The 141,734-nt window shown below is 40.1% G+C and overlaps 7 protein-coding genes across 18 annotated transcripts; 4 read left to right on the top strand and 3 right to left on the bottom strand.

The window, feature by feature from the left end:
• Positions 1-1,115: 1,115 nt before the first annotated feature.
• sec22bb (SEC22 homolog B, vesicle trafficking protein b) lies at positions 1,116-6,117 on the bottom strand. 2 transcript variants are annotated; one of them, XM_055058574.1, is made up of 6 exons: positions 5,910-6,117; positions 3,909-3,920; positions 3,423-3,532; positions 2,571-2,731; positions 2,027-2,173; positions 1,116-1,928 (listed from the first exon to the last, which is right to left on the bottom strand). In XM_055058574.1, exons 1-6 carry the CDS (start codon positions 5,982-5,984, stop codon positions 1,774-1,776), a joined length of 660 nt encoding a protein of 219 aa, XP_054914549.1. In that variant the 5' UTR covers positions 5,985-6,117; the 3' UTR covers positions 1,116-1,773. The 2 variants fall into 2 exon arrangements, with proteins under 2 accessions (XP_054914549.1, XP_054914556.1); XM_055058581.1 differs by lacking the exon at positions 3,909-3,920.
• Positions 6,118-6,711: 594 nt separating this feature from the next.
• npl (N-acetylneuraminate pyruvate lyase (dihydrodipicolinate synthase)) lies at positions 6,712-13,231 on the bottom strand. 5 transcript variants are annotated; one of them, XM_055044745.1, is made up of 13 exons: positions 13,151-13,219; positions 12,895-12,939; positions 10,773-10,863; positions 10,500-10,573; positions 9,459-9,546; positions 9,312-9,369; positions 8,943-9,018; positions 8,709-8,801; positions 8,455-8,600; positions 7,946-7,992; positions 7,786-7,870; positions 7,654-7,693; positions 6,712-7,551 (listed from the first exon to the last, which is right to left on the bottom strand). In XM_055044745.1, the coding sequence occupies exons 3-13, from the start codon at positions 10,841-10,843 to the stop codon at positions 7,412-7,414; spliced, it is 918 nt and encodes a 305-aa protein (XP_054900720.1). In that variant the 5' UTR covers positions 10,844-10,863; positions 12,895-12,939; positions 13,151-13,219; the 3' UTR covers positions 6,712-7,411. The 5 variants fall into 5 exon arrangements, with proteins under 5 accessions (XP_054900720.1, XP_054900730.1, XP_054900738.1 ...); XM_055044755.1 differs by lacking the exon at positions 12,895-12,939 and having other exon boundaries at positions 13,151-13,231; XM_055044763.1 differs by lacking the exons at positions 10,500-10,573; positions 13,151-13,219 and having other exon boundaries at positions 12,895-13,092.
• Positions 13,232-13,844: 613 nt separating this feature from the next.
• Positions 13,845-28,794, top strand: edem3 (ER degradation enhancer, mannosidase alpha-like 3). Of its 2 annotated transcripts, XM_055056202.1 has the most exons (21): positions 13,845-14,755; positions 14,853-14,898; positions 14,993-15,093; positions 16,181-16,220; positions 16,685-16,797; positions 16,959-17,112; positions 17,471-17,605; positions 19,296-19,401; positions 19,613-19,710; positions 20,330-20,455; positions 20,543-20,626; positions 21,452-21,535; positions 21,740-21,864; positions 22,711-22,882; positions 22,972-23,117; positions 23,767-23,911; positions 24,085-24,276; positions 25,029-25,194; positions 25,497-25,682; positions 26,002-26,049; positions 26,812-28,794. In XM_055056202.1, exons 1-21 carry the CDS (start codon positions 14,667-14,669, stop codon positions 27,165-27,167), a joined length of 2,712 nt encoding a protein of 903 aa, XP_054912177.1. In that variant the 5' UTR covers positions 13,845-14,666; the 3' UTR covers positions 27,168-28,794. The 2 variants fall into 2 exon arrangements, with proteins under 2 accessions (XP_054912177.1, XP_054912183.1); XM_055056208.1 differs by lacking the exon at positions 26,002-26,049.
• A 1,351-nt stretch (positions 28,795-30,145) lies between these two features.
• Positions 30,146-61,807, top strand: zgc:92140 (uncharacterized protein LOC447854 homolog). The gene is made up of 6 exons (XM_055055567.1): positions 30,146-30,433; positions 44,788-44,917; positions 53,326-53,411; positions 55,115-55,182; positions 56,420-56,480; positions 60,455-61,807. The coding sequence occupies exons 2-6, from the start codon at positions 44,827-44,829 to the stop codon at positions 60,494-60,496; spliced, it is 348 nt and encodes a 115-aa protein (XP_054911542.1). The 5' UTR covers positions 30,146-30,433; positions 44,788-44,826; the 3' UTR covers positions 60,497-61,807.
• Positions 61,808-65,896: 4,089 nt separating this feature from the next.
• Positions 65,897-100,754, top strand: colgalt2b (collagen beta(1-O)galactosyltransferase 2b). 4 transcript variants are annotated; one of them, XM_055056160.1, is made up of 12 exons: positions 65,897-65,985; positions 83,513-83,623; positions 84,574-84,691; positions 85,650-85,784; positions 85,865-86,069; positions 88,834-88,953; positions 89,173-89,246; positions 89,403-89,509; positions 89,880-90,012; positions 90,784-90,911; positions 91,007-91,213; positions 93,520-96,624. In XM_055056160.1, exons 2-12 carry the CDS (start codon positions 83,550-83,552, stop codon positions 93,791-93,793), a joined length of 1,575 nt encoding a protein of 524 aa, XP_054912135.1. In that variant the 5' UTR covers positions 65,897-65,985; positions 83,513-83,549; the 3' UTR covers positions 93,794-96,624. The 4 variants fall into 4 exon arrangements, with proteins under 4 accessions (XP_054912135.1, XP_054912131.1, XP_054912121.1 ...); XM_055056156.1 differs by lacking the exons at positions 65,897-65,985; positions 93,520-96,624 and adding exons at positions 69,374-69,902; positions 99,788-100,754; XM_055056146.1 differs by lacking the exon at positions 65,897-65,985 and adding an exon at positions 69,376-69,902.
• A 1,585-nt stretch (positions 100,755-102,339) lies between these two features.
• rgl1 (ral guanine nucleotide dissociation stimulator-like 1) lies at positions 102,340-128,017 on the top strand. Of its 3 annotated transcripts, XM_055055937.1 has the most exons (19): positions 102,340-102,402; positions 102,498-102,786; positions 117,214-117,324; positions 120,710-120,918; positions 121,066-121,125; positions 121,221-121,411; positions 121,534-121,658; positions 122,412-122,627; positions 122,713-122,816; positions 122,993-123,077; positions 123,187-123,276; positions 123,797-123,883; positions 124,053-124,085; positions 124,186-124,307; positions 124,546-124,635; positions 124,748-124,934; positions 125,778-126,029; positions 126,137-126,251; positions 126,436-128,017. In XM_055055937.1, exons 2-19 carry the CDS (start codon positions 102,625-102,627, stop codon positions 126,621-126,623), a joined length of 2,427 nt encoding a protein of 808 aa, XP_054911912.1. In that variant the 5' UTR covers positions 102,340-102,402; positions 102,498-102,624; the 3' UTR covers positions 126,624-128,017. The 3 variants fall into 3 exon arrangements, with proteins under 3 accessions (XP_054911912.1, XP_054911902.1, XP_054911921.1); XM_055055927.1 differs by having other exon boundaries at positions 102,353-102,786; XM_055055946.1 differs by lacking the exons at positions 102,340-102,402; positions 102,498-102,786 and adding an exon at positions 113,476-113,701.
• A 1,984-nt stretch (positions 128,018-130,001) lies between these two features.
• abhd17ab (abhydrolase domain containing 17A, depalmitoylase b) lies at positions 130,002-140,420 on the bottom strand. The gene is made up of 5 exons (XM_055057439.1): positions 139,664-140,420; positions 138,019-138,383; positions 136,349-136,543; positions 134,614-134,793; positions 130,002-132,353 (listed from the first exon to the last, which is right to left on the bottom strand). Exons 2-5 carry the CDS (start codon positions 138,375-138,377, stop codon positions 132,128-132,130), a joined length of 960 nt encoding a protein of 319 aa, XP_054913414.1. The 5' UTR covers positions 138,378-138,383; positions 139,664-140,420; the 3' UTR covers positions 130,002-132,127.
• Between the last annotated feature and the right edge of the window lie 1,314 nt (positions 140,421-141,734).

The following is a 141,734-nucleotide window of genomic DNA, read 5'->3' as shown; positions in this document are numbered from 1 at the left end:
GTTTTCTTCCTCATCTCAGCAGTTCACAGACTCCAGATGTGCAAGTTTAGTCGAGAAACAGCCCAGCAGACTTTTATCTGTAATTGAAGTGAAACTCGGTGTAGAAGAGCGATTACTATCTGAAGCACGGATTAATGTGGTTGAACAACTCAACATTTTTTGATTGGCTGGGCTCATTACTTTGACAGACAGTTTGCTTCTTATTTACTTCCAAGAGTTCAATACCGGTCATGTATCACCAGTCGTACTTGCAAACTGACTCCGAATGTCAATTGATCAAACACGATAACTTCAGACGTTTAATTAACTCCTCAGGCGCTACAAAGTTAAGATTATTTTGGCATTTATTCTGCATACAGTTCATGGGTGCTATTAAATCAGACAGCACTTTCCATTTCTGTTTAGTTCCAACTTATTAATCTCAGCTACAAAAAGGAAATGCAAAAACGTTAAGAAATGGATGACCTAGATTGCAGCTTTAAGTAATTTAATAACTTACTACACAGAGGCTGGTGGAAGTGATTTCAATTATGGTAAACCTAAAATTTTGAATACTCTCAGAAGGTGACCATAAAAGCTTAATGTGATAAGAAATGACTGAATGAAAACTTGAGACAGAATTGGTAAAAAAAAAAAAAAAGAAAATCTGGTGAATATGTTAATTCAACATCTTAAAGAAAAAAAAAAAAAGGTTGCCTTGTTAGAGATGCACCGATCAGGCTTTTGCAGTTTTCTCAGGGTCAAACCTACCAATTTCAGTATTTTTTTTCTCTCCAAATAATATAAATGTCAAACCGTCTTGTATGCTTGATTTACGAGATGTAAATAAGTGTATCCTGTCAGAGTTCACCAGAACAAATCCTTTAAAAGCCCCGATCTGCTGTTTGCACATGGTGGAAAACCGGTCCGATTTCTTTCTGTGGTGGATGGATCGGTGCATCTCCAGCGCTGCCCTCTGCGCACAATAAGAAGCGCCTTCATGACGCATGCAAGTGTCTTTACCTTGTCATAAAATGCTGAAATTAAGGTGGGAATTTGAGCCAAATTACGCTGTAGCTGCAAATGATCTTAATCACTTTTAGTGTCATTAGCGTCCCCTAAAAAAAGTGAAAAAGCACAATAAACAGAAAGTTTTATTTACTTGCCTGAACAGTAGGAAGTTCTGCATTTTCCTTTGTTGTGTCTATTATGCACCTCTATTTAGGTTTTCTTATGAATTCAGAGTATAATCTGTAAAGCTATCCTACTATAATCATATAGAAAATTAACAGAATTGCCAAAGTTATGTGATCAGGCTTCTAAGAAAAAGAAATTGATTAGTTTCTTTCTTTTGTATAATTACATACAGAAGCTTCAGCCACACACTCCTTTATAGTACAGAAGAGCTTTAGAAACTTATAACACAGGAAATTTTCTTTTTTTTTTCTCTCATCACTTACCCACAAATCACCTTCAAAAACAAACAACCCACATACACACAGAGACTCGCATGTTTACTCATTTCCTCTGAAATGTGGGGCAACTTTAAGGATATTACTGTACGATAATAATAAAACAAAGCATCCGGACATCATTTAGCTTCAGATCAGACACCCGCTTGTGGACAAGGTGAGGACAGACAGAGCAGTGGGACAGTATATCTGTAAAGTCTCCGTCAGAAGCAGGGATCCTGTTGTTCATCAAAAGCGGAAGCTTCTTTTTCACGTCTGCAGACTGCGCTCGGCTCATTTTCCACTTCTCTATCTCCTTCCTTTTCTCCTCCTCTTTCGTCACTCAGAGCCACCAGAAGCGAATATAAACGATGAGCATGATGAAAAAGACGCCCCCTGCTGCCAGCTTGGCGTAAGTGGAGCGGGTGTTCAGGTATTTGGCGTCGCTCCTGTATTTCTTCGACAGGCTGGACAAATTGCTGGCCTTTGAGTCTAGCGCTGTGCGAGGAAGATGAGGGAGAAGATGATGAGTGCAATGCAAAAGTGGATTTTTTTTTTTTTTTTTTTTATGACATGAGAGCAAACGCTCAACTCACCAGAGAGCGCCTCCCCTCTCTGCAGGACCTCCTCGATGTTAGCCACCATGATCCTCTGCACGTCCTGCAGCTCCGTGTTGATGCTGCCCAGGTTCCTTCTGGCTCGGCTGTCGATGTACAACTTCTTGGTTTTCTGAATGTAGGTGTCTGAGGAAACGGCATGAATGAGCAGATTCCTGCAGTCCTACCTTGTGGTTAATCATGATGCTCAGACTCATAACTCTGTTTGATCATCTTTTTTGTCCTCATTTGATCCTCAGAGTTAGGGCTGCAGCTAACGGTTATAAAATACATTTCAAAATTTTATTTTGTCAATTTTAAGTCTTTCATATTTAATTTCAACCTTTTGTGAATTAGCAAAAAAAATCACAATAAACTCAAATGTTCAAGGATGGGAAAAAAATATATTGTCAGTTCATCAATTACAGCTCAAAATTGTAATGACATTCACGAGCATAAGAGTCAATGTCTGACCAAATATATTAATATTAAAAAAATAATCAATTTGCTGTCAGTCATACTGTCAGAGTCTTCTGTTTCTTACCAAACTCGATGAAGGAGTAAGGACGGGATACTGTGGGGACCTTCTTTCCGTGCTGCTCATGAAACTCTGCCTGCAGGTCTTCAAGGTACGCAAAGGCCAGCTTCTTGGAAAAGCTGGCTTCTGACAGCACAAGGTAGCAAACTCCTTGCTCTATGAAATAGCTGCGGGGAGAACCAAAACGTGGATCATGTTAAAAACTCAAAGCGGCAAAGGAGAAGGAGAACGAAGTATCGAGTGTGGAGTAAGTGAAGCTTGTTCTTTGTTTGTGTAAATATTGAAGATGAGGATGGGACTCATCTTCCTAACTGTGATACCAATCCAGGTAGGAGCGAAGGAGGCAGCCGAAAATAAACAGCGAAAACAAGTTGCCAAAAAAATAAAAAATTAAGATTTTCAGCTTTTGTTAAGGCTTGATGTGTTGATTCTGTTTATTTTTATTGGACTTCTTTTCCTTTTGTAGAAAAGACATAAAAGAAGTTAGACAAAAATAAGTGGTTTGGATTCCTCAAGAGATCTAAATATAAAAGGAAGCTAAAATAAACACTTAATTTGGTTTCCTCTTTCTGTTTATCTTAAAAATAGACTCACTTGTTTTAATGATGCAATATTCTGAACTGCTATAAATTAGTTTAGTCTCTGTACGGATTTAGCTTCACTGTCCAGTTAGATTTCTGAAAACAATGATTGGGTTTTGCTTCATTTGGCATTTTTGAAAGAGAAAAAAAAAACTAATGGGAACAAAGTATAGCTTTCTGTTTTGTTTTAAAAAACAAAAAACTCAATTCATTAAAAAAAAACCAAAACATTATTTTGGCAGTCAACGTGGTTCGCTAAACACATCTTCAGACTCACTGAAACGCCATCGACCCGGCCTCTAAAGTGCAGCGTGTGGGACTCTGTTCGTTGAGTTTCCTGAAAAGCTGCTTGGCCTGAGTCTGATACTGCTGAAGGTCTCGACCCACCTGAGGAAAAATAGAAAAAAAAAAAAAAAAAGGAAGCTCTTATCAAACAACTTGCAGATTATGTTAACCATAAAACACTTGGATGCTGATTTTATGAGCACCTCGACGGAGTGACTGCACAAGCAAATGTCTCTATGAAGGGATAATGGCAGCTCAACTACTAGGAAGAAAAACAAAAACTTTTTTTTTGTTCTACATTTGCTCTTTATTTATTTAGTTTTTTGCCTTGAGAATGGATTTAAATGAAAGACGGTGCTATTTCTAACGGTGAGTGCAGGGCCGTTTGGGCTGGGTTGGGTAACGATAAATGACAGCATTACCACTGCAGCATCACAGAAAGACAAATGATGAAGCACAAAGCAGAGACACAACAAACCTTCTCGCTTCCCTTTTTGAAAGCACACAAGAAAGTGAAGAAAAGCATGTTAAACTCTTGTGAAGCTATGGACAAAGTAAAACAAGCTCATTGTGTTACGGAGGCTCCGAGGCAGTTCTCAGATTTGAAGTATATTTTAAAAGTTCTTGATTGTCGTCTGGTCCTTTAGTCTAAAATGACACAGCACAACTTTTCATAAGAGAAGCAAGATGACGTCAACATACCAATACTGACCTCTGGAGGCCCATATAGGTAAAGCTGTGTGAATGCAGCTGTGCTGTGTGTGTAGTTTTAACAACTGTAGTTTTTAAACATTTCTATGGTGTGGAGAAACATTTTACATTTATTAACAATTGCATTAAATTTAAGAGAAAGGTAGAAATTTAGAAAGATAACCATTCTTTATAACTTCTGCAACCTGGGTTGTTGTGTATGACGCTATGGAGCAAATTACGTCTAATGGTGAGAAACCATGCTTGGTTTTGTCAGTGCTTCAATTGATCAGTTTTTTTTCCCGTCTTCTTCTCCACTTGCTTTCTGAGAATTGAGCACAGCATCTCAGTGGAGTTAAGATTGCGAGGGTTCCTTGGAAACAGATCTATAATGTCGCTGAGATTAACAATCAGTCAGTTTGTTTTACCTGTAACATTATTTCTACTAATGGGAGAATGCACCAACTTCTAAAAGGAAGTTGTACTTGAACGTCACTTTGACATTTTATTCGTGGTAGTTCTGTCAGCCATTGTGAGTAAGAAACACAAGACCCATAATACCTTTTCTAAAAAAAAATCACGATAAAAGTTTCAGTCCGTCCTTGATTTAAAGAATCTGCTTCTATGTCGCTGAGGTTTCTACTTGCATTGTACATTTAGAGGCCGAAATGCTTGTTTGTTCATTGTGAAATAGCTCAAATTTAGTCAAGCTGGACTGGGAAAGGCCATTTTCACGTCTAACTACGATTCTCAATCAGGTGTGCGGCAGCAGGGAAAACAAATAAAACATTCAGGACAGCGGGTCCTGAGGATCAAGATGGAGAACCCCTGACTTAAACCATTTTACCAGAGATCTGATGTACGTTTAGGGCTGTTGATCTGCAAACTCCACCCATGCCCCTTCGTCCTGTGTAAAGCTCTAGCCATCTGACGGTAGCAAAAGTTACAATTGCAGTACATGCCGCACTTTTCAGATTGTCATTAAAAACAATGAGTTTTCCTTCCATTTTGACTTGGTCCATTTCATAAAATCCCAGAAAAATCCATTGAAGGCACTGGATTTATCACACCGACAGATTTATGTATCGATTTCAACGACTCTACTGAAATTAAGTTAATCATTTTGTCTCAGCGTTGGAAATGACACACAGAAAATTGGTTTTAACAATGAATGCAATAAACTAAAATAATCTTAATTGTTCAAAATCTAAACTTAAAAACTTACAAGACATGATTGTACTACGACCGTCTGCAATTGAATCCATATTTCTTCAACATTTCTTGCAATGTGATTTAAAAGTATGTGCCATAATTTAGAAAATGAATATTAAGTCCCCGGTTTTTGCAAATTATGTAAAGGCAGATTTCTTTCTTTTTTTCTTTCTTTCTTTTTTTGTTGTTGTTGTTGTTACATTAAATATTTATCTGCAGTGCTGTGCTACCATTCCTAGTCAGCTTATTCATCAGATCTGTTAATGGAAGCTGTTTCATTTCATTTGTCAACAAAATCTAAAACCTCTGATCAGAAGATTTCACACGAAGAGAGACTGATTAGTGTTGTGGGTTATAAGCTACCTGGTAGGCAGGCCTACCTCCAGTGGTCACTCAGCTGATCAAACAAAGTTTAGCCCCTTTAGCCACTTATAATGAGATCTGAATAACTCGGGATCCTCGCATCTGCTCCCCACGCCTAAGATGGTCACATCTGATCTTTGTCAGCTAACGTGTCACTGTTTCACATCCCCAGAGACATCAGCAGCAGCAGAGGTAGAAAGGTTGAGAAATAGACCTGCTCGTCCTCCTGCATTGAAGCGGCCAGCGGCAGACCGTCCGCCAGCCGAGCGATCATCGTCAGCAGCAACATCTCTGCGAAGTGTCCCGCTGTGAGTCCACGGCCCGGAGAAAAGTCCCAGCAGCAGCGTTAGCCTGACGGGCTGGCTGTAAAAGTGACAACACCACAGGAGAGACGCGCTGAGCTGGCCGGAAGCGCCGCAGCCTTTTAGCGTCACAGTCAAATGCCGCCGATGCGGAAATGAATGCGCTCACGAATAAAGTTCCGCTTCACGTTAATCCCACTCTGAGGTTGTGAATGTGGAAAGTTGGGACAGAGCTGCAAAATAAAATAAGTCGCCAGAAAAAAATTAATGACATAAAAAACAAAACAAAACAAACAAACAAAAAAAAAAGTATTTTGAATGTCTTTAATGAAGCGGATCAGACCAATGAGTGAGAGTAGCAAGAGATATATTACTGCTTTTACTCAGTATCTGGTTGTGAAATACGACAAAAAATACAAATAATAGTAAAAAGTTTCCAGAATCCAGGCAACAACAACAACAAAAATGGAATATCGTCCTAGAAATAAACCAAAAAATATGCTCTTTTGTAGCTTTTACAAAGAGAAGCTTGTTTCATCAATGAGATTCAAGCTGTTACTTTATTGATTTGTCTCAGACAGAATTAATCCATATTATTAAAAGAAAAACCATTAAGAAAAAAAGAAGACACAACCTCCTATAGGCTGGATCAAGGATTTTAAACAATCTGAGCTTGTGAATTCAAAGCAATGAAGAAAAGGGCAAGAGCAAGAATCACAAAAAAATATTTATTAGAAATTTTTTTCAAAAACTTTAAAACACATATCATTCAGTTAATTTCCCTTTTATTTCTCAATAAACACAAATTCACCAATCAACAGTAAAAATCAACATGTTATGATCTCCTTGATGTTTGGTAGGAATGTTGTTTTACATAAAAGTATGACCAAATTTCATACATTGCCCTCACTTTCATGGTTCACGTCAGTCGACTCTTTCAATGTAAAGATATTGCATTAAAACAGAAAAAATAAAAATGTTGACCTGTTTCTAATGGAGCAAAATGTGGCTGAAATTAAACCTGTTTTCATAATAAGAATGAGAATTAAAAAAAAAAAAAAAGAAACTTCCCAGAAAGTCAGTTTGATCACTCATTTAAGCAGTTAAAAGAATCACTACTTTCTAGAAATGGTCCAATATTAGAGAACAGAATAGAAACTAATTTACCTAAAAAAATTGTAACATTTTACATTTTTCCAAAAATACATGTGCACTCACCATTCACCCCCGTAAGTGATGGGATTTGGTAATAGTAGAATCTGATACCAAACAGCTGGTTAGGTGTTATGTGTGAAAAATGGAAACTGGCCTCATTGTTGCAGTACTGTGAGCATAATCAACAGTTGTTCGTTTACAGGAACATGGTAAAAGATGAATTCTCGTTGAAACTGAACAAGCTGAGACACGCCAGACGCTAGACAAAAATGCTGCGGTATTTCTGTACGATCAGCTGAGCGAGATCAGGACAGCATGGCATCAAAGGGAGTCGAGGCGGTCCAAGATGCAAACCTGACACCTCGGCCATCAGCTGCTTGTTTACTCCAGTATCGAAACCTGTTGACACATACACACACCAAAATGGTTTTTGATACAGTTTTCTGGCGAATTCCTCAGTCTGATTGCATTTTAAAGGTGAATTTTGCGGTTATCATTTACCACGTTTTATGGCGTAACTCACAAGTTCTTGGATTTTGAACTGGATGTAGAAATCAGACCAGAATTTAAACAAATATGTCAGAAACATGACAGGAGAGTTTATTATGACAAAGTGAAGAGGGACAGCACTACCTGAATGGTTCGGGCTTTGACTAGATCTTTAGTCTCAAAGGCTGAAATCATCTGGTTGAAGTAGCATCCCACATAGTTATATGTACTGCCGGAAGATAAATGTCAAAAAATTTAATAATTGAACTAAAGCAAAGAATTATGAAAGTGAAATTTTACTAACCTGCCAACACCTCCATTAGCTCCCATTGCCAGACCAGCTAGCAATTGCTGCAGTAAAATATTATAAAAGATATTTAGTTTTAGAGTGATGATCTGTGAGGTTTATGTTGAATTGAACAATAAAGCAGTACACGGTGCCTTCAAAAAGGAATGCATCCATGATACATTTTTATATTTTATTGAACAAAATCATTCATTTAAAGAGAGATATGTCATTTGTTAACCCCAGTAAAGACGTATTCAAACCCCTTAAATCAATTAATATTTTATTGCAGTGCCATAAACACACACTGAAAATTTGAGGTAAATCTGCAGAAAAATTTGTTAAAAAAATTTGTTAAACACTTCCAGTGTCCAGATGTTTAAATCAGCTGCAAAGCACAGAGAGAAGCACATCATTCCAATCAATGTGATCAAATGATTTAAACACCTTTAAAGTGCATATTAATTCATACTGGCACTAAAAGCAACAGGAACACAAGACCAGATGAGTATGCGGGGAAGGCTGACCTCATCCACACCGTACAGGAGTGACCAGTGCGGCTGGCTGTAACTGACACACTGACCAAAGTCCAACAGGTCGCTCCCACTGAACTTTACTCCTCTGAAGGAGGGAATGAGATTCTCAATGTCTTCTATCACATCTCTCACTGGAACTGAAGAAAACAGGAGGGGGGGGGGGGATGTCAAATTTACGCAGTAGACACCAAAAACAAATTCAGCTCTATATAACTTTACTGCAAAGCATAAATCAAACCACTCACCATTCACCCCCGTAAGTGATGGGATTTGGTAATAGTAGAAGGGCAGAGTTGGAGCAGCTGAAGCAACTTCCTGCAGAAATCTCCTCAATGCTTCTGAAACAGGATGAGCAAGAAACAACACAGAAATGGATGGATCCTATTGTGAATAAAACAGCATTGGTACCTAAATTAAATCTGGAGGCAGAAGCTAAAGTCCTAGAGAATGAGAGATTGAAAGAACGGTGTGTGTCACACCTGCAGTTCTGGGCTTAAAGAAGGAGGGAGAAATGACCGCTATCCCGTCAGCTCCAATCTCTGCTGCATGACGAGCCTTCAGTGGAAAACAAGTTTAGTCTGGTAACTAGAGTGAAATTATACTGTGATTCTAACACCTTGTTGCGGCACACTGTTGATCAACTAGCATAAAGAAGGCTTAACGCACACGCAATCACAACAAAGACATATTCAGCCATTTGAAAGTCCGAAATAAGCGTAACACCGGTGTGTATAAATATCAACATAACAATACAGCAGGCTGTGGAGTTACTGATGTAAGCTTAGCTCAACACTTGGTTTGTTGGTGTGTGGTAATTTGATTTCATCTCGCATTAGTCGACAACTTACCAGATCCTGGGAGTCTTTGAGGCTCATGCATCCGACATGTATAATCACGTTGTCCATTCTGTTAAGAGAACATTTCAGATTTTAATGTTTGCACCTGCTAAATGCAAATGAAAACAAAACAGCCAACCAAAGCGCAAGATCACTCACCTTCCCTTTGCTCTCAGGCACCACTCCTCTGCCAGGTCCTTCCTCTCTGCAACAGAGAGAGACATGCTCTCTCCGGTCGTGCCATTGACTGGAAGGAACATGAGGCACGTCTTATTCACACACAGTGGTTGACGTCAAAGTATTTCTTTCTCACGGTGGCGCATTAATCTAAACGTTAGTCTAAATGACTGTTTTGGTCAGTGAGGATTGCTAACTTATTTATTTTTGCTAATCTCCCAAAAAAATAAAAAAAAAAATAAAAAAAGAGGGAAGTTTCTTTGAAGAACTTTTACCAGTAATTTCCACAGACTAAGATAACTGCACTTTCAAATTGCTAGGGAAAACAAGGATAATCTTATGGCTTTGTAATCCACTGACATGTTAATTGACCATCAATGACTCCAGTGAGATATATGAAGCCTGGATAATCTAACTAATTGGAGTTGCAACATTTAATTCGGCTTTGTAAATTAATATGTATATTATGAATCGCTGGTTGTAAAGTCTCAAATGCACTGCTTTCTTGTTTGATATCATGGAAAAATAAAACATAAATCACCCCAGATGTCTGGAATACAACTGTTTCCTTTCACAAGTCTGGTTAATCCTAACAATTTTCAGATGTCTAAAGGTTCTAACTTCATTCGGAAGCCAACATGTTTAGTGACAACCCTAGGATGAAATCAAAAGACCTCAATGCTGGCTGAAGCAGGTGAGAGATTGGGTTTCTCCACAGCGCAGCGATTCCAGTACCGACAGACAAAGGAAAAAGCCATTGCTCCAATAGCAACAGCGAATGCATGTTGCAAACTAAAATTCAAATGCTTTGCTTTATTGACCATCATAACATTTGGAGGAAAGGGCAGGAGGGTTACTTCACTCTTAATGCGAGATATGCATCTGGAAGATGAATTCTTTTGTGTTGACATATCAATCAGATATATCAAGTAGCGATCTATTGTTAATATTGACTCAAGTGGGAACATAAAAGAGGACAAAGGTCAACAGAAGGAATCCCACTTTTAACACTTTTAAACTTACCGAATATGCCCTTTATACCTTGCTTTTCTTTCAAGTAGTCAACATAAGGTCCAATCACTGATAAGTTGACCTCACTGTTTCGAGAAAATAGGAGAAATACAGTCCTACATATATGGTGTAATACATAATCAAGCAGAAACACCAAACTCCACGTCATGATGGTCACATATCATGTCAGATCTTTACACACACACGTGCATTACACACGCACACAAATATCAATCAGCGCTGCTATGGTCTGGACTGATTGAAGAGCTTCTGAAGGTTCCTTACCCTTGAGCGGTCAAAGGAGTGAATGTGGCAGCAACCAGACCTGTCACCTTTCTGTCATCTCCAGGAGCCATGGTTAAGATAACAAGCTAACCTGACAAACATAAAGATAAAAGTAAAAAGGAAGTAGAACTAAACTGAGTTTAAAAAGAAAGCCATAGGTCTGAGCTTCCCTTTATTTTGAGCATAAAATACTAAATACTAAAAAGAATACTAAAGCATCTACTCAGTTCAAATACAAGAAAATCCCAACTTTTTTCCACTTATTTGTTCTTCTTCCAGTTTACTTCTGGTAGTTTCCAAAACAACTTGAGAGTATGTACTGTCATCTACTGTGAAAAACTGTGAAATAGCATGCCAACCCATGCTTTTGTGTTCTCCCTAAACTACTAATCTGCTCCTTTTGATCGCTGCTCTTTTTTCACGTTTTAAAGCTGATTGTCATCTATTTTAAAGTCAATTTTATCAGCAGATTCAATTCCTTGTTTGCTGATGACACAAAACAGAACTATTTATCTATATTAGTCCTTTTAGTACAAAAAATGCTAAGAAATTGTTCAACAAGATGCTCTTGTTGTGTACACTGTAGCATTTCTGAGATGGCAAGAGTCTGATCACATGACCTTCTTCTCTGACCTGACCTCTTTGTCCCCCTGCAAACCAAAGATAACAGTGAAGATATCTGTTGCAAATATTTCCAACTGATAAGACACTCTTTCCCATATCGATGTTTGAATTAAAATTAATCTATGCACGTTCTCTACAGTTTTTAGACGCACCTGTGTTGATTTTAAGTAACTGAAGTTAATATTTTCCAGATAACTATTTGTTTTATTTCCCGAGCTAAGTTTACCATGATTTTTAATAACCAAAACTTAATTCCTTTTTAAGTTTTAAGTCCCCAAGTTATTTAACTCTGTTCTTTGCTCTGATTGTGCCTCTCCTTTTTCCAGTGTTGCATTATAGGATGTAATTTTATACCTTCAATGTCTGTAATATAGTGGGATCGCAGCAAAGCATTGAGCAGCAGCTCAATTTAAATGTAGAACTATTATGAGTTTTCTTTATAGATGTTTAATGTATTTTTTTATACAACAATAAGCCCCAAGTATTCAAGTACAGAATGCTTCTCATTAGTGGGCTCTATAATATTACATCAACACAATCAGTTATTTTTTTTTCCCAGTAGTGTTTACGGAGACCTTAAACTACTGAACTATATTCCTCTTCTTTCTCCACCATCAGCACATTTAGTGTTTCATGAATGCTCTTTTAAACTTTTTGAATGTTTTGTTGTTATTTCTCCATGGCTTCTCTGTTGCTCTCCTTCTTCATGATGTTGTTTGTTAATGTCTTCTAAAAAAAAAAAACCCTCTGAGGCAACAACATTTTTCAGAAACTTGGTTGAACTGCAGTCTTCTGGAATACATATAAAATATTCAACCTGTAAAAAATTGCATGGCATAGTTTGTCTCATGTGCCATCTGCGTGTTCTGTAATTAAAATTAGATTGATTTACAATTTAATTTTTATTATGTGCACATTTATTCACGCATTTTGCCATTTTTTTTTCACTATTCTCTCCACTCTTTAATAAATGTTACATTTCCACACCATTTTCCTTGCCTAAATACTTCCTGTAGTCATATCCTTTCAAAATGTCCTGACTCTGGGCTTTGCTGCAAAAACATGAGACAATAAAGCTTGCGTCCGCTCACCAAAAACGTTAACTAAGCATTTTTGAAGCCATTTCGGTTTTATTAGAATACGACACTGTCTTAGTGAGTGAAATTTAACATGCACAAGATAGTGAAAAAACAAACAAACATCTGATTTATCAGTCATGATGTCAGAGGAGAATACTGACATCACCTAATAAAACAAAATAAATAAAAACACAAACGTGTGAGTGGTTTTGAGTATTTTAGTGATCATATATAATTAGTTTAATCTTAGTGCATTAAAGAATAACAAGAAGGGACAACTTTAGACCAAACATGTTTGTGGTAAATCATATAACCAACATTCTATTTATTCTATATAGAATACATAGAAAAAAGCATGGACAAACAATGCAGTTTCTGCAGTTTGTTGAAACATTTGACATACTTAACTCTCGTCATACCTTTGCTTGTGATCGTCAATCAGTCCTCTGGATAAATGCCACTTTCTGGAATGGAAGTTACTGTTTATACTTTGCTCAGCCGGATTTTTTTATTCGCCAGGGATTTGTTGGTTTGCTAGTCATGTGAATCTATCTGAAGTGTCAACTGACACCTCAATGGCTCATGGGATATGTAGTTCCAAAGTAACACCTCCGAAAAAAACGCAAAGTGCACACAAAATTTATCCAAATATAAATCCGATTTTATGTATCTTACCTTTCGATACGTGCACTACAGTCTCCAAATATATATATGGCGATGTTTTCCATTCATGAAACACACACGATGCCTTAAACTGTCGTCAGGATATTTCGCCATTAATGGCTACACTCCAGTAAACAACACAATTGTTTTACAAATCAAAGTATTGCACAGAGCTATTTACATTTTTACGTTCTGAGCCTAAAAGTACGAACTAGCACTCCAATATTTTTGAACAATATTGCCAGCAATAGCTCAGATATGCCTGCATAACTCATTTTACATTTGTGTTAATGAATAGTATATTTATCTGGCTTTGTAATGAAGTGAGATCAATAGAGTTAGATTCATGCTATGTGTGTGTGTGAGAGAGAAATATAAACGTGTATACTGGTGGAGACTTAAGGGACTGGAAGGAGCTGGTTATGGTGTTTCCGAGCCGATCTGAAAGGGAACACAACGGAAGGTTACGAAAAATCTAAAATATTAACCCTGAGTACAGACTTGCAGGCGTAGCTTCCGTTTAAGCGGTTTGCCTACATGTGAACCCAAATATATAAAGTAAAAAGCCACAAAATTTTGCAGGTTAAAAACACGTGAGTTTATTTTTAAATTATGATGAGGATTGTGAACGTGGCAAAAGTAAAATTACGCCTGAAAAACTAAGCTCCGGGGTAAAAATAACAAGACGGATGTTGTTGACGTTTCTTTCCGAGTAGTATCCGGTTAGGAAGACGGCTAGTTTCTGAGCGGAATCCTTGTACTCGGTGGATTTACTCACTTTATATTCCAAACGACACGGACCAGCTTCACAGTTTAACAACGTGGACGCTTATTTTCAATATGTCTAGTATTCCAGATAAAGCTGTTGTCATTACTACGGTTCATTATTAGCATAGCTAGCTAATTAAGCTCTGACAAGTGCTCGGCTGCTGACGAAAGACGACACACTGTCAAGCGTAGGAAATAATTAACTAGTTTCTTTAAATGCAAACTCACTGACAATGGGAACGTGTACTAATAGGACTCCCTGGTTTTATTTGGTATGGTTTTTGACTTATTTGATCAATCCTATTTGGTACAAGTGAAGCTTAACGGTTATAAAGATGCTAAAAACAAGGCAGTACGCATTTGTGTTTTTATCGGAGGCCTAAATTACTAAGAGATTTGACTATTTCTTTGTATACTGCACCATGGTGGTCAGTGTCGTAATTAGCTTCATTTAACTGAGTGGGTTTGCTTGAATGCGGTGTATGAGAGTCGGTCTCTTCCTTGTCGCATGGGTTCAGGTGACAGCTCGCAAAGGTAAACAGGACGTGAAACTGCTTGCACTGCTCCGCCTCTCTATTTCATTACTTATAGAAACAACATTCCTCCCAATTTCACGATTGCACTCAGTTGTTGGTAGCTAACGTTTACGAAGACATGGTGCCATGGTGTCCACTTGGATTAGAACAGTGGTAATGACTGAATGTTTTACATAAACTGCAGCTGAGTGCACATTGCTGCGATCATTTCAACACATCACGACATGCCGCCTGTTTTGTGCCTGGTGATGCTCTTCGGAGCATTGTGGTCTTATGGAGAGGCTATGTCGCGGGAAGAGAAGCAAAAGTTTAGGTAAGTTACAGGAACACTGATTGTTGTATGATAAAAAAAAACAAACAAACCTGTTTAATCCTGCAGAATTAAGCACATTTTTGTGGTTTCATCAAAGGAACCAAGTGGTAGAGATGTTTGACCATGCATATCAGAACTATATGGTAAGTTTTGGTCCTACTTTATTACCACCTTTCAAAAGCAGTAAAGTTTGAAGTTTGTGGCACGGAGTTCAAGGAATGTTTGTGTTTATTCTAGGACCATGCATACCCAGCAGACGAGCTGATGCCTCTGACTTGCAGAGGGAGAGTACGTGGCCTTGAACCCAGTCGAGGAGATGTGGATGATGCACTTGGGAAGTAGGTAGCATTCTGCCTTGCTACCCCTTGGCCTTCATTGTTTCAATGGAAACAGTTATGCCGATATGGTCCCACAGAGTCTGGTTTGTTTGCATGCAAGCTGCAAATTTGGATTGAATCTTTATACGTTTGGCATACTTTTTTATAGCACATTCATGGTATAGTTTAACTGATTACGAGAAGCTTTGCAACTTACTTGGAAAAGTACAGTCAGAAAAATTATTTGATATAATAAGAGCTGTGATGAGGGAGTGAAATGCAGTACTGATGTTGTGATATAATAAAGTTTGAGGTTTCTTAAGTCCAACAAAGAAGAGTTTAATTTGCATTTGAACATTTGGATAAACATGAGATGACAAGGAAGTCTTTGTGAAGCTCAGAAAATGAAGACAGGTTCTGCCACTTCACACGAGATTCAGTTCTGACACTAAGATTATAATGTCTGTTTTATGCGTTTTATTTCAGGAAAAGCTTCTATATGTGTTATTTTTGGGTTTTAGTAGATTGCAATAATAACTGTGACATAGAGATGAGCTATTACTTTGTTGTTTTATTTTATTGTGGAAAAAATATCGCTAAATGAATTAGTCTTTCTTTGATAATAATGATAAACACTTCAAAACCTTGAAACTAACAGCGTGATGGGAATTTTTTATTTTTTTAAGCAATTTTTATTCTGTTCAGTCCTTGAGAATGTCGTTATAGGTTGGGTTGACTTTTCAAAATACAACTTAATTTCAACTGTCTTGTGAAGCTTGACAGCTTATTATTTTGTTCTTGGGTTTGCATGAACAGTTTCTCTTGTCCTGCTGGCTACTTGTTTACTTTGTTTTAAGAAAAACATATTTTAAAACAAATCAATCAATTAAAATAGTTAGCAGTTCAGTTGCTCTGCTAGATGTGACTATTGTTCATTTTACTTTTAGATATATGGCAAGTAGGCAATGGATTTCACGTAACTTTTTTGTCATTGCAATACATACTATAAAATGCAGTTATAAAATAAAGTCTAAACTCTGTATTTGCTATTTGAACAAACGCACTCATTAACTTTTTTTTAAAAAATGTGTGTTGATTTGTCTGCCAGGTTTTCTTTGACGCTGATAGACACCTTGGATACTTTGGTGGTGAGTTGTTTCTTATGTTGTTCCTATTTGGCAATCCTACATAAAAATTTTGTAAATTCATTGGGAAAACTATTTGAGTATTGCAGGATTTTTTGCATAAGAATACCTACTGTCAAATTTAAACCAAAAATGTATTAGAACGGCATAATTGAGCAGTAATTCTGTACAAAAACAATTCTGCAAATTACATTATTCCAAATATAAAATTTAAATAAATATAAAAAGTGGGCAGAATCCAGTGTGAAAACGTTTTATCCTAAAAGTCTAGTTAAAAAGAAATAATATTCAAAATGAACCACTTCTTAATAATTGTGGAATTTGACATGTAACAGAATCGATCAAAGCGATCAGAAATGACAAATTCAGCAGAATTCACATCCTCCTAGTTTCTCAGAATTTTTTAAACTGAACTTTATACTGTCTTTTGGTCTGTAACTAAGGGTGATTTTGGGTTATTTCTGCAGCTCCTGAACAAGACGACGGAGTTTGAAGCCGCCGTTAGGAGAGTCTTGTCTGATGTGCGGCTGGACAATGACATTGTGGTGTCGGTCTTTGAAACCAACATTCGAGTCCTTGGGTGAGATCCGTTTGGCCCGCCTATGCAGTTAAAGAAAACAATTTCTTGCATTATTTATTTTAAATTATTGCAGAACTGAATATTTATTACAGTTGATGTAAAATACAAACCAGAAGAGGCAGCCGATTCTATTGTACTGATTTTTACCTGTGGTCTCACAGGGGTCTTCTCGGTGGTCATTCGATGGCTGTGATGCTGAAGGACGGAGGGCAGCACATGCAGTGGTACCAAGACGAGCTCCTGCATATGGCCAAAGACTTGGGACTGCGACTACTGCCAGCCTTTAATACCAGCAGCGGCCTACCTTATCCCAGGGTGAGATTCACTCTCATTCAATTTCATGAGGAGAGAATTTTGCAGTTTTCATTACAGCGTGATAATGGATTAAAAAAAATATTTTTGTGATTATTAGATAATGGCTCAACAAAGCAGAAATGCTAATCTGTGTTGGAAGTAGTTGGTAATTTATTCCAAAAGTAACATTTTGAAATGTTACTTTATCTACATTTGCATGGAGATCTGTCTCAGTTCAAAACTTATTTGCATTTCCACTTCGCTTCACAGACCACAGCTGTTGGAACTCTAAACACATTTTCACGGTTGACTTGGTTTTGTGTGGAGTCCTGAAAATCTTTTTTTAATTCTTCTTCTTCTATTTTTTTATTATTACAAGATAAACTTGAAACATGGTGTCAGGGGTCCAGAGACGAGAACCGGTACGGAGACGGACACCTGCACGGCGTGCGCGGGCACCATGATCCTGGAGTTTGCTGCCTTAAGCCGCTTCACTGGGGACCCTGTGTTTGAGGTACAAATTAATATTCATGAAAATGTTATGCATGATATCCAACCCATAAAATTCCCACAAAACCACTCATAAGTAAACACTAATTTCAGTAAGAAACTGGCCTAATTAATAGAATACAGTAAATTACCTTATGTAATGGATACACAAGTATACGACCTGGAGAATAGATATTTGCACAGGCAGCACTGAAAAGCCGCACCCTTTATGTAACGCAGCTTCTATAATATCACTCTCCCGGGAGATTATGAAATAAGACAGAAATAAGCTAGCTGTTCAAACTTAATACAGTTTCACCCAGATTTGACTTATTTTTACCCTAATCACACCCAGTAATTAGGAAATATGCCTTCGTAAATCTGAAATCTGAAAATTGGCAGCTGTTCAACAAAATGACCTTTATTATGTAGCAATGCATATTAACGTAAGTTCCAGATTTGGTTTTAGGTTTTACTTTCACTCAAACTCTCAAAGCATGAACAAAAATATTGCAGCTTACATAATTCAGAGTGAAAAAAAACAAACAAACAAAAAACAGTTACTTGTCTGAAACAAATTAATAAAAGCACACAAGCTCCCAGTCAGAAATAATAATAAAAAAGAACTCTTGGATCTCATGACTGTCTTGGGTGCAGTTGTTTGCTTAAATGCAGATGTATTTTTCACAGCAAATATTTGACTTTACATAGTGCAGTTGGAAAAACAAATACTGTAGGTGTTACGAATAACACTCAAGCAGTACCTTGTCTTCTGTCTGTCTCGAACCGCCACCAAAATGTCTGTTGGCTTTGACCAACATGACTTGTTGCAAGCAGAGCACACGACTTACAGCTGCTGTTCCAATGCACTGGATTTAATTTAGGAGTTTCAGAAGAAGGCAGTTGAAAACAAATGTTTGAAGAACTGAGAAGCTACACTGTTCTGTCTTAGTCGTAAAAAATGAAAACCTTCCATCAGTTATTTCTTTACTATGCAGTTATGTACTACCTTGTGATGGTAAGTTACATAAAATCTAAACAAAATACTTTTAAAGTTTGTGATTGTAACTAGAGCTGACACTATTAATCAGATAAATTGTGAAGACATATTCGTCAACTAATTTAGCAGTCTATTATACTGGAATACACAGAGTTAAAAAGGGCATTTACTGAATGACCAACATAGTCAGATTAATAAATAAAACAAAACTACAATTGTACAGTGTAAGAAGTATTTTTTTATCTGCAGATGAATTTTTATACTCCAAATTGTCAAGCTTACACTGAAGGAATACTATGTTATTGCATTTTTTATAACATGTTCCTTTTCTTATTAAAAAAAGGAATTTAATTATTCTTGTATTTGCATCTTTTATTGTATTTCTACTATTGTATGATAGTTAAAAAGAAATATCTGCTGAATGTGCCAACTTTTAAATCTGATTACTGGTTGGAATAATCGACAGAATGATAAATTACTAAATAAAATAATCATTACTTCCATCCCTACTTGTAACATATATAGTGAAAAAGTTCAAGGCATACATTCTTTTGCGAGGCAATTATTGTGTTGTTTTAGCCGTAGACTGATTAATTTTCTTGGTGTGGCAGTAAACTGCTGAGCAAGCCCAGAGTCCCTCGGTAATTCATTCACAGCTGAGAGCTACTCAGAGAGATTTTGGATTTATAGTAACTTACTCTTCACGCGCTGACAGGACCATGCTCGGAGGGCGCTGGACTTTCTGTGGGAGAAGAGGCAGAGAAACAGCAACCTGGTGGGAACGACCATCAACATCCACTCAGGAGAGTGGGTCAGAAGAGGTGAGATGATACAGAGTGTGGGGATGGGACTGAGCTGCAGACTAGTTATAGAGAACAGGGTTAGCTTTCTGGTAAATTAAAAAGCAGAGATTGGAGTTGCTTTGAGAAAGTTAGAAGTTGGATGAGCACTGACAGTCAACCTTCTGTCATAATTTTTGTATTTTGCATTGAAAATCACTTTGAAAGCTGCTTTTTTTCTTGCCGCTTGCAGACAGCGGAGTTGGGGCTGGAATAGACTCGTACTATGAATACCTGCTAAAGGCCTACATCCTCCTGGGAGATGACTTGTTTCTGCAGCGTTTTAATATTGTGAGGGCACACACACACACACACACACACACACACACACACACACACACACACACACACACACACACACACACACACACACACACCGTTGAATAAATCGATTCCTCCTCTATCTTCAGATAAGAGCATCCCACACATACTGACGCAATGCCATGCTTTTAAGCTTCTCTCTCAGGTCCTAAATATTTTTCCTCACCATGCTTTTAAGATCCCAGACACAATCTATCGATCTGTTTTGTATAATGAGTGATGCGAAGGTTCATGAACACATCCATTTATCCAATGTTAGGAGAATTTTAGTGGCCTGATGTGAGAGTTTTTCCTCTTCTGTATTATTTTTCAGCAATGTGATTGGAAAATTTGACTCAAAGTAAACCTGTAGACACACTTTTATCCCATCACACCATATTGGTTTTCTAGCATTAAGCTCTTAGTGAATAATATCTTTCTTATTGATTAGTTCTTACTTGGCTTGAAATATGTAATGAAGGTCGGACAGCTTAACATCCCGATTCTAAGGGCGTTAAGCTCTTTAGTTTGTGTATTTTCATCTTCATACGCCATGCATCTAAAAGTGTCCTCTTCCATATTCCATTTCTCCTTCACACCTCCCATGTAGCACTATGCATCCATTATGAAGTATATCAGCCAGCCTCCTCTGCTACTGGACGTCCACATCCACAAACCCCTGCTTCCTGCTCGCACCTGGATGGACTCTCTACTGGCCTTCTTCCCTGGACTTCAGGTCTGACTAGAACCCGTTCTGCCGAATAGATCAGGTCGTCTATTGAGTCTTTTGGCGTTTCATCTATATACGTTGCGTGTGTTTCAGGTGTTGAAGGGAGATATCCGTCCTGCGATCGAGACTCATGAGATGTTGTACCAAGTTACCAAAAAACACAACTTCCTCCCAGAGGTAATCTGCTTCACTCTGTCAGGTGCTGGTTTCAAGTTCTGCCACAAATGAAAGAATCAAATGATCACTTGTGGCCTGCGCAGGCTGAACTGTTCAGGAAAGCAGCTCTTATTGCACAAGCCCATTTAGAAAGCCAGAAACCCAACTCTAAAATAAACCTCTGCTGATTATCTGCTTGATATGTGAGCAGGCAGGGAACAGTGTCTTGCACACACTAACCTTCAATCACATTTCATCATATAAAACCCATAAATCTCTTTTGTATTTATTTTAGGATTTAAGGACAAACTTGTGAAGGGAAAAGAAACGATTCATTGTCCTCACAACATTTTTAAAAAGACAAATGTGAAAATAATCAGTTTGTGAAAGAGTCCTCAGTGTGATGCTGCGACTGCCATGTTTCTCCGAGCATGCATTCTTCTATATGCTGAGTTGATGTAAATAAACCCCTCTTAATGAAAAGTTAGGATATCTATTTTATGTTTATTATGAAGTTGTATATATGATTCAACAAATGGACACTAAACAGATGGAATGACAAACAGGAAACTCATACAGTTTAACGCTGTTATTCCCATCACCGCAGGTCAGAGATAACCATTTGGGAAAGTTTAAAGCAAGCTTAGGTTATAAGCAATATCCCAAGCTTTCAATATTTAACAGAGATCTGTTCAATTCATCATCCTAAAATGCAAAGAATACGATTGAACTGCAGGTCTATCGAGACGTGACCATCCAACCTTATGAGTGTTTGTTGCAGTTTCATCTACTGGTCTCATTCTCTTTAATGTTCTGACCGCTGCGCCCTCCTCTGTCTGTCCTCAGGCCTTCACTACTGACTTCAGGGTGCACTGGGCTCAGCATCCCCTGAGGCCTGAATTTGCCGAGAGCACCTACTTCCTTTACAAGGTGATTTACCAAACGACTGCCTTAATGCTGTGTTTTCGCTTGCCTGGCACTCGAGGAAAATATCCATTACCATTCATCATTTTAGTGATTTACTCCACCTCAAGCAGCAAAGAAATAATTTTGTCTAAGTTTGTGCTCAACTGGAACAGCTTCCACAGCTGATATGCTGACTTTTCCCAACTTGTTTCCTCCCATTTCCACCAGGCCACAGGAGACCCTTACTACCTGGAGGCAGGACGCACCATCCTGGACAACCTCAACCGTTTTGCTCGGGTTCCTTGCGGTTTTGCTGCTATGAAGGACGTGCGCACTGGGAGCCACGAAGACCGGTAAGTCCAAACAGATTCACTTTTTATTTTGCAATGACAATAAACTGAATAGAAGTGGTTGCAATATTTAGATATAACTATTATATGTATGACAATACATGTGTGAAGTAAAAATTGTGTTATTGTTTCTTTTAAGAATTTTATTTATTTCTTTAGTCATTTAACACTAGTATTGTTTAGTCTGTTAAACCATGTAGGTCCAGGAGTCTTTAAAGAATCAGTTAGATAGGTTTCTTAACAGATAACAATAAACAAGTTAGGTAATTTTAGTGAGATGGAATAAACCCTAAGGCTTAACAAATTCCTCCATTAAAATGTCACAAGCTAAGGCTACGTGCTGAGTGAACGTACAAAGTCTGATAATGTTCTTGTTATGCAAAATTGTTCCATTAGTAAACCTGATTTTTGGAAATGCACCTATTTTTGAATAAAGATGTTTATCATCTGAACAATTAACTTACCCTAGGAATGGATGTTGCATTCTCTCTATACCCTGTTAAGAGTGACTGTGCATTTACCTCTTCGACTGGCTCTGGGCCAGTGAGTGACCACATTGTATAGAGAGTCCTATATATATATTGTGAGAGCTTGCAGCTCCAAATCAGAACTCATTGTAGGTGCAGCTGTTGTGCTGTGATTACTGTGTGTTCTCCGTTTGCAAACGACTGAAATAAAGACTTTGCTCTTTGCCATTTGCCAGAGTCTCAAGCCTGATCTGTTACTACAGATCAGATATTGTTTTTTCCACACATGATATCCGGTTTGTGATTATTGTGCTGCAAATCAATTGTAGTTCAAGGAACTACATCCTGCTTTATGCTTCACACCCCGTTCATTTCTTTTCAGAATGGACTCGTTTTTCCTTGCCGAGATGTTTAAATATCTCTTCCTGCTGTTTGCTGAGGCAGAAGACATTCCCTTTGATGTGGAAGACTACATCTTCACAACTGAGGCTCACTTACTGCCTCTGTCTCTCTCTACAGCCCCCAACGCCTCATCCATTCCCTCAAACAAAACGGTAACCTAAAGAATATGTAAAATCACAGAAACTTTGACGGAAGCATTGCGGCACTACCGGTAATGGCTAAACCTTTGTCGACATTTCAGTCTGATGAGGAGCTGGACGACTCCAACTTTGACTGGACGTGTCCCAACACCCGGCTCCTGTTTCCCGACCCTGCCTTTCCTCGCAGCCTGAGAGAACCAATTCGCAGTGCCGTTGACAAGAGCTGTCCCCGCCCTGCCCCTTACAGGTATGCAAACGTGCAGGTTGAACCGGCTCCTGGCCCTACGCATATTGAGTTACTGAAACGGCTGCATCACTCTTTTACTGCTCCGGTTATAATTGTATTAATGTTTGTCATTTAAATCTGTCACAATAAGCAATAAATAAATGATGAATTAAAAATGAAAATTGGACAGCAGTAGTTTAAGAGCTATTGTTGAAAAGGCAGCATCTTAAGATGCACTAATATTGGACATCCAGTACGATGTGGTTAGTTTGCACTATTGGCCAACTTTTTCTGTTTTGTTTATTGAAATACAATTTTGATTACAGAGACTTTATAATCCACTTTAAATATAGTCGCTTTGATCGTTTTCTTTGTTTGTTTTTGGATATTTTAAAGATCTTCTAGTTCCAGTGTAAAATGTTCTTTATAATTTAATGCTTTGTTCTTATCTTTAAGTGGGTATGCTTGCATTAATAAGCCATTATCATTACAGCAGTTGAAAATGGTCTCAAAATAATTATATTGTAATAATAATAATATTGGTTGCAATAATTGTTTATTGCAACAATTTCTGGGACGATTTATTGTCCAGCAGTGCTTGTTATTGTGTCAGGCCTCGTAATGTACAACTAAACATACATTTTATTAATTACCCTTTACTCCATTTTAGGGAACCTGGAATGGGCCGTCCTCCCTTGAGGGCTCAGGACTTTATGGCGAACAACCCTGAACATCTGGAGCTGCTTCGACGGATGGGAGTCAGTCTCATCCACCTGAAAGATGGCAGGGTGCAGCTGGTCCAGCATGCTATACAGGTTAACACTCCAGCAAGAAGACACAGCAGATAGCTGATTCCCATTAAAACGAGCATACAGTTTATCTGTTTATTCCCGGCAGATAGCATTGTATCACACCTCTGTTATTTTTGGTGTCTTCCTGGCTTTAACGGCGGGTGTCTCCTCTCCCACTCTGTCGCACCTACACTAAGGCTGTGAGCGCAGTAGCAGCAGAGGACGGGGTGCGTTTCATGCAGGAGATGATGGAGCTGTCGAGCCAGCAGCAGAAGGAGCAGCTGCCTCCCAGAGCCATCCAGATCGTCTCCCATCCGTTCTTTGGTAGAGTGGTGCTGACTGCGGGACCGGCGCAGTTTGGCACCGACCTCTCCAAAAGTTCCACAGGGGTAAGTTTTTCTGTCTGCCAAAGGTTTAAATAAATGTTTCCCTGTTTTTAGCTTATTTTTTGCGTTATTTTTCTGTTTTGTTTAGTTGAAAAAAAAAAAAAGACATTGTCAGCAGTAATTAAGCCAAAATTGTAGTTGGAGTAGTTTGATGTAAAATAAATCTTACAGTCTGCCCCTTCACACCGAAGTCAGTGTACTAAACCAAAAACAACTGAGCATCCACCAATTTATATATTTCAAGCAACAAAATGTTTTTTTCTTAACTGAAATGAACTATTTGTTTAACTGCGTCTAATATATTACTATTATTGAATAAAAGGCTTAGCTCTTTTTGCAGAATGTGGCAAGTTTTTAAATGCAATTAATCAATCAATTGTCAGAATAGTCTATAAAATAATAAAATATGATTATGTGGATTTTTATATTTATATATATATAGAGAGAAAGAAACGGAGGGACGGATAGATAACTACATGTATAGATGTGTTTTTTTTTTTTACTTTAAGATAAGGACCCACACAAATTAGAGCATTAACTTTAAAATGAAAGGAAAATTATACAAGTTCAAGGAAATGCAATGTTGCGACAATATAATGCACACAACACCTCAATTATTACTCCGTATCGTAAAATTCTCATACATGACATGAAGTTTGTGGTTTTGCTTTTGCAAAATATGTGACACTTAGAGACGAATTAGTACTTATTTCACATTGCAGTCTGTATCTTAACTCTTTTCGTGTTTCGTGCAGGTACGAGGCTTCGTGACTGTGGCCGAGCCGTACAGCGGCTGCAGCGAGATCACCAACGCCGAGTACGTCCAGGGCCACATCGCCTTGCTGCAGCGCGGTCAGTGCATGTTCGCAGAGAAGGCCCGGAACATCCAGAAGGCTGGCGCCATCGGAGGCATAGTCATCGGTCAGTGCGGGCAGCAAGCTGCCCAAGACAGATGCTGACTACTCTGCGACTAGATTAGTGAGCAATAACTGGATTAGCTTTGAAGACATTCAGTCTGGTAGGCTGCTGCGCCCGACATGATGGCTTAGTGTTTAAACAGACCAACAGGGTTTTATTAAACTTCCTTTAATATATGTGACATTTTCAGTAAGGGTGATATATTTCCTTTTTGATGAAAGAGTGCTATGATAAGTGCAGAAAAATTTTAAAAAGCACATAGTTTGGTAAAGCTGTGCCTCACTAACTTGTGTTTTTGCTTTCAGATGACAATGAGGGCAGCAGCAGCGACACGGCTCCTCTGTTCCAGATGGCCGGAGACGGCCGCAGCACGGACGACATCACACTGCCCCTCCTCTTCCTGTTTCATAAGGAGGGGAACATCCTGCTGGAGGCACTGAAGGAGTACAGAGAGGTGGAGGTGTTGCTGAGCGACAAAGCCAGAGACAGAGGTGTGACATTACTTGAGACCCAAACTTCACGTATCGCTCATTACAAGTCTGATCACACCGCTGTGCTCCACTCTTCCCATCAGCCAAGTCTCATTATGTGCCTAGCTGTGTAAAACAAAACATGGGGTGTAAATGGTTTAGGGATTTATTCAAAGGCGCCCACCACCTGTGGTTATAATGAGACATGGTGGAGCAGATTCATCAACTCATATCCAAGTCTTTTTCTGATTATTTTTTCCTCTGTCTTGTAACCTTACCCTTCTTTTTCCTTCTACTTGTTTTCTGTCCCTTACTTCCCTTCACTCCTATTGATGAGCAGCAACCATATTCAAAGGTAAACCTCTTCCTGGGAGCCTGATTGAGGGCAGTAAGTAATCTCTTCTTTTCCCACTTTCTTTGTCTGTTTCTCTTCAAGTTAAACTGGAAAGTTTGCATCCATATATCCACATAAACTCATATCTCAGTTTCAGGTGTTTATAATTCATATGAAACTGGCTGAACAAATCCCAATCAGTCATAATCATAACCTGAAAACAGGAGCATCCATCCGTCCATCCCTCCCTCTCTCCTTCCCTCCCTGTCTCTCTCTCTCTTTCTTTATTTATTTTCTTTTCTATTTCTTTATTTCTCAACAAATGGGTTGCCTGGATATTTGACTGTAATAAAAATGTGAAATGAAATCGGTGTAGGATTTGGAAACCAGCGTCAGTGATTCTTGTGTGTATCCGTCTGCATCCTGACCATAGTCTGAAGCTGCAGTTGTTGCTGTGGTACTGCATGTTATTTCTTTAAACGTGAAAGCTGCTTCTTAATCTACGATTCTAAAAATACAATCAGGACAAACACTCCTGCCAGCTTTAGTTAAACATTCACAGTGCTTTTTTTTTCCCATTTATCAGTTGGCTTTCAGTTTGGCTACACAGCAATGTGAGGAAGGCTATATCCTGCAGGAAACATGACTCACGATCAGCACCATGCTGTTCGAGTTGACAGCCTCTTTATAAAAACTGTTCTATTTTTGACCTGGAATGGAAGCGTGTGGCTGACTGGCAGGAAAAGGAACATTATGTGTTACTTGTACTCATTTTTATGCAAAACGCCTCATCTCACGCCTGTGCTTCCTCCCTAGGTGTGGATGTGCAAGAAGAGGAGGAGGACTGTCAAACCCAGGCAACAACTCCCACTTCATTTGAACCCGTTAGCCAGTCGCAAATGAGCACAGAGGAGTTAGATAATTCGGCTCCTGAGGGAGTTACTCCTGCTCAGGAGGAGGTAAGTCCTGCAGCGGAAGTCATAAAACAAGAGGAGGAAAAAGCCATAGATCCACAGGCGGAAACGGCTCAGCCTAAAAAGGAGAGAGACTCTGAGAAGACTGAAGAACCTCGAGGCGACACGGACTCCAGCAGTCAGTCAGTAGATGAGCTGCTGGCTGATTGGCGGGAAGACTTGGAGGCTTTCAAGCAGATGGAGAAGGATGAGCTCTGACAGTCATTAGACACATATTTGCTCTTTAACTGTGGGTTTACCGCAGTGTAGGGAGAGGATATGGAACATTCACACAGAGGGAGCTGTCCTAACGGTTTATTTTACCCTCTGCGAAAGGTTTTACCTGCAAAGGCAGCGTCCCTTGCTGTAACTGTGGGAGTCATTTGGTAGATAATGAGTTAAGAGACCATGGATCTTATCTCACTTTCTCAAACAGTTTCTGTCTGTGCGCTCTTTTGTTTTTTTAATGACTCGGACCAGATCGCTTGAAACTGTATGTAACTGTACTGTATTTTTCCAATCTGCTTCTTCCTTCTCTTGTTTTTCCTGTCTATGCATTTCTGACCATTTTTACTCAGTTGAACTTCCTTCTCAGTAGTAAATCCATTGACCAACTGATTCTATTTGAAAGCGCAGATTACATGTGATTTAACATTTAATGTTTTGATTTTGGGGCTTTCATTAGAATAAAAAAAAACCCAACTAATTATGGGGGAAGATTGGTAAGATAAATATATTTTTATGGTTGTATGTCTGACAAAATATCACAAAGCCTATCATTATATTTATATAGATACTTATATATATATATATCTATACATAGATATAAATCTATATATATATAGATATATATCTATATATATAGATATATCTATCTATATATAGATAGATATATCTATATATATAGATGTATATCTATATCTATGTATAGATATATATATATTTGCCCAGATAGACAGAAAAATTACAGTGCTTGTGCCCAGTCACTGACCTCCAAACAGAAACAACATTCTCTGGACCACATTGGAGCAAAAGCCGCTTTCGGCGTTAAAGCGCAACCACAGGCCGCCACTGGAGGGCGCCGGAAGAACTGATTCTTATTCTGGACTCTGGAAGAAGCAGAGATCAATGTGTTGAAAGGATGAGATTCAATAAAGATTGAAAACTAAGTTGTCTTAATCTTTTGAGCTCATTGTGTTTTTCATTGAAACTTCTTACTCGGTTTGCTGAGATTGAGATTGTTTGGAAAGTTCCTCTGAAATGTGAATAATTACACATTAGGGAGAGGGCATGGGTGAAACCAAGTAGGTGGAAAAAGCTGTCATAAATCTGAGAAATAATAGCGAGCACATCTTGACATCAGAATAATGGGAATGTTTGAGTCAAGGCTGAAGGCTTTCAAATCGCTTCTTTCCGACATACGTTTCTATAAACAGTGGGTGGACGCCCACATCAAATCACTTGACTCAACATGACACACATGTAATTGGAAAATTCTCAGTATGCACCATAGCTTTAATGTCTTATGAAAGACTGCTGAGATGGGAAAATGAATCCTAAATAAAAAAAAATGTATTGCTGTAATCTTACCTTTCTGGGAATTTCTGTAGATTTACATCAAAATACTGTTGAAGTAACAAGAAACAGGAAGTGAGTTCATATCTTACAGATTTGTTAACAAGAGTATGAATTGAACTGTCACGTTGATAGGCGCTAACCAGACTTTTCTGTCAAAAACTATCAAAAGTTGTTTGCAAATACCAGCTGATCAGCTTGACTGTTGTGGTTTTGGTGACGTTGTCAACTCAAATGCAGAAGCAAAATAAACAGAGGGGTGTTTTTTGTTGTTTTTTTTCCATTGCACTTTTTCAAAGATTTTGTGAACTCCAGCTGCCTTTTACTATCTATGTAGATTTTTTAAAAAAAGAAAAATCTATCAGTGTCTTTAAAAACAAACGATTCAAATAAAATCAATCAGCCGGTATGGGAATTTTGTATGGAGCACTGTTCAATTATAAATACTGAATGAAATCATTAATGTATTAATTAGTCAAAACTGGCAATGAAAACAGCTAATTAACTGAATGTCAGGAATTAAAAATGTAATCAGTAAGATCTATAAAACCAAAAACTAAATCTAATCAAAGTTCTAATGATTTCACACACTCCTGCATAAAGGAACAAAAGTGTGATGAATAAATGATAATGTAATTGCCACTTTCATGTGTTACTTTAGGTAACTTGAAATATATTTAATTCAAATGTTTATTTTCTTAGGAAAATGAAATAAAAATGATTGTGTCATAGGTCATTTTATGACCCGAGCCAATTTGTTACCTTCATGAATTGTTAATTTGTTAAAAATGGGAATAGAAATATATAGTCAGTTCGTCATGTAATAAACGAAAAGAAATATGTATCTTACTACCAAAAAGCCACAATTTAATTTTTTTGTTTTGGAGAGGCATGAGACGTTTTTTGTGATGCTTTTTAAATTCAGTATTTAATTAATTAAATGATCAATTGTATTTGTCCACTCACTGCTCACACTCTCCCCCTGCTCTCTGCAAAGCGCTAGCTCCTCCTGCACAGCAAAGCCTGCCAGGAAGCGCAGGCTAGCAAGCATGGCCAATGATGTCCTGTTATATTAGGTTGTTTCTCCTTCATTAGCACAGTAGCAGCAATACATCAGTCTTGAAGGCGAATGTCCTGTGGGGGAGGTCTTGACAGTGCCAAGGGAATTCATCCTGGCCCTGTTTAGTTGTTTTTGACCAGTGTATTTCTGCAGGTGGCAGTCAGACCACAAGGAAGAGGCAGAGGAACTTTTTTTTAAAATCATTCTTATTATCTTTCTCATATTATTATACTGTCAGGACATTCTAATAAATGTGTAAAAGCATTTGTTTTGCATAAAAGTTGCATATCGCTGCTTTGTGAATCACTGAGTTGTGGCACGTTGGGGCCTCCATACTCTATTGAGACAATTATATTCATTTTCATTTTTTCATCAGGTTGCAAGTTTTGCTCTACTTAAGTTTTCTAATAAACCCAAATAAAATACGTGTTAGCCCTAAACCCCCCTACCCTCAAAACGCCACGCATTACAGTTTCCTTAATATTCTGTTAACTTCTGTCACCAGGTGAAGTATTTAATTTGACCGACGTGACTGGAAACGGGAGTCGTTGTTCCCTCGCATTTGAAAGAGATGCGATCCAGCCCTCAAACCCAGGAGCTCTGAGCAGCTTCGGCTCCGGCACTGATTGGTGAGTCGGTGGGGTAAGATGGCTGCATTGCTGCGCGCCGCGCATTAGTGGCATCCTGGTGAAATGACGCAGGCCACAGTTTACGTTCAGTCCTCTCAGCTCTCAGCTTCCCAGTCTCCATAGCTCCGCTCTCACCTCGGCACGCAGCCCCGGAAGACCGTGCGCGACCCCTGGCTGTCTGGCTGTTCCCCCAGTGGACCGAGCCACACCGGTTCCTCTGAGTAAGTACAAACGCGAGTTGCTTTGCAATGGTCTCCCGAAGGTGCAGTTTGTGCCCCAGTCGGAGCCACGTTGTGGGTAAATTTCTCGCGGTGCCCCGAGTGAGCCGAGATTATCCGGCGCTTCTCCTTTCGTCCTCGCGCACGGAGCTTCGCATTCTGTTGTCTGTGGGGCTCCGTGAGACAACGCGACCGCTGCTTTTGTTGCTGTTTTTCACGCTTTAATTACGACAGGAGAAGAAGCGAAAGTGAGACGTGCTTTGGACCGTCTGCGTGACGGGGCAGGAGGTTTCGGAGGGGGGGTGGCTGCCGCCGCGGACAGCTTTGCCTCGGCGCAGTTCAAATTTTCCACTCATCCTGGTTGGCTGTGCCACCCTGTCCCGCTGCTCTCTGAGGCCGACTGTTTCAGGACGGACAGAGGGGAGACCTGTGCACGGCGAGGCTGCAGGCCGTTCACACACTGAGGAAGTCCAACCGCACACAGACTCGGGTTGAACCCCGCTCCCCCGCCGATCTGCCTTGCCCAGGGGGTTGAGGGGGGGACAAAGCGCCCAGTGTCTCCCTGTGATGCAGCCCGGTCCCAGCTGCTCGAGCCTCGGGGCTGCACGGGTCTGCATGCCGTTGCTCCTGCACAGACACTCTCGTGACTTACGTCTACCCTCCCCACTCCCCCCACGGCTCTTCCGCGCGTTATATCGAGCTGCTGCACGTCTTTGTTGGTGATTTCTGTTGTGTTTTATGCAGAGCTGCTCCAAGGTTGAATAAAACCCTAAGCAGATTTCATGTTTGGTTTGGAATTTAAGCTCACCAGCAACTCCAGCACAACTCAACGACAAATTAAAGGTATTATCCAGTTATGTACCCCCCTCCACTACCAAATTACAGTGAAAAACATCTATCCTTTAGGTAGGCTATATTATTTATGTCAATGGCACGAAGAAGCACAACTTGTAAACATTATGAAGGACAGGTGACTTTTGACAATTTTTGACATTCATTTTGACTTGGTTCAACTTTAGTGTTTGTGCTGGAGTTTGACCCCATTGACCGAACTTGAATGCGTTTGAATGAACTTTCAATCTGACTGCTGACCAGTGGGGTTCTCTTCTTCCTTCTGGTGTAGAGTGGAATGGCCATTATGGTGTGGGGTGTGCCTAATGCTGATTTTTGGCTGATGTGGGGGATGCTGGTGTCCTGCATGAAGCCTTGTTTGGATTTGAAAGTCATGATGATGCACATCGGCCAAGACTGCATGCTTTCTCACGTTCAAAATGAAAGTCGCAGAGCTTTGATTATGAAATCTGGATATTCCACTCTGCCTTCAGTTGTTGCCTTAATCTCTTGAAATCCAAACAGTGCCTTCCCAAATGTTTTGCAGTAGCGGTGCCAAATACAAGCGAGCATCTCTTTAAACATATTCATTTGTACTTTTACCTTTTCTTGCTATTTCCCTTTGGGATACACAATACTAATTATGCTAGTTCTCTTAAAAGCTAAAAGAACAACAGAAAAATTTGTCATTTTAAATGAAAATTATTCGGCGTTTCAGAATTCCATAATGTCTCAATCGTCACAGCACTTTTAACGTTGCACAAACTTAATTAGAAAGTGAAATATTAATTTGCTATACTAATAAACTAGGTAGACAGGTGTTTTTTTTTAAACTTACCCATCACTACGAGACAAGAAAACCTTTCAGTTCACATTATGACGTGACGTTTGTTAAGCTTAAGTGTCTAACTTACATCTTGGTCACCATATGACTTAGTTCAACAGTTCTCTTTGTGATTACATGAAACCACAGAAGAGGTGCTACCGTACACTGACAAGCTGCTATGATGTAACTAACATGTTTCTCTGCTCAGAGACACAAGCAGCAGAAATTCTTTTTATTTGAGAAATACTTTATCCTCAGGAGAAACATAATGCATCATCGATAACATCACCAAAGAATCTTTAAAGAGTCATTGTGATACTGCGGGGTGATACTGCGGGGCACGACGCTCCTCCAGTAGCATCAGTGTTGATACATATCTGAAGAAGCCTCTGACCAAGGCTTCCCCCAGCAAACTTACTAAGCTGGGTGCTTGGGGCACGAAGGCAGTCATCCAGCTGCCCGCCATGTTTTTGATATGAAACATGTTGGTAGTTGACAATATTTAGTTGAAAATATCACTTGATAGTTATGCATTATTGGAAGACTGGGACTAACTAAAATAAATGAACAATGCTAAGCCTGGTGGGGGCACAAATAAAGCCCGGTGGCCCGCTGTCACACAGACTGTGGTGACAGTGACATGCTAATAGCTCATAATCCAGGGATGGTAATAACATGTCCTGGATGACTCCTTCAGTTGACAAGCACTGCTAATCCAGCTCATTTGCTTTTGCTGCTCCTCTTTAAATCTGTTTGGCTGTGTGGTTAGAGAGACGTTGGAGTCGGCGATATGATCCTCGTCTTTAATGATCGACATTTCAACTCCTCTGGGATGTGAGGACAAATTTCTGAGTCATCTTTAACTTATGACTGTTAATTTTAACGCCATCAATAATTGTCTTTAACATCTGTCAATTTCAGATTGCTTGTATGCTTGCACCTAGGGCTGGTTCTGTGTTTATGACTGCTCAAAAGGAGGACAGTAAGGAACTGCTGGGAAAGAGTAATAATGTGACGGCAAGAACAGACTTGATAAAACAGGGTCATTTATGGCTCATTAACATCATGTCTATTTTAAACGGACTCTTCTCCAGAAGTTTTCCAACCATCTGCCTTTAAATCTTGCTTGCAGTCACTTGTTACTGAAGACTTCAGCATAAAATGAGTTACAGTACAGTCGTCCTTTTATCATTTGTTACGCAGCTCTTGGTTGGGGACAGTGCAGGACTTGTTACAAGCTTCCTACACTGTCTGGAAAAGTTTGGAATTTGATCCAGGTCACTTCCAGGTCTGGATGATGATGGAAATATAAAGTAGAGTGAGAAAAATCTTTTTAATTCTGGTTGGGTTTTTTTTTTTCAATTTTCTCAGTGTCTAAATGTTGTATATCTACTCATCCATTCCTCCCTTTCTCCCCTTGTTTTACTTGAATCCGTCTGTCTGCCCAGAATCCGTTTGTCCAGCCGACCTTCGCTACAGTTCCCGACAGTCGTTGGTCTTTGCTGGTTCCACATTCAAACATTTGACCACTGCTGAAATATCTGCCACAAATCCACACTAACCATCCTGTAATTGTCTAAAATAAATAAATTAAAAAAAGGACTCTGAAACCCTGAATGTTGGAACCTCTGACACTTACAATGTGTTGAATGTCAGCAGCAGTAGTCAGTAGATCTGTTGAGCCTGCATCGTGGTTTATTTCTCATCTGCTTTCCTTCACGTCTTTGCTGCGCAGCGTGTTGTTTATGTGCGCGCTTATTGCTCACATGGCTTTTGATCTAGTGACTGTACAGAAAACACCAAAGTCTCACTCCTCCTCACTTTACTTTTTCGTTACTCCCTCTCTCAGAGGCATGAGGAGGAGCTATTCTTATCCCTCCTCCTCTCTCCTTCCTCACCCTCTCAATCATCACCATCATCTGCCCCATGCCCTCTTAACCCTCAGCTGATGAAAAGCAGCTCAGATGAGCGTTTGACCCCGTCGTGGTCTTCACGTAACAACTTGGTGGAGGGTTTCCTTGACGACCAGGATGTCTTCTCGTCCCCGCGTGGGCGTTGGGAGGGAGTTTCCGCATCTGTCTCTCGCATGCGGCTTGTGCTTGCTGTGCAGCCGCTGTGTTGTCAGGTGAGATGTCTACATTGTGGTGCAGAAAGCAAAAGGCCAGCACAACCTGATCCCTCTGCGTTCTCGTCGGCTGAGTGCAGCGCCAGACTGCTGGGTCCTCTGCCCGACTCTGTAACGGTCAAACCTGCAAATGTCGCCGCATCAAACGCCGAGGGTGCAGTCCCACGCGTCTGTGTTCTGTGATGTGGTGTTTTGGGTTTTCCACATGCCTGCACGCATTGGCAGGAGACAGGTACCTGTTGCATGGTTGTGGGCTGTGTTAGCGCCGGTTCTGTTTTTCGACTCCTCGCCTTTTATGTCAGAGGTGATCGGCGGTGCAGCCTTTCGCGGGGTGTGCTCGTGTCTGTTTGCAGCATCTGTCTGTGTCCTCTTTTTCTGCTCAGAGCCCAGCTGGAACAAGAGATGGAGATGGAGTGCTGCACTGGTTTAACCTTTTTTTTGTTCATTTTTATTTTGGTTCTTTTGAGTCATCCTTCTCAATTTCTTCCTCTAAAGTAAGAGGATCGTTTTTTCTCTTTGTTGTGCATAAAAAGGACCCAGGGGGATGTCTGCGAGCCCACATTATGATAAAATAGGGAGTGTTAAACCTTCACCCAGAGTTTACAGGTTTAATACCATCGGAATAATAATGAGGATTAAACTACGAACTTTGGCTGTTGTTCAGGTTTTTAAAGAAACAACCAGCATCATAAAGACCAAGGAACACAGCAGACAGATGGTGGAGAAAGTTGTGGAGAAGTTTAAAGCAGGGTTGGATTATAAAACAATATTCCACGCTCCACCTACACTCACAGGCCAGGAAAAGAGCGCATTAATCAGAGAGTCTTTGAAAGAGCAGAGAAGGTAGGAGAATCTGTTGAAAGGACAAGTCGAGCGGCAAGAAGAAAATCATCGGTAAAAAGTACCCCAAACAGTACAGGGGATGAGTCCCAGCAGACGTGTTAGTAGGTACTCTGGTCAGATAACACCAAAATGTAACTTTCTGGGTTAAATACCTCTCACCATGAACACATCAACTCCGCTAGTTTTCTTCAGCAGAATTCAGAGTTGATATGAGATAGAATAGAGAAATAATAAAAGTTCTGAATGGAGCAGATGTTTTCCCTCCAACAGGACAACAGCCCCAAATAGTCATTGAAAGCTCCAATAAAGTGCTTTAGATCAAAGTGTGTTCTTGTGTTAGAATGGCCCAGGTAAAGTCCAAACCTTAATCCAATTGAGAATCTCTGTCGAGAGTTGAAAAATTGACGATTTACGGAGTCACTCAGTCAAATAAGGTTGAGCTAATTTACAAAGAAGAATGGAGAAAGAAATTTATCTAACATTGCAAAGCTGATAAAAGACCTGTCTGGACAAAAGACTTGGAGCTGTAAGTCCAGAAAGAGGTGGTTCTACTGAATGCAAATGCATGAAACACTTCTTGGAGTTTATATGTGGGAATAAAAATTGATAACCCTAATAGATTTTTCCCTCCATTTCATACTACTTTGCGTTGCTCTATCAAGTACCATTTGAATGACATACATGCGAGTTTCTGGTTGCAACAGGACAGGATGGAATAAGTCCCAGGGTTGTGAATCAGATTTACATGGACTGTTTGCTTCGATTCAAGAATCCTTGTGCCACACTGTAAGACAGAGACATCTGACTAATCAAACAATCAAAAAACTATATAGCAGTTTTACGCACATGAGGGATGCTTGTGCCTTTTTAACTTTGCAAATGTATGGTCAGTGTAACTTTTATTACCTTTTGTTTGGACTGACAAGGCAATTTTCTTGATCCACAGAACATTTTTATTTCATATTTAATCATTTCCCCTGTTATTTTGTGAAAGCATCAGCCAAACTGGAACAAACATCTTATTTTTCAGTGTCAAAACCCACTAAAACCCTCTTATTTGGTGAATCTGCACATTTGACCTGATTATCCTTACTGGGTGGTGGGAGAGATGGTGCCTATTTCCAGCGGTCAGATTGTCAGTCCATCATTTGAGAACATAGACACAGGACAAACAACCATGTGCACACTCATATACCTAAGGTGAATTTAGAAAGATGAATTAACCGTTAACAGCTTAGTTTTTGGACGTTGAAGGGAGCTGGAGTACCCAGAGAGAATCCACACATTAAACGGGCAAAAGACGCCAATTCCATGCAGAAAGAGTCCAGATTGGGATTTGAACTCTAGGCCTTCTTGCTACAAGGCAACAGTGACACAATATTTTTCTGGCCACGTACGCAAAGAATGTTCAAAATCAAGAATAATTGGACAAAGCTGGTGCATGTGCCTTAAATCAATATGTATGTTAAATTAACTCACAAAAACAAATGTGCTGCATTACTGCTGGATAAAGGTACAACATAGACATTTGGGTCATTGAGATGGTTTTGGCACACTCATGACTGACCATCACTTGTCAAATGTCTTCCCAATTTAGAATAAAATTAGAGTTGCACCAATATGACCAGATTGCTCACATTGCCAATATGAACCACACCAACCCGATTATTCAGTGTTAGCAGGCTCTTAAAGGCGGCCTGCTTGATGTAAGAGGAGCAGAGTTGGTTTGCGTTTGGACCGAGTAGCATCGTGGACATGACACCAGCCATTTTGAGATGAGAGGGACAGACTCTTCTGCACAGGGCTGAAACGGGGAAACATTTCAGTGTGCTCGTTTTTTTATTATATTTTATCAGCCAACATAACGGATTTGAAACAATTTATCCTGCTGCGTACTGCTCGCCGGTTATGCTCAGGCTGATATTTATTTTCTTCGGTCTTGGTAATTACTAATGAATATTAATGTGGGGATCCTCTCTTTTTTTTGCAGCTCGTGGGCTGGTTTGTTAGCAATTCAGACGGATCTGGGTAAGAAAACGTAAACAAGGTTGACCTTGCGTGGCTGGCTGCTGTGCCGGAGCGGGCCCACTCTGTCGGCCTCGCAGCTGTCGCTTGGAAAAAACCCGATGATGAGCAGACTCACTCATTCTAGTAAATAAATATATTAAAGCAGTCCGCATGCAGATCAGATATGAATCTGAGCACATTAGAAAAATGTGTTTTCATGCAATTATTGCAGCTTTATCGTCTAGAATTTCTTCATGTTTTAATTTTATTTCTCTCAGTGACTTTTGTAAAAAAAACAAACAAAAAAAAAACATTTCCATTTCACATTGATTTATATTTTCAGATTCTACGTCACAACTTGGCTTTTTTAACGTTTTTTTGTTGTTGCTTTTGGCATAAGTTGCCTTTATTCATTAGTAGCTGGAAAGGAAGTAGGGCAAAGAGACCAGGGGAAGACTTTCAGGCTACCACCGAGCCACATGACGCCCCAACAATTTCGCTTTCGTCCAGCTCTGAACATTTTGGTTTTAGAGTTGCCCACAGTAGCATTCACCACATAATGACTCCCGAGGTGCTCTAAGTGGATTTTAGAAGAAAGCTTTGAAATTCCTGTTAGGGATTTTGAGAAATTATCATTACTATCGATTGCAAATTGTGCCTGGAAGTATCACTGTTTCACCCCAGTCCAGATATTTATGGCTATTAATTGTTAACTTATCTAAGTTTGTCCAGATGTCAAAATAAAACTGAAATGGCTCCTCACTTCACGGCCGAGTTGGAAGCCAGCTTCGGGATTGTGTGGTTTGATTTATTTTAAAAGATATTAAAACCCAAATCGGCTAAGCATTTAGTTTTTTTTTTTTTCTTTAAATGTCTTTAATGTCGTAACAAATTGAAGGGAAGATCTTTAAAATTGAGAGGTAAAGAAAATCTGCAGCCATTCGTTAAGTTAACAGCATTCCATTTAAGAGCGGTCCGTTCTGTGTGTTTGCGTTGGTGTGGCTTGTCAGACTGATGGAGAGCCCAAACTGCAAGGGGATTAGAGGTGAGGCGTTTGCTGCCTGGTTAAAGTAAATATTATGATGTATTGGACTTGAAGTTGCGCTGAAGAACTGTCCTGTCGGAGAAGAGGAGGGGGACGACGCCTCAGAGACGCAGGCGACATTGTGCAGCACAACAGACATGGCTCTTTATCAGGGGTCTTGCCGCTGCAAAACGATGACATAGTGTCAGAACTTGTTGCTTGATGTTACCACAGAGTTTACACTGTGTTAGTGATCACTTCATCAGGGAGCACTGCAGATGGCTTTGTGCTTCCAAATTAAAACCCAGTGTGGGTTTGGTTATTTTTGCTACACTTAAAAACGGTTATTACTGCCAATTTCTTTTTTTTTTTTTTATGCATAGATTATGAAACCAGATATTTACCACACTGAATAAAAACACGGTTTTCCCTCTGAAGTTCCCCCTAGAAATTAATGCCTTCTATAAACGGCAATGTTGGGTGTAGAGGCAGAACGAGCTCACTGCTTGGAGGTTATCAGTCCGTGACACAGCGCCGAGAGTTCGATTCCCTACCTTTGGGCCATTCGCAGCATGTCCTTCCCTCCCTCTTCTCTCTGCCCATTTTCTGTATAATTACTAATCCCAGGGCCGATATTCTGTATTTTTTTAGTTCTTTCATTGGTTCAGCACAACTGAATGAAAGATGATTCATTACCAGGCCTCTGCAGAACATTGATATGCTGCGGAGAAATTAGGACCGTTTGAATCGACCTGTGTTGGAGCAGAGATGCATCTAAAACTGGCAGGACACTGAACCTCGAGTACTGGAGCCGAGCAACTGCAGGTTTTAATGAATTGGCTATCTGAATCCTTATCAATTTATATATACAAAAAGAGCAACAAAAACAACTTTTTCTCATGATGTTATCTTCAGCATGTTGCCAGAACCACTAACGGGTGTGTTGTTGTTATTATTTTGAGTTGGCCATTGAAAAAGCCTCAAGGCTCTTGCTTAACCAGTTCCAAAACCACCTTCCATTTATGTGTGGGATCATCAATATAATGAACTGCTGAGTTTGGAATACATTTCAAATGGTCTACCTGAGCCCACAGCATGATGCTACCATCACCACGCATGACGGCTGACACAACATTCTTGGGTTTTAAAGGCTCACTTTGACTCCTTCAAACATTCTCTTGTTATTATGGTCAAATTGAAGATACAGTTTAAAGGAGCTCCACCAGTCCAGCCCATAGTTCTACTAGAGTGGACGATCACAGGTCTGTGAAGTCATAAATCATTCCACTTCTCCCCATGTCTCTCGTTTTAGGCTGCATATCTAAGTTTATCAAGAGTTGTGTAAATTACTCCAGAAACAGAACTGAATTTGACTTTACAGGAATCTCTGTTTATTTGGTGATGGTCTGTTTATGTGCTCGTAAATTGCTAAGGGCAGATTTTATTACCGTTAAGCCGTCCACTTGTGACACACGTTAGTGCCTGGTCATAACGACCCGAGACATAAGAGTTGTTCCCTTCATGTGATCCGGGGAATGTTTGCCTCCATATCATGATGGAATAGTAACCGCAGATGCTTGTGATTTCATTTAGTTGCGTTTCATTTTATCTCGGGTGCATTCAAGCAGATGAGACTTATCTAAACGGCTTAGGGGCAAAGGTGAGGAAGACGATCACAGAGTGAAGGCAATGCAGGAGTGATAACCTCACTGACCTGCTAAATGAAGAAAAATAATTTTAAAAAAACACATAGCTTTAATATGGACTTTTTTCAGAAAATGATGTTGGAAATGCAAAATTGCAATTTTTTTGAAGGACCAAGATTTAGAAATGTGTCTCTAAGAACTATATTAAAAAAGGTTAGTCAAGCTGAAAGTAAACATCTATTCAGGGTTGCCACTTTTTTATGACATGTCATGTGAATTTGGCTAAAACCTCTGTTGGTGTGGAAACTTCTGGTTTTCAGTAGAGCTCACCTCCGCCCAGTTGACTTCAGTTTATTATAGAGAAGTGCAGAGACACAGAGTGGCTTGATAAAGCTCCAAATTAATCAGTGCTGTGTCACACGGAGGCCTGCCCTGCAGAGGTGAGTCTCCCTCCACAGGTAAAGTAATCTTTTCCTCATCACACTGAGGCCTTGATGTTAAGAAAGTTTAAAAAAAAAGGCAAGAACAAGTCCTGGTCTAACCTCCATGTGTAACTCCTCTCTGTCTCTCTCTCTCATTCACTCCTTCACTTCTGCTGAGCCAGTTTTTCAGGCTCTGAGGCTGATCACTCTGCCTCTGGCTCAATCTAGTGTTTGAGAAACCTTCGCACTTCTCTGCCTGTGAGCACAGTACATGTTTATGCAAGCATGTATATCTCCCTCATCAGGTTCCTACCCGCCAGCCCCCCACTCCACTCATCTACAAGTTCCTCCTTTGACAAACTCGTAAAGTCGGCATTTCAGAACTCGGAGCATGTCACGTCCCAAGTTTCAAAGTTTGCAGGCGTGGGCAAGTTTTTCTGTTTGCTAATTCATCTTCATTTTATGTGAAGATGAATTGAGTTACTGCTTGGTGTTGAGGATGCCATGCAACTTGGCATGCTTTTAGAATGACTGAGAGCCGTGCGTTTCCAAAGCTCAACATTTCTGACGAGGTCACGGTGAGCTGTATTTTATATGCAAATGGAGCTTCATCATAAAAGTGATGCAAGAACTGCAGCCTGACATGCATGGCAGATGAAGAAAGTTGCGGCTTTGTTTTGGAAAGCACTAATGCGAGGCATCTGGAGCTCCATGCAGTTAAGATCTTTATTATCCCTGTCACATGTAGCCTGTTTATCAGATCATGTCGGCTCAGTGTGTGTTTATGTGTGTGTGGGAAAGGGAGATGGCTGGCGCGCTCGCTGGACTAAGCCTGCCCCATTGACACACTTTAGATTTCTGAGTGGCATGGTGCAGCTGTCCTGCGGGTCAAATCAACACCGAGCGGCGCCACGCTCGTGGTGAAGAGTGGAGCTCTAAAGGACCGACTCGCACCAATTCCAGCTGTACTTTAGATGCTTAAGCGCATATGAAAAAAAAAATGGCGTAGGAGGATGCTAACAAATTGGGAACTAGAATATTCTGATTCGGGTGAGACTTTGGCTCATCCTGCTTGCAAAACTATAATAGGAAGCTGTCCGTTTTTTGTTTTTAAAAATGTGTATTTTCTTCGGCCTATATGGTTTCACAGTGGCTGAGCGGAAGCCTTTCTGGCTCTTTGGATATTAAAAATTGTGTTATAAGACACTCTGCAACCTTTGCCTTTTTATAAGCCTCTCTATGTATTTATAGGTGTATTCTGCTGTGTAAAAGTCAGTCTACTTGCCTTAACTCCAAGTAATAGCAGCTTGCGGCTCCACAAAGCCTAACATTATCCCCGCACAACAACAGTTCTTCGTCTGCCGAGTCTATTTTTACCCAGTTCCTATTCACAATTTGGTGCTTCAATACACACAAATCAAAGCCCTTCAAACAGATGCTGCCCACACACCAAGGACCCTTTGAAACTTCAAATCTGGCAAGGCTGCAAAGATTTCTCAATACACCTCCTCCAGAGGTTTTCCTGAAGGGAGTTCCTGCTTTTCTGCTCAAATGAGATTTACTTCAGTTCCTCTGTGCTGACACAGTGCCTTGAAAAGGTACTCATTCATTTGTATATGTGCTTTGTTGGGTTTTTAATCCAACAAAGCAGTAGCGGTAGCGGCATTAATATTAGTAGTAACTTTTGCTGCAGATTCAGCTTCAGGTCTATTAGATTCCACATCTAGAGGTGGACATTTTTGTCCAATCTTGTTTGCAGAATAACTCTACTCAGATCAAATGGAGATTCTCAATTGAGCTGGACTTTGACTAGGCCGTTTTAACACATGAATATGCTTTTGATCTAAGCCATTAAATTGTAGCTCCGGTTGTATGTATGTATAGTCATTCACAATTTGCTGCCTCTAATATTCCTCTGTTGGTTTGTTCCTCACTGCATAATACTACCACCTCCATGTTCAACAGCTGGCATGCTGTGTTCAGAGTGAGTTTTCTTTTTTTATGTTAGTTTTCTGGCACACAGAATTTGGGATGTTGGCTTAAAAGTTACCAACCAATAGTTATCCTGTCAACAGATTGCCTTTTCTGAACAGTGGATTCATGGCCATCCTCCTGATAAACTATGGACCTGTTGGCGACGTTGCTGTTCAAGTAGATGGCTGTGTTGGCTTGCAGATGACGATGGTCTTAGCTTGTAATTCTGAGCTTGAACTATCCTAGCCACATTTTCCACAACTTCACGTCTAACCTGTCTAGTGAGTTACTTGGAAAGTCTCCCATGATGTTATTCTGTGTGTTGCGGTAAATTGCTGCCTCAGTTACCAGTCTTTTGCAACATCTAACATTGTGAGAATGATGTTCCAGGTGAGGAGAAGAGTTTGCTTTGAATTTTCAAATTGGCCAAAAAGTTCAATGTAAGTCTCATCTAATGCATCACACTGTATGATAGTGCGGCATATCAGTTGCAAAGGACTGGTTTGATGCAAAATCTGTGTATTTTAGGTTACATAATTTACAATTCCACTTTTTATTGATGTATATTTAGCCACTTGTGTGGATTTTTGCTGCCGTTTATCCCTACAACTGATATAAACGACTATCAAGTATTTTTCCACCATATGCCTGTGAATAGGTAAATGACTGAATGCAGTGTGAAGTGCTCTAGACTTGATAAAGTGCTAAACAGGTACTGGCCCATTTACTATTTACCTTAGGGAGGAAATTGTGGGTTTGTTACTGTCAGTATTTGCAATATTTCTCTATATTATCACAATCATTTTTTTCTGTTTTTCAAATACTCTACTGCCATCTTCCAGCACAGTTGGTTGCCCTGGATTTTATTTGTATGTATGCAAGCAAAGTGTGGCTGGACACCAGTGTACTCCACACCTTTCAGATCTTTAGTTTAAAAAAAAAAGTTTGAAAACTACATCTCGTTTTCTTCCACTTCATAATTCAGTGCTCCTTTGTGTTGGACTCGTAACCTGTTTTTGTTGGAAGTTTTGGTAACATTTATAGTTTTAATCTCAGAAGATTAAAACTATAAATGCTGGGGTGTGAATACTTTCCTGTTCCACTCTCATCGGTGGAGCAGCGACAGCTCGTTACTCTGCACACACACCTCGTCTTGATTGGCACAGGATCCTCGTTTGTGTTGCTCATTCAGTGTGTGTGGGCAGATTACGCCGGATGAGATTATTTATGACAACGTGCCTCTGAATGTAGAAAGATCATCCTGATGGCGACAGCAGGATCGGTGTGAGGTTGAGTCGGAGCTGCAGCGAGAGGTGACAGTGCGCCAACCAGCTGTACAAGCGCTGTCTGGCTGATTGTTGCTCCCTCGCTCCGGCTCTGTCTCGGCGGTTGAGGCCTGTCGGGAAATTAACGTGAGCTCCCATTCGGGCTCTGGAGATTAACGATTCACCAGGAAGGCAAATCCTCCCACTGTTCAACTGAGTCGTCTAAAGCAAATTAAAGCTCAGTTAGTCTCAGAGCGCCGGTTCAGCGTCTCTGCACACTTTACACACCTGGTACTTTGTAGATGGATAAGACGGGTCTGCCTGGACACAGGAATAAACACTGAGCCTGTCCAACTTCAAACGCTCTGAGGGTGGAAGGAGGGGCAGGCGGTGCTTTTGAAGGTCTCCACTCGTTCCCCCCCTTTCTCGCTCTATTGTCCATCCTTTTCTTGACCCTTGTCATGCCGTCCTCCTCTTCGTCTCAGTTACGTTTGAGCAACACATCTTCTCACTGGCAGCAATCAGAAGGGACGTGACAATGAAGGCGTCACGTCTCAGTGACTGACATGGAGTCCGTCTGTGATGCATTTGACTGACAACGATCCTCACTGCTTTGTGTCAGCCCCCCTGCTGGGTGGGAAGATGCTATCACCACATTTTCAAGATGATTCAAATAAAAAGTTAATATTGTTGTCGTTAAAATGATATCAGATATGCTCAGTAATTTGACATTAAAACAAACTGAACTTTTTCTCTTTTGAGTCAGTTACGATGACAAAAATAATTATTTTCTAAATCAATCAAGCTTATTTGAATGGCACAATTCAGCAACAAAGCAATGCACATCAAACATACTGGTCAATGTTTCAATTATTATGGTTCATACGCGGCTCTGAACAGGTGTGGTGACATTCTTATCTGTTTACTCTAGTCTAATGTGGCATCTTCAAGTATCTGGAAAATTTAATGAGACGTATGGAGATCTGCAATTATTATTTTTTTAATATTATGGCTGGTTTGCGTTGATTATTCCAGTAATGTCACATAAGGAGGCGGTGTGTAAAATATATCTTCATACTGTACCGTCACTTCACTCAAATTGTGTGAATGATCAGAATCTTACAAAGTTATGATGTCATCATTTGGTTTTTTTTCTCCAAGTTTATAATGTAATCTTGTGAATTTGATCAAATGAATACAAATTCTCTCTTATTTTGACATATAGCAAATAGAAATACTTTTGGTTTAGTTAACAGACAGAGAGGAAATAAAGGTTAAGTGTGTACAGTTTTCTAAAATACAGAAAACTTCTGCTTTCTCCACCCACTTCTACATTGACACGTGTTTTATTGTGTGTGCTGTGATCGTAAACCTCTGCTCTCTTCCCCGTTCAGGTGCCAGTGCGATGAGGAGAAGTTTCAGACAGTGAGGTCATGGGCTGCACCTCGGCCAAGCAGGTGTCGGCCGTGCCCAACGATGAGGAGGGACGCGGGAAGGCCTACAGCAACGGAGACCTCTACTCTGGTCAGTTTGACTCCCGGCTGTTGAGACGATGTCCGCCGCTTCGTCTCACCCCACAGCTGAGTTCAGCGCAGACCCGTGGCCTCGCTCTGAACCCGCAGAGCCCTCTGGCACTGCTGGGTTTTCTGGTTTGGAAAATATCACCATCAACAACTGCAGTCTTCTGTGTTTACTGCTCATATAGGAGAGAGGAAGTACCCAGAGGGTGATAATGTTGGTGATAACAGCGACGCTGGAGATAAATATTTCAGCACTAAACTGGACAGAGAGATAACTTGGAGTCCACTCTAAAGAGGGGCTGGGTAAAAACTTAGGAAACTGTGTATGCTATAACAATTTTGACATAACGAAACTAAGACATGTTTCATAAAAATTTTACAATTTAGACATATCACATTTCTGATCAGGCCAGAAGCTGCAAATTCCACCCTGGTTTGCATCAGTTCTTCTTTTAGTATAATTTAGTAAGTGAAGACAGAACCTCATCATGTTGAAAGTGTTTTTAATCTTTTCTTGCCAACAGAGGCTTTTTAGGAAACACCGGCTCAGGAGCTTTTTTGTCATACATGCGTCTAAGAGTGACAGGGAGTAAAGCCCCCGTTTTCCTTCAAATATTTTGGAATCAGAGTGTTTTTGTAAAAACGTTTTCCTGTGGAATATGTTGCTCAATTCCTCTTGCTCCTGTTCAGTTTGGAAGATTCCACATCCATCACATATTAATCTTGGATTTTTATACTGAAGGAAACTAGACTGACACTCAATGGAAATTGGATGTTTTATAAAATCTAATGTAGAAATGTAAATGTGCACCTGAGATCTGAATATTTCTATATTCTCAGATGACCTAGCTATGATGTGTGGTGTTATGCAGTGGTTTGTTTAAAAGGAAACCAGAAGGGCTTGAAAAGGGTAGAAAGGATGTTTGTTTCTCTAAAATAGGTCAGAAGAGGTTGACCTTTTTTGGAGTTTCTCAGTCGTTTAATGTTTTTGTTTTTCCACACAGTTGCAAGTGCCGTTGGTGGAGATTTGAGTTTGAACCATGAATGATCTAGGAAAAGACCTCCTACTTTAATTATGTGATGGGTGGAAAAAAAAACCGGCCCGAGGATCATTAGTGACGGGTCCAAACGGCTGCAGCTCTATGTTTAATTGCGTGCAGCTAGCTGTGATGTAATAAGGGACTGGAATGAAAAAAGAGATGATGGCTGCCATAGGATTAGAAGAGATTAAGAATGAGGAGTGACACAGTTGGATGAACTGTGGCAGATGATCCATAGGAGACCCCACTACCACATATTCATCGTCTCTCATTGTTTTCCTTTGACCCCTCTCCGCTCTTCCCTTCCATCTCCCGTTGACTTTCTGCTCCTTTCCCTCCTTTCCCATCCTTCTACTCTCTCTCAGACACGTTCTCCTCTTTTCGCCCCCTAGATTTCTACACTCTTCTCTCTTTTGATTTTCTATTAGAGCAACAAAACAAGCCAGAGAATGAGAGGGAGGCTGTCCGAGGAGGGTAATTTCCTTGAGAGAGGAAAGGAGACTGACATGTGTTGATGCTCATCGTTTTCTCTCTCCTCTTAACTTCCCAGCCACTTTCAGATCGCCTCCTTTCCTTCCCCCTGCTCCAGGCCTCGTTCGTCTCTTCCTCTTTCTCTCTGCCACTCTGTCTATTTTGGGTCTCCGTGACCCCCATCTCCCTCCTCCCACTTTTGCTGCGTCCATCTCCCCGTTTTTCTTCTGCACGGCTCTTTTCCTCTCGTCTCTTGTGCAACATTAGGTCAAAACCTTGTGTCCTTTCACATCCCTTCCTCCCGTTTCCTCCCGGCCTGTCCCGTCCCCTTTCTGCTGTCTTTTGATTAAAGAGGAATGTGGAGTAGCTGTGGATGGGGCAGACTACTGTTTGGACTTGTCCACATGTTTGCATGCAATAGATGTGTGACTTGATGAGTTGCATGCTTCCAATCTAAGGCTCTTTTAGAATCTGTTTTATTAAGTGCCCTTATTTCTTCTTATCTACCTCATGTCGTTTTTTTTTTTTTTTTTTTTTTTTTTACCTCTCAACCCTCCACCCTTCTCCAGCTTCCTCGCTGTGTTCGTTTCACTTCTCATAACTGAGGTGGAAAAGACTGGTAGCCCCTGGTCAGACAGTCCGTCTCGCTTACGCTCATAAATTTACCCCCAAGTGGCCTGCGTGTCGGTGAGTGTGTGTGCCGTACGTCAGCATGTTTAGTTACCCGCTTCTTCTTTCTCACACTGAAACGCCCACCAGCAGATTTCGGTGCGAGTGCGTCCCAGATATTTGGACTTGTCCATCCAGACTCCAGCCTAGCCTTACACCACCCGCCTTCCCCACCCCCCCAGCCCTCTTAGCTGCTCCCACACAATAACCGGAAAAAGGCAGAGCTCCATTACACAAACAGCGAGGGACGACGAGGAAAAATAGCAACACTCTCCCTCCTCAGCATCAAGCTGTTGATCTGGGGAATAATCACAGGGAGAGGAGATCTGAGAGCAGATAATGCTATAATGTGCTGCATGTGTTTGCTAGATTTTATGATGCAGCTCCCAAACATTCAATGAGACATTTAGCATACGCATTTCACTGTTATTTAAACCCTGCATCGGATTCACAGAAAACTGTCAACTGAGCTCTATGATTTCACCCCTTGCCCTTCATTTTTAGTCTCCAACTCTGGTCTTAAAGGTTTGAAACGTCTCAATGTGCGGAGAAAAGGACAATGGACGATAACTTCCCAATCCTTAAAATTTAATTTCTAGAGTTTTTTCAGATATGCTCATAAATGTAAATATTTTTTAATTGTGCAATAAGCAATATAATGTGTAGTTTATAGTTTTTTTTGACAGTTGATGTATTCTGATTAGAGGAGGCGCCCCAGTTCTTCCTTTGAGGCTTGAACTATTCATTTTAATTTTGCCCGACTTTGATTTCTTGACTTGTATTTTTCTCATAAGGTTCCCATTCAGACTGTTTAAAAACTGTCTGAATGGAAAAATCCCAAACACTTCACAAAATCTAAACTTGAAGTGGAATATTTTGCTTCCACGGAGTAAAGAAAATGCCTTTTTCTAGAATATTAAATAAAATGAAGGTATCTTTTTTGTTTTGACTTCCAAACAAAATCACAGCCATTACAAATATCAAAGTCAGTTCTGAGTCACCATAGAAGCAAGATGAATGCGTCACTATCTTATTTTTAGAAACTCCTATGTGTCAATTCTGAATTATAAAACCTAAATAATGTCTTCAATTCACTGCAAACATCTACATTTCTGGCCTATTAAAAGCAAGTTCTTTACAAGGCAGTGCACAGAAATGGAAAAAAAAAAAAAAAACTTGCAGGAGACCTAAAAAGGTCAAAAGTTGCTGCCCTGGCAAGCAAATCCATCACAAGAAGGTGAAAGTGGCACATCGCTCATTTCAGTGGAAATGGGAGGCCACAACTGAGCAGGAACTAATCTGCTCAGTTAAAGAAACTACACACATTTTTATACATTTATCTTCTGGATTACAGAAATGACTGAGATATTGAATAAATGTTGACAATGTGCACACTGTTGAACGTTGTTATGAATTATTTGTGTTGCACCTTACAGGTATCTTTGTGAGTTAAAGAGGAAGTCTGTCGTAACGATGACACATTACATTACGACTTCTTCTCAAACATCTAGCGGCAATTAAATGCTCCCCTGAACTTTTATGTTATCACAATAACCCACCATTTATTCATAGTCCGCGTAAGCCTTGTAAATATGACAAACATTTATCTAAAATCAATACAGCACCATTAATATCAGAATATACTTAATTTTTAAGTAAAAAACAGTTTATGATGGAAATAAAATGTGTCCAGCAGAAGGTGAAGGTTCAACATATATCATTAGTCTTTAATAAAAGACAGGAAACAGTAGCTGTATAACTACATAACTCCTAAATCATTGTTTTCTTCCCCAGACTTGCGCTGGTTGCATCTTTAAAAACGTGAGTCAAATAGTGATCAGGGATCTGTCACTAATCCTTAACCCTCACTTCTACATATTAGAGCTGGAGTAGCTAAAATTTTGTTCTTCATTCTGTTCTCAGCCAAATTCTTTGCCATCATTATGTATTTCGAAATTATGAGGGAAATGTTCTCACAGGACAAGCACTTAAAAGAGCAAGTCCCATTACGATTTGTGCCGTGTCCGGTTGCATGATATCAGGAAAACATGTGAGTGCAATGTTGTGTCTCCACAGGCCACTAAAATCTATATTAGGTGATGGCATCAAGGGCAGTGAGAGTTCATCCCTCCAACTGGCTGGTTATAAAATTCAAGCACACAACCTGAATGCCCAGAATTGAAACATAATAGGCCACCAAATGTCGCATCCATGCAGTCTTTGGTGATTTTGATATTCCGCATGTTAATATTGTGATAAAGATTGCAATTTGATCTCTTGTGCAGCCACATTTGATTGCCTGGCTTTTGAAAGCATCGGGTCAAATTACAGCCCTGCCTCAAGTCAATGCCGATGTCCTCTGTTTTTCTACAGCACTTCTCCTGCAGGACGACTCCTTAGACAGAGCATCTGTCTCTCTGATTCAGGATATTCAGTTCCCCTGTATCATATATGCATCACAATTCATACTGCACATTCTACTTTATTGTAAAGCAAGTAAAATCTAAGAAATTTTTTTTAGAGGTTGTTCAGCTTAAATTTTCCGGTTCTGTGATTGTACTTGCATCATTCACTGAGCTACATTCATTAAATGTGATAACATTCAAAGTGAAACTTTATCAATTCTTGTCAGTATATTATGCTAGAATCACATTGAAAACGTGTGTGAATGATCAATTTAAATTATATGTATTAATGTGTCATATATATTTGTATACTCATGAATACATGTCCATTTATTTAACTAAATTTATTTTGAGTTGTTTTTGGGGTTTTTTATTACAGCGCCTGAAGAAGCCCCTCAGCCAGTCCAATACTGCCGGCTGTTTTATATGAATACAAATAAATAATACTTTTTTTTTTTTATGTGGTCTTGCATAAGACCATAACTTTACAGATGCAACACAATGAGATAAGATTTACCTTTGTAAATATGTTACAGCTGGTTTAAAAGTGTAAGCACTTTTGTCATTTCACGTCCGCCACAGTAAACCCGCTCTGATTTTGTTTCATTTCTGATCACCGTTTGATGTGTGTGATTTTTGACTTCAGCTCAGGTGTAAATGCTGATGCCAGGCTGCCGATGGCTTGCAGCCAGTTGGGTTGGGAGGGAGGACACTCGGCAGGAAGGACAGAGTGACATAGCCACAGGACAGGCCGGGCTGTGAGAGCAGACATGGCCAAATAAGGCCATTTAAATGAGCCGCGCAGACACTCGGATGCAGCGACATTCAGATTCGGAGGCATTCTGACTATGAAGCAGTCCCACAGACACATCGGTCGTGCGCTCGCAGCGGGTCCTTAAGGTCAGCGCGGATCCCTGCTCTCTAATCAGAGACGAGAAAGATGTCCACATCACAAAACCGCAGCTTCTCGAAATAGTCCTTTCATCTCTCTCCTCTCTGACGGCTTTTCCTTTCCTTCCCACCCAAAAGCGAGCCCCAGCAACGACGTGACGAAACACCCATGTCATTTCTCTTGACAGGGACAGATATACACACACACACACACACTCACAAATGCAACTCACCCTCTTTTTTACACTCCTATGTAAACTGAAGTCAGTGATGGTGTAAGCTGGGCCACTTTGATCTTTCTATATTCATCACGTTAGGCTTAGCCAGGATACTTGAACAGGGAGAGAACATTCATGCAAATCCAGCATCATAAAATGGCATTTCTCATAAAGGCTATGTGAAAATGTACATTTAGATCCATGTCTGTGGCCTAGAGCCGCTAATTTCCCTCCTGCTGTATCCACCCTAATTGACAGCTTACACAGCTTGACATCAGTGTATACGGTTGTAGTGCCATACTGGAGAGCAGAGGAAGCGGCTCTTAATTCTGCTTCCTGCTGTAGCGCTGTGATGTGCCATGTGTTTACCGAGCACATCCAGCCTCGGTGAGCCTGCGTTGCGTTAAGGAGCTGTTTGTGTGCGGTGGCATGTTCAGACAGGAGCAGCTTTGCTTAAACTCGTTTACATTCCTGGCATAAACAGCAGAGGAGTAGCGCCGCTTCCCAAACCACGTTCTTGAACAGGTGATTTGTCGGTAAACCGCGGGCCGCCGTTAGGCTCTGCAGTGACGTACGCATTGACTCACAGGAAGGCGTGTGATTGTGGTCAAATGCGAGACACATAGGTGATCAAGGTACAGGAGGAGCCTGAGGAGAAGGAAGAGAGAGCTTCAGCTGGGTACAAAGGGGCATGTGGTGTTTGTAGATACAAACACAGACAGGAACAGAGTCTGTGTTGATAGAGAGGGCAGACATACAAGGTGTGGAACAGATAAAATCAGGTGTTCCTGCTTTTTATGTGTTTTATCACCATCAGCGGTGACCTTAAAAGACAAGCAGGCCTTCAGCTGATAATTCTCAGTCCTGGTTTGTGGTCAGCTCATTCTTGAGTTGGTTAGCTCTATTATGAATGAAATAGATTTTTTTATTATGAACTACAATTAAATATTTACCAACTTCTACATATTTGCTGTAATGTGTACCATTTCTTATGCCCAATTGGTTAAAAATGTATCCATCCATTGATTTTCTGTACACCCTTGTCCCTAGTGGGGTCGGGAGGTGCTGGTGCCTATCTCCAGCAAACGTTTCGGGCGAGAGGAGCGGTATTCCCTGGACAGGTCAGTCTGTCGCAAGGCAACACAGAGACAGACAGGACAAACAACCATGCACACGCACACCTCGGGAGAATTTAGAGAGACCACGCAACCTGACAGTCATGTCTTTGAACTGAGGGAGGAAGCCGGAGTACCTGGAGAGAACCCACGCACCACAGGGAGAACATGCAAAACTCCATACGGAAAGACCCCGGGCCGGAAATCGAACTTAGGACCTTCTTGCTGCAAGGCAACAGTTCTACCAACTGCACCACTGTGCAAAATTTAAAATGTAAAGTCCATTGTTTTTGGTTTATTCAAAATACTTTCTTAAGGTGCATATTTTCATTGGGTGAAACCACATTTTTGCATAAACTGAATAAATATTCCTGTAAAATGCTGCTAAACTGTCCCAGTTTATGTTCAGTTATGGTTACTGATGCCATATTTTCTTGATGTGCACCAGTCCCTCCTTCAACAAAACACCTGCAAACATAATACTGCCTCCTCCATGCTTCATAATTGCATGGTGTTCTTGGGCTTTCGTCCATTTTCTTCACCATAAAACTATGGTGATTATGGCAAAACCCATCAATGCGAGTTTTATCAGACAACACCACATCGCTTCAGAAATGAAGGACTTTGGTCCGTGTGCATTTGCAATCTGTGATCTGGCTGTTGTTGCGACTGAAGTAAAGGCTTCTTCTTCTCTGAGTGGCCATTCAGGCAATATTGGACAAAAAAAATTTAAAATCTGAGACCGGCCTTTAAATCAGGACTGAAAATATCATTGTTTACTGAAGCTTTGCAATAAAGGCAATTGTCTTTTCACCTATATTATGTTTTAGCCATTTTTGTTGATTTTGCCCTTATGTAATACTCCATTTTCACCACTTCCGCATATTCAGTCTTTTAATTATATTTTTACTTTCATTCTGGGAAAGCACTTGGACTTACAATGTGCACAAATGACATTAGTTCATGTATTCCTTGACGATTTAACAGAAGTTTAATTTCAAAATGGTCAGTAAGACAATGTAAAATATCAATCTTATCCTAAATAGTCACTGTTGGTAGGAGGGATGGACGGCGGTGCGTGAGCCGTGTCATCTTCAATGAAGTCTTAAAGCTCTCGTCTCTACGGAGCTCCTCCTAACTGTCTAAGCTGTCCATGTAGCCAAGAAGCTGTTCATCTGGTCTCTAATCCTCCCCATCTTCCTCCTTCTTATCATCACCCTCTCTCTCCTTTTCTCTCTCTCTCTGGTGATTCCTCCTGCTGCTTCTATATTTCGAGTGCTCCAATGGTAAAGCAATGTCCCATCTAACTGTACTTCCGCCTCGACATCACGCATATTATGAAATGTCACATCAGGTTCTGTTCTCACATTACCGTTGACCACATGTGGCTGAAAATCAATAGAATAATGACCAGTCTTGATAATATAATGCAGTGACGATGCAGAAAAGGACGTTCCCTCTCCCAACCCCGTCTTTTCTCTCAAAATTTGTCAAAACGCGAAGAAAGGAATGTGCTTGACGTTTCATCTCTAGGTAACTCCTCATAAATACATGTAATTGTTCATTCCCCCTCCTTTAATCATGCCAACTCTTCTGTTCTCAGACGAATACAAGATGAAGGGAGTGGAAGAGGTGAAGTACATGAGAGGGGATGAAAACCGGGTGAACGCACGCAACCAGGAGAACCTGGTGAGAGACTGGCGCACACACACACACGCACACACACACACACACAGCAGCCAGTCCACTGACAGCCTGTCACCCGCACACATTCAAACCTTCCTCTGACAGCTCATCAGCTCCAGCCAACAGGCCTGCATTTGTGTCCAAAGGCAGCTCTCTCTGTCTCTGTTCAGCACACACACACTCTTTTTGCACATACACACAAAAAGAAATACACAGGGCAAACAGAAAGGTTCCTCACAAGCAGGTGGAGACAACAGTCTGGCGTGTGTGGAATGTGTAGGCTGAGCGCATGGTTGGTTTCCAGTCTGCCGCTGCAGAAATCTTTAGGTTTTAAACACATCAGGGGAGTTTCATGAAGCCACTTTGCTCTAAAACCTCATAAATGATTTTACTGCCACTATGTCTTACCTGACGGTGTAAATAATTTATAAGCTGAGGCACATTATCTGTGAATAAATCCACTTCCTCCTCAGGTCACAGAAGGCCTGAACATTATGATGGTGAGAGAATACAAGAACAGGTTGTTTCTTTTTTTCCTGTAAGTGGACACAGTGGCGTCCTGGCGATTGTTAAAACAGTGAGCGGCATAATAAATCCCGACTGTAAAACACCAGCAGGATCACACTACAGACTCACAGTTTCATAAAAACACAAGGTCACAAGCAGCTTCAACACTATTACTACAACACACTCCAACACGATGCTTGGTTCATTCATTGATTTGATTTACAAAAGTTGAACTTATCCAAGAATAGTCGTAAACATGTTCTTGAAAGCTTCAAAAGTCCCTTTCCTTTCTTTTCTGTTTTTAACAGAAGTGCAATTTGTTGTTCCAGAAGCATATTTTATCGAATGGATTCCCAGCCTATATATTTTAAAGCAAATGTTTGTTATAGAAGGAAACAAACAGCATCAAGAAGACTAAGTAATGAAGTTGTTTAACATATCTCATGGAGCACTGTTCTGACATCTCAAAATGAAAAGAGAGTGACACAACTGCAAAATACAAAGACATGATAGCTCGTCTACATTAAAAGGCCAGTCAAAGAACATTAGGCTCCTGTTAACTTGGGAGGAGCTGCAGAGATCCACAGCTCAGGTTGTGCTGGGTCTATTATCAACTCATATTTATGTGTTCAAATAGCCCAGCTAAAGTACAGACCTAATTCCCAGAAGGACTCTGTGGCAAGTTTTGAAAATTTCTCCTGCAGCTACAGTTGCTGCAAAAGGTGGTTTTACAAAATAAAGACTTGTGGGGGATAAACACACACAGCACACGTTTCAGGTTTTCACTTGTACTTTTTCTTCCTTCAATCAATGCGCGATTTTCAGTCCACAGACAGACAGCCCTATGTTGGTCTATCACCTTAAAGCGGCAACATTTAAAAGTTACTATAGAGACAATAAAGAAAAGACAAAAGTTGTATCTTCTAAACCTTTCTGGGTTGTCAACACTAATCCCCTCGCTGACCTGAACACGGCTGCAGAAACATTGACTACGGCTGACCTTGAGAAACGGGTTTATTAGATGCTCATACATTATGTCTGTGACCCATGTCTTGCAGCAACTGGGAGAGGACGCAGCTTATTCAAGTTTTTGATTTGTGAGCAGTGTGGCCGCTCTGCTGATACCCATTGTTGTGTTTGGAACCTGTTCTGTTCGGTGATAATGAAAACCAATGGCATCTGTGTGTGTTTGTTCTCAGGAGAAGAGCAATGTGGAGTACAGGGGCAAACAGCAGAAAGAGGCGGCTGCAACGAACATCAAATCTAAGTAAGTGGACGGCAGCAGCCCTTAGAGCTGCTTCAGAGATACTTTGTTAAATAAACTGGATACGTTTACATATTCGATCATAGTGAGTGATGGATTAAAGGAAAAACCAGCATAAATTATCACAGGAAGAAGCTGTCCAACTGTGTGATGCCAATATGATGGCTTAAGCATCCAGGTTTTTATTTATTATTCTGAGGGGCCTGTGGAGTGTAAGCAGCACTCAAACAACTCTATTAAAGGGAGAGTTCACTTATGATATTACAAAGTAATTGGGTGTTTTAAGTGAAAGTTTTTACAAAAAATAGTTGTGAAAAAGATAATACAGTATGCTTGCATACATTTTTAGACTTCATGTCGTATTCCATTTTTTTGAAGTTGAATCTGTCCACTCACCCTCTAATCTTTGCCATTATCCATCTGTCCATACATGCATACATTAATGCGAACCTCTAAGTATGCTAAGCTACATACATGCATGCAAGTATTGGTACACATATCCTTATCCTTAGTTCATCCATCTGAACTTCTGCTGACTGTAGCAGTACATACTACAAAATTAAAAATAAAGATTAACTTTTGCACCTTGGAGTTTGGGAAAGTATGAGATAATGTGAAGCTTGTCAAATGCAACAATGTCACAATAATGCCATGTTTTAATTAAATTAGATAAAATAGTTTTTGTTATTTTAATGTTGTAAATATTTCAGCTTTAGGAAATTTCTCTCCCTCTATGAGAACATTTCAGGCTGAGATGCTTGGAATAGTTTAAATCTTTTGCCAATCTTAAGACGTAAGAGTAGCTGAAGTTGTTGACAAAAGTTGAGCACATTCATTTGTTCATTACTGGGCCGAGCTGACCCTTTACTAAACTGTCACCTCCTTCACAGTGCGACTCCTGTAAGTAAACAATCTGAAGCGTCTGGCTTTTGTAAGGCAGCTTGGCCGTCCACCTCAGGCTCCATGTGAATAATGGCAGCTACGTGTTGCACTCTTTGTCCTTTCAAGGACTGTTTTGATACTTTTTTTTATTGAATTATGATTTAAAATCATTTGTCGACTCCTCAACAGATAATTTCTCACACTGCAGAGTGTTCATCTGTGTTTGTTCTCTATGGGGGGGCGGGTTAGGGGAGGTGTGTAACGGAAAATTCTCATGATGTATTTATTGCCTCCTTTCTCCTCCTCCTCATCTCCATCCTCCCAATTTCCTCTCCCTCCCTTTCTCCGTCTCCCTCAGCATTCACACGTCAGAGAGCCAGCAGGAATTTTTCAGGATGCTGGATGAGAAAATTGAAAAGGTGAGGCCTGTGTGTGTGTCTTCATTAGTGGCCGCGTGGGGCGGCGGTTTGATGGAAGTAGAAAATACATTTAACATCATTTAAAAAGTCACAGCTGGGTCTCGAAATTAAAAGGGACTAAATTATAGAGAAACAAAGACGTTTATTAGTCCACATTGTCATTCTTGGTTCGAGCTGAAGCAGAAGGAAAGGCAATCACTGCAATTTATAAACACTTGTTTCTTTTTGCCAGCTACTTGAAGGACATGGTGAAACAAGTAATGACTCACTTTTACTATTTTTACTCCCTGCTTTGAATCATTTTTATGCTTGCAGCCAAATATGAAGAGATTCACATAATTTCTTGAGAGACGAGTATCACATTGTCAAATGTTAAAGGTTGTGCACACGTCTCAACGGTCCCATTCTTCTCTATAGTTGAAACCAGATGTTTACATACACCATTAAACAGAGACACAACCTGTTTTTCCTCACCGTCTGAATAAATATTTTGGGTCAGAGTTACTAGCATTGTTCTAATTTATTTGCTAAATGCCCGTTTTACTTCGAAACTAACTCCTTTCATTAGCATGTGAATGTATGATGGCTGGACATTCACATGCCGTTTATACTAATTGTTTGAGCAGATGAACATGAACACTTTATCTGGAAAGTGTCCCCACAGCACAGATGAACAAAACTTGGAAACGTCCACAGTTCTCTTCCAGATATCTTGAATTTTTTTTCATGATTCTTCACAATGAAGATGTGAATTTGGATGGTAGCAAAACAGTGATTCTATAAGTATTCCTGGATGACCCAAAATAGGAGACATTAAGTTTGACAGTGAGGAAAAAGGTTATGTTATTAATACAGTGTATATAGAAGTCTGGTTTCAACTTTTAAACAAAGTTATTGTGTGCAAATGCAGCTCTTCCTCTACAAAGACTAAATGATCGACTCAGCAGTTCTTCTCAGCTACACAAAGTGCCTGAAGCATACCTTATTATGCAATGAGGCTTTTTTTCTTTTCGCTTCACTTTCTTGCATTATGAAAAAGTTCTGCAAAGTCTAAAATCCTTACTTAAGTAGGTATTTTCTCAGCGAAGATGGAGTTTTAACACAATATGAGTTACCACCCAAGGTGAGACTTCTCTGCACAAAATCAGATGCTTCTCTCCAATATGTGTTTCTGTATAGGTTTATGAAACCTAGAAACTTTGGCAAAATCCGACCACTGATGTGACCAAACACTGAGGCTGTTTTCTTTGCAATTTTTTTAAAGCAAATATATCATTTAAATGCAATGTCTAAATGAATGGTGGTTGAAACTGTTTGGCCTACACACACACACACACACACACACACACACACACACACACAAACACACACACGCACGCACACACACACACACACACACACACTGTAATTTAGTTTTTTCACACATATTTGTGTTCACACATATTTGTGATGACAACTGTGACTTAATTTATTGTGCAACTTTAATAGAAAATATAGAGCCAACCACATTTATCAATAAAAAATATGTAAAAAACATTGGAAGAGTTACAGTAGATTTGTATGTCTTATGGAAAAATGTTTTTCTTTTTTCTGATAGCGAACTTCTGAGACTTTTTTAACCTGCTTTTCCATCCTCCTTATCTGATTTTATAAAACTGTTTTTAAGTTTTTTTTTGTTTTTGTTTTTTAGCTTATTAAAGAAATGCATTCAAAATTATAATAATTTTTTAAAAATCCCTCTGAGTTTTTTTTAACATAGGACTACGATGCTGGATTGAAAGAAATACAAAAATTAAGGGCTTCTCACTTATCTTGACCAGGGGTGAAAGTAAATGTGGCAGTCACTATATTACCTCTGAACTGTATGATCATAAAATCATTTACTGCACAAGGAAATAAACATCTCCGCACACCAGAGGCGTATGAAAACCCCTTAAGGTTTATCTTTGATCACAAGGATGATATTTTGTCGTTTATTGTGGCGAGTACAAGTGAGCATCAGTGGACTGTGTCCAACAATCTGCTCATTGTCTTACGACAATTGGCTGAATGTCAGGTGCATCTGGAAGAAATCCAAAAACAACACATCTTATCACCAACAAATCAAGATCACATAAAACAATGTAGGAACTCTGACTAACAGCACAGACAAATGGAGCCTTTGGTAATCTTAATACTTCAAACTCTGCTTGACATCATCACAGTATGATCATTGTCCAAGCTGGTATGTTTACCAGAAGACAAAAGTGCCAGCAAGGCAACAACAGACCACATTTTAGCTGGTTCCTGTTATTTGAGACTGTAGCCACATTAGCTGAGAAGCACCAGGGCAAACCTGCAGGCAGCCTGCTCAGCTGCTTTTTATCTTTGACTTTCAGCTCATAGATCACATCTGAATTGTCAAGTCGGGCCTGAAATCCCATAAGCCTTTGCGGCTTTTCCAAATCAGCTTATGTGCTGTGTGTACCTTTTAAACAGAAAGGTGTAAAATAAAGTAACATTGGACAATAATAATTTGTGTCCATCATTTGGAAGGTCACCTCTAATTCTGAGTTGTGATGTTGTTCCAATGAGTGACTGGTGGACCTGTATGCATGCAAAAGTATTTACACCCTCTGAGCTTTTAACATGCCAAAATATGACCATGAGTCATATTTTATATTTTGATTCTTTATCTTTTGTTGTTACACATTTATTTACTTTCACTGCTTAATAGGAAGATACACATTAACAATGAAAATCAGACTGCAGTTCATTTTTCATCACTTTTGCTAAATCATGATAAACTGCCACTTTATGCCTTGGAAATCAAAACTAGCAAAACTGCTTCCCAATACTTCCCAGATATTCAGTTGCTGCTTTGCTTTCATAGACTTGGCTCCTTTTTCTGTCGAAAGTAACCAGTATTTCAACTATATTCAGCTCTTTAACTCTTACTTTAAAAAGAAGAGTTTGAAACGGCAGGGAGCGGCTAGCAGACGGCTCTGCATGGGAGCAGAGGAGGGACAGCAGCTGACAGTAAAACAAAATAAAGTATGCCTTTATTTCTTATCATCTTCAACATAGAGCCTTTAAAACCACAAAATAAAATCTGAATATTTTTCTAGAAAACTCTGGTGCTGACCCTTAAGTTTAAGTTATGATGTGTCCCAGATATTCAATTTCTACATATTTACAGGTTCTCAGGCATCCAAGGACATGAATCCCCTTCACCCCCCTAAAAATATAAATAAATAGTCATTTAGAGCAACTTAAGTTATAATTTAAATAACACATGACTTGTATTGAGAACCACTGCAATAAAGGTGTAGCAGAGATTCAATCTGTGGTGCTGAACCAAACTCGTATCTAAACATTTGAATCTTAGTTTGACTTCTATGGGTCTCAACAGGTTACTTACTGAGAACAACACTTTTGTTATTCATTGCTACTTACTAGTCATTTTTGGTGGTGCAGCTTGAACTCAATAAAACAATTTTAAACCACATTTTACATTACACTTGACTGTAACTTTGCCGACCCCTTCAAAATTGCTCTTAAAAAATGTCCTTGTTTATGGCGCCCCCAATAATGAGAAGGGATTTACGCCCTGGGTTAGAGTAGCTGTGGACAGACATTCTGCTGTGGACAGACATTCTGCTGTGGACAGACATTCTGCAGTGAACGTCTCGCAGGCAGAGGCTTTGTTTATGACGCCGCAGCCTCAGAGCAGAAACCCAGCGCCGCTCGGAAGAGAGACGAGGCTGTTAGGGACGCTTTGAAGAGAGCAGCGCAGCCGTCAGCTCCTCACCTTCATGAAAGAAACCAAACAGCAAAGCAAGCCACCTGTCAGCACTTCACTATCTCATTCAGCATCTCTTGTTCCAGCGGTAGATGTTTATTTGAATGCGACTGAAGTAACAGGTGCAGACCGTTCAGAGTCATTAAACTTGGGATATTCATCCTCCGTTTCATCTGCTTGGCTGTGTTTTTAGGGGCGAGACTACTGTTCGGAGGAAGAGGAAGACGGGACATAGCACACCAGCCCCGACGGACTCGACCCCCTTCCCTATTCCCCCCACGGACAGCCTCGTCGAGTGTGTGTGAAACCGGTAGCGTGTGTTTATGTGTGCCTGAAAGAGAAAGTTTTATCAGTGTTTTGACAGGACACTATTGGTGTGTGTGTGTGAGCGGGGAGTTTTCTGAGCATATGGCAGTGATACTTTAAGTGCAAAACAAAAGAGAATGGGACAAAGACGAGCTTCGTCACGGACTGCAGTACTCAGCGCCTCGTCCCTTCAGGCTGAGGGAGAGACGATGGAGAGATCGTCACCGGACCTGTCAGGTCAAGCAGATATTTCCCTCCCCTGTCCGTCCTCATCTGTCCGTGTCCTCCTCTGTGGCCTGACCCTAAATATATAAACCCACGCAGTCGGGACTCCTGGGTGTTGATATCCATCGAAGATTAGAGTTGTCGTTGGTGTGTTGAGGACTGAAAAACACACGGAGTAGAGGAAATAAAGCCCAAGGGAGAAGAGGATGGTGGTGGATCTTTGCTGAACTTTATCGCCTGACTACCTTCAGTCGGGCTCGCCTTGTCCAAGATGGACTGAAAGGTTGAGGGTGGAAGATAAAAAAGAGACAAATATGGGATATTTTAATATGAGAGAGTATGGAGGGAGCTGATAGTTTAGAATATCCTAAACTCCTCCTTCCTTTTTAAGTCAAGGACCTATTTTTTTTTTGTTTTGTTTTGTTTTTAATTTTTGTTTTCATTCTATGCCACAGCCACTTATTCAGTTAAATTTATCCTTCTTTAAATGTTTGTTTCCAGCCGTTTTTGTTGTTAACGTCCATCATAGTTTGTCATTATCGTCGGCAAAATGAAGCTCCAAAATTTAGCTTGTGTCTCAGCGCAATCGTTCCTCCTTTATACGAATCCTCTCTTACACACAAAAAACACACAAAAGAGTTATTTTATTTAGCAAACAGAAACTCATTTGCCTTATTTCACTGTGGAAGACTGTGCTGTCTCCACCACTCACACACACGCACACACACACACACTTCACAACATTGTATTGTTTCACCAGCAGATTATCATGTGCATAAATAAGAGATAGTCATTCTGATTCAGTCAGTATTCACACACTTTCACACTCCTTCATGAACATTGCAGCGGACAACAATTTTGAGGAACTTAAAGGGAGAATTTGTGGTTGTTGCTGAAACACAGGTCTATTTTTTATTATTATTGTTATTTTTAACCATCTTTGCTGGATAAGTCCTGTTGTATTATTTTTGAATACGTTTTTTTCTATTAAAGATAAAAATGTAGGCACTCTGAATGATGTTTTTATTTGTTTTTTTTACACGTAGAGCGAACTAAAATGAGTGAAGTCACTTTACCAGACGTGTGACGTGAAAATGGGTGCTTTAAAGCTGCAAGGCTGCGTAATACCCCCTGCTGGTGAAATATCGACACTGCATCCTAGTGAGTACAGATGGGTATAACAGTCAGAGGTGGACATGGTCAGCAGCAACACTGTGGTGGTATGTAGTGTTTAAATGTTGCTTGGTTCATGCCAAGAGACCCAAAAATAAATATCCTCCATTCCACAGCATTACACCACCAGCAAAAACCTGAACTGCAGCTGAAATCAAGGCTGGATTAGGCAGCCCTTTTTTTTTTTTTTTACCCTTTTGTCTATAACAAGTCCCACTAAGGAGAGAAAATGTTGCACCTTGATTAGAATCCAAATGATCTTTTAAGAACTGAAAACAAATGTTTTGATTTAAGCTTCTTTTTCCATTGATTATGTGACCATTCTCTGAAGAATGTTGTTTTGTTTCCTTTGGCCACTTCACTCTGGAAAATCAAGGATATAATGATGCTTAACATTTACAGGAACGCCACCTTTTCTAACAACTGGATGGTTTTTGTTAAATGACCTATTTGAATGTGTATTTTCCAGTTAAAAACAATGTTTTAAAGATACAATCGCAGTAGGGATTCCCTTCCTGACCCTTCAAATATTGTAGGCATTTGCCTGAGCATTGCCACTTTTGGCTTCATAATGTAGTGCAGCAAAAACATGAATCTAGTGTTCTCTCATTTTTGAGTTTGGTCAAAGTGTGAACATATGAGACCCAATTGCTGTACTGCATTTTCTCCAACAAACATCTGAATAGTTTAGAGATATTTTTTCATACCAATACCAGTGACTTTCCAGTTATCTGGTAGGATTTCTATTTTATTGTTCAGCCTCCCATATTGCTATTCAGCTTTGATGAGAAAAAATTTATTGTTAATTTCTCACTCTGACTCCTCTAAGGACGCCCAGCATTAACTATTCAATTGAATTTGATTCTGCAACTATTTTCCAAACACCGTGCCGTGTTTGATTAGAATATTTAATTGTAAACTAAACAAATACATATTGTCAATTTCCAAAGTATGTCTTTGGTTTTTGAAGTAATAATTCCCCTTTTTATTGTAGGAACTACGTTGAAAATGCAGCCTCATTGAATGCTTTCATAATGAAAAATGTATTTCTGTTTATAGTTCTGTGGTCAACTGAGCTTTTATATATATATATATAGCCTATATATATATTCATATGTATAAATAGCCACATGATGTAGTGCTGTAAAACATATTGAAGTTCTGAATCGATATCTGCTCTGATGTTTAGCCCAACGTGCTCCCAGTGGGATCGGATTCCACAATGCTTTCAGTGGGTTACAAAAGCTCGAAGCGTGTTTCTGCAATAGCTGCTCCCCGCTGCCTCTGTGCGACACGCGATGCACACAAACTCTTTCTTTACCTTGCATGACTCACTTAGGGTTATGATCAGCAACCAGTGAGCGAATCAGAAAAGAGAAAGGGGTCTTTGTGGGCTGGCGCTGGCAGTCATGATCTCCCACACGGAGGAATATAAAAGTGTTGAAAGGAGGCTGGAGCGAGAAATTAAGAGGAGGTGTTCGGAGGAGTGGGAATGAGGCAGAGGAGGAGAGAGAAAGAGACGGATGTTGACCGTTAACCTCAGACAGGAATATGGGCAAGAAAATGTTCTTTCCATCCTGACGCAAGTACCAATAAAAAAAAAAAAAAGAAAATCTCTCTCCTCCCTGCTTTGTGAGTGTAATGTATGTGTGTGAGCGGAGAGCATTCGCAGAGGAACAACATGTTCTTGGCTCCTATGTGTTTTAGGGTTAAGGTTTCAGGAATATTTGTGTGAAAATGGCTGAAAATCAATGTAACTGGCGTGTTTTGAACAGCACCAGTAGGATCATGTTTGACAAGCTTAAGTTTTATCAGCCTCTTATTTGAGTTCATACAGTTTCATATTGAGTTTCTTGTGGGATGAGAGTGCACACTCCTTTCCAAGCCATCTAATCATGATAATTCAACCCTTGTCAGACTTTACAGCTGAATCCTGGCCAGATTGTTGGAGTTTTGTGTTCAGATTATTATTATTTTTTTTTTTAAATGATGGTATTCATAGTGTAGTCAGTGGACAGCATCCACACCAGTTTTCTGTTCCAGCTGGGAGAGCGCAACAGGGAGTCGACGATTGTAATTCTCGTCCACTGAATTTTCCAAACGCATTCCTATGGTTTGTGTACATTTCTGTACTTATGAGCGGAGCACACAAGAACATCGAATTCGCAGCTAATTACAGGTTACCATGCCTAAACACACAGTTACACTGTGTGATGTCATTGCACTTCTGATCAGCTGTGGCCTCCAGCAGATCTGTGTGTGAATTATCAGCAAGAGGAAACGGGTTAGAAGTAGTGAGCTCACTTTGGCAAAGAAAACCAATCACTGAATGGTAGCAGCCTTTATCTCGACTGGCTGTTTTTTTAAATTTGTTTGTTTTTACAGAATTTTGTTTTTGATTTTTTTTTCTACTTACAAAAGTGACAGAAAACATTTATCAGAAGTCGTTTTGTCTACATGTATCATCACCATGAAAAGCACAGCTCTTTCAAGCAGTTTTCACTTAATGTCTACGTGTAAAGCCTGTCAAAATCTTCTTTTGTTGTGCTTGAAAATAAATAGAAATTGTCTTTTTTTTTCCAAATTAGGAGCACGGCAAATGTGCGTCCGTGTGTGTGTATGCAGGCAGACTTTGCCTACGTAGCCATTATGAGTCAACTGTGAGAGGCACTGGCTGGCTTTCTGCCTGGATGCCCCGCAGGCCTTTTGCTCAGTCTCTCAGCTCTCCGCAGCAGTTCCCTAATACCCGCTTTGGGGTACCTACACTGGCTCTAAACCCACCTAGCTGCACAACCAGCTCCATTTTCCCCCTTGCTTGTCCTGTGAAATATTATCTCCCATCCTTTTACATTATTCCCTCACATCAGCAGACTCTGCTCTTTCTCCCTCCTCCAATTTATGCAACAGATCCATATTCTGGATTATATTTGCAGAGCAGCTCTTAAGAGGAGAAGGGGGTGGGATTACATACATTTAGAGTCACGTTGCTCACCCACAACAAGTGACCTACATAAACGGCAGGAAGCTAATTGTTGAACGTATTCATGCAAGCATCTCAACATCAGGCATGGTGACCTAAGGGCTGAGCTGCGCTGGGATCTCCTGCGTCGCTCCACTGAGGGTCTAACAGGACTGAAAACACTGGCAGAAACAGCCTGACCACCTGAGGGACGGATTCTCCTACACTTTTGTTTCTCAGCAGCCTGCCAAGTTTACGTGAGCCGTGTAAGGAGTCGCAGTCTGCAGTTGTGGTTCTTTGGGGACTCAGGAGCAGGAGCTTTCTCACTCAACACATGGGAAATCTGCTTCTTCTGAAGAATTGTTGTCTGTGTTTGTGTGTGTAAGTGCGTGTGTGTGCACATCAGGGGAGGCAACAAGGACAACACAAGAGCACCACCTGCTGGTCCAAGGATGCCCTCAGAGATCTGACTGTGTTGTCTATTATTAACCTATGTGGGCATCAACCTGAGATGGATAATTGTGATGTGAAAGGGAAATGATTTATGGTTTGCATTTTTTGTTCATAAATAAATGACTGCAAAGTGTCATTTATTTATGTCAGCCACTTTGACAAAGGGCTGTCAAAAACCAGCCCTTTGCTCTACACTTCTCTCTGAACAGAGAGTCTGTTCCCTCGGTTATTGAGAAACGATTGCATGCTGGAGGTGTGGAGTCTGTTAAAGGGGAACAACGTTAGGATATTTAGTGTGGCTTGCAGTTGCAAAATTTTTTCTTGTGCTTCTTTTTTGTTGCATATATGTCAAAAAGTTCAATTTTAGCATCATCTGACCGAAGAATGCTCTTCCACATCTTTACTGTCTTCCCGACATGGCTTGTGGAAAACTCCAGAGTTCCTGGAGGCTTCCTTCCCAGCAGTGGCTTCCTTCTTAACACATATTCATATTAGCTAAATTTGTGAACTGCACAACTGGCTTTTGGTCTTTATAGGTACTTCCACATGAGCAGAGGACCCCTGCAGACCCTTCAGAGTCACCAGTGGACCTTTTGACAGCTTTCCTGGTAAGCGCTCTCTTGCAGTGTTGTCATCCTTGTGTGTTTGGGCTTTTATTGTGTCTGTGTTTTCCCATAACTAGTTTATTTCTCTGTGTTCATTATTGTTAGCAAGATGTTTCCGTATTAGTCCATTCCTTTGTGTGTGGTTTCTCAGTGGTGTGGCTTGTGGTGCATTTAGATTTCGTACTCTGTAAGTCTTTTCCCAGTGGTTTCTATTCTCCTGAATCTTAGTTCAGCTCTCTCCAATGATTCGTCAATTTCCTTCTTCCTCCTATCACATATTTTCTGATTACTTCATCTGATTCCTTGGTCTTTTCTTATTACTTCCTTGGTATTTGTATGCCAATTTATTTATTTATATTTACTGTATATTGTTGGATTTTTCTGCAAAGTGATGCTGTCTGAAGGTAATTAGTTGCATTGAATTTTTATTTTAGTGTATTAGAGTAAGGGGGGCTAGGGTTAAAACTAAAAACAGTTTGTAATCGTCTTTCCTCAGAATGATGTTTTAATTTTCAATAGTGTATCATCTAAAATCCTAATCAAATACTCTGAAAATGTGGTTGTCTGTTTCCGCCTCATGAATGTAACAAAAAGCTTAAGTTAATCATTCAAGGAATTACTTTTGTCTAAAATATCCACAATTTTAAGCTTCTCACACACAAACTGGAATACATATTTCTCCATTTGTTTTTTTTTTCCAGTGACACATTTTTGTATTTACTGACCTCATTCATAAAGGATTTACCCTACTATTAGAAGCCACAATGGAGAAAGAATTTGGTGATTTAAGCCCGGCCTTCCCGGAAACCACAGTTTACCGAACAAAAAAACTTGGCACCTCTTGAAACATGCATTTATCCCAAACATGACTAAAACACACGAGAAAGCGCTGCTGTGTCTGTCAGCCGCAGATCAGCTCTGAGGAAGACAAATGGCTACGTGTCGAGAACACGACCAAAATTACAAAGCAGATGTTCCGTTATGACAGAATAGGGAGTTTGGGCCATCTGAAAAATGAAAACCCAGCCTCGCTGCAGAGGGCTGACGCTGGGCCAGGAGGGTGAGGCTGTTTTTACACAGAGCGCAAAAATAAAATGACTAACATGAGTTGGAAAAGAGAAAGGGGGTGGAAATTTTGTTTTGGGGGGTTTTATTCAGGTGCGCTTACTTGTTCATGCAAAACTAAACACTCTCAGTTCTGTTTGACCAGAACTGAGAGCTCTGTTAAAATCCACTGGAGCAAGTCGCAGCATGGACAGCTTCCCCCAGTCACAACTGTGTCCTGTGTTTATGACAGCTACGTGGAGGAATAAAAAAAACCCTCGAAGCTCAGAGTTGTTAGAACACTCTTGGTGCAGGTGCTGCAGGATTCGCCATGTTTTGGTCATTTCCTTGATGTTTCTGTGCATCAGACTGCTAATGTCTGCAGGCAGGCGCTAGAGGGAGCTGAGAGATTACCCACACCATGGGCATCCAAAGACATGGCAGAATGCTGCCATTACCCCAGGGAAGGGAAAACATCACAGAATGGCAGAGGGCCCAACTTAAATAAACACAATGAAGTCAAGACAGCAGCTAAAGTAAGCTGGCTTTGCCTGTCTGTCTGAGCCCGTTGTTAGGCTCCTATAATTAAAAGAGGTCGCTGGAAGGCAGCAGTGATCCTATAAGAGGGAAGACTATAATATTATAGTAATATGTTGAGCGTAGATGCCAAGTCCTGGAGCAGGAGATCCAAGTATGGGGGCAGGAGACTCCACCCACAGGTGGAAAAGTGAATTTCATGTATATATATATTTTTCTTTCTTGGGGGAAAATGTCTGGGATGTTTATGTTTTGTTGTGATGTTAGTTAGACTTTGTTTTTTTTTTATTTATTTAATCATTTTTGTTTATTATTCAAAAAAAAATTTCATAACGCTGATTACATTATGACAGCTTTGAAAGCTTCAGATCAAATTCAGATCCCTGGAAGCAAATATGAAGAAGTAAGCTGTGGTTGGAAATTTTTCTGCCCATCTTGTGTTGCTGTGAGGAATCAAAACTAGGGGCAGTCGAACAGCGAAACGGCCCGTCATTGTGATGATTTCATACTCTCCGTTTATGCAACATTCAAAACGCTCAACTCAGTCAGGGTGTGGAGATGGAAAGAAGTACTCTAGATGAGCAAAAGGACAATTAATGAAAATGATGTGTTTTACAGAAAAAAACAGGAAAGGAAACCAATAAAAGCAATAAACGACGAAGCAACATGTTGTGACACTGTCCATGAAAAACATCCTGTACAGGCCTCATACTAATTGAAAGAGTAGTTTCTAAGTTCTAGTTGTTTTTGTTGTTGCTCTTTTTCACCAGTTTTGTGGCTTTAGTTTTTATAGTGGCAATTTGGATCTAGCACGCCACAAAGAACAGTCAGATGAAATTCAAATAATTGCAAGCTAATTCAAATTGCTTTTATCATAAAATCCTCATTTGCACTTTGTTTAAGTCCTGGCACAAAGCTTGATTTACATGATCCAACGATTAGCTGAGCAGAAACTTTTAAGAGGAAGACGAGTCGATTTCTGGAGGTGAATCTGAATCTGGATAATTGCTAGGACTGTTGCCTAAAGACCGTTGATTTGTGACACTGAGCAGCCACCAGTGCGGCGCTCATGGTAGATGTGATTGTTTCTGGAGTGAAGGAGAGACTTTTAAAGGCCACATCTTCAAGAAAAACACAAAGACAGACTGAGATTAGCAACAGGATTGGACAGGACGACCCCAGGTAGTTCCCTCTTTTGGAAGATTGGGGGGAAAAATGATTGTTTGGAGAAGGGAAAAGAAAAAGAGTGCTACCTCAACTGCTTCATCGTGATGACAGCGAAGCATCCACAGGCCATTCATGTGAGGAGCCGCCTCAATCAACTCTTAGATCTCAAGGGAGACTCGATTACAGCCATGAACAAAGAAGGGGCTCATAACTTCCTCTAAGAGCAACTTTGGCAATAAATAACATTTTTCCAGCAGAAATAAGAAAACGATTTTATAATTGAGCCCCAAAATTACATTCACCACTGGCAGATTTACACAGAAAGTGATATCTAATTTAAAAAAAATCATGTTTTCTGTCTTCTGACTGCACAGAACTAAACATTAGGGTGATGGCAAGGAGGCCTACCAACCATGTCACCAAAGTCACAAAGCAAGCAACAACAAAAAAAGTTGCTGAAATGGAAAGATTTTGACAAAGCTCATTGAATTTCAACATGACATTAAAATAAATAAATAAATAAATAATAATAATAATAATAATAATAATAATAATAATAATAATAATAATAATAATAATAATAACACTCCATGCACTGTTTTCTTTCGAGATACGTTTTATTAGAAACCAACTTGTTGACTGATTGACAAACTTTTTAAATGCAATTCTTCCATGACGTGGAAATGTCTCGACCTCAACACAAAAATCAGATCTCTTGCGCACACAGTGGGCTTTACTGTGCATGTGGGGCTCTTTCCCCGGGTGGGATTCAAACAAGAACCGCCACTGACCATAGGAGGGGTTAACAGAGGTAGGGACCTCCACGCCCACCCCGCCTCTCGGTCCCACCTTTCCACGGGTCTCTCGCTCCTCTCTGCTCTTCCTCTCAGTCTGACGGACTCCGGCGCGACTCACGGCTGAATCCCCGGAGTGAAGATGCGGGCGGTCGGAGCCGCGGGTGTCGCTGAGCTGTGGGCCGTGCTGGCCGCCCTGGTGGCCGGCGCCGCGTCCGAACTGGCGACGCTGGTGCAGGAGCAGGTGGAGCCCGAGTCGCCCGTGCTGCCGCCGAAGGTTATGATCGCGATCCTGGCCCGGAACGCGGCGCACAGCCTGCCGCACTACCTGGGCTGCATCGAGCGGCTGGAGTACCCGAAGGAGCGCATAGCGATCTGGTGAGAGGGCGCGCGGGTGGGGAGGTGACCTGCAAAAAAGAAACAACAAATCGTAGTGCCAGATTCTGTTCAGTTGTGACCTGCACGGTGGTCCAAAAACAAGCGGTTCGTAAACTTTGCCGACAGACCTCTCGGTGCGTTTTCCCCAAATTGCACAGTGTGGAAGAAGATGAAAGAGCTTTGTGGCGTGTTAGGGTGAGACTTAACCCTTAATCACGGTTCCATCCGCCTGATTAAGCATGAACGTGCGGAAACAAGCGGCTCTTTAAAACAGCAGGACTCGCAGGTATGAAAGAGGGGTTTCACCACAGGTAGGGTCCCGTAAACTGGCCGAGGAGAAGATGAAGCAGACAAAGAGGGCGCCTGCAAGGTGTAGGGATGAAAGAAGACATTGAGCTGGTTTGATAGCAGAAGGAGGGGAGTGTGCTTATGTGTGTGTGTGTGTGTGTGTGTGTGTGGGGTGGGTGTGCGCGTGCGGGTGAGAGAGAGTGTTCTTGGAAGTCATGTGTGAAATATATGTGAGCCTCTGCACAGACTGGATGGTGGCTATGCAGGATTATGAATCAGATGATAGAAAATGTTTGTGGAATCGGAGAATTTGAGCCTCAGCTATGCAGACTTCAAAAGATGAGATGATTATCTTATGAAGGACAAGTTTTAGGAGGTGTGCTTCTGCATCTGTGCACTGATTTTTACCTCTCATATGATGCATTGCCAAAGTGCTGTTGTTCCTTTTCTGTGCTGTATTTTGTATGTTAATAAGATTTTACGTGAATGAATAACGCAAAAGAAAAACGTAATGCAAAAGACGAGTAACGGGTTTCATCTGTTGTTGCATCCCAAAGTCCTCTGATGGCATGAAGAAAGCTGCTGTCGGTGTGCACTATGAGACTGAAATCAAACATTTTGTCCTGCCAAAATCACAGGTAGGAGAGGAATCCATCTTCACTGTGAGACATTGTGTTGGCTGCATCATCCTGTGGGATGTTTTAGCTTCCCAAGTGGAGTTGATTAATCGGGCCAGTCACGGTTTCTGCAAAGTACTGACTCACTGGGGCTGAATTTTTATGCACATCACATTTCGTTAGTTTGTTTTTCAGACCGGTCTTTATCGAAAAATTGTGCATTTCTCTTTCACTTCACATAATTTATCCCATCGAATCTCATGAAAAAATACTTTGAAGCTTGCGGCTCCACATATCAAAAGGTGATCTGATCTCAGCAAAGATATAGATACCTTTGCTGCGTTTCAGCAGGTGGAGCGTTGTTGTTTTGGGTCCCTCCCTTCTGTGGACGACACTGTTTGCACGAGGTCCACTTCCAGTCCAACGAGCCTCCTCAGATTCATCCAGTTTTCACGTGAGAACTCAGATGCTGGGAAAAAAACTTCTCACGGAGAGAGAACCGGCACTTTGCGGCAAAGTGTGAAAGGCACTTAAGCTTACACGGATTTGTGATCATATTAACCAACAGAGAAAGGGTCAGTCATGAGGGCCGACTCTGTGCTCTGCTGTCAGTGCATACAGGACTAATGCTCTCTTTGGGATTTAATGCAGTGTCGAGGTTTGCAGATACAGAATAGGCCGAAGCTCATTGATCAGTTTTTAGCTTCTGATGCGCAAACTTAATGCAGTCTAACGAAAGAACGTCGATGTTTCTGGCTCTGATGAAAATGCCACGACAACATAAGTTGCAGTTCAGCAAACTTATAATCTTGATGTCTTTTAGCTGTAAAACACATAATTCAGCTGCTGTTTACTGGAAAAAAGTTCAAATAATAACATTATTATTTCTATTGGCTGTTTGGGGTTTCTTATACCTAGTCACAATAAACTACAATAATTTATTTCCACGTCTAATTAGATGACAAACAGATGAGGGCTTCGGCCTTTCACTCAAGCGCAACTCGACAAAAATACTGACTGCATGTGAGTCATTGCTTAAGTAGCCAATAACCATGGCAGCTATTAGCTACAGTATTACAGCAACATTTTCAGCAACACTAATATTAAAAACTAAAAAAAATAAATAAATGTTGAATTAGTTATTTGCATAATTGCATAATTAATGGGCAGATTAAAAACAGTGTCATCTTTTCAAGTAAACACTGAGATGATTGTTTAAAGTGCTGCTTTTGAAAGTTTCTGCTGTGCTGCTGTGCATGCATGCAAGCAAGTGGACATTCAAATCCAACTTCACTTATTTATATTTCTAGACAGATTCTAGTGAATTTGCGATATCCTTTGCCATCACAAGGAGAACTGTAGCTGTTTTACTACCTCACTTGTTGCGCTAACGATGTAATGAAGAACTGCCATAATTTGTTTGCCTCTGCGGTTGCAAGGTTTGTTTAAAGAAAGCGCTTTTAGTGTGCAATACAAAGTGAGCCAGAAGCCCAATAAATGTCAACTAAGAACTAAATACTGAAGCTCAAACACTGTCATAGATCTGGGTTCTGTTGATGTGAAACAGAAAGACTGGCGTTTCGAAACGTCAAGTGCATTTTAACTCGTTGGCATTATAATTGTTTGTCTTTGAACAAAGTTTATTGGCTTTTTGTGGTTGCGAAAATAACACGTCTTAGTCTTTTTGTGTGTTGCTGTGTTCATTATCATTGCAGCTTGTGGCCACAGCCAACCACCCAATAAATGCCCTGAAAAATAATACAGGAAATAAAACATTCACAGAAGTAGGGAAACAAGCTCTTTGAGCAAACACATCCCAGTTGACATGACTGAGGTGAAACTTTGTGACGTTTCAGTCTTTATTTAAGGGCTTGTATGATAATATACACTTAAGGTTATGTGCAGATGTCAGGTGGAGCTCAGGAAGCACACTTCACTTCTGCCTGGTGTTTATGTGCCGACAGGTGAATAAATCTTAACCCTGGAAGATGGGTGGCATTGATGAAGTTTATAAATTAATTCCTATTAGAAGTGAGATGTCTTTAGATCATAAAGCAAATATAATAGCTTGAATATGTAGTTAGATTTGTAAATCATCAGTGAAAAAAGTACATGGAGATAATTGTAATTTTGTGAAATCTGATCAAAGTTGAAGACTCAAAAACGAGCCTGGGGCCAATAGTAGAGCCCTGAGGCGCTCCACAACTGAGAGGGAACACTGGCAGAAAGATTTAACTTGTAAATATTTACTATAAATGGAAATGCTCATTTAAAAAAGTAATACGTTTTCACTTAGTTGTGAAAAATCTTTGTCACTCACTGCTAAATCCATATCATAAAATGTTCAGAGGAGGTCCAAAGATAACTTTTTAAAAACCTTCCTACTAAAAAATAATGTTTAGGACAGGAAATATAAATACTTTCCTCAGTACCACTGAAGCTGTAGCTTAGTTGATGAAGCTCATCAACTAAGCTTGTAACTGACATATATGTTTTACAAAAAGCACAGAAAGCCTGTTGGTGAAGGTAGTGGGACAAAATTCAGTTTAGACCTAATCCATAATCCTACTGCTGCTCTTTTTCTGTGCAGATTATTTGTCATTGAATGCCAGCCCTCCTTTATTTAGAAATTTCCCCCTCGAAGTGGGCACTGATCTTATCAAATAGTCGCAGAGGAAGGAGAAAACCTCTCATGCCCTTGTTAGTAAATGAAAGAATGCTAGGTATTAGCAGAGGGAGGAGGGCTGCTGGAGAGCGAGAGGTCAGCAGTGTTCGAAATTACCCAGAAGGCATAGCAATAGGGATAATCTGCATTGTCAAACTAACTCAACTAAATCTGCCCTCCACTTGAACCATGAAAGGTTTCTTGCTTCGCACTGAAATGCATCCATGAAAGTACAGCTGCAATAAAACATAACCCAGCAAGATAACATCATCAGCGCTTCATTAACAGATTATTGATTATTTCTTTTATTAGAAGCAGATAACCAGACTGGTGTTCCCTATAATCAGCTGTGAGGGAAATCATAAGAGACTCCGTGAATTGCAAAATATGTGTTTTGGCTTTCGGTATTAACCGTCGATGCGGATGCATCGTCCTGCTGTTTTAAGCAACGCTGCGATAACATTCGTTTCTGGCTGCCTGCTGTCGAATGCCTGCCGGCTCTGTTCATGTCGGGGTGGAGCGCTTTTCCAGGTGCTGAGCTCGGGGTTAAGATGATTTGTGGACTTGTCAGAGTTGGACCTAAAGTGGAAATAGGACTTACATAATTGCCTTTCCCCTCAGGACCTGCATTCTCACTTTTATGGCACAATGTTATCTGTTCTTATAAAACCACCAACCATCACAGAGCTCAGGATCAATGAGGTTTGTTTCATATGGTTTGATTTATAACAGTCTTAAAGTCTATGAATGTTCTTGTAATTTATTGGTTGAAATGATACACAGCTATAAAATATCTGACTATCTCTGATCTACAGCGAGTGGATGTTTAGTTTTCAACTCAGAAATCTGATTTATTTAAAGGTCTAGAATATGATATAACAGCACAGGGTAAGAATTTTCCAGATTTGCATGAATACTTTAGCTCTGACATATCTGCCCTATGTACTGCAGCTCAGATAAATGCCATTTCTCACACAACGTAGCCTGAGGACCTTTAACTCGCGTGATATGACGCCATCCAGCTATTTTGACAAGCGCAATGAGAAATGTGGGTAAAATGGACCGCAACAAATGGAACTTGAAAGTTGAGTTAAAGTCTGTCTGGCTGGATGAGTTATGCTGTGTGTACTGTGGAGCTTCACTGATGTTTGGCTTGACAGGAAGAAAGTTTTCATGTTGAAGGCAGTTAGTCACATCAGCAGTTTGCAAAGCATCCCCATAATGCACATCAGTCTGGTGGACTGAAAGGCTTTTCCACACCTTTGGTGAAAGTGCTGACATGTGGTTTGGCTTTTTACACTCCAACTGAAAGAAATAATTTATGTTGAATTGATGGACGCCTGCCGGTTGAGTTTGAAGGCAACACATTAAACACATCATGGAAAATCTAACAAAATCAGCCAAGATATTAGGAAGAAAATGACCTCCACAGGTCTGGTTCTTCCTTGGGTACAATCCCTAGATTCCTGAGGGTTGATCATGCATCAGTTCAAATATGTAAGCATAACCACCGTGGGCATGTCCAACTATCACACCGTGTCCCAGAGATGAATGTGTTTTTTTTTTGCGTCTTTGTACAAAACACTCAAAACCTTGTGGAAATGCTTGCAAAAGCTGGTAGGAAAGTTTTATTATCCACGTCGAAACAGGACCATAAATATTGACAAGAAATGAAAGAGAACACAGAGAACATGCATAGACATGACAAAGAGCATGGAAGGAGTTAAATTGTGTCCAACCTTGAAGTTTATTGGACTTGGGAGAACCAGTTGTATGCAACGAATTATCTGAATGGTTGTGCAGGATCTTGCATTTGTGAACAATTAGCTTTTTGGTTTGTGCCAACAGGCATTCAATCAGAGCCCGGGCATTGCGTAAACAATTTATTTAATTACATACAAGGTTCTGTCCCGGTGCATATGAATGTGCAATCGCGTGTGTTTCACATAAATGTCTGTGCTAGTGTGGATTCAATTACATGTGTTTCGCTGTTATTTGGATTCACTCCCTACTTTCCATTTAGTCCCACATAAGACAGAACTGTGTGAAGTAACTGGATCCAATTAGCCTTGACCTTTAAATCAGCATCTTCTGTGGAGCTGCATTTTATTGTCATATCCAGTTTTTAGAGAACTTTTAAAGCCATTACAAAGACTCGAAGCCCGTGATGGGATCAATCCAGAGTGAGATGCTCCTGTTTTTAGCCTCTTTGTTTCGCTGTGTGGGAGGGATCCACAGCACAATGCACTGACTCAGATGAAGAATGTTTTTTTTTGCCAATGGTTTTAAAACTGACAAATTTAGGGTGGGGGTAATTTGGTTTCAAATTTTACAAAATAATGCCTTATTGCTTTATGAATGGATGAAATAGTAACATATTTCTTTAACATTTATTTGATATACCGAACTAAAGATTGCTAAAACTGATGTAGTGCCAAAAGAAGATTTTGTTTTCAGCTTCCTTTGTTGCTGAGTTGACATCTACCCTCACCTTTCACCCTGTTTGGCCCTTGAGGTAAGTCCTTAGCCTGCAGGTAACCTTAGGGTCACAACCCTGCTGCCAGGCAACCTTGTCAGATCTATAATTTTTAAGGCCAAAAACGTTTGTTTTCCTGGCATTACAGCAAAAGTGCAAAACAGTTCAACTTGCATGTAAAATGACTGCTTTAATCTAAACTTGGTAATAGGTGTTAAAATTTTAATATCTAACCAACACAAGTAAAAACAGCTTTTTGTTTACAAATGATAAACCACTACCTAAACTAAAATCAGAGTAGTTAGTATTTCTTTTGAAGTGGCTACTATATTGATGGTGCTTGAATTATCAACTTTACTTCAAACTCAAATGTGATTTTGTTCTTTTCTGAGTGGCTTTTTAGCTCGTTTTAGTAGATGTGGATTTGAGCGTCTTCAGAGAATATCACACTCTTTTTCTGGGAGAGACAGCTGAACGCGACACCTTCAGAAAGTGTGCAGAAGGGCTCAAAGAAGGTGAAATGTGGGTGCAGGTCCAGAATCCTAAATCAGATATCCTGGCTCCTTTCTTTTGATTTTCCCATGAAGTCACACAAGCAAGCTGTGTGTTCGAGGTGTTGCAATAAAAGAAATCTGCAGGAAGGGCTTTGGTTTTACTAGCTGCTTCTGTGAATCGACTTATCAGACTCTCACAAAATTGTGAATACATCATCATCAAAGATCTATGGGTGCATAAAAGAACGAGTAATTCTGGAATATAACAAATACAGGTAACACTGGCAATCCTAAGAAACCTAAACAAGAAAATGTTAATCCTCAGTATGCACGGTGTATGAAAAAAAAAAGGAGTGCTGAGTTAAATGTGTGAAGGAGGGCAAGATATGTAGCTCACAGCACTGTGGATGAATCACTTTAAAATGAGTGTTAAATATAACTTGCGATTTGTTAATTTAGATTTCTCACAGTGTTGCTCATGTGTCTGAATTGCCTCTGCTTTCTTCCACACATTGTGATGAACAATAACCTGAGAGGATTACTATGAGGCGCAAAAGCTCCAAATTAATTGATATCAGTCTTCTCATCAGCCATGCACTCGGCAAGGAAAGGATGAACCTGGCAGCTTTCCAGCCTTTTCCTCATCACCGTGCGGCAAGAAAGCGTCCTCAGGAAAGCCGTATCTTTTCAATCAAGTGAACAAAAATAAATAGTGAGATCTGACTATCGTTCTGAAGCTCTCTGTCTCTTCTCTGAGGGCTTTTATGTACGTTTTGCTCAGTTGTGGTATGCACTCCGGCATTTGTGTCAGATCTTGGTTGTGGCACCAAACACCGGAGCTGTGCTGGTGCATGGAGAGGAGGGAGGCCTTAATATGGAACCAGATGAAGAAAACGGAAAGAACAAAGAACTAGAAACAGAATTGCCGAGGGGAATATACTTAAGTATCTATTAAGTAAACATCTTTTTCAAATTCTTATGATGAAATTAGATTTTTGTATAATTTTTCTAACTATTGTCGCACCCTCTCTCTACAACCTGCGCTCTTATTTTCTAGTTTTAGATAAAATACTTAAAAACATGCACTACATTCTTAGCATTCTCATTTCTGCATAAGGTTGGATAAAATAAGTTTATTATAATTTATTTTAAATATGCTTGGCTCAAGATCTGCTCGATTATGGTGCAAATCATGATCAGGATTGATTGTGGGATGGTGCAGCATGACAAAACTGAGGGTTAAATAAAACCGATTCAGTTATTGCAATATTTAAACTTAATATCTAAACGTACTGTTTTGCTACAGTCATGGAGCTCTTGTAAATTTCATTAAATTGTGGTTTTGATCAGAATCCTTCTTGCTGAGGCCACAACTTCTGTCTGCACAGTTCGCAAAGGCACATAATTATTGCACCGCACTGAGAATCTGTAAATATTAGCACCTGCAAAATTGCTTGGAGTGTTCAGATGAGAAATTCCTCACTACATTTCCCACAATGCACAGAGGAACACCAATTTCCACACTGTTTTCAGTTTAATTGCATACAACCAATCGAAAATATTTGCCCGGGCAAAGCAAAGAGAGAGGGCGACATGAAACAGTCTCTACTTAAGTGTCAGGTCTCCTGGTACGAAATGTGTTTGCTCTGCTGAATATCTGAGAGGCATCATATTTTTTCCTCTTCTTTTGAACGTCGATGCTGAGCATCGCACTTCAGTGCCACTCTGCAGAACGTTGAAGCTTCTGTTGATCCTCAGAGCTGTGAGGAATTTCGGCTGAGCGCTTCTGTCTAGCCAAACGTCTCGGCTCTTCTTTCCTCTTCATTCCAGTCCCTCTCGGTCGACACCCCCAATCTGTCCTCTTTGCCCTCTCGGGCCATCAGAAACCTGACAGCCACGTCAGCCCAGAGGCTGAACCACAAAGGCAGAGCTGCTTAGACTCCTGAAGGGTGATTATGTGGTAAAACCTTCAGCAGTCCCGTTTGAAAGGAGCATTCTTACTCCTTAATGGCATGCAGGGGATGGCGGGGGGTTGAGGGGCTTCATTATTGGCAATGATATTAGATAGTTTATTGAGTAAACAGCCAGCTGAAAGCAGCCAACCTGTTCCTTTCTTTGAAAGGGCCAGTTTCAGGGGCCAGCGTATGTGTTTGAAGCCCAGCTTATCTGACAGGCGTTTCTATAGTAGGTACCTGCAGCAAAGTGCTGAAGGAGGGTTAGCAATCATCTAAGTGTTCATCAGAATTAATGGAACCGCTACATTAACATCATCCATGACTGTACAAAATAAGAAGTCCGATTTCTTGGAATCATTTGAGCAAAGATACCAATGCATTGGTCTGGTGTCCAAACACTTCAGATTCCAATCTGACTGAGGATGTGAGAAGCTGCAGGAACAAGCACCATCCTGCAGCCTACATAAAGATCCTGAACCTCTCACTGCTTTGTCAGAACTATTGTTGCTTCACAAATAAATTAGAAAATGAAGTCTAATTCATGCATACAGTGCTTTTAAAATGAATGATTTGGCTTCTTACAATTGCATCTTTTCTAAGCTCTGAAAGTGATGACAACTTGCTAAGTCTGTTCCAATAAACAATTAATCGCTTGATAAATTTAAACGACCTTGAGGTTTTCCATTCTGATGATTAATAATTTCTGAAGAGCAATTTTGTTCAGAGACTTCATAATCAATTGTGTGAAAGATTTTCCTTCAGTGTTTTATATTTCCTTTTAATTTGTTGTTTTAGGTTGTTATTATGTTTTATGTGGGATATTTAAAATGTGTTCCAGCGTAGAGTGTTCTGTACCAAATTAAGGTTTATAAATCTTTGGCAGGGCGAACTCGCATCATTCTGCCATTATCAATATATTACTTGAAAATGGTCTCAAAATGACAATTATCGCAATAATCTTTGGAACAATGCAGTGATTGTAGTTGTACATGTGTTATTTTCCCATTATTATCTTTATATTAGTCGATAATGGTCTCAAAGCAGCAACATTATTGTTCATCGCAATAATTTCTGGGTCAGTTTATCATCCAGAAAAATTTGTTATCGTGACAGGCCGACTGCCTGCATCTCTACATGAAGGCTGAATTGTCTGAGACTCGATGAGGGACGTATAAACTGACATCTCTGAGGAGACGTGAGCGGGATCGGTGGAGTGTGTAGGTGAGGGCCCTGCACTCATGTGTTGTCCAGATGGCGCTCATAAATCCAGAGGAGAGAGGAAGCCTAACCCCGAAAGCTGCAGGCGACAGAATAATGAGGCTGTTGCTTACTGTAAACTTCAAAAACAGCAACGTGTGGACACAGCATGAGGCAGACATAGGTATGACTGAAGGAAATAAGGGGTTATAAGTAAGAAAGCCAGATTGTTGCAGATCTCGCATGTGCACAACTGCTTAACAGTGAATTTTTCTCTGCTTTGCATGGAGGGTTGCACACTCATTTTAGGTTTCCTGTCCATGGTCAGATGGACAAAATCCCCAAGTGGATTTAAAATCAGCTGCAGAAATTTTTGTTGCCGGAAGGAAGAAGCGGAAGAGGGGAGGCTACTGCTTTAAGAAGAAGGACCTGGAGAGAAAACAAGAGTCATTGGAAAAACATTCACATTTTGTCACATTGCAAGTACAAACTTCAGCAAATGTCACTGAGATTTTACATGACAGACTAACATAAAGTAGTACATCAGATTGTAAGCCTCAAAAATAAGGCTTTTGATTAATTTATCAAAAGTTGAGAACATTTGCTGAAAGCAGACATTGTAAACAAAAGGACTCTGTACTGAGTACTGTCAATGTTTTTTTTGTTTCCTTGAATGTTTGTTTAGAAATGCTTGATACAATTTTTCCTTTAGGCTGATTGGAGCTTAATGTTGGAGCTAAGGATCGAATCTCTCCTCCCAATGTTTCTCAAAATGTTTTCAAAGGAATTGAGATTAAGTCAACATGATGGACGATCCGAAAGAAGAGTGTTATTCTCCTAATTACAAGAGCATTCAAAGCTTTTATTTTGAAAAAATTTCAGACTTTGGATCGTTTCCTTCCACTTAGCAGTTATGCACTACTTTGTTTTGGTGTGTTAGAAAAAAAAAATACGATAAAATACGTTGGTATTTCTGGCCGTCAAGTGACAAAATATGGAAATTTCAAGGGGCATGAATTGCAAGCATCATTTAAAGTCACACATCCTTAAATAAGAGCGCAGCCGGAGGTGTAAAGGCAGTAATGGAAAATCACGCAGTGTACTGACGCCGTGTTTCCCAGAGCAGCTCGTAGGAGGAATATATGAAAGAAGTCTGAAATGTCACAGAGAAGTGGAGAAATCACTAAATTAGACGTGAGTCGTGGATATGAAATTAAAAAAAGCAAATCTTGCATCAATAAAATTGCCTTGCTAAATGATATAAACCATTTTAGCAGACACATGGTCTTAATGTCATCTGGTTGTAGGGAGGACAAGTCCTGCCAAAGAGAGCCTGTGAAAGTGATGATGTAATGATGATTCCAGAGTCTGTCACAACTGAAGGTGTTTTAATAAACTCTGCTGCACACACATATGTTGTGCAACAGTATGCATTGTGTTTTCTTTGCCTTTTGAAAAGTTACAATGGTTGATAATCCACAACAGGGGTTTCCAGAAGCACAGTTATGTCAGATGCCTATTGGAGAAACGTGCAAAGACAAGGGCCTGCACATCTTCTCATTAGAAGAAAGTCAGGTGTTTCAGAATGGACCCGCTCTGTGGTTGAAAAAAAAAATAGCCAGTAATCAAAGGCAGTTTCTTCCAGCCGCTGTGCTATTATCCTCCCCGTTTGACTCTGGATTTACATGCTTATTGAGAACTTTGAGCCAGCAGTCCTGCAGGACATAAATAACAGGTCACACTGCATCCTGGAAAAGAGCATTTCCAGGATGCAACAATTATCGTCTTCATTCTTTGCCACATATTTGCAAGCACATATGCAGACGCATAGAATTAGACCGCTTGACCCTGTGGTTTATGGCCTGCAGATGTTTATTTTGGCCTCTGTCGCTTTTATTTGTTTCACTGAATATGATTGAAATACCAAATGCAAAAAAAGGTCTGAGATTTGGGGCAACAATTTGGAAAAATAGATGTTTTGTGTGATGATATTCTCATGTGTGAAAGGGTATTTGATCTGTTATGAACAATAAATATCCTTTAGATTCGCATGCGAAGGATTAAGCCAGCAGCGAGGTAACATTTATGGAATACAAAGATTTATCTTTGGGTGTTTTGCTGTCAGACGTTCTGAGACGTGTGATCCTAAAGTGATTGGAGATTTTACATCCTAACAACAACTTTTATTAAGAGAGTAACTCGCAAAAATCATGACACAATAACTTTTTTCCTTGAATCTGTTCAGCTCTTGCCTCTCTAGCTGCAGGTGCAAGGTCTGTTTTCCTGAGCTGATGCAGAAAATGACCCACTACTAACTTCCCACTTGGATTTACTGACATCCCTTGAGCAAATAGCTGTTTATGATAAAAACACTTAAAACCTCAATCTGCCTACAAATATTCATCCGTAACAGACCCTGTAGTTCTCTTACAGAAAACAGGTGGCAAATCTGAGCAGACGGTGCTGGTGTTTTGTTGTGTCAGTGTCTTTGTTTGTCTGTCTGTCTGACCTTCCTAAAAATAGCTGCACAGCTAGGAATATTACAGCTAGAAGTGGAAAAGTCCAAAAACACCCAAATGTGTTTGTGTTTGCACAGCTGAGCTTGGGATTTTTCCTACACTGTGAAGAAAAAAAAACTAATTTATGGTAAAATATTGGATGCCGTGGATGCCAGTACTTTACCGTATAAAGACTGTAAAGTTCTGCCAGTATTTTATCGTATTAGCTAAAATACGGTAAATATCTGGCAACCGCAGCTGCCGGTATTTTAGTGTATTTCCCAACATACAGTAAAATAACATATTTCCTAAAATAAGGTAGAATTAAAAAATGAAAATGTGGTTTTGCCATAGTGCATACGGTAATACTGCCTGAGGCATAAAACCTTTGCAACCGTGACTTTAGCAGTACAGAAATGTAAACTTTTCTATGCAACTTACTATAAAAACAACACATATACTGTACTGTAAAGATTAGTCTATGTGAGTGAAAGACACAACAGAACAGTATGATATATTGACATTTTATTGTAAAAAAATAAAAAAATAATAAAAACTATGGTAGCTGTTGTTACCAGAATTTTACCATAAAAATTACAGTGCAACACACAAGGAAGTGTAATTTGTCCGCTTTCAATATGGAACGCTATGGTAATATAATGCTTTGGATATTACGGTCAGCAAGTGTTGGTATTTCACCATTTTTTTTACCTTAAATGTACGGAGTTTTTTTTTACAGTGTAGTATCCTGTTGACAGTTTTCCTTAAATTACTTTTTAATTTTAACTTGCGGTAGAGCTCTTTTTAGTGACTCCTAAAAGTCTTAGACTGATAAAATGCAATAGGTGGGCTTGTTTATAAAATTAATTTCTGTCTTGCATAAATGCATCACCTTCGCCCTCACCCGCACCCTTGCATACAGTGGGCCTAGTGTCTTCTTTGAGTCAACAGTGTGAACCAAAGTGGAAATCTTTGAAAAGAAACGGAGTCACAAACCACAGTGCTGTCAAACCAGCAGAAGCTCCCATGTTGACTTCATTTCCCCTTCAACAGAAAGTGCATCTGTGTAAGTTGGTGCTTTGACTTGAGCAGCTTTTTGGCAAAGTGGTAAAGCATTGGTTCTGCCGTGGCAAATGTAGTGTTTTATTAAGACTGTGCTGTAGTTCAGCAATGACTGTCTTTATCAACGATTGCAAAATAAACAGTCACTCTGTAAGGGGGCATTAGAGCCCGCAGTGTCATTATTTCAAACCAGATCACCAGAGAAAAGCCTCCTTTGCCCTGCAGCTCATCAGATCTAATCCATTCTCCTGCCACTACTTGGGTTAGTAAATGTGGTTTTCAGCACTGAGGCTGCTTGTTGAAGCCTGATTCTGTTATAAGACTCTACTATAACATGTATTGTGTTTTCTGTCTACAGGGCAGCGACAGACCATAATGTAGACAACACCACTGCCATGTTGAGAGAATGGCTGAAGAGAGCGCAGCGCGTTTATCACTATGTGGAGTGGAGGCCGATGGAGGAGCCCAGGTATGTTCACAAACTGAGATGCACAAAATATACTTTTAATATCAGATTTAAAAAAGAAAAAAAAAAAAAACGTCCACCCCTCTGATTCCAATTTTAAGCTGAAAATTATTGAAGCAAAAAAATTTGCATTTCTCCTTAATTTCTTATGTTGAACTATGAGCCTCGAGGGTCTTTTTCTCAGTAAATGGAAACCAGCAATTATGTCCTGCTTTATGTTCAATAATCTGCATTACAACACAGTATATACTGTATTACAACAAGTAATATAGTATTTATCTTTTATGTCTTTTTATAGCATAAATGGAAAAACTCGTCGTCATGAGAAAATTTCTATTTTCCCACAATGTTTAATTTAGAAGTGAATCCATTTATGTGACTTACCGTTTGAGAGAGAAAGAAAGTCTGTCCTGCTGAAGCTGTTTCAGACAATTATTGATTCTGTTCTATCGGTCTGCATGGCACATTTCCACTTGATATTACACCATTCAATTTCCCATATTGCCACTGATTAAGATGAGAATCCCGTCAAGTCTGAGAACAGCTCCTCACCTTTACCTGCTTTTATCTATAGTCAGAGCAAAACTGAAAAGGTAAATACAAATTACAAATGAGGATCCAAATGTACCTGGCCACCACGCACAGTGAGCACAGGCTGCAGCTGCCCTTTGAAAAGCCTCTGACACATGACTTTGTGTCTGTATATTGAGAAATGATCAGTTAGCTGCAGTGAGGCCCTTTATCTGGGAAACATTTGAATCCCAACGTCAGATTGTTCAACGTTAAAAACTGGATGGCATCCAGTCACCAGGTAAACGATTGGTGCGCTCAGTCTCACTAAAATCTGTGTCAACAGTTAGTCTCTTTAAATGTTATTAATTTCATTGCATTTCTTCCTAATGTAACACAAAAATCAAGTTGCTCTGATTGACACTTTGCATTTTTTGCATCAGCTCCTACACAGATGAGTGGGGTCCAAAGCACTGGCCCCCTTCCAGATTCAACCATCTAATGAAGCTGAGGCAGGCAGCCCTGAAGGCTGCGCGGGAGCGATGGGCCGACTACATCCTGGTAACGCCGTAAACAGAAATATGCAGCCATGTGTCAGGCATTTGACGATTACTAAATAATCCCAGGCTATTGGTATTTTTTTTTTATTTTATTTGCGAGAAAACATTTTTTTTCCCCATGCTTTTAACATTTGGTTATAGGAATTAATAGTGGTCATAAACCCCATAATCCAAAAGCGTGAGTGCAATGTTGAATCTCTGTCTTGCATAAGCTTTCATGCCTCTTCAGAATAATTTGTCTGGATTTTATGTGATAGTCCATTGCAAAGTAGTGCAAAAATTAATTTGGAAGTTCTTCTGTTGTGAGCGCCGTTTACTCTGACTGATTTATTTGGCAGTAGTAATTTCCTTCAAAAGAAAACCTGATCATATCTCTCATACTTGCGCTTTGAGCTGATGGGAAGAAGTATGGCACTAAATACAGGGAAATCCTGTGAGAAAACTGTTTAGAGACAGAGAAAGGGTTAAATCAAAGCAAATGTGTGTTAAGTTGGAATGGTCTAGTCAAAGTCTTCACCTAAATCCAGTCATAAACTGAGAATCAGAGATGATCTCCTTCCAATTTGATGTACTTTGAGTTTATTTGGAGGGGAAAATGCTTAGATGTTCAGTCTCTGCATGCTCAAAGCCAGAAAAGGCTTTGCCAAAGCAGCAACAAGTAGCAACATTTCTAACAAAATATTTAAAACCATTTCACATGTTGTTCTACTTTGTGTTGAGCCATCACATTAAATTGCTCTAAAACCCTCTGAGGTTTGTGCTTGTAGCTTGTGAAACTGTGAAAAGGTTTATGTGGCATGAATACTTTAGCTTTGCTCAGTAGACTTAAACAGAATGTGTAATTCTGCTTTGGTCTTCAGTCATTTTGCTGTTTGCATCGTTGATTTGATCACTAAACAAGAAGCAAAAACATTGCTGGCACGAAATCACTCATTCGCTCAAACCTCCGCGCCCTTCAGTTTGCCGACAGCGACAACCTGTTGACCAACCCCCGAGTGCTGGACCTGCTGATGGCCGAGAACCTGACGCTGGTCGCTCCCATGATGGAGTCTCGCTCTCTCTACTCCAACTTCTGGTGCGGCGTCACCCCACAGGTGAAGCTCAGACAGAAGCCAGCACATTTGTCCGTTCTCCGAGTTACCAGCTGAGCACGGTTCTATGGATCCTCTCTCAGGGTTACTACAAGCGAACCCCCGACTACCAGCCAATCAGGGAGTGGAAGAGGCTCGGCTGTTTCCCTGTTCCTATGGTGCACAGCACCTTCCTTCTGGATCTTCGCCGCGAATCCAGCCAAAATCTGGCGTTCTACCCCCCTCATCCGGACTACAGCGGGGCCTTTGATGACATCATGGTGTTTGCCTTCTCGGCACGTCAAGCAGGTCGGTTTGAAACTCTCACCAAACCACTAGACTTCATGCAAGGAACCAAATTCCTTGCATAAATGCAGACCATCAGTGACTATTTTAGCTTCTTAGCAGTTAATTGAAACTAAAAAGTTGTTTTTTTTTATGCCAGGATGCACTACAAAGAAAAAAAGTCAGAAGAAGCTTTATTAATTTTCTGCACGTGTCTGTGAATGACGTTTGGTCGCTGAGATGAGTCTGCAATGTGCTAATTTACTGAGCACGTGCGGCTTTGCTGGCTGCACAATTTGTGAGTTTGGCTTTCTAGTGAACAATCACCAAACAGGACCATTAAGCTTTCCCATATGTGCTGAAAAACCAAATAAACACATGAAAGCATTCATGTAAACATTAGCAGATGGAAGCATGAACTTCTTCCAACTCATAAATGAACATCAGCACCAGCAGGATAAAAGGAGGTCCAATTAATCTGCGCTTCAGTCACTCGTTTTTACACCTTTGAAGCTCATTATAGTCCTGCAATAAAGATTTACCATCCAGGTGGACCACCTGTTGATTTGACCCCTCTAACCTTACTTACCCTTTGGCCACCTCGCATTTTTCCTGGCGGTTTTCCTCTCAGAAGTGAAGTGAAAGTAAACCCTTGATGCTTTGTTTTCTATGGTCAAGAGACGATATATTAACTTCGTTTAAATGGATTTTATTATTATTTATTGAGATGGGTGTGCAAGTGCAAAAACATAAAAAAGCGAATTTTCTTATGTTCTGTTATGTATTTTGCACACATTTCTAATCAACTGAATTATGAGCTGATTCTAGTCATTATTCAGAGTGATGAAAATAACCAGCTTCACTCATCTTGAAAAAAACACTGAAGTGTTTTTGGAAATTAAAAAAAAAAATCATATGAAGGTGTTATATACTACTTAGTGAATATTACACCCTTAATGCCCATTTTAATGCAGTTTTGTAATGTCTAAGTTTTTCAGAAACTAGCACAAAAAGCAGTTTGCATGCTGCAGGACTCCATTCATAAGTCATTATGGCACCATTTGGTGTCGCTGTGACTTTTTAAACATTTATCTCTTCAGTAGAAAATAACAGCTTAAATTACATTCTTGTTCATGTCGCTGTTTAGCAGCATCTGCCTTGAAATAAACAACTTCATATCAGACTAACTTGTGTGGTTTCCACTGGACAGTCAAAAACTTGGCTTAGAAGATTACATACAAACATCTCAAAATCTTACAACAATATTTCTGTTGTACAATTTTACAAATATGTTTAAAACCTTGAAGAAATCTATTCTAACTCACGATGTGAATGACAGTATAAACCAATAGACTCCAAAGTTATTGCCATTGGGGCAAAATTGTTAAATTGAAAGTTGTCTTGAGCTGCGAAAGGTCTTGTTTTTAACTTTTTTTGATTACCTGCACAGAAATCTACTAAGCAAGTAATACATTAAAGAAACAAAAGGAAGATTTTTTAGAAAAGTAAACATTGAAGATCAGACTAAAATAACCATCTTGCATGTTTGCCTATTTAAAATACGTATTTTTTTTCTTGGTCTACAAATGTTTTTAGTCTTTTTTCAACAACAAGAACTGGTTGTGGGTCACTTTTTCTTTGAAAATGTTTGCTGGTATTTAACCAAGCGTAATGAATGGGTACACCCAAGTCCACTCTTAAGTAGAAATCGCTGGAAGTTTGTGATTCTGTTCAACACAAACTTCAGGGCTCAGTATAACATTTCATATTTGAAGGATATTTTAATGAAGCTCTTTTTGTTAGTATGGTCGGTTTCTTTTACAGCTTCCAGGAATATTTTAAAACACCAGAAATCAAGTTTGAACTTGAAACAATGCCCAGATGCCATGATGGAGGATACGGAGAGCTCATACTTATGCATGAGCTTTTACATTGTACTTTATATGGATTAAGGGACATTTTACATTTGTGAGCTAGTTTTCCACTCATCCTTGTCCTAATTGTTATGTTCCTGTGCCTTACTATTTTAATCGGTAACGCACCGTCAATAACCCGGTACCAACAGACCAAGCTGTAGTTGCGGATATTTTTTCCAACAGTGTTTCTCATAAAAAAGAAATGCACATTATAAAGAAAGGGTACTTTATTTTTTGAGTGAAGATTTGCTCTAGAAGAAGAAAAAAACTGCTCAATTCCCATCGATCACCAACGCTGGGCAGAGCAACTTGTGGTCAGGGGCTGCACAAAATCATTACAAACCCTGCAAATGGTGAAAGACTTGAACTTTAATCGGCATTGGTGAAGCGCTTAAGAGCAAATAACTTCTGGTATGGATTAATCTTTTAAGGGTTTCTGTTTTTGGAGTGTTTCACACACAGAAATGGAAGCATCCTATAGTTTTCTGGCCAATCACGATTACCAATCTTTAAAACGCCTGACGTACAGATTCAGATTTTTTCCAATGCCGATTATTTAAATTTTTTTTTGTTGTCTGAAGTATGTTGCTAAATTCAGCAAGAAAATCGCTGAGTTGGCAGGGGGGTGACTATAATATAACTTGGTGGGTGGACGTGTCAGACTTCTCACGGCAGAGACAGCGGTAGGCAGATGAGATCGATTGATAAAATGAGCTTCACATGTAAGCATTGGCCACTCAGCAATCTCCCTAAATGATAGAAACCAGGGCCGATTTATTGGTCGAGGCAGGACGACAATGAAGTGCTTGCCTAATTTCCATGATTGTCGGAAATGTTTGTGTTACAGCAACCCGTTTATTTGTGTGTTTCAGGCGTGCAGATGTACGTGTGCAATAGGGAACACTACGGCTTCCTGCCCGTCCCGCTCAAAGCTCAACAAAATGTGGACGACGAAACTGAGAGTTTCATACACACCATCTCAGAAGCTCTGAGTGAGTTTCCACTCTTAAAAGCCCTTCACATGTTTACATTTTATTACTCATTGACCTCTTCACCTCTCAGGGTTGTCTCTCCTTCCTCTTGACCTCAACGACCTTTGGTGCTTGCATCGTGTCGGTTCATGTCAACCCCTCTCCACCCTTTTGTTGCCTGCTTATCCCCATCCAGTTCGGTGATTTTCTAACATAGACCTTCTTGTTTTTTCCTCCCAGTTGAACACGACATGGAGCCGTCTCAGTACATCTACACTCCGCCGTTACCCCCAGATCCAATGGACTTCAATGATGTAATGAAATGAGATATTTAATCGCCAGTCCTTACTATTTATTTGTCAAATCTTTATTTTTTACTGTGGAATGAGGTTTTTTTTTTTTTGGGTGGATGTAAAACCGTTTTCCTGTCTCATTCTTTCTTTTTTTTTTTTTTTTTTTGCAATGTTTAGATTTTCCTGATTAACTTGAAACGCCGTCTGGACAGAAGAACCAGGATGTTGAAAACAATGGGCGCCATGGGCATTCGCCCCACTCTGATTGATGCAGTGGACGGGAAGTAGGTCACAAACACAACATGAATCTGAATCAGGAACCCTCTAATACTGACTGAAATATCTGTAAAAACTGAAGTCTCAGCTGCTGCTTTCGTCTTTAATCTTGAGCTCGCTATATTTCCTGTCATTAAATCCATCCTTCCTCTCCAACTTTGCATTCATTGCTTCCTGTTTAAGTTTTCTCCCCTCTTCTTTGCAGACTTTAATCCTTTCTTAGAAATCTCCTAATCCCCCTGCCTCCCTTTTTTTCTTTGACAATCTGGGTTGCAAACTGTTTGCAGTGATTTCAGGATGATCAATTAAGTCATTTTCAATAATTTGGATTTTTTTGTATTCTTATCATCCATGTTATTTTTCTTGCCTTTCTCTCAGAGCTCTAAATACATCCCAGCTGCAGGCACTGGGAATTGAGATGTTGCCAGGCTATAAGGATCCATATTCTGGTCGCGTCCTCACCAGAGGGGAGATTGGCTGCTTCCTGAGTCACCACTCTATATGGAAACAGGTGAGGGCAGGAAGATATGGCTTTTGTCTAAAGGAAAGGTCCAGAGTGAACCAGGTCTGGATTTCTTTAAACACTTTGCTTGGACAAACATTTGGGCCCCTTTAGACGATACATATGATGTGCAACTGTGCTGAAATTCTCATAAATTATTTAATTATTGGCAGTGTTTTATAAAAATTCAAACTCTTCACATAACCTGTAAGGAATTGTGGTGAAATGGTGAGGGTTTGTGCTAAAGAAAGGTAATTTCTTTCAATCTGTGAGGCAAGTAGATGTCTGGAGATGCAGGTTAACTTCAGAGTGAAAGACAAAGCTTCTTTGCACCAATTGATAAGCATATTACTGAAGTTACGATTGCTTCTGCTTAAAATGCAATACACATATAAGGAAAGAAGACGTGAAAAAAAATTATAATTACATAACATTTTGTGCTGATGAATGTTAAAATAATTTCTAAAAGTGTCCAGCATGTTGGTGGACTGGTGACAATTGAGAAAAAAAATCAATCAATCAATTTCTTATAACATATTCTATCTATTTACGCTGTTACCCTAAGAAAGAATTGTGCAAAATTAAGTGCTAACAGAATTTTTAGAAGTTTTTTTTTTTTTTTACATGCATTTTATGTTTAAAACATTGTACAAAATGTCAGACAGTGCTGGCAAACGGTAATTTGGGAAAACTGACATTGCCCCTTTAAACACCAAGTAGAAGAAGAAAACTGAGTAAAAATGATTTTTCATTACCTTGTTTATGTTCTCTGATCTTTAGGTGGTTGATCGTGGCCTGCAGAAGGTTCTGGTTCTGGAGGACGATGTGAGGTTTGAACCCAGGTTTAAACGAAGGCTTCAGGCCATCATGGAGGACATAGACAGAACCCAGCTGGACTGGGACCTCATGTAAGATCTTCTCCGGCTGCACAAATAAGCACCTCAGTGTGGATCAGTCTTTCTAAAAGCTAAAACATACTCTGGCCTCCTTATTCTACCTTCAGCTACGTGGGAAGAAAGCGAATGCAGGTGCAGCAGCCGGAGCTTTCAGTGGAAGGTGTGGACAACCTGGTGGAAGCCGACTATTCCTACTGGACCCTGGCCTACGCTCTTTCACAACAAGGGGCCCGAAAGTTGTTGGGGGTACAACCTTTCACCAAGATGCTCCCTGTCGACGAATTTCTTCCCATCATGTTCAACAAACACCCCAAGTCAGTGTTTACGTTGTCTTCTCTGGTCTAAGATTAAAGCATAAACAGCACCTTGCAGAAGCATACCGTATTTTCCAGAGTATATACCGCACCTACAAATTAAAAAAAAAAAAAAAAAAACTGGAAATGTATATATTTGCTGCACCGGGCTGCAAGCCTTTGGTACGGCTGTTCTCGGTTTTCCATGAGGATGCAGCAGAGGGCCATGTCCTTAATACGACTCTAACTTCGAACCATAATTTAAGTGCAGCGGCTCGGTTTCCCTCCTGTAGTGGAAGATCGATTCTCCTCAATTTAAAGGCTGCGTCATATGAGTGTGAAGAAAATTCTCTGTCATGCATGCGGTTAGCATGTGCTTGTTCTAAATTCAAATTAGCACTTTCTTCTTTGATTTCCAATTTGACTTCCGATGATATAATCTATTGGCACATGAAATCCATCAGGTGGTTATTGTGTAAAATAATAATAATAATTAAAAAAAAAAAACTTTAAACTTCAGGAACATGCATCAATCATACTGCCTCTAAAAGAAGCAAAATCAGAAACAGACCCTTTGTTGCTACAAAAAGCAATAAAGTATTGCAGAACTACTAATTGAACATCATTACTGTAATTATCTATACATAGAAAAAACACACACACACAACCGAGTTCCTGGCCCGTGTGCGACTGTGTTACACTGTGGACGACGTGTAGCGTTTTAGTTTGTGGTAAACCACAGCCTCCTTCATGTTCGGCTCCTGCGAGTGATTCTTTATACATCTGTGCTTCTCCAGTTTTCCCTTTCTGTCCAGCACAGCTTTCCTGCTCTCCTCTCCTCACACACACAGGGCCCAGATTGTTCTGAGGGCTCTCCGTGCCTAACGGTGCCTCAAGCAGGACAAACAATGCCAACATTTTCTTCTCTCTTCGAATTAGGGTTTTCCACCGGTGCCCTGCGTTCCTCTTCCTCTACCACCTTCCTCCATAGTCATCTCCAACTCTCTCTTCTGTCTTTCTCCACATGTCCTCCATGTTGCTCTAGATCTTTAAATCTGGGTTCTTCTCCGTTCTGGTCGAAAGCACAACTTCGCCATCGCCGTGTCACCCACTTTTCCTCCCCCTCTCTTTGAGGAATGTCGAGCAGCAGCGTGGCTCTTCCTGCCGGCTGGTGCAGAGGGACAAGATTCCCATTGATAGAGCTCTGAGCGTGGGGGCTGGTTTGAGATGAACCACGCATGTGCGCGTGTGCATGTTTCAGTGTGTGTCTTTTGGTGTGTGCTTATAAATTACTTCTAAATGACTAAATAAAAAGTGTTTATTTATTTTCCGAAGGTATAGAAAATTTGACACTAAGATCGAAAAAGTATGAGGAGAATGTGTCACAAATACGTTTCGGTTTAGTCATTTATTAATTGTTACTATTTTCACGAAGCTCACTTTTTATTCATAAATGCAAAGACTCAGAGGTGACGGGAATCAAAAGCCTTTTGGTGCAAAAAGCTTGATTGCGTGGAGGATGTGTGTGACTGTGAGTGTGTTATTAAAGCTGAGCTACTCAGAGATCAGGGTTGGTGTAGTGACGTGTCACTTCTCAGTGCTCTCCTTTCGCTTCAGCTGCAACAAGAAACAATATAAAACATTTATTGTAGACCTGCTAATCAAAAATTCTTACATATATATATATATATATATATATATATATATATATTTTTTTTTTAATCCAACATCTGGTAATCATAAAGTTTGTCGATATTGTTAAATTGGTCTATTTTAAATGTTTTCTACTGATTTGTTTTTTTACACTATGTTGGTTTGCTAAGAACATATATGTCATATATGTCTTTGTTGTTTGTGTATAATCTGCAAAACAATAAATGGAGTGACTCCTGGCCCCATTCCTCTGACAAGAACGGAAGTGAAATTCTGGATGAACTGAATGTTTCGGCCCTGATGAGTCAAGAGTTTTTCAAGACAGAGGAAGTGACCTTTTTGGGCTTGTGGCTGATTGTCCTGAAACAGCGATGATAAAAAATATTACGGATTTGTTGCAATCTGTAATATTCTAAAAATGCACTGAAGTTTATGTTTGTAATGCAAGAAACTGACACAAAGTTTAAGAGGGAACGAATAATATTGCAAATGGAGAACCCCAATAAAACTCCAAAAAAATCTGAAGTAAGGAAAATCCCTGCTCACTCTTGAACGAGTTTTGGGGAAAATAAAAAAAACACTGAGACACTATGTATTTTTCTCTTTTTATCACATTAATAATAAATTAATATCGTAATATCATTGGTTCTGTCAATATCTCGTGTCCTCCTCAGTGTTCAGTACATGTCCCATTTCGAGCCACGGGACCTGAAGGCCTTCTCCGTGGAGCCGCTGCTGCTCTATCCCACCCACTACACCGGCGAGCCGGGCTACATCAGCGACACTGAGACCTCCACCATCTGGGACGACGAGGATGTCGCCACAGACTGGGACCGGCAGCACGCCCGCAAGACGGCCCAGCAGGGCCGCATCCGACCCGTGGCGCAGAACAGCGTCACCGGAGACTCGCCGCCTCCTGCTGCCCGAGCATCGCGCGACGAACTCTGATGAATTCGGGCGAGAGACTCGGTGAACGCCCCGCATACACGCACTCCAAAGGGAAACTGGTGCTGACATACTGTACAGGCGTTCAATTAAAAACAGGTGGATTGCAGCAGAAATCAGACGAGCCTCGTTTCTGCCACCTGGGGAAGGGACAAGGCTCTCAGATTCTGGGACGAGGGCCAAACACGACTTTTACAAAGAACTTTATTTATTCTCCATGTGTCTCCTCGGTGCGTGTGGATCCAGTTCTGGCCTGAAAGACTTTACACACGCGAGTCGGCTAGCAACATTTACATGATGTGAAAAGAAAGCAACGAAATCTTTTGTGAATTCATTTTTGTGTTTCAAAAAGGATTATTTTTATTTAAGCAGAACAAATGTGCGTCTAAGAGACTGCGGCGGTATAAAAGAAACCTACAGCTGGCCGAAAACATTTCTTTTTTATTTTTTTCTCACAAAGCTGTGCATCAACATCTCTACTGTATTTATACTTAGTTTTGCTCGCTGGTTCCTATTTGTAATTCTTACATACTGAGCATGTGTAGGAGGATGGAGGCTGACGTTTTGTACCCCAGAGTAATTTTTCAGATGATGTCATGCAAACAGAAAAAAAATTAAATAAAATAAAAGTATGCAGCGGTTTCTTGCCAAGCAGCAGGGCAGCAACAGATGCTTTTCATGGTCTAAAGTTTTTGTTGCAGGAGGAAGAGGATCTTTCATAGCAGGCTGGCCCTGCTTGTTAATATTTCAGGACATTGTTTTGTTACCCTAGAAACAAACAAAGTTTTAATCAATTCTGTCGATCTTAAAACATACGAGATTTTGGATTCTTCTCCTGAACACAGGCTCTTCTTTGTTGGGTTGCGCTGCAGAGTTGGGAGCAATAAAACTTCTTCACTTCTTTATCTGCCTCTGCAGACTAAACAGGCAGATGTTATCTGTCTTTTTGCACCCTTTCGTGTTGTTGTTGTTGTGCAGACATGGTGGAGTGATTGAAGACGGTAAAAAAGAAAAAGAAAAAAAATCCTCCGTCAGCCAGATTAAAACTCTTGAGACAAATCACTTTTTCTTCTCTGCTGGGCTAACATAGTCATTAACTCTGTGTATATTATTGTTTAAAGAGTTTAGAACAACCATAACTTTCGTCTAAATGTTCCCATGACCTCCTGGGAATCTCCTATAATGAAGATAATGGGATTACACAGATGGGGGTAAAACACAATAAAAGCTTAGGGCCTCCCTGTTAATTTAAGGGTTTGAGCATGGATCGTGTAAGGAACAATCTGTCTTTGTGGTGTGCTGCCTCCTGGTGTTAGACCAGTTCTGTGAAATATGTCACGGCTTTATGCTTCCTGTCCGCTGTGGGATTCGACTGGAGATGGTGTGAGATGGAAGGAGAGCACAGACCCACAACTGAGGGGATTATGGGCTACATTTGCAGCTTCCTGCAAGAGTTCTCACACTCGTTTGGCGTTTTGCTCATTCTGTACTGCTACACCAAAGACTTATTGGGATTTTATACCAAGAAACAAGATTCGTGACTTTTATTTTTAATTGGTCACAAATAAAAATCTGAGAAGCATTCGAGTTACTCCGACATCCAAACATGGATACGGTTTAACTGGTTGCTTTCACAAGTCACTTAATTAGCAAATGTGCAGAATTGTGAACATGTCAGCGTGGGTACAACTGCGCTGGTCTAAAATGTTCTCTATAAAACGACATTTTATAGAGAACATTGTTGAACACCCAGCTGAAGATCAAGGAACACATCAGAGTTTTGGAAGCAAAAAAGTTGTGCAGACGTTTCAGTGAGTCGGTTTGCCACCAGCTATGTGTGACAGCCGGATCTAATTACACTTAAAACACAATCTGTGTCAAAAACTAACGCCACTCACCACCCTGAACATACTGGCCCCACTGTGGAGCATAGTTGTGGCAGCGTTATGCTGTGGGGATTTCTTTCTTTCTTTTCCAGCTGGATAGTGAAGCCATTTACACAATAAACATGTTCAAATTGTTTTTGTCAGTGACTCAGGGAGGCTGAGGTTAAAAATTTCAGATTAATATTTAGGTTAAAATGTCAATTTTAAGATTCTTTCTGTTTTCAAGCTTTGAAAAAAAAAAAGAGCTCTATTATTTTAAAATGCAAAAAAAAAAGGGTTAGGGTGTGAATATTTTTGTAATATTCTGTATACTTTGTACAGAACAAGGGAGAAAAGTGAATGCCTAATTTGATTTATTGATTGCTTTGGTACAAGAGGTTAAAAAAAACAAAAAACATTTGGTTATGTTTAGACAAATAATCTGTTTTGAAAATGCTGAGTGAAAATCTATTAACTATCCTTCTATTTGTCCTGCTATGTTGTCATAAAGTTAATTTTTGTTGCTGTTAAGAACTACTTGTAAGTTTCTTCCTTTCAACGCTGGATTTAAGTTAACTTTTTTGTGCTATGCTGCCATCTGCTGGCCAAAGATGAATTTTCCTCTGCTACTTCAGTTAAACATTAAATGAAGCAGTACAAGGGATACTCAACTTGTAGATTTTTAACAGCATCAATAACTCTAAGGCCATATGGTCATAAATAGGAAAGATGACCAGAGTTTCCAGAATATATAGGAGTAATAAGACTGTAAATATTCAGCATACCTGAGTTTTACATCTGTATCTAATGTATTGTTGATGATCAACTTATGTTTTGTACTTCACCAGTAAAAACTCTGTTTAATTTGACAAAAAAAAAGTCATTTGAGCCATAGTTTGTGTATTTAATATAATAGCTGGTAATACAAACACTAACCCTTAAATTAAATAAATGTATGATTTATTCATATTCATATATCTCTACCAGTTCTTGTTTCAAACCTGGTTAATGGCATCTGGTGCTTTCCAGGGGAAGAAGAACCTGGCATTAGATTTATAATTAGTTAAAGTTTTTATGTTCCAGCGGGCAGCAGTAAAGTTTATATTACTGATGGAGGTTTGCAAAGGTTCACTGTAGTTAAAGATTAAATGTTACTATCGTGCATCTCAAGCCGTCAGTGATCGTCGGCGTTGGCAGCAGACGAGTGTCACAAACCTGAACTCCTGCGATGCGTTCAGAAACCAGCTTTGGACTAAATTTCTCCATTATCAGTGATAAATGCATCGGGAGCAAAATTACGTTAGGAGACATTTTATTTTCTGTGATCAGACTTAAATTGTGGAGTAATGCAATTATGGACTCAAGAGTGTGCCTTTAATTATGTTTTTTAAATAAAATATTTCCTAGTGTAAATATTGTTATTGTACCTTTCTTTTGTCCCAGTACTTTTTGTCCTTTTTGTGTTTCTTATATGCATAAGAAAGTAGTGTGTATTGGAGGATGTTATATATTGCAATCATTTACAAAAGGTAGGTTAGTTTAATTTGGTTTAATTTAATGTGATAATTTCATCACAGAATCAGCTGTCTAACCACATTAATGTGTGTCACAAACTGAGTGTCTTGATGGTTGTTTTTCTAAATTCATATTTTTAACACAGAGACTGAAGTAACAAAATGATCTTGAGCTTGTTAGTCCAAAGTTCACTGAAGTGATGTTTGAAGATCAACATGTTTTACTAGCATAAAAAGTTGTGGTGGAGCGATACTGACTAGTTCACTGTTTTAAAGTCATTTATCTAACATCTAAACAAAACTATGTTTGTTTCACTGTGCTTTATTGATTTCATTTATTTTTTACATTTTGTAAAATTGTTTATTTGTTCTTTTTGTTTGCTTTGTTTTGTTTGGCTGGTGTAGATACCTTACCATAAGGATGCATGTAAACCGTACGTTAGAGTGCATGTTAACTTGATATTTGTCAAGGGCGAGTCCCAGTTTTAGATGTCTTGACCTCTGGACAGGCAGGAAGCTTAAAGATTGACATTTAGTCAGTAATGATGTGATTTAGAAAAAAAAATGCAACCACCAACTTCACCATTGCTCTTCAAGCTGCTGAACTTAATAATGACTTCAAATTGCACATTTAACTTCAGAGTTTTAAAAAAAAACTGATGTTTTCCCTCTTTAGGTGTTAAGTAAATGTGTCAAGGTAGGCAAAGTTGCTACTTTTGTTTCTGGACAGACGCTTCATAAATGTTACATTCTTTGGCTGTTAGGATTTTGCTTTTCATTTGTGTTTGTTCACAACCACCAACTCATGAGGAACACGTAGAGAGAATAATCTTCCACGCAGTCACGTTTTTGAACTGTAGGTGTACCCGGAGAGAGGCAAGCGATGCGCAGAGAAAACATGCAAATACCTTACAGAAAGGCCAGAATTCACACCCAGAACCTTCTTGCTGCAGGGCAACAACACTACAAACGACATCGTCATCCAGACAAAAAGAAAGCTGTGAATTAATCACTTTCCATCCCCAAATATTCTGATCAGCTCAAAAAGCAAAGTGAGAAAATTCTTCTATAATGTTTCAAGAATTGTCAGGCATACCAACAATTGTTAAAAACAGGAAATGTTTTTACCCACTGAATAAATTAAGACTCGGGTTTTTCCATGTTTTTCAATGTTACTGCAAAAAGAGATTAAAATTTCTTTCAAGGCCTTTGAGACCTCTCTTCAAGAATGCCCTCAAACATGACCTGGGATGACCTAACGATGCAGATATGCATAAGTTTGAAAAAGAATTTCGGCAACAAAAGGAGAAGGAAATTATGGAAGAAACATGTCCCCCCCGCTCCCACCTTTCCCCTCGTTTTCACTTCTCTCTCGACCAGCGGTCAAGAGAAAGTGTTTGTTCTCTCTATCTGTGTCCTCTTCCTTCTGCTGATAATGAGTAACTCGTCAGCGTCAACAGGATCTTCTCAGACATCAACTGAGCGAATGAGTGTGTGCGCTTTAGCACAATAAGGCAGGGGAAGATTACAGTGCTGCAGCAATAGTTAGATCTCAGCAGTTTTAAGTGAATCTTGAAAATGTTCTAAATGCTGCAGAGAAATAAACATGTCACCCTGGCGTTGGCCACCAGAGAGCATTAATGAGTTGATGATACTGCTTGGGAAGCACGTCTCATTACGTAAAGTGTTTTCTTTTTATAACCTTGGACATAACACAGTTATGTATTGCCACTTTGTCTCACCTACTGTCATGTGCTTTCAGTGGTGTAAAGTGATTAAACACATACTTCTCCCATTTTACTGAACTTTAACATACTGAGCTTACAATTTGATTTCCAAAATGCTGCTTCCAAGAACTGCCTGATGAAATGTGAAGAAAAATCTTAGATTTTAATTTTCTAGTCTCCTTTAATAGTTTCATCAGTTTTTTTCTCTTTTCAATCAGCTTCTGTTGTAATAATTAATTGGATGAAAGATTTCAAACATTTTTTACAAACAAAATTTTAAAAAAGGGTGCTATCTGTATGTATTTATTTTTCCTTCAGTTTTCAGATCCATTCAACTGGATTTAAGCCTGGATTTGCCCAAAGAAATCAACAACAATCTTTCTTCTCTAAAGCAACCACCGGCATCCCCGATTAATTATCTTCTGCTCTTCCTTTACGTTTTAGTGGACAACAGCAATGCCACTAAAACTTTTTTCATCTTTAGAGCTCCGGTCAGCCCACTTTCAGTGTGGTTTAAAATTCTGATCCACCTTTAAATGTTTCCACAACTTTATCCCTCAGCTCTTCAGTCTTTGTGATGCTGTTTAGTCTCTAATATTCTCCAATTTACCTCTCAGACCTTAAAAAAACAAACAAAAAAACCCAATAGAGATTAAATTACACACAGTTTCTCTTTACTAACACTGAAGACCGCTTTTTACTCTGAATTGGATTCAGTACCAAAACGTCTGAATACTTTTTATTTGTAAAAAAAAACAACAGAAAACAAAAACGATATAAAAACAATTACATCCAACTTTGTGTTTGGTTCTTACGTAAAACACCAATAAAATGTATTTGAAAGTGTTATATTATTGTAAAATAATCGTCATTGTTTTCTTTATTTTTTAGGTTTTAGAGAGAAAATGGGGGAAAGAGACAAAATTCTGCAACGCTGAGGAAGCTGCTTGTGAAGAAAAGTCAGTGGGAGCTTCACTGGAAGTCAGGCAGCAAGTTGACAGGACAGCATGTTGACAGGACAGCATGTCCACTCATCCTTCCTGCTCGTCATGTTCTTTCACTTCCAGCTCTCACACAGATTCATGGCAAAAAGACTCACTCACTTCCTCCGCTTACTTCAGCCGAGCCTGATTTATCCGGTTTGATCAGAGAGGCATTTTGATGCTGCATGTGTTTATTTATTTTTTTGGTTTGTTTGTTTTTTCATTTTCAATTTCAAACCACGAATCACGGCTAAATAAAAACATGGCTTAGCTTCGGTCTCATTAAATTTATGAGTAACATGCACACAGGGGAGTTTTGCCGGACTGAGTCACTCAAATGTTGAGTCACAGCTGGACCCCGTTCAAGACCCAGTGAGGCGACCTGGTGCCAGGGCAGCGGATGTGTCAGCAGTTCATCTTAACAGCAATAAAACGATTGTTTAAAGTAAAATGTGATCACAAGTACAGTGACAAGAATAGAAACAAATGCCCTGATGATTTGATTTATTACATTTGCATTTTTTTGTTAGACGTACAACTTGGGGAAAAAAAAGAAACACAGTAATTCAACAGATCAGAAAACTATCAAAAAGTTAATCTATTACAATAACTTAATTGACTAAGTGAATAAATTACCCTGAATCATTGCAAACAGATTTTTTAAAGACTTTATTTTTTTTATGATGATGATTGCAGCACAGTAAAACAAAAATATTTAAAAATGTTTTTTTTAAGCAGGTTTTTATTATTTTATGTCTCCTGTCTTGTCATTTTATGTTTTTTTATGTTATTTTATTACTTTGGGTGTACAGCACTTTGGTCAGCTGCTGTTGTTTTTGTTAATGTGTTATAGAAATAAATTGAATGTTAACTTTTTCAAGACATATTTTTAAATCTGACAAACCAGACTCATCATGATGCATATCCTAATGTGCATTGATAAACTATGCAACTAAATTTCTAAATGTCTTAATTATCATTGTTATGACTCTATGCAGGAGGAACATAAACATTTTATTATTGAAGATAAATAGTAGCACACATTTAACTAATACGCAATTACACATTTTTACAGGTTTGCTACTAGTTTCATTTACTAAGTTCTTGAGTCAAACTTGTGACAAGTGCTGGGCACAAGAAATCTGAAATGAAATGAGGTGAAACCATTCTCAGTTTGTATAATTTAAAGTATTTAGGACAACAGCCTTAGTCTAACCAAGCCCCTTTTTGTAATAGCATGGCAAATGAATGCAGGGAAACTCTTTAACAGAAAGAGTGGGACCAGGCAAGACTTGCTTGAACGGAGCAAACTGGAGCTTATGGAGGTTGTTTTGGAGGCAGCGTCTCTTTTGTGTGAGGGGAATCAACTTCGGTGCTGTAATAAGAACCAGCCAAGTGTAAAACACAGAAAAGAGGATTATCTGGGACCAGGCACAGCTCCGAGTCTCTCCCACACACAAACACTTAAACACTCAGAAGACTCACCAGTTAATGTTGAACAAGGTATGAGGAAAGTTGCTTCCTACTGTTGAAAGCGTTAGTGTAAAGTCAAACCTTGCATCCTGTTTTTGCGGCGAATAAACAGCCAGTGAAAGAGCAGTAAAGCCAAACGAGTTATTTATTGCAGGAACGCACGTTTTCAGCTCAGATCAATGAATGGAAGAGAATGAAAAAAAGCAAAGAAGACGTCGGGCTTTAGTCCCCATAAGGTCTACATATGGAGCTTGTAACTGTTACACATTTCTGACCTTTGTGCTGCCACAAAACTGTACTGCTAATCAGACTCTAAATAATTAATAACTTTGTGAAGAAGCGTCACACCTAAACACATTAGCATTTAATGTACAGCCTCCTTCTTTTAGTCAATTGTCAGATAAAATCAGCTAATTTTTTTATAGGTTTTATTGGCTCTAGTGGCCTTTCAGTGATAGTTAATTGACAGGAAAGTGGGTAATGAGAGAAGGGGAAGACATGCGGCAAAGGTCGCCATGCTGGGAATCAAACCTGTGACAGCCACGTGGAGGACCAAGACCTCCATATGTGGGTTGTGTTTAACCCCTGCGCCACCACAGCACACCCAAAATCAGCTCATTTTAATCAGGTTTGATTGCAAGAGCATTTGTAAACATCTCCCAAATCCTTTCATAAACCTAAACTCTGTTTGGTGGCTCAAAGTTTGATCAGCGACATCTGAGCCAGCTCTCTTTTTCAGTCGTTAGCATTGTTGTTCATTCTTAGAAACTCTCCACTAACATCCTTCCCTCTGTCCCAGTTTTCCTGCCATTCTTTGCTTTTTTTCTTCACATTCACACTCTCCTTGGTCCCGGGTCTGTTTTTTTTAATTTTTTTTTATTTTAAGGCAGGGAGGCAGGGCCACCGAGCCATAACTCCTCCCCCTCTTGTGATGAACGCAGGAGGTAAAAACAGAAAGTGAGACAATAGACTTTAATCACTCGTGTTGTAGAGCTGTTGGCACACTGAGCTCCATGTGTGGCGAGAAGTAAGAAGGAGAGACAAAAAAGAGTAAGACGAAGATTCAGAGAAACCCATGCCAATCATCAGCAGCTACACTGAGAGGAGGACTGACTTATCTGACAAGAAACTTGTTTGTTCCTCAGGATTTGCATCTTCTCCATCCTGGTGTCCAGCAAGTGAAGAAGACCAAAAGCTCATTCCACTCTGCCGTCAAGACTGGAGTATGCCTCGCCATCCCTGTCATCCCTGCCGCTGAAGCAGGTGGCCGCCATGATCTCTCACTGTCCTCTGGCCACCCTTCTGTCTCTGCCCATCAGTGCCCAGCTGAGCCACAGCCCCGACCTGGACAGCACCTTACTGCTGGAGGGGGAGGGAGGCGTCACTCTGCAGAGGTACCAGCCTCGCTCCCCGGAGAGCAGCCCTCACCACTGGGTCAGTACCGCACTTGTTGTCCACATAAACCAAGAACGATTGTGTCTGTTGAAATCTTGTTTCCATTTCTTGGAAAGCACAGATCCTTCCTGTCTCCTTAAACAATCTGGCAGACCTCACCAGCTGTACGACTGCCTTGTGTTGTTGCTCGGTATGTGGGAGGTGTTGCAGCTTATGTTTTCTACTGTTTTGCCTTTTGTTTGTGTTTGTTTATTTTTATGTAGATGGGAAATTTCCGAGAACGTGGGGAGTAGAGCATGAATATCTGAAAAAGAAGCTTGGAATTGAAAGCATTTAAAGATATGCAGTGAGGGTCAGCGATATCAGCTGTGTTTGTAACTTCTTCAAGGTCTGTTTGGTGAGAAGAGCCCAGTGACTTTGAGAAAGTGAAGGACAGTGATGGGAAAAACAAAAAAACTACCAGGAGTCATATCGTGCTCAGTTATAATAACATTTGATTTAATTCACTAGAAAAATCGTAATTAACTGCATAAATATCCAGAAGCAGCTGACTTGAAGCGGGGAGTTATCAGCCCGTCTCTTGGCTCCTTCTTGATGACATTTTATGCATTGAACTGACAAGTCACAGCACAATAATTCACACTCTGCAGTCTTCGGTGGCACAGACTGAAGGACAGCTGGATTCTCATAAATCAGTGATTCATTTTTACCATAACCGACATGTTACATGTTTTTGTGTGTTTTGGCCGTTGCGTCTTGCTGACTGACTTCACTTTTTCTCCAATTCTATTCTTAGCATGATAAATGTTGACCGGTTGCCGAGACTAACATAAATGCTGCTAGTGCTACTTTCAGAGCTGTCATACATGCCTTTTTTAAATCTTTAACAGAAATCAACTTGCGGAAGCACCAGATTATCAATAGTTGTGTGCATGAACACACTGTTTTCCATGACCACATAGACTTTCGCTAAGAGAAGAGGGTGAAAACTGGCGGGAGGTCTTTAATTCTTCTCTCATGAGTATCCATTTGATTGAATTAATTAATTTTTGTAATATCCATGTAATTATCAAAGAAACAGCCTTTTCATGTCTAAAATAAGAACCCTGCCTGCTTCACAGGCCGCCAAAATATCAGGCAGCCGATGATTAAATGTGTGACTTAAAATGTGATTCTGAAAAATATTTTAGACTTTTAAAAAGTAAGAACTGCCCTCATGGGAAACAAGGTGGATTTGTTGGTGAATTTAAATGTACTGTAGCAAACGTGATGGTTCTTAAAACGATCCACCAACTGAGACTCTGAGACTCGGCATCACAAAAAAACCCATAAACTGTGTCATTAAGCTCATACTGAACAGCTGAAGCATAAGTATGAGAGATTTTCTGATAAAAGGTTTATCAATATGTGTTAAAAAATAAATAAATAAATAAATCACCAAATCGTAGTTTGCCAAACTTTTGCCATTCCATCTTTCCTACTTGCTATATCCTATCTCCTTTTTGTCCTTTTTCATGCCTATGTTCATTATTTATGGGTTTGTGTTTTTCGTATTGTTGAGTATTGATGTGAATTATGAAGATAAATGGTCTTAAAAATGCTCAAATCTCATTAAAATGTGTAGCATTATCAGGAAACATTGTTTTGCAAAATATGCCGATTTATTTTGCTTTCACAACCATTTGGACCAGTTTTCATAAAATATGACAGATCATGATGTCTGATCAATTCAAAATGACTCTGATGATTCCCACTGGCAGCTAATGCTTATTGGAGTCACACAACCACATGTCGTTACAGCAGGCTGATCAGAAAACTACAAATGGGCAGGAAATATTCTCCTGCCAGAGACAAACTCAGACATTTGTCAACATTGCCAGCTCCAAATTTTGTATTTTTCATTTCGCAGCTAAAACGTTGATGGGAGGGGAAGCTCTTTAAAACAGTTTGATGGTTTTGCACTCCTAAACACGGCAGAGCTGAATCTGTAGTTCTTTCACTCCTTCCTCAATTTGGATAGGCTCGCAGTCTCGATGTGATGCACATGTAAGTGTTTTTTAAGTTCGGAAGGTCATCCTCCTCGCTGCCTGTCTGACATCCTGGCCGAAATGCAACCCCATCACAGAGCCCTGTTTCCTCCAATTGTTTCAGGGGGTGATGAGAGTGGAGGTTAGCTGGCAGAGACCCTCTGAAGACTGAACTCTGCAGTGCGAGGCTCATGGCTGTGACTGTTTTCACTGTGTCGACTTATCATCGCCTCCTCAGCTGGAATGACGTTTTGACAGCATGATCATTGAGAGAGCTCAGCTCTTTCCATAAAATAACGCAAGGACCCAACAGAGCTAATACATTAGCGCCGTTTGAAAAAATCCAAGGCTCTTCTCCTCCACCAAATGCATCATATTTTGTGTTTGAAAAAAGACACCTTTATGAGTTTACCCTCTGCCCGGTGCTGACGCAGATTACTTTGACTTTACAGGTGTCAGGTGTTTGCCTCCCTCCTCCCTTACCTTTGCCTCCTTGCAGGAGGTTATGAAACGGTGCGAGCGGAAGGGCCAGCGACTTGCTCTAGTTTCCTCTCTGTAATCTCCACGCCGTGCTGTTGGAGAAAAGTGTTAAGTCCACAGTTCATGTCATAGACAAAGCGAAGAGTGCTGAGGTGTCAGTGATTATCAGAACCAATGTCGGTTCACACAAACTGTTGGATACATTGATTCAGCAACATGAAAACATGAAAGCAATGGGTTTTCCGATACCAGATGCGTTGCAAATGACCAAATAACATTAGACACATCAGTGTGTCCTGCCTCACACTTTTAACTTCATTTTAAAGCCTCAGAAGGTTTTTTTTTTTACTACCCACTTAGAGGGCAATGTAATTAAGCCACAAACCCATGAATAAAAGCTCCAGCAGAGGGAATATCCCCTACCCCCTCAGCCCTGTTGGTGCATAACACCCAGCAGGGCAGTTCAACAACCTCAGCTGGCCTGTTAGCGGAAACACAGAAGTTACTTTATGCAAAGAAATTGAGGAGAAAAGAGAAGAAGAGGAATGACGGAGAATTCTGATGAGTCTGTGTTTTCCATTGAAAGAAAGCAAGAAAGCTGAGTTGGCGCTCCTTCTTCCCCTTTTCTGTCTTGTTGCACCGGGAAGAGCACGTTTCATGCCGAAGCTTTGTGACGTCTCAGTGTTTCCAATTCTGATGTTGTTGCTCTTTCTGCTTGTCATGCGTTTTGATGACTTCTCAATGATTTCAACACTCCAAACGGGGTTCATTCATCCGGACGCGGCTGGCTTTCGTAACCTTTGACCTGGTTGTTTCTCGGTTTTGACACTAATACAATGAAGAATAATTGGGACCGTGTCAAAGTTAGGCAGAAACTTCCTTTTGGTCAACTCACTAGGCAAAATTATTTATACACGCTAAACCTTTCCACATACTGCTGAGCAAACTTCACAGAAACTATAAATTTGATTTATTTATTTTATTTTAGCCCAGTAGAAACGTCTTTTGTCTTTTCTGTTTTATTTTTAAGTTTCTGCCACTTCCAGTTACAGAACGATGTAATTCAGTTTCAGACACGACGATAAATCATATTTACCCAAAAATATGCAATCATAGTTGCATATTTTATTTTTTCCTCTTAGTAAAAAGTTCAGTCAGATGAAGAACATCTGTAAACATCACTTTTTAAGTCTTGCAACAGATTCTCAGTTATATTTACAGATATGTTTTACCAGCTGCATTTGCCTCAATACAAACCATTTGGTTATATTTTTAGTGCTTAATCCATCAATCCATATTCCACCATTCAACTTTGACCAGTTTGCCTGCACCTCAGGAAGTGAAGCTTCCCCACAGCATAATGCTGCCTCCATCCTGTTCCACTGTGAAGGAAGTGAGGATTTGTCATTGTTATAGAGCCACCATTTTATGGTTATATTCTGATCTGGGCATTTTCTTTTTCTTTTTTGATGAAAGAAATATGTAAAAAAACGAGAAGAAAAAAAAACTAACAAGAAAAATATCTCAAAAACATCAACGACAAATCAGTTTACATTAATATCATCACAATATAACACTTTCAGAATAAATCACTTGAAGAAATTCCATAAATTAGTTCCATAAAAAGACGGAAAACCTGCATATCTACATTTAAAAGCAATGGCTTATTCTATGTCAGTTTTGGCCAAAGTTATTAGGAGATTTGAGGATGGTCCAAAGAGCCACGTGTGGGTCCGCAGCCGCAGGTTGCAGACCTCTGCAGTCTCTCCCTCTTGACACGACAGACTGAAGGGTGTTCACAGGAGATGTAAGGATTTTCATTTTCAACCTAACCCTGGATTAAACATCTCCACTCATTCAGTTTTCTTTGCCGTTTGCTCTTTATGATGATCCTGATGTCACTAATGTTCTCCAATAAGCTTCTGAGGCTTTTGCAGAACATGTGGATTTATTCTCATAATAAACAATCATCAGGTGGACTCTGTTTATTATTCTGTTTATTATTATTATTATACTTCAATTAGATTTGACAACGTTTGCAAGGGATCCAAACATCCATTTCATGTCGTGAAACAATCGAGGTCTTTTTTCTGAAAATCTCTCTTGTTTCTCATGTTTCAAACTGCACCATTGGCAAAGCGTGACCTTTTTAATCAGCCGAACACTTTAGATGCTGTTTATTCTCTTAAGTGACCTCCCGCTTGTAAAGCTGTCTCTGCGCCTGCGGCTCGGCAGAGGTCGCGATCCTGGACCTAATTAGTTCATATAACAGGTCTCGGTGTGAAAAGTCAATGCTGCTGACATTGTCGCTGTCACCCCCATGTTGTCTCGGAGTAGCAACACAACAGCAGCTCGCTGAACTGGGGCAGAAATTTATTGCACCATATGGAAGTGCTAGTGCTCTTGATGGCCACATGCAACTAAGTGTATGTGTGTGTTGATAGCTACATAAAAGGATCTGGGTGCGTGCGTGTGTGAGTGTTGGGGTGGGGGGGATTTATGGTTGGGTGTCCCCTCCCAAACACATGCACACACTTAATTCTCTCTTTTCCCGCTCAGGCAGCACATGCAGCTTTAGCCAGGACGCATGACTGGGATCAAGCTGCCACTGCTAAATAAATTTTTTTTTTTCTTTGTGCTCAGGATTTGCGCTGTGCTCTTTTTAATGTGACTGGTCAGCATTCAGTCAGTGCCCATGTCAGCAGATGCCCATGAATAAAAAACTGTCCCTGCGTCATAAAAAAGAGGTAAACAGAAAAATACAGCGCAGGAGATCCAGCCATGCATTAGTTTCATTTAGCTTTATATGCTGTTAAACTTTACAGTGGGTCACATTTTGGTCAACGCTATGGTAACGGTTGTGTTGTTGAAGCATGTTTCTGCGCCACAGTTGAATTACTGCCCTCTTTCCGTAGCATTACGGCCTCCGTGCTTGGCTGCAGTTTCATTTCCTACAATGAGCTGAGTAAACAATCTGTGTGAGACTGCATCATAACATTAAAGAAAAACCCCAGAACTCCACGATGCTTAATCTTTAAAGAAGAGAAAAAGAAGTTTTAGGACGTTTCCTCTTGCTTTATTTGTGTGTTGCTGTGGTTTTCCGCTGTTTTGAGTTTGAGCGGCCATCGCCGGCTTGCTGCTCGTTTGATATGAGTGTGTGTTATTATGATAATAATTTTTTTGTTGCGAATGTGACAACTTCGGGTCTGCGTCTACTTGCCGAGCAACAGATGGTCCAGCTCTCATTAGCTGACGGGGTCAGACAGACAGACATCCAAGCCTGTTCAGGCCGATTCATTCCAGGCTTAGCGGGGCTTAGATTCAAGGGGGGTCAAGGCTCGAGGGCACATGTGGGGGAAGGGTTTTCTGGAACCGTTTAGTGTTTTTTTTTTTGCCAATTCCTCTCAATACAAAAAAAAAAAAAAAAAAAAAAAAACTTCTCAACTTAGGACCATTTGAATCACCCTTGAATTCTCCTAGATTTTCAGCCCAAACAGAGTCTGAAAAACATGTTTTATTTCAGTTTTATTTAAGCTCAACCTTATTTGGCAGCTGTAAAAATAATGCAACACCTGGAGTTAACGTTTTTCCTTTACGAGAGCTTGCATGTTGAGCTCGGAGGAGAAGCAGGAGAAGAAGAGAGGAGTCGGGGGGGCTGTCTGCAGTTTTGGACTTTACTGGAAAGGAATGATGTCACCCAACCAGAGACAGCTCAACAACAGCCCAGACAAAAGATCTAAGGGGAGTAATAGAGACGTGACATAAGAGAGCAGAGGAGTGAGAGAGGCAGGCTGAGCTTTAATGCAACTCCTTCCACAAAAGGTTCATTCGACCAAGACTGGAGCAGAAGGAAATAAAGAAGGACTCAAAACCAGATAGTCTCAACTTTTAATCTGCGGCGTTTTATTTTTTTTGTGCACTCTCACTGCTGCTGATTATCTTTCACTTAAATGCCCCATTTCAGCTTGAATTGTCTCATTTGTCAGATCTGTGAAGCTGGAACATATCACTGCGACCCTGAGTTATAACTCCAGTGCTGTTTTTCTCTTCCCTCCCGGCCTGCTCTCACTGAAATCTCTGCTGACTCTGGATAAACACTTCTTCTTCAACTCTGCCCTCTGCTGGGAGGCATGCTTTAGAAACCCAAAGTCATCAACCACACGCAAACATTCGACCAAAAGCAAAAGCACCATGCATATTTCTTTGCACACACACACGCAGACACCCATGATGCAAACAATTTGAAAGCAGAGATTATTTCAGGAGTGTTGCCTCGTTTTGAGGTTTAATAGATTTCCCCTGACAGATACTCCCATTCTCTCTTACCGTGTCGCTTTCCTGTTTGAAATTAAGGAATGATTTGTTCTCTCCAAAGCAGGGAGAGATTGTCAAGTTGTGTCACTCTTGTCTTCCGGTCAGGATGGCTCTTCTCAGTTTCTGTTTGAGCTGCGAACTCCTCGGTCTCGCACTCCCAAACTTAAGATAATATTCGTTCGAGCTAATCTTCACAGTGTTGCTGCACTTGAACTGATACATGACCCCCTTATCTTGTATATAAACAGAGATGCTACAAACGCAGCTCAGGATTCTCACAGTTGCCGTCTTTATCTTGCTGTCAAGCATCTCTCGCTTTTGCTGCTGCTACCTGCTTCTGTGCCTCTTTCGGGTCTCCTGGTCAGTTTTCATGACCTCACTTCAGGCCAGCAGAAAGGCTCCCCAGCCAGTCAGGTATGAGGACAGCAGCCTCGCTGGAGTCAGGAGGCTGAGGGCAGGAAGCGGGAGATTTCCTGGAATGTGCGTTTTTTTTTTTTTTTTTTTTCCCCACTGTGGTGCAATAACAGCGCTCGCAGTGCTCCTCCTGTTTTTGTCCCCTTTCTGTGGGTGTTGTAGCTCACGGTGCTGTCCATGGAGCACAGGAGAAAGCGCTTGAAAGGCCGGATAATGGCAGGATTCCTTTAATGAGGAATTTCAAGAAAGGATCCGCTCGGTTCAAGGACTTTCCTGAGTAGAATTACGTCACTAGGCATCCACAGAAAGGAAAACCTGGACAGGGTTAGGTCTGAATTACAATGCTGGATTACTGCTGGGGTTTACATATCCAACCTCACTGAATCCTTTGGCTTTTAGTAGTTACAGTCAGACTAAAGCAAATTTTAGAGAGATATTATATAATGTTGAATTGTCCGTCCATTTTTACTGTAAAAAAGTGCTGAAGGAAGAGAATGAAGACAAAAATTATATATATTTTCAGCTATAAATTCAATCTTATACGTTCTCCTTTTGACTGATGTAGAGATTGTTTTATAGTTTTAGTTTCACTAACCTCCTTCTTCTAATTGTATGTCATAATGACATTTTGGAGAGTCCCACAACCTTTAAACCTCAAAGACCTGCAGCTCATCCCCAAATAGAAATATTTTTGATAAAATGCAAATGAAATTATATGTATTTTTTTTTTATTTTATGTTCCCATTTCAACATTGTGGTTTGATAAATGGTAAATAGCTTGTACTAACAAGTCCAGAGGACCCCTAAACGTCTCACACCACATCCAGTCATTCAACCTTTCGCTGTGAGTTTTCGCTGGATAGTAGCCATATCTGTCCTTAACCCAAAATGCATAAGCTGATCTTTTTTATTTTTCTAATGTTTTCCTTTAGGTTTAACCAGCCACATATTGCAACTCCAGTTTTTAATTAATTGATTGATTAAGGATTTTTTTTGGTTGAGTATTTAACTATAGTCATTTATCTGCAGCAATCTGAAAGCAAATTGTCACTTGAAGAAAACATTTTGTTGTCAGAGACTCTGATTCAAACTATTTCAATCCTGACTATGTTAGCTTGGAAATTATTATTTTTTTTTGCTTTGATTTGTTTTTATCTCTGAATCAAACATTTTGTTTCTCTTTACAGCTTGTTTCACCCGGGTATCCCCTTAGATCCCCACAAAATATTCCTGAGGTCTGGAGCAGCTTATGGTCAGGAACTACAACGCTGGTGATCAGAAGCAGACAATAGTTGTTCAGTTGAGAAGACAGCAAAAGTTTAAATAGCCTTAAAATATATTATAAAAAAGTAGTTTTTTGTGAGCTAATTTGGCTTTGAGTTTAAGGAACTGTAAATCCAGCTCCAGCTTTTAAGTGCTCCTGGTTTGAGCAGCAGCTCGCAAAAAATTTCTGTAAGTTGTGTGTAAAATATTAATTCATCTTACGTCCTACATGTCAGAGAAGCTGAACCAATCCCTTACTCAACAATAGCAATTCAATAACGATAAAAGTAATAATAATAATTACCCAAAATCTGACGTCAAAAATCTTATATAGCCCGTCATGATCCTGAGGAGAAAAGGTTGTGTGTTGTTCCCAAGTTGAAGGATCCACACACTCATGTGGTCATCCGTCACACACAGTCGCAGCCGTCACATTTGTCCAATGTCTTGTTTTCTGTGGACATGTGACATTAGTCCCGCTGTGAGACCAACACTCATAACCCCTGGGACTGGGCCGAAGGTCTCCTGGGGTCGCAACCTTCCCACTGCCCCTGTGGGCTTCCCAGAGTTCCCCAGACCCGCGCGGACACCGGGGGCAACTTGGCCTGGGAATTGGACACAGGCCAGATTTGCAGTGCAACGAGGAATCAGAGAGAAGAGAAACTGACGCTGGTTGATCCCACACATGGAGAACGACTGACGGAGATGTACAGCAGGCTTTCCTGGCCTCTCGGTGACCTTTGAGTCAAGCTGTTTGGGAGTACTGGTGGCCACCTCGTGGGCACGAAGATGGGTGATGGTGCGTCATAGTCACCGATGCCGAGTGTGACGTTTTGGTTGCGTACTGATGCGATGAAGGTCAAGATGGAAGGATATTCCGGTCCTATAAACTTAATATTAAAATTATAAACTATACATCAGAATGTAATTCAAGCATTCACAACCTCAGATCAGTCAACTTGAGATAGATTGGGTTACAGTGTGGGGAGTCAGCTTTGATATAGACACACAGTGAATTAAAAGCTCCACAGTAGTTCAATACTTTAAAATATAAAGTCGAATTTTTTGAAACTTAAGGCAACAGGAACAAAAACTGTCTCTCTTTTTCCCAGGAATTTTCCTTTGTCATTGATCAGCGCATGATAAGTTTATGGGTCTACTTGCTCACATTTGCTTCATGTTTGTGATACAAAAAGACCCCTCACAAGTGCAGAGCTTCATTCACATCTTCCCGTTTATTCACACAAGTGGGCCGTTTGAGTACGTGTGGAGACACAGTCACAGTGGAACAGTACTGCCCGTTCTGACACACTAAACCCATTCTCCTCTGCTGCCATCGACAATGCACAGTACCAGTGACGGCATCCGCCGCTTTCCTTGTATTGTCCCACGCAGGGGCCGAGGGGCTGCAGATGTTTCACACACAAGGCGGCTGTTGGGTGGAAGATAATAATCTATATGCATCTCATTTGCACCATTTGTGTTTGAAATGTCAACTTAAACCCAGGGTGCGGTGCAGTTGAACTGTTACTTCAACAGGCAAAACATTATGAATACTGTCTCATTAACCAGGATCAGCAACTGCTTTTAACTCTAAATAGTCTAATATTAAATTAGCTGCAAAGGCAAGACAGGTTTTTTGTAACATGGGTGTCTTTCTTTTCATGAAAAGCACTACTGCACTCTGCTGTGCACAACAGCTTCAGCATGGAGAGATGAGATAAATAAAGGCACAGGAAGAGATTATTACAGTAAAGGAGGAAAAGTTGGTCCTCGAGGCTCATCACAATTTGAGCATTATCTGCATCATCAGGTCTGACATAGACAACATTACATTATTATTTTTCTTTTTTTTTTTTTTTGCTTTTATTTTTATATTACTGATTTTCAACTACTTTTGTGCCATGATCCAGGCTCAGCTTCCAACAGCAATGAGATAGTGCAAAAAGATTTACTGATTGACATTGTGTTTTCCCCCCTCATTCTCCATGAGCATCCTCTCTTTTTTTTCATTTAAATAAGTAGATAGAGAGAGAAATCCAAATGATTGGACGTGAGAAGCAGGTCTTCTGTTCCCTGTGAAACTGCGCAAACACAAATCACAGCCCCGCAGCTCCGAGTGCGCACATTGTTGTCAGTTTGATGAAAGTCAGACAAAAAAGGAGGCGGAGTTTAAACGGGACTGTTGTGAGTAGAGCAGCAGGAGGAGGAGGTCATTCAGTGGGAGAAGGGAGTGCTTGCTGACAGACCAGAGAAGCAGAAGTCTGACTTTAGAAAGATAAACGTGTGGAGGAATAAAAACACTTTTAAAGGATCTTTATTTGAAAAAAAGGAGCACTTTTTTTTCTTCTTTTTCATTTTTACTCCTTCCTGATTGGATTATTCTGGAGCGCTGATGCTGTCCCCGGACCATGAAAGAAACGCTAACCATGAAGTTTGCCTGGAAAACTAAAATGGTAAAAACAAAACAAGACAAACAAGAAAAAAATAAAATAACAGAAGCTGCATTAGCTTTTCAGTCTGTGGGGTGTTATGTGCGGTTTAGAAAGCAGGAGGGGGGGGGGAGTTGAGTTAGGTTATAGAGTTGGTGGTTTAGGGGAGGAGGAGGAGGAGGAGGAGGAGGGGAGCCTATGCTCGGGAAAGCTGTTGATAACGGGAGAAAGAAGAAAGAGGAGGAGGAAGAGAGTGAATATGGAGGGGCAGGGGGGGGGGGGGGGAGCTGAACACTTTTGCTTTTATTGTGCTTTAAACCCAGTTTAACCCACATAGCGCTGCTGCGTAAAAACGAGGCGCAGACTTCGGAAAAAGCGACCTCTGATATAGCCTAAAACCCCTCGACCCGTCTACTGACGCCTGAATAATGATGGACATGAAAACTTTTGTTTTGGGGGTCCACAGTGTGACAGAGACAAGGGAACAATTGGCGCAGCCCCCCAGGGGCCAAAATCAGCCTTTCCACAGGGTCCCAGCTGCGTCCTGGAAAGAATAACATGCAGGGGATCTGCGCCGCAGATTTGACACAACTGTTGTTTTATTGTGGGTGTTGTCTCAAACCATCTGATAATGACGGGTCGCTGTTTTTGAGAGGGGATGCTAACGTGTATCTCTCTGCAGCATTTGTGTTTCTTCCGCGGGGGGATCCGATGACATGTCCGGATTTTTCAAGTGAGGTCCTCTGATTCAGTTATAAACAGAAAAAAATATCTTATCTGCATTATAACTCCCTATAATGCAGATAAGATTATAGGGAGTTATAATCTCCCTATAAGTGTAAATATACACTAAATATATATATTTAGTGTAAATATAGTTTTGATGAAACTGAAAGCTGATAGTAACAACTAGAATGACTAAGATCAAATCTGACTTTTACAACCGTGAAAACATTTGTATTTTTTAAATAAACTATTACATTTGCATTGAATTTACTTATAAGCCTACAAACCCTTGCCTCAATGTTAGCTGTGTGAAACAACTGAAAATGACCAATGTAAAACATTTTTGGTCAGAATAATTTTCTGACATGAAATAAAGTGGTGTAAATATACCATAAATAAAGTTTATTTCACCACTTTACACACACACACATGAATTTTACACTTCATCCCTTATGGTTTGTTTCTGGTGCAAGTTGCATACAGGATGGCTATTTGTGATGCGCCACAAATAACAGCCATGGTTTTTAAGTAATAATTGCTTTCTTTGTAAATAACCGCCAACCTTGAGAGTGATTTAAAAGTTTGCATAAAAGTGCTGGCATAGAACGCTTCTTTGAGTCGTTTTCAGAAGTCAATCTTCACCACTCTCAACTTCTGAGTTCAGCTTATGTAGATTAATGATGTGATATCTTTATGCTTTCGAAATGAATTTTATGAGAACAGCGAGAACATCCCCTGAAGGCAGAATTACAATTTCAGGGTAGCAGCTGCTTGTTCAGCATCCAACATGGCTGCTGTGCATATAAAAAGTAGCAAATGCTGCAGGTAGCAGCTATTTATTAGCACTTAGTTTCTCATTAAACCACGAACACACATAGTGCTGCATAGTATCTCTTCATCTGCATGTTCTTTTAATGTTTGAGTATATAAAATAGAGAAAAATATCAATTTTTTATTTCCATTTTTATTACAGGTCAATGCTGAAGGAAATAGCAATCCCGCTCACTTCATGACTTTCAACTAGAAAATGCTGAAATCGAGCTCAGATTCAAGCTCCAACACCAAAGACAAATCAAACCCACCATTACACTGAATTAAGTCACCGGGAGAGTTAAGGCATCACTGTTTGACACTATCCGTCTTTCTCTAACAAGGAGCTCACCTCTCTTTTGGGGTGGATCACTTGCAGCATCTGTGAACTCTGTCTACAATGTCGCTGTTGTCAAATAGCTTCACGTGTAAAAGGAAATGTTTTGGTTTCCATTTGTATTGAAAATTCCAGGAATGCTGCCTCAAAATGAGCCTTCAAACATGTCGCACCAAAACACACTTCCATCATGAAAAAGCAGACGGTGTGTGTGTGTGTGTGTGTGTGTGTGTGTGTGCGTGTGTGTGTGTGTGTGTGTGTGTGTGTGTGTGTGTGTGTGTGTGTGTGTGTGTGTGTGTGCAGGACTGTGAGCTCAGCGGCATTAAGACCTCCCGCTATTGTTTTGGGAGTTAGTGGACTGCATGAGTCATCCACTGGTGTATTTATCTGTCTCTGCGCCAGTCGGCCGGACAGCCAGAAGCGGGTCAGGGCAGTCGCGAGGGCGGGGACGTATTTCTGACAGTCAGACGAGAAGCAGATTGTGTGTTTCCAAATCATTTGTACTTTTTCTCTTATCTTTTTGTGTGTGTGTGTCTGCTTTTTCACTTTCACATCCCCATGTCTCTGTTAAAACCCAAACACAGCTCAGTCATGGGCCTCCTAGACCGACCATTGAGCCTGTTATTGGCAACATTGACCCTTGATCCCTTTACCCGCTGGCCCTCTGTTTGGGGAGTAGAAGTGGACTTTGCCATGGAGTTGTGTAAATGAGAGTGGGAAGGATCTTGGCTGGTGTTGTCTTTGTCTTCTTAAGGATTTCTCCAGAAAGTGCAGCGAGCTGATAGTTTATATCTGGCCAGTGCTTCTCCTTCGTAGCCAGCCCTGCCTTTGTTTTTGTCTCCGTCTGCTGATGCCTCAGCAGATCTCTCTCCAAGCAGGAGTTTTGCATTATGACTCCACTCTGCTCGCTCTGTTTGCTTATGCACTCTCGTGTTTGGAAGTCATTTACATGGAGATACAAACATATCATTCTTTGGCGACAAAACCAGAACAAATCCATGTAGTCTTAGCGCTCTTTTCTTTCAGCGCACGTTTGCGACCATGCTCCTTTGAGCTTCGTCAAACAGGCGTCTGCGTTGGAAAAGAGGAAAAGTGAGAATCTTGGTGTTTGTTCTGGAGAATTTGCTCACTTAGCCTGTTATCTTCTGCCTGTCTGAGCTCTGAGAAAGCAATCCAAGCCAGATTTCAACTCCAGAGACAGGCGGTGAAAGAGATGGATGTGGAATAAAAGGGAGTAAAGGAAAAGGGAGGGAGGCCTGGCAGGCTGCTGCACTGGTGAGGGCTGGGGGGAGTGTGGTCCTTCTTTATATTTTACTGCACTCCTCTCTCCCTACTTCGTTTCACTTTAAGCTGTGGTTGTTTTGTGTGTGTGTGTGTGTGTGTGTGTGTGTGTGTGTGTGTGTGTGTGTGTGTGTGTGTGTGTGTGCGTGTGTGTGTGTGTGTGTGTGTGTGTGTGTGTGTTCAACCTTCTTCTTCTTTTTCCTGCACCAGTCTCTAAAAAGTCAATTCCTGTTTGTTGTTTTTTTTTAAGTCATCGCATTGACATTTGTGCAAGTGAGGCTGCTGCTGCTGCTTACTGGAAGCTGTTTTATCTCTTAATCCTCAATATGAGGTCTCTCCTCTCCTGCAAGAGGTTCAATAATATTTTTTCTCTTCTTTTCAGAGCTCAGTGCAGGACTGGGGGGAGGAAGTTGAGGAAGGAGCCGTCTACAATGTGACACTGAAGAGGGTTCAGATTCAACAGGCGGCCAACAAGGGAGCAAGATGGCTGGGGGTGAGTCTGACATGAGGGGCAGCACCTGGTCAAGCTTTTCCAGTGTCGGGCCAAGTCGTGCCTTTACCATTTTATGCATTCATTTTGTTCCCCCTTGCATTCATTTTGCACCCGAATCTGGGTTTTTTTTTGTTGTTTTTTTTTTTTGTCATTTTGATAAATCCAAAAATGTACATATATCATAAATTGCTCAAATCTCGTAAATTGCTCAGATCTTGTAAATTGTTCAATTTAATTGTATGTCATTTTCTGAAGATACTTTTGTTTTAATGTGGTTCCGATGCCAATTTGTGACAGTTAACTCTTACACAACATGAGCGCTTACAACCCCTGACCAAAAGGAAACTTCATGTTTTATTGGAATCTCAAAATTACATTTCTTGTACGTAACCAATAGATATCAGCTTCTCTTTCTCTGTAAATAAAAAAAAAGAAAGTCAGAGGCATGAAATTTCCTCTCTTATGTATAATTTTGGCTCCACTTTTCCAGTCGACTCTTATGAAACATGACAGGTTACGACCTCCTATCAAGTCATGACATCTCTGAGTGACCTTCTGCTAATACCTATACTGCAGTCATATACCCACTTTTCTTTACAGTAGGCTGTAACTAGATCATAAAAATATGACCGACCTTATGTAATCGGTTGTGAGCACAGGCTCAAAACAAACCCAACCTCCTGATGCTTTTCTTCCTTCCCAGCTTTCTGCTGCAAAAATGTAAAACCCGGGATTTTTTTATTTCATTTTTTTTGGTATGTTGAAACTGCCATAAATTTGATGATATACAGATGGTTTGTTGACGCTATTTGTTGTTGAGTTTAAAACCAGAATGCTTCGACTGACCCTTTTTTGCTTAAATCAGCTGTTTGACACCACCGGTATTGTTTTAACGTTTTAAGCCTGCTTAACTTAGGCAACACCTTTCAGCTGCTGGCTGAAAGAAAAAAGCAAAAAAAAAAAAAAAAAAAAAAAAAAGCAACAGTTTCACTCGACTTGGACTGTTTTGCTAGAGCATGTGATTTCCTGACTTTTCCAGCTGCTGGTGAAGCTGCTTGTTTCTCCACATGGGGAAGCGCATTCTACCAAATGCTGGTACGCAGGCAAAAACAGAGTATTAAATGCTTCTCCAGAGAATATGAGGCATTACTGTTTTCCTCTGCTATTATGCCCTGCATAATAAGATGCTCTGGGCTGTATTATTATGCAGCATAGAGGGGACAAATTATAGGGCATTAGCTTGCTTTAGACGTTTTCACAGAGTTTCTGTTTGACATAAATCAGTCTTGTATTTTGTCCCGTTTGTGTTTTTGTTTTGTTTTACTTTCTTTGTATGGGGCATGTGGGGGGACTTGTTGAGTAAGCTCCACAATAACACAAAAGCCCTGCAGCTATAAGGGCCTATTGATGTATTGACAGTGGCGTGAGGCACCGACTGTGCTCCAGCTAATTAAAATAAAGTGAATGTTTTGATCAGTGCCAGCTACTGACCCCGGAAAGCAGGAGAAAATTCCAGCTGACCCATCAGAACCCTCCCTGGAAGTTATTGATTGTCAGCGAAGGAGAAAGCAGCTCCAACGAGTTCAGTTGTACTTGCAAGAAATCAAATCTCGTTTATTTTTATGCACTGCGATTTGTGACGTTCAAGACTCTGTGTGACCCAGCGGTGACTCAACTCGCATAGATAGAAATCTTGTTACGTGTTTAGGCTCTTATCAGAGGGGAGTGGTGGGAGAAGTTTGCTCTGCCGCTGTCCTCCTCTGTGTCTGGAGGGCCGGTGGAGGAGGGGCTTCACTGTGATTAAAAGCAGATTGGAGCGTTTCCTGTTGCAGTGCGTTAACTTCACCAAGGTCTCTCTCCTCTCAGTGCTCATATGTGCTGCCCTCCCACAGTCTCTGCCTGCCTGTTTTTCACTCGATTCCCCTTCGGACACAATAGTCGGACACATCTGGAGAAACCGGGATTAAAAATAGGTCACGGCTATCGTTGCTGTTTCCTCCTCATTCTTTGGTTATCAGAGATGGATTGATTTTTATCTCAGACTGTAATTTATAACCTTGTGTCTTATTAACACGTCGTGTTCTTGTTTTTCTGAACACGACAGAAAAATATGTCATGAGTAAAACTCACAACCAGGAAATACATGTTCACTGTTTCCTATAGAACTAAATTTGGACAGTGTCATTAATGTCTGAGGCACTGTAGTACAGAGCATGCTAATAAATAAAAACACATAAAAGTATTTCATTAAATACTCCAGATAACAGCACAATATGTAGCAGTAGTATTATAATAACTTGTTGAGAGATCATGCAAGCCCTTGAAAGTGGTTAATTTTATCTTTGCACTTATTGGTCCAAAGATAAAGGGATGGTTATTCATCCATTTGCTGGTTTCTGTGACAATTTCAAATTGTTTTGCTGCCATTTTGTACACATTTTGACCATGAGACACAAATTTGTTTTCCTTTGTACTTAGGCATCTTTATATACAGCATAAAAAAGATCTTGTAAATGTCAAAATCAGAATTATTGATAAATGTAATGGTTCCTTATATAGCTAGACATTTTTATTGATTAAACTTTTTTTGGTTTTGTCAACAGGAATGTGAAACATGACCTCTAATTGAACTCAAAATAACTCAATAAAGTTACCTCCAGCTGGTAGATGTTTTTATCGGAGTCCTTTTACCGCATTTGCTTCCAGCCGACTATGAGAAAACTATTAAAAATCGCTTTACATCTGTGACTCTGGACGGTGTGAGACGTCCTCCGGGGGTAAAAAGGGATAAATGGTTGGTACAAAACGTCCTATGATTCAACTTTGAAGCCAAAAAAGGAGGGGAAAGATCTGCACTTGAATTTTCTTTTGAATGATTTGGGGGTATTTCATCAGTTTCTTTTGCATAATTGATTTAATGTTACATTCTAGTAATTTTAATCATCTATCTTAAGACAAATGGTTGCATGTTTTATTAATATGTGTATTGATTTCTGTCACATCCTTCTTTGCTTTTTTTCTTTCATTATGTCTTTTTATTTATTTATTTATGTTTTTCTTTTCACATTGGTATCCTGATATGGTGAAAACTCAGAACTTCAGAACCTCAAATTTTCAGTCTTAAAGCTCTGCTACAAAAATGAACAGGTTTGGAGATAAGCGGATAAAATTAGAAATCTAAAATGTCCACCAAAACTATTGGCATTAAGGTTGCAAATTCAGACTGTTTATTGGAGTTTTCATGCAGAAAATAATAAAGGATTCAACCTAAAGTCAAATTTTCTGACATACTTGTTCCATCTGAGAGTGACCAGAGCAAGACGCACGTAGCAGGTGTTTGAGTGTCTTCTGGTGCAGCAGTCTGAAGGTGTGTGTTTGTGTTTAGGCGGAGGGCGATCGCCTGCCTCCCGGCCACACGGTGAGCCAGCTGGAAACCTGCAAAATCCGCAGCATCCGCGCCGGGACTCTGGAGCGGCTGGTGGAGACGTTGCTAACGGCTTTCGGAGACAACGACCTCACCTACACCTCCATCTTCCTCTCCACCTACAGAGCCTTTGCCAGCACCCAGACTGTCCTGCAACTGCTGCTGGACAGGTAGGCCGGATACATTTTTTTTCTTCATCTTTTAATCTACATTTTAAAAAAAATTAAGAACATTATATACGATATACATGATTGTGAACGGCTGCAGGTTTAAATCAGACTTGTTTCTTGTTTTTTTTTTTGTTTATTCTCTGGCAGGTATGGGAGTGTGGGAGAAAATGATCAGGAAGGCACTGAAAGCAGTGAAGCCATCAGAAAGTGAGACTCAGTTTTAATACGTCACAGTCAGTTCCAGTTGAGCTCCTGTCGGCATCGGTCACTAATTACGCACGTCCGTCTCTGTGCACCGACAGCGCCCTGGCTTCCGTCCTGCGTGCCTGGTTGGACCAGTGTCCCGAGGACTTCCAGGAGCCTCCAGACTACCCCTGCCTCCACAGGCTGATGGAGTACCTACGCAAAGCTCTGCCCGGTTCAGAGGCTCTCCGACATGCCGAGGGTCTGCTGGAGCAGCTGCAGGGTCAGGCCAACATGGACGAAACAGATGGTATCAGTGGTTTTTTTGTTTTGTTTTTGTTTTGCTTTTTTCCAATTATGTGTAATTTCCTCTCTGTTTTTCATTAACTTATTTGGAGTCTAATAATTCATCTATTTTTTGTCTGATTTTAGTTGGTTTCCAGGGAAACAGCTCCTTTTGCCTGGGGGAGGAAGAAGAGGTGGAAATCGATGTCCAGGAGGACTTCCTGTCATTTGAGGCCGACCTGGTGGCGGAGCAGCTGACCTACATGGACGCGGTAAGAGGAGGGAGAGGAAATGGAAACATTTTCCTCTGAAATATTCCTCCAGTTACAGCCATCGTTAGAGGAGGCCGCTGGATGTTTTTGAACAACATAATCAGAAAAATTCTGAAATATTTTAATGTCATGAGCCCACAAGAAAACTTTGGAATTTCATACATTTACTTAAAATTAAAATACTTTGACAAAAATTGATTGATGTACCCTAGTCAGAGAAGCTCATTTTATCAAGCAGATCTGAAAATTTTTTATTACCATTTATGAAACCAGATGAATAAAATTTCTTTTGATGGATCACGTGTGACAAAACAGCGAATTAAAAAGCCTCACAGAAACGTATCTCATTCAGATATTTTAAGAAAACATTTTCTTAAAAAATAAGAAAATACTTTTTTATATTTTAGAATATAAGAATTGTGCAGATGTATTTCTCTGTGATAAGTTTTGCTCGACTTTCAATTTTTGGCCCATTTTCACATACTTTCCCGCCAACTCTTTGATACCTTACTTTGAAACTTGACAAAAAACAAAGGAACAGCAAAGGGAAACGTTAGAAACTTGTTCAAATACCTATGTAATCCCATCTGCACCAATTGCATAAGCAAAAGTTGAACTGTTAGAATACCAAATCTCCATTGGTACCACCTATACTGGCTAATTTGTGTTCATATTTATTGAGAAATTACTCAAGCTACTTGAACTTATGCTGCTCTTGTATGAAAATTCAGTTTCCGTATCTTTTCTTTCCAGCTGTTGTTTAAGAAGGTCGTCCCCCACCACTGCCTGGGCTCCATCTGGTCCCAGAGGGACAAGAAGGACAGCAAGCACAGCGCTCCCACCATCCGCGCGACTATTACCCAGTTCAACGCCATTGCTGCCTGCGTGGTGAACACGGTGCTGAAGCACAGACAGCTCAGACCCCATGTCAGGGCCAGGGTCATCCAGCGCTGGATAGACATCGCCCAGGTCAGGAAAAGTCCCAGAAGCATCCCAGATACAGACGAAACGTTGTGAGCCATGTTGTGACTGTTTGTTTGGTGTCTCGGCGCAGGAGTGCAGGATACGCAAAAACTTCTCGTCTCTAAGAGCCATTGTGTCGGCACTGCAGTCCAACCCTTTGTACAGATTGAAAAGAGTATGGGCTTGTGTTCACAAGTAAGCATCCAGCTTCTCAAGTGTGCATAATAATCTAAACAAATCGGACTTTTGGCAGAACTTCCTGGGTGCAAGTTACTGTATTTTGTTTTGTTTGTTCGTTTTTTTTTTTGCACATGTAGTTTAGCACCTGTTTCTGATCCTGTTTGCTGAAATAAGCCTCTGTTTTGATGCAGAGACAGCATGCAGACATTTGAGGAGCTCTCAGACATTTTCTCTGACCACAACAACTACTTGACCAGCAGAGAGCTGCTCATGAGGGTAAGTCGGCTCTAGATTGCCTCCCACCGACCCAGCTAAATCCCAAAATGCTGAATCCTATTTAACTGGCGTCAAAACCTTTTCTTTTTTTTTTTTCGTTCATTCACAGGAAGGTACTTCAAAGTTTGCCAGTTTGGAGAGTTGTGCCAAAGATCACCAAAAGCGCACCCACAAGAGACTGCAGCTGCAGAAGGAAATGGTGAGAGAATCCCTGGTGAAGTTCAGAAACAACAACCAGACAGATGGACTTTTTTTTTTTTCCTCTTTTCAAAAGCGGCTGACACGAAAAGAAAAATGCAAACAACACATTCCTCCTGAGCAATGTAGTGAATGGAGAATTCTTGCCTCTCCAGGATGCTGAAGCCACATACTTGGCTTTGTTTATCCAATGCACTGTGTGCTGCATGCACATTAAGTCCGGGCTGTAATTTACAGGGCTGCCTCGCCATCTGTCAACAGCTCAGTGTAAATTAAAGCAGCTAGCAGCAAAATCTAAAATTTCCAGCATCATCAGGGAGAGAGCTAAAAAACAAGATTAATGCGCCGTTACAGAAGCCACAAATTGCTTTGTCTGTTCACTTTCTACAAATTAACTGACGTTTGTCTATTTTTTTCTCTCAAATATTAGAAATACTTATAGCCAATATTATAAGATCAAATGCAATGTCTTATATACTGATAAAGTGACCAAAAAATAAAATAAAAAATTTTCTCCACAGGGCGCGATGCAAGGGACAATACCGTACTTGGGGACGTTTCTGACTGATCTGACCATGCTGGACACAGCCCTGCCAGACATTGTGGAGGTAAATAAAATTAAAAAATGCACCAGCAGCTTTAGTCCCTCGTCTGTTTGCTGTGAGTGGACAGAATCTTGCAAATGTGATGTCGATGCCCGTGTTGCTGCAATGGTCGGCACGCTCCACTGAATGCTGTTAGTCTGACTGTACCCTCTCTGTGTCTTTGTGTCCACAGGGGGGCCTGATCAACTTTGAGAAGAGACGCAGGGTGAGGGATCCTCCTATTCATTGGCTGGCATGAAGGATCCAAATGGCTTTTCTGATGTGAGGCATTTGATGACCGTCCCTCTGGCCTTCTGTCTTTGCAGGAGTTTGAGGTGATCGCCCAGATCAAGCTGCTCCAGTCGGCCTGTAACAGCTACTGCCTGACCGCAGACCCAGCCTTCCTCCGCTGGTTTAAGAACCAACCTCAACTCAGTGAGGAGGAGAGGTACTGCTTCTTTTCTCACACTCTGCCTTGTCTCCTAAATGTGTCAACAATCAGATTATCATCTGTTGGATCTATTGTTCATGTTCAAAAACACTCAATAAGCTTCTTTCTCCCTACCATTTCTCCAATCCTCTGATCTATTGTGTTGATTTTGTCTTTTGTTTCTCCACTGTGCCTCGCAGAGCACATGACTTATAAAACTTTTATGATATTCAAGGTTTACTGCTCTATCTTACAGCTACGCCTTGTCTTGTGAGATTGAAGGGCTTGGCGACAGCAGCCCGACTTTACCCAAACCTCGAAAGAGCATGGTGAAGAGAATCAGCCTGTGAGTTCACTCACAAAACAGATGAATCACCAAATTTCTGAGGGGGCTTACAGTCACAACTAAGCAAATCTTTCTTTTACTAACATATAACTCCCTTTCCTCCACTGGGCAGGTTGTTTCTCGGGCCAGACAGCAGCACAGCCAGTTCGCCAGTCAGAGAGACGCCGCGCTCGCCTCCTACTGGCAGCTCGGGAGAAAGCATGGACTCGGTCAGCGTGTCGTCCAACGACTCCAGCAGTCCGTCTGACAATGAGGGGCTCACCAGTCCGACTCACAACGCCGACTCCAGTCAAAACAAGGTGAGTTACGAGCAAAGTTGTAGTCAAAATAGAAATGTCCCTTTCTATCCCATCCAGAGGAAATGAAAGGTAAGTGGAAGAGCGTATATTCACACAACATAAAAGATAAGAATGAGATACAGTACAGCAAGGGTAAATTTAAAACATGAGAATCAAACTGTACAGTTTGTAAAAAAAAGCTTACTCAGATTAAGAGAAATATGCAAAGGAGTGATGTAATTAAGAAAAACAAGGTGAATGTTTATTTTGTCCAATAAAAACAGACTATTTACAAGAAGTGGGGAAAAAACTGCAAACAATAACATACTACAAACAACAGCACAATGAGATAAAATTGTAAACATGGGATGCAAACATTTATTGAGGTCAGTGTGCAAATGAACAAAAACTTGGAATAATTAGACATCTTTCATGTGGAGTATTAAAAAAATGACATCACTGGAAATCAGACAGTGATTGTTAAAGTTTGCAGTCAATTAAGTTTCTTAGAGACATTTGTAAAGAAAATAAATCATAACTATTCCAAAAAAACACGTCATCCCTCAGAAAAGAAAATTTCTTATCATTTCTATGAATGTATGACTTTTTTATCTGACATTGTTTAACATTTCAAGTAAAAAGCTGGTGCAAAACATTGCTGAGCTGGATGTCATAATTCTATGGTTCCTGGCAGGAGGAAAGGCAAAAGAAACAAACAGAAAAGAAAAGAGAATGCAACTTTCAAATGAGTCAACTGTTCTTACTTTTTAAAACTTGCAAAAGTATCACTTTGTTTCAGTTTGTTCTCCCTTCAGCTGCTGCCTCAAATAACATTCATACATGACCGCATCTGTGTCTCCTCAGCTCTCAGAGTCATCGTCCTGCACCTCGCTCCACTCCATGGACACCAACTCATCGACCGCCAGCGGCTCCATGACTCCCGCCTCGCCGTCGCTGCCTGGGCGTCCCGGCACCCACAGGCGGTGCATCTCCCTCACGCCCATGTCCCCCTGCTCCCTGAGCCAGACCCCGGCGTACAACACCCAAGCCCAGGACGCGTGCATCATCAGAGTCAGTCTGGAGCAAGGCAACGGCAATCTGTACAAGAGCATCCTGGTGAGCAAAAACACAGGTTTTGTGTTTTCAAAAGAAAAGAGCTTCACATTTTGAGGCAATCTGTGATGAAGCAGGTGTAATCTGATATGTTTGTTGTTGTTAAATAGCTGACCAGTCAGGACAAGACCCCAGCTGTGATAAATCGAGCCATGGCAAAGCACAACCTGGAGGTGGAGCCAGAGGAGGGATTTGAGTTGGTGCAGGTCATCTCTGAGGAGAAAGGTAAAAACATGGCTGCCAAAAAACTGTAATTTATAGGCAAACCAGTTCACACACACGAAAAAACAAAGATTTCAACTTTAGTGACAATTTATATTCTCTGCTGATTATTTGACCTTGATCTCACCTAGTAATATATCACTGACAGCTTCTTAATACTGTTTGTCTTCTCTTTGATGTCTTTCAGAGTTGGTGATTCCTGACAACGCCAACGTCTTTTACGCCATGAACACCTCAGCCAATTTCGACTTCCTGCTGCGCGCTCGAGGCTCGGGCGGTCGACCCGTGCAGCTGAGGAGCCGCTGCAGCTCCACTCTTCCTCGCGCTCAGCATCGCTCTAGCCTCTCGGTCAGACTCAGCAAAGTCACGCTGTGACCTCCCTCCGGTCTTCCCTTGGCCTCTTCGCTCATCCAAGCCACTTTGGATCGTGGCAGTGGGAGAATTCATTAATAAACTGAGAGCTCTGAGTTATTTAATATGGACCCGATGCGTCTCAGTGAGCTCTCCGAGACTGTTTTTTCAGACTCTTCCCATCACAAACTGTGCCATCATCACCTTGTCAGCCTTAATGTGCAACTGTGCAACAGTGACCCCAAGTGGCCTCCAACAGATTTTTGCACGGGCGGGGAGAAGCCGAACTCCCCGACCTCCAACAGTATTGTGAAAATGAGTTGTTTGTGTAGATGAATCTTTAATGTTCTTTGAACGGAAATGAAACAGCAAGTTTCTGGTGTTCAGTCCTGTTTGACTTTACTAATAATGACTGAATGGGCCTTCAACAGTATTCTGAACCGTATTACCTGACTGAAAGAAACTTAATGTCAGTTTTTTTCCCCAGTCGGGCGTCTTGAACAGCCCTTGTCTGGCTTGTGCACAGTGTGCACAGTGTATGTGTGTACATATATGTGTGTATATGTTTGTGTGTATGCGTTCACCCTCCCCTGCCCCTCACATTGTGAGCTGTGTGACGAATGCTGTGTTGGTGCATTCTGATTGGTTCCTGTACTTGGTTTTATCAAGTCATTGGCAAATACTGAAAAGGCCTTACATGCCCTGTCTTCGGGGTGAAGAGGTGCAATTAGTGCTGCTTTCTGATGCAGATTTATCTTTTCGCATGAAAGAAGGAATAAAATGTGTGAGGACTGAAAATGAATTTGGCATCCTACTGAAAGAGAAAGCAGATAAATGTCTCAGACTGATGCCAGTTGACAGATGTCAATGTTATGTGAATCTGAAGGATGAATGAACCACTCTGTAAGTGGTTTTACTCCCTCTTTACTAAATGAGTTCATGTTTTTGTTCTTTTTTTTATTGTTTTTGTATTATTTCTTTTTTTTTCATTCAGAATTGTATTCACCAATGTGGGGGTAACAGGAGATCTTCAACACGAGTGTTCATGAACTCAAATTGTTATAAAAGACCATCTGTGCCAGATTTCACTTTGACTAATGCAGAAGGACACTCTATCTTATTATCCATCTGTGTCATAAAAACTCCTCCCATCTACAGGCCAGGCCAGTGTTCCCTTCAGACTAAATCAGATCAGAATCGGCAGGTGCCCACAGGGTCGCGGTCATAATACGACGCTGACCAGTCTGACCGGTTATACTCCAGCAGCGCACAGTTGGGACTTGTGTCGCTGAGCCAGGCTTTTTCATGCAACACTTCACTTTGAGATGTTTTCCTAAAACGCATCCTCTTTTCCTGTTCTCCACTGCCAAAGATTCTTATTCTACATGAATAAATAAATTATTGTCATTATTATCGAACTTGCCTGTTTGACGTTTGATTTTGAGATAGATATATTTTGAGCACATCTCTCTAAGTACATCACAGCATGTCCATGGTCTTGTGATGCCCAGCGCTCTGCTTCCTGTTTGGAATAACAATGTGCCGTTCTGCAGGATAAGCCACGGATATTTACTGGAGTGGGGGACATTTCTGCTGACTTGACTGCAGCAGTCAGGGCCTCTTTCCTGAATCTGTGTTTGCTCAGATCAACTTTGTAAAGCCTGTTGTATATATTTAACAGTGCAGCAAATGTCACAGTATTAACAGACAACTGTAGACCAACTAATTACTGGCTCACTCTTGTGATTGTGGTCATTCTTTGAATGGTGGTTTTCTTTTTCCTTCTACTTTTTTCTGGTTTTGGTTTCCTTTCCAAAGCATTTGGTATATTTTAGCTGAGCAGACCATCATTTTCTTGACTTCTGAATCTCTCCAATAATCTATTAGGTCAAAGTATGTTGTTCTTCTGAACAAAGTCTGAACTGACCCATCTGCAGGTACAAAACTTTCTGCCTTCATCCCGCTTGACACCTGTTTGTTTCAAGCCAGTTTATTTATAAAACGAAATGATTTACTGAACTCTGCTGTTATAATTTAACCTAAATACCTCCAAATTATTGATTCAGTTACAGGGAGCAGCATGCTTTTGTCGACTGTTGAGTTTTTATTTCTCCTATGAGCAATTTGTTTTCTATATTCCTGCCAAAAACAGTGACCGATCTGATTTGTGATGTTGAACCCAACTGTATGCATATGTTCATCTGGAGAGACATAGATCACATCTGGATAAATTAAAAAAGAAAAAAGTCCTTCTTGGAGTCCATTGTGGCACATTAGGTGGTGCTGGTGGAGAGGAAGAGGAATGCTTGAGATGGGGCTGTGGGCTAGCATCAGTCAAGCAGCCGTCTGCATCACTGACACACCGTAAATATGATTTGTCGGTCAGGGTGGATATTTATTACTGGCATTTTGCAGGAGCTGCTCTGTCCTTGAATGTTCACTGAGTGAATCCGAGCAGAAACGTCAACCCACAGCAGAAAACAGCCAACAGGAATAAACTCAAGATCAGGGGAACACGGCATAAATCTGCGAACAGGCACCATTGCAGGAAGGATATTGAAAAACCTCGCATGCATACTAAAACATTTACTAGTTGGATTTAAATACGGTAAGGCTTCAGGGAATCCTCTCCACTTTAAATGCCAATTCGGTGCATATCAGTTTCTCCCTGAACGCAAAACCAGCATTTAGACAGAAAACTGCTCTGATCTGTGAATGGCAGCGAGCTGATTGTCTCGGTCACAGGTCAATGGAACATGGATGATAATCTGTCTTTCTTGTGCCTTCTGTCAGCCACAAATACGCAGAACCTTACACCAGCAGCTGTCAGATGCTTCGTCTGACTCCTCCGTTGTTGTGGCTCGGCACCGTTCAGCAAGAAGACGCGTCCGTGTCAAAGGGTTGCCTGCACTCGCTGTGCCTTGTGTGCGGGGGGAAATGCCACTGCAGCTGCGCTTAGTCTGAGCAGAAGAAGAAGAGTGGCTGGAGCTGACCCTCAATCTGTTTCACACAGCTCTCACAGTGACAGCAGACTGAGGCCGGGACGAACCACAGTCCTTGTACAGGTTTAAATAACAAAACCTCCTTTGAGCCTTCTCCTTTGTTTGACACAGCAGCCAAAAAGCCAGCAAGTGATCAAACAGCACATCTGACAAGTCTAAATAAAGACCTGTTTACTTATCAGCCAATTATTCATTCAAGCCATTCTGGGATGTTCCTCATTAAACCTTGGGAGGTATTTATTCAAAGAATGCCAGAAAAGCCTCGAGTGAAAGACTAAGCCAGATAAAAATAAATCAAAACAAAAAACAACCAAAATATTGTAGAAAAAAAGAAACAGTAATGTTCTTCTGACACCCTCCGGCGCACAGTCTCGCTGAGAAAAAGAGAATCAAACAACTATTAACTTCAGGGTATTTTTTATTGACTCATTCTTTTCAATTCTTGAAGAAAAACTAAATCTTTTAAACCTAAAAAAAAAAGAAAATGTCAGTACAATAAAGAATGGGAGCATTTACATGAGATCTGCAGTTTGTAAGAAAAGAAGCCATTTACATAAAGATTCAAACTCACACATGGATGCAAACTTAGAACACATAAGATCACATCAATAAGAGACGGAAAAAAAATTCAACTTTGAACCTTTCGCCCTGATGCATATCAGACAAAAAACATCAGCAACAGAAACGTTGAGTGACATTTTGGTTCAGGAACTGATGAAGAACCTTGAAAATTGCTGCATTGCATCTCTCGGAGCTAAAAGAAGAACCTATAAAGGGTAAACAATGGTGTAATCTTTGCTTTAAACACAGAGAGTTTCATTATGATTTAAAACTTTGGTAGTTTGCAGCCTGTGGACAAAATAAAAAAAAAACAAAGCTAAGTGGGAGGGACATTATTACCTTTTCTTCCCAAACCAAGCTCAAAATATTAGTCCCATTAAAAAATAAGTTTTAATATAAAAATTGGAAAAAAATCTGCAAAGAAAAAGAATTGAGATTGTAAGAAAACCAGGACTTGTAAAAATGTAGAGCTTGTGCATAAATGTTAGTGTTTACAGATCATCAAAAAGACTGAAGACAGAGGGAAGCCCCTGAAAACGTCTTTTAGCTTGAAATTGTGCAAAAAGGTCGTGCTTCACAATAAAAAAAGTTACTGTACTTAGATCCTGCATTCCTCTGTATTTACAGTGGGAATTATTGTTTTTTAGTCAACATAATTCTTCAGAAAAAATGTTTTATTCACTGTATGATGCTAGAAAGGCATCTAAGCAGTACCAATATTAAAAAGATGTTTACAGGTTTGAAGTTGATGACCCAGGCCCGTTTAGTGTTAACGCTAACCTTCCTGTCGCAAAACAACGTGCAAACATGAGCTGGTGTGAAAGAAAAGATCAACAAAAAGGAATAACTTTAGTGTTTCACTTGAAGACATTCTGAATGTCTTTCTTCTGTCCATTCCCACTCCCCAACGGGGATCTACACGAGTTGGTAAGAAAAAAAGATGGAGGACAAAGGTTCATCAATCTTTCCTGCAAAGAGTATATTGGTTTTTGGATCAAAGTTTGAATTATTACTTGGTTTACAATAAAAAAGGAGGACATGAAATAACCTGTAGAAATATTCAGCTTATTAAAATAAACAGAATGAGTTTGGAACGCTCCCATCCAAATGTCAAAAACAAGTTTACCTGAGGAAAACATTGAGTACAGTGAAGACTAAATCAAAGACTCAGAGTACAAGCTTAAATCAGTACAGATGTCCCTTTTCCACCCGAAAAATTCAGACCACAGTTCACGCGTAAGACAGAAAACTTCCTCCAACGCAGTGCAGTCCAATGCCACGACAAACAAAGACTATAGAGTAAACCAAACCTAATCCGAGTCTATATTTATTAAAAGTTTCCACTTGATTCTAGAGGTGTGTTAGAGATTAAACAAAAATCTCATGATTACTTGATGTAAAATCCGATATGGAGTCTCATTTAAAATTTCTGTTAAAAAAAACGGAAAAAAAATCCCCATTTTTAGCATGAAGACTTTTAGAACAAAAGTGTTTCCCATGCTTCAATATTATTCTGCCAACTTTAGTTAACAGATTAAAGTTTTACACATAGAGACACACACACACGCACACACACACAATGTATAAGTAGACTAGAAAATCTCCATGGTTTCTTATCTTTGAACATCATCAAATGCCATTGTTCTGTGGACTGTGTCCATGTTATTGCACCGAATAGATACATTATCTGCTCTGTTAAAACATGATCAGTACTATTTAGGTTTCTGCTAAGTGAAACCGTCTAAACGTCGTCTTCCACACTTAAACGTATCTGATTATAAAGATCTCTTTGTGCCTCATCGGTCCGTGGTCTATGTGGAGGCCTACAGTAGAAACGTGGGACACTGTAGTCCAGCGGGCCATGATGGACAGTTAAGAAGACATTATTCCCGTCTTCCACACAGGGAGGCAGCGTGTTAAGTGCCGGAGGAAGAATCAAATGACATGATGATGCTCTCGTGAAGGTCAGGCGTGCTGAACAGCCAATTCTTGTCCAATGAAACGCCGGAGGCGATCCAGATACTGAACGTACAACTCAATGTCATTGTGTCCAGCGCCCTCCACCCAGAGGGGCTCCACGGCCTTCGGGCAGCGCTCATACAGGGCCAGGCCGTGAGAAAAGTCGATCACCTCGTCCTCCGTCCCGTGGATAATGAGAACCGGAGAAGTGATTTTAGACACTTTTTCAATGCTGAAAAGGGAAGACAAAAAGTATAGTTACGAATCACTGAAGTATGGTTAATATTCACTGAATGTTCTTGTGCTAAGAGCTCGCAGGTCACAGTATAGAAACATTCTTTAGTGTAGAAATATTCTCTTTAGGGTTGAACATGTTGAGACATTTGTATGTCACTCGGGGTTAAAGCGACAGCAAGACTTTCAACTGAAAACAGGAAAGCTGAGCAGAAAAGATCTTGTTTTATCCTCGTCAGCTTCCTGCGCCATCAAGGAATATGACAGATTTGGGAGCTTTTAGAAACATCAGATTTGAGGTAAGAATCAATATTTTAACAGGACATGCAAACACAGACTGTTTTTGTACTGTTAGCTATGCTAATAAAACCAAAGCAAAAATAAAAGCCGGTAAAAGACGCTAAAGACAAGTTAAAATATGAACTAATTTTGTTTTTATTTTCAACTAATGTCAATATTGTTTAAAAATATCCCTTGTTTTAAAGTGACAATTCACTCACAGATAATGTTGTTAAAACCACAAATAATTCCTATAATAAATATAGTAATATAGTTTTTAAAACTTAATGGGACATTATGGGGCAACTGAAAATCACACTTTCATAAACAGCAATATGTTGAAGTACAAAACCCACATTGCAGCAGCACAAATATGTACCAGATCAAGTAGATAAAAATGCAAATCAAAGTTCACATGACTGGTTTTACTGGTTCAGCCTTTCATCTCAATAATGTTTGGCCAGATAGTATTAAGATGTTCGGGAAGTCACCTCAACTTGTTTCTTTCCTGGTGACTTCTAAAAACTGGGGTGTTTTCCGAGGAAAAATAAATAAATTTAGTGATGCAACAGTTAGTTGTATGAAATTCAATTAAACGTGGAAAACCGCAGGGGTAAAAACGTGCAACTCATATACGTCAAGGACTAAGATGGAGGTCTGCCGCATGCATTTCCTCCCTCTCACAACCCGCTTTCCTATCTGACTACTCAAAGGCCACTAGAGCCAACAAAAACCTAAAAATAAAGTAAGAAAAATGAAAAAACACTGTCCATACTAGACCATTGTGCTGTTTTGAATGTATGTAAATGCTCGATGCTGATTTGAGCATTTGGTGTTGTATCCGTATACAACACCACAGTAGCTAGTTAAGCCTTAAACTTCATTCAACTTGGGCCTATCCCTCACTCGTCTGCAAAGTGCCGTCATGGGATCCTATAAGGAATTCTCAGTAGCTCTGAAAATAAATGTTTAGTTTCATGGTTCAGGGGAAGGTTATAAAAGCCTCTCAGAGGTTTGAAGTGTTGCTTCAAACTGGAAGCAATGGAATCAGGAAATGCAACGCAACAGGCAAAGCAGCTGGTAAATCCTGGTCTACTGGGCCAAAAAAGAAAGTATGCAGAGGATTGTGAGAATGGTTGCAAACCACCTGTGAAGACCTGCGAGAACATCTTTCTGCAAAAGGTGTTTCAGTACCTCATTCTACAATACAGCACATAAACATCTGCTGGACGAGGTGATGAAGCCCTTTCTGCCCTCACGCTACAAACACAGTCATCTGTTGTATGCAAAAGCTCATTTAGACAAGACAGATTCTCCTTGGAACAAATTGCTTCTCACCCACCTATAGAATCTAATACTAAGGCGTGAATTATAACTGGGATTCTCCTGCTCCACATTCAGCCCCTGAAGTAACAAAGATAACAGGAAAACAGCTGAAAGCTGTTATTTGACACCACTTCTCTCCCACTAAATTCTCTTAGCTCTGCTCTCCTTTCCACCGCATCATATTGACTTACTTTTATTTTCTATATAACGACAATAAATGTCACGTTAACTATAGAACAGGTCTCTACATTCCAGTTCCAGATGCAAACATTCATTATTCGTTCTTTTAATTCAAAACTATTTCTGGGGGAAGCACCACTGGCCACACTTTGGACACCCTCAATAAAGTGCTAAGAGATAGGAATGTACAATATATCTGCTATAAGGTCGGTATTGGTCCGATATTATCAACCAATGTTTACTTCCATCTTGCTGCCTTTTGCATTTCAGGTGGGAAAAAGAGGCTGTTCATGTGTATTTGTTTGGTCATGTGACAGCGATGCAACTGGTGTTTATTTTAGCTCTGTTAAAAAGTTAGGTATAGAATACACATTTGTAAATATTAGTCATATTAATGTTGCACATCAATTTTTATTTCGGTGCATCCCTTGAAAGAAACGTGTAGCACTGAGCAGAGGGTGAGAAACACTTACTTGGGGAAAACATCAAAGCAGTAGGTTTTCTTTGTGTCAGGAAAGGCAACTCTCATCCCAGACGTTAAAGGTGAGTGAAGAATGACGGCGGCACACTCGTACCGCGAAGCCAAGTCCACAGTGGGAACTGTGCCGATGCTCTGTCCGTACAGGATAATGTTCTCTGGGATTATGCAATACCTACATAGGATGAATAGAGTAAGACTCATTAGTAAAAGAAGTGTCAAGATGAAGAGCAGAACAAAATGAAATAAAGCCACTTAATAATAATCCCTTTGTTCTGAATCTATTTCAGTAAAAGTCTGTCAAAACACTGAATTTACTTTTTTTTCTTCTAAATCCATCAGTCCTAATAACAGAAAGGTACAAAATCATATCTGGGCTTTGTAGATGAACAGGCATTTAGAGGCACCTGTACCAAAGTTTTCCAGGTAGATCTGACAACAGATCTACCTGGAAAGTTTGTTTGGTTGAACATTATGCCCTGCATTTAATTGACCTTCATGAAGTTGAATGATACTGATGTTACCAAAGGTTCTGTTGCAACTTCTGAAGACAAAACCGTAACTTTGTTCTGCAGTAAGTAATCTCTCTAGATAAACGGCGTATCAAAACACAAATGTTTCCACCAATCTTTATTTTTTCCCAAGCACAACTTTTACCAATTTAAGCCCCATCTTCTCACGTTGATGTGAACAAAATGTACCTACAGTCATGTGGAAAACTGAGGATACTATAAAAGGTTCGGGTCTTTCACAATAGATGTTCAAAGAACTATATCTAATCTTTTTTTCAAAATTATCTTCAGAAAAAAAGAGATTCAATAACATTTTAACAATAGGAAGGAGAAAAATTTAACTTTACTTTATAATTGGAAAATAAAAATGTTGATTCTCACTGGGGAAAGAGTTATAACACCATAACCCCTAGTTAGGACATAACTTAAGTGAGAAGTTTTCTTGTAACCTATGACCTCTGGCCTCAGTCTGAGGAAAGCTTCCATTTAATCATTAAAGGAAAGCATCCTTTAATCTCAGCTGTGATATGTTTGGGGATTTCTGGGAGGTAAATCCTATTTCAAGTAGATGAAGAGCTTGGCGTTGGCCAGTCCCAGAAGTCTCTTATATTCAGTTAAATAGGTATATTTATTATAGAAACCTCGTTTTTTAACTATATTGGCATTTTTATTGTATTTTTTATGCAAGCTTGTGCAATGTAATTTATTTCGGCATCGAGGCTGAATGACAGTAAAGTGAATCTTGAACTTAGTAGAATTTTTGTGCACAAATTTACTTAATGGATTTTAAGCATTTCGAGATTTAGTTTTATAACCACATTTTGTTATTAACATGGAGTAGATAGTTTATGAAACTGTAGATTGTTGAGTCTTTACTTTGAAAAGATACAATGAACAATAAAGTGGTTAATTTTACTCAATTAACAATTAAAAAAACAGGAAAATCAATAAATATTACATTTTCATTCCACTAAAAGTATAGATGACTCAATTTGTCTGTAGATGGGGGCTAGAAAAAGTTTTTCAAATGATATCAAAGTTTAGAAAACAGAAAGAAATAACTGAAAAATGCTCAAATTGATTTCTTTTTTAAATGTTACCAAGGTTTTTTTTTTACAAAAAATAATTTTAATTTATACAAATTTCTAGTGCTTCAATGGACCCTAAGGTCAGTAAAATACAGTCCTGTGAGTCTGTGGCAATTCTAGAACAACATACCGCGTACGCAGGGCATGCCAGGCAGCGTCTATGTCCGCGTACAGGTTCTTCTCGGTGGGTTTGCCTGTGCTGACTCCATAACCTGAGTAGTCATAGGAGAAGATGTTGCAGCCGATACGGCTGCCGAGGCCAATGTAGAAGCTGCTCATCTGGCCCAGGTCGACTGCGTTTCCATGGGAGAAAAGGACGGTAAATCTGAGAAGAGGCAGATTTAAAGGAAAAGTTGATCGATGTACTGAAGACGCCTGAAATGTTATGTTAAGATATGTCTGTAGATTCTGACCGATAAGATTTCAGCTAATAGCCGAGAACTGATTCGCTAATAACAAGATTTTTATTGCAAATAAATATAGTAAAAACTGCTATTTATGCAATATCTACATAAGATGAATAGAGTAAGACTCATTAGTAAAAGAAGTGTCAAGATGAAGAGCAGAACAAAATGAAATAAAGCCACTAAATAATAATCCTTTTGTTCTGAATCTATTTCAGTAAAAATCTGTCAAAACACTGAATTTACCTCTTTTTTCTAAATCCATCAGTCCTAATAACAGAAAGGTACAAAATCATATCTGGGCTTTGTAGATGAACATGTGGGTTTTGCCATGATGAAATAAAACCATGTTGCTCTCTATACTGATATGCATCAAATATATATTTTTCCGTATTTCTGCTTTCGCAAACCCAGATGGCTATGACCTCTGAAGATTTATTCTTTAACTGATTTTAGAAGTTAATCAGCAACTGGATATATTAGCAGGGTTGGTCCCTCAATGAATCTAAATTATGTTCCTATCTCATAAACTCTTTAATGTTTAAACCAGCATCATAAAGCCATGTACTGACACAGACCTGTGACGACTTTGTCTCCGACTAATATCACTGAGTGCAACCCTGCTCATTCATGATCGCAACCATAAAAAATAAACAAGAGAAACCAAAACTTTACATTTCAGAAAGAAGGAAGAAAATTTAGACTTTTAGGGAAAAGTTGACAGTAATCAATTAGAAAAATCTACAATGAGGAAATTTGTAAGTGAGTTAACAGGAACAAGGGGAGGACAATAAGCTGAATCCAATATTTTCAGATTTCAGTTTCTTTTTTTGATAATGAGTAAAAATAAAATATATATAAAATATACTTATCCTTAACAAAAACAAAGATCAGTAATCATTCTCTCTGACTGGTGCATCTCTACAATAAGATCAATAGCATGAACTCCAGGGCTCAAGAATTGGCCACCAGCAACATTTAAGCTTCGTTTCTGCTGAGCAGTACAGGTTCACATGGTTCAGTTCACCATTTTAAGGTCCAGGATGTTCAGGAGAAAGTTTCTACCTCCAGTTAGACTGGCAGGGTTCAACCTAAGCACATGTGTTGTCAGACTAACACATATGTGACACAATAGCATGCCGCTATTGTCTCAGATAAATGGATGGTGTTGTGCTTCGCCAGCAGATCCACCCTAAGCATACCGTATTATTGTGCTATGGACAGTAATATCAAGTTCTACAGATACCTGCTACCTACATATTTGGTACATGTCACACCCCATGATTTAGATGCATTTGAGGAAGGGAGACTAACTTTAAAATGAAAGAGAAAAGAAATCTCAAATCTGGAACATCACAATCTCAAAAAACTGTCAAGAATGTTTCCAGCTTCTCACCTGGCATTCCCTGCAACACGGATGTACATGCAGCCGATTCGGTTTCCCCTGCTGGAACGAGTGAAGGACACTTCGATCTCATCGAGATCTCGCTGATTATACTGAAACTCTGCTCGATCTGTCAGGTGAAGCTTCCACTTCCCCTCCACCCCACCGGCTCCTCCAGAAACCGAAGCTCCACTCCTTGACCGTAGGTTCGACGTCCCGGATGCGCCCAGTGTGGGGGGGTCCGCTTCAGGGTCTGGAAGAAAGGCGTATGTGGGCTCCGGAGGCAAGAAGGCCAGCTTGGATGCGATGCGACTCGGACATGGTGGGCAACAGAACAGGCAGCAGAGCTCTTTGAAAGAGAGGCCATTCATCCTTCACTGTGGTGCAGGAAGACAAGAGGGTCACTGTACCAGTGAATATACATCACAACAAGAGCCTTATGTCTATGTCATGAGCGAGCCACTTGCCTGGAGGTGGCCATAATGATCATTTTTGCATTTCTGGCAAGTTTCTCAACAATAGAATACATATGATCAAGTCCATGATCCTATATTAGAAGATCTGGGTACAAAGATGATGACTAAAAATATGTATATTTTTTCCAGATTAAATAGGAAGATTATTTTGTTTTGTACAAACATTACTATAATATAGGATTCACAGCACTGTGCAAAGGTTTTCTTGAGTTGTTGACTAGAACTGGTCAATATTCAGTTTGATCTGCCCTGACTGATGACCAATCTGTGAGAGTTTCAATCTATCTATAAATTCTAATCTTTTTCTGGTCAGTGAATGCACCACACAGAAGCTCTACTCTTTATTGCAACACTCAATGACAGAGTTACTGAGGAAAGACTGCTCAAAGTTAACAATTTGCAATATTGAAAAGGAAGCACAAAAAGGTGTAAGAAGCTTTTTAAAATAAAATTTAGCTTGTGACGACTTTTTTATAAAAGACAAGTAGGCTAAATGGAGTACAGTATATTTGTGTCTTTAGTAAATCTTACTGTCACGGTGAAAACCTAAATTGTCCAAAATATAAGTTATACAAGTTGCTAAAGGAGGTTATCATTTCAAACCCTGACCCTTTAATCTTTGCTTTCAAGCATTTGTTAAACATGGTTTACAAAAACTTCTCTTGATTGAATTCTTGATTGAAAACAACTTCTCTGGATAAAATCTAGAACTAAATATTGTAAAAATTGCGTTTATTTCCCTCTTTTACATTACCTGCCTTAATGTAGCAAAACAACTGGCTGAAATTGGGGTTGGCATCTCAAAAGGTTGGAAGCAAAGGTTTAAAACGTCTCTTGCTTCAATTTATTCCTTATTTCCTTACGGCCTACTCTTAAAAAAACTGATCCTTTTCAAATGGTTTAGACTCTAGAGCAATAACTCCTTTGTCTTTTCTAAAATGTTATTTAATTTGCCTCTTTCGTCACAAATGATCTATCTTAGCCAGACACTCCTTGCAAATAGACTTCTGGGCTAAAACATGATAGAGCTCTTTGATGGTCTTCTGCATTTCCAATATTCAAATTGTAAGTACCTACTGCACAGCCTGCTGTCATTGTCAGTGAAATAATAATTAATTCATCAGGCAACCACAACAAAACTGCTCTATTTCACATTATGCTGAGCAGAAAAGCTGACGTACCTGTTGAGTTGAAGATCTCAGCGTATGGAATAAAAACTTTCCTCAGACAAACGAGAATAAATAAATAAATAAAAGATATTCCTCTTCAGTTTCCAACACAGGGTGTAGTTAAGGTCCTCTACCAGCAGAACAACAACAAAAAAAAAGTCGTGGAGCCAAACAGCTGACAAGGAAATGCTATTTACAAACTATCGGCAGGTTTTTCCTGGAAGAGACTGAAGTCCGGGGTACAGCCATTTTGTAAAGTTCTATAATTGCCTTTAGACTCTATTTACTTCTTTAAATAGCAAACCCGTGGGCTTGATGGGCCAAAATCCTCGGGTTTTTTTGTTTGCTTAATTACAAACAGATTGGCTGTGTTTTGACTTGCTACAAAAAAGAATCTAAACGCTTCTAAAAAAAAAAAAGAAAAACACCAAACACGCCGACAGCTGCCCTGAACAAGGAAAAGAGGGAGTGCTATATCAGGTTAAACTGCCGCGAGTCCGATTATCATCTCACAGAGAAGCCGTTTGTCTGCGCACCCGCTAACCGAGGCTCGAGCTAGCCACTGGGAGATATAAACACTCCGTAAAAAACCCAAACAGCTCACATGAAGACCGCCGTAACAAACCGTCTGAAATGACTTAAACTTCCTACATGGGTCCCATGTGAGCTTTGCTGGTATCTCAGCTAATTGCACCGACGGCGTCTTGTCCTTTGAATTAATCCTGGTTAAGAGCGGTGCTTTCCTTCGCCTTTGCTATTTCACCGCATCCGGAAGCGTAGATGACCGGAAATGACGCGAAACGTTTTTTGTTGTTCTTACGGAAGCTCCCGGACTCGGTTTGACAAAACCCACGCCAGCTTGTTTAAATAATTTGCTATAAATAGGGACAAGTCGCACAAGAACCAATTGTTGACGAAAGAAAGACACCAATAACTGGTTCAAGCTAGAATGTAGTGTTACAAGCATAACTGTGGAGTAACTTATACTTACTTATGCTTTTAGGAATAGTTTTGTTACACCTTATTTTTCTTTGTAATAAAAGTGCTCAAGTAAAAGCACCTTTATTTGTATTTTACTTGAGAGCAGTAGTGAGCATTATCACCACTCTTGAGTAAAATGTCTGGCTCAAGTAACTTCAATTAATTAAAAATAATTTACTGATTAATAATTTTCTTAATTAATTAGGTCTATTATTAGAACATGTTCAAATCTTTATTTCTGCCTTTATTTCCTTCAAGATTAGAGTACTGAAATGCTTTTATCAGTTTTGCATGGCCTTTAGATTGTTGCTGCAGGTTGTGTTTGACTTTTGACAGCTAATAAATATTCTCATATTACTCAAGTGGTGAGTAATATGAGTAAAATTAATATGAGTAAAATCTAGATTTTGCTGTAAACTCTAGACTGGATTTTAGGGGATTGCTGTTCACATACATGCTCTTCAATCCCCACTTAGTATCCTGAAAATTTACAGAAAAACTAAACTGTTACAGAGAAAATGATTTTTTTTTATTCCAAGCATCAGTGCTGGAATCACTTGATGTTAAAACCTTAGTCCAAATGCTTTCAAAATTTTTGAACTATACAGAAGTAGCTTTTAGGAGCAACTTATCTAATGAACTAAATACAATAAAAATTATCTTTGTTTAAAAGTACATGACAGAAGTGAAATTTGTTTTTTCTAAAGTGCGATTACAAAGTCAAAAATTAAAACTAAGCAATTTTTTCAAAAAGAATCAAGCACATTGCAAAGAAATCCTTAAATTCAGTTTTATTTGATGAATAGTCGCTTTCCTCATATACAGATATGCTCAAACAAAATATAATTGAGTTTCTGTACAGGATTTGAGATGCACCCAAATTTAACTTGTTTGAATCACATTTAGTCATCAAAATAGAAGCCATCTTGTCTCAGGTCAGTAACAACTATGGGACGCAGTTTTATATTAGAGAAGATTGAAAAACATGCTGCTTCTTGTAACTGCTTTGCATGTGCTAAAGCAGTGAGACTATAATTAGAACTACAAAACTACAAGAACAGAAGTGACAGTTTGGAAGAAGACAACTTAGGCATGTTTATTA

The sequence above is a fragment of the Poeciliopsis prolifica genome, unplaced genomic scaffold (assembly GCF_027474105.1).
Source record: "Poeciliopsis prolifica strain line A6 unplaced genomic scaffold, Auburn_PproV2 SCAFFOLD002, whole genome shotgun sequence".
In the NCBI taxonomy this organism is placed as follows: domain Eukaryota; kingdom Metazoa; phylum Chordata; class Actinopteri; order Cyprinodontiformes; family Poeciliidae; genus Poeciliopsis; species Poeciliopsis prolifica.
The sequence above is the reverse complement of the archived record's forward strand: the minus strand, read 5'-3'. Positions and strand labels throughout refer to the sequence as shown.

Excerpts from the sequence above, each read along its gene's own strand:
- rgl1 (XM_055055937.1), top strand. The coding sequence starts at position 102,625 with ATGATCTCTCACTGTCCTCTGGCCACCCTTCTGTCTCTGCCCATCAGT. Across the intron at positions 123,277-123,796 it reads TGCAGCTGCAGAAGGAAATG|GGCGCGATGCAAGGGACAAT; the intron begins GTGAGAGAATCC and ends TTTTCTCCACAG. Across the intron at positions 124,086-124,185 it reads ACTTTGAGAAGAGACGCAGG|GAGTTTGAGGTGATCGCCCA; the intron begins GTGAGGGATCCT and ends CTGTCTTTGCAG.
- edem3 (XM_055056202.1), top strand. The coding sequence starts at position 14,667 with ATGCCGCCTGTTTTGTGCCTGGTGATGCTCTTCGGAGCATTGTGGTCT. Across the intron at positions 19,711-20,329 it reads TTCTGCAGCGTTTTAATATT|CACTATGCATCCATTATGAA; the intron begins GTGAGGGCACAC and ends CCTCCCATGTAG. Across the intron at positions 22,883-22,971 it reads CCATTCCCTCAAACAAAACG|TCTGATGAGGAGCTGGACGA; the intron begins GTAACCTAAAGA and ends TCGACATTTCAG.
- sec22bb (XM_055058574.1), bottom strand. The coding sequence starts at position 5,984 with ATGTTGCTGCTGACGATGATCGCTCGGCTGGCGGACGGTCTGCCGCTG. Across the intron at positions 2,732-3,422 it reads GCCGGGTCGATGGCGTTTCA|CTATTTCATAGAGCAAGGAG; the intron begins GTGAGTCTGAAG and ends TTCTCCCCGCAG. Across the intron at positions 1,929-2,026 it reads GAGAGGGGAGGCGCTCTCTG|CGCTAGACTCAAAGGCCAGC; the intron begins GTGAGTTGAGCG and ends TTCCTCGCACAG.
- npl (XM_055044733.1), bottom strand. The coding sequence starts at position 10,656 with ATGACGTGGAGTTTGGTGTTTCTGCTTGATTATGTATTACACCATATA. Across the intron at positions 8,802-8,942 it reads CTTTAAGCCCAGAACTGCAG|AAGCATTGAGGAGATTTCTG; the intron begins GTGTGACACACA and ends ATCCTGTTTCAG. Across the intron at positions 7,552-7,653 it reads GAGTTACGCCATAAAACGTG|GTTTCGATACTGGAGTAAAC; the intron begins GTAAATGATAAC and ends ATGTGTCAACAG.
- zgc:92140 (XM_055055567.1), top strand. The coding sequence starts at position 44,827 with ATGGGCTGCACCTCGGCCAAGCAGGTGTCGGCCGTGCCCAACGATGAG. Across the intron at positions 44,918-53,325 it reads CAACGGAGACCTCTACTCTG|ACGAATACAAGATGAAGGGA; the intron begins GTCAGTTTGACT and ends TTCTGTTCTCAG. Across the intron at positions 55,183-56,419 it reads GCAACGAACATCAAATCTAA|CATTCACACGTCAGAGAGCC; the intron begins GTAAGTGGACGG and ends CGTCTCCCTCAG.
- abhd17ab (XM_055057439.1), bottom strand. The coding sequence starts at position 138,377 with ATGAATGGCCTCTCTTTCAAAGAGCTCTGCTGCCTGTTCTGTTGCCCA. Across the intron at positions 136,544-138,018 it reads CGTGTTGCAGGGAATGCCAG|ATTTACCGTCCTTTTCTCCC; the intron begins GTGAGAAGCTGG and ends GCCTCTTCTCAG. Across the intron at positions 132,354-134,613 it reads TGCTTTGATGTTTTCCCCAA|CATTGAAAAAGTGTCTAAAA; the intron begins GTAAGTGTTTCT and ends TTCCCTTTTCAG.
- colgalt2b (XM_055056146.1), top strand. The coding sequence starts at position 69,667 with ATGCGGGCGGTCGGAGCCGCGGGTGTCGCTGAGCTGTGGGCCGTGCTG. Across the intron at positions 84,692-85,649 it reads GATGGGCCGACTACATCCTG|TTTGCCGACAGCGACAACCT; the intron begins GTAACGCCGTAA and ends CGCGCCCTTCAG. Across the intron at positions 91,214-93,519 it reads ATGTTCAACAAACACCCCAA|TGTTCAGTACATGTCCCATT; the intron begins GTCAGTGTTTAC and ends TGTCCTCCTCAG.